Source organism: Drosophila elegans, unplaced genomic scaffold, assembly GCF_018152505.1.
Source record: "Drosophila elegans isolate 14027-0461.03 unplaced genomic scaffold, ASM1815250v1 contig_814, whole genome shotgun sequence".
NCBI lineage: Eukaryota > Metazoa > Arthropoda > Insecta > Diptera > Drosophilidae > Drosophila > Drosophila elegans.
This window is the reverse complement of record NW_024546167.1, coordinates 7,951,332-8,079,287: the sequence shown is the minus strand read 5'-3', so window position 1 is coordinate 8,079,287 and position 127,956 is coordinate 7,951,332. Positions and strand designations below refer to the sequence as shown.

The window sequence follows — 127,956 nt, the reverse complement described above, 5'->3', positions numbered from 1 at the left end:
GAATTTCAATTCCTTCTAAGCACGACGTTGGGGACAAACTCATTGAACGGAGGCAAAGACAACATACGTGCACTGCGATACAGATGCGCTCAAAAGAACAGCTCTTAAATACTATATTTAGACATGGAGTACAAAAGCTTGGTGCTATTAAATATACTTTTGTTTATAAAATAATTTTATTACTGGTATCATTATTACCATTAATTATTTTAAAAATATATAAATAAATATTTAATTGGACTTTGTTAAACAATTGATGTCTATATAAATATATATTATTACACAATAATCCTTTTTCGGTCTTATTCCAAAAATTTTTTTTAGTACAATAATATTTCTATTGCGTTAAATGCGGCTATTAATGACAATTTATTTGAACTGATACTTCTTTGAAATTGATGCAAATGTATATAATAATATAATGGCAACAAATAAGAACGCTAATATTATGACATAAGCTGTATGCATATGGAGATGGCAGGATGTGGGATTCAAATAATTGAATTCATCAAAGTTAACTCGCACAATTGCGAAGTGCTTGGGCCACAGCCACCGCCAATGCCTCAAGCTCTTGGGGATTGGTGCCCCGATTTCCCCTTTACATTTGTTCGGGCTTAGTTCTGTAAACTTCTCCCCTGCAAGGGGGTTTCCTTTGATGACGAGAACATCGGCTAAATTCGCTAAAAGAATGGCGCACAAAAAGATTTGTGAATTGACAAAGTGCAAGTAGGTCTTAGAGCACGAACATGTCAAATGAACGGGTAGGCAGCACGGCACCTCATAAGCGAGCACGTGTGTGAGCTGGCTGTGGCTGTGGGTGTGGGTGTGGGACATCCCCAGGCAGGCAGCAGGCAACGAAAGACACACTCGCACACACAGCGACAAACAACTCGAAAATCCATGTCAGTGTCACGTAGCAGAGTGTGCCCAAAACAGGAACAATACAATAACAATACCAACAACACCAACAAAACCAACGGCAGCCAAAAGCAGCAACAAAGCCAGATAAAACAACAACGAGGGTGCTCGAGACGATAAAGAAACGGATACTGTCAATATGACTAAACCTAGATACACTAATAGATTTTTGGAGAACAAGGACAAAGCCTAGATTTACTAATAGATTTTTGGAGAGCAGGGACTAACTTATTGATAGCTGTTGCAAAGGGAGCGGGAAAAGTTATTAAAGTTAACAATACAAGTAAATTTATTTAAAAATAAAGTATATGCTATTTGAAGTTGTAGTGCTTTTACAATTTAAATTAAAAGTTAAGAACTCCTAAAATACGATAACTAATACACAGCTAAGTAAATAATACCAAATGATATTTGCTTAGAAATTGATGAATACCCCCAACTAAGCAAACACCCTACCAGCCTCCTCGAGTAATTCCATGTACCTGAAGCTAAGCACATCTGCATCATCTATTAAGGTTCTTACTTCATCTGCGCCCCCATCCTTTTACCAATTTCATGCCCTTCATTGTTTTTCCTGCTGATTGGTGTCTTTGTGTTGTTTTTTTCCTTGCTCTGTATCTTTATCTGTATCTGTATCTGTATTTGTTTCTATACCTGTCTTTCTCTCTATCATGTTCATCACAGCTTCCCAAGCTTCATTGGCATGCCCAGCGTCTCAAGAATATTTTCTGCTCGCATTGCGTATACGCCACGTTGCTCGCTCCGTTGATTAAGTCGCTCCATGTTCTCCGTGTTTAATCAATTATGCGACGTTTGCAAATTCAGGTTGCTGCTCGAGTTATTTTCGCTAATCACTGGAATACAATAAACATAAGCCTGTGACAGCCCCCAGAGATGCCGCACTTCATTCAAAGAGTCCCGAATGGCTTACGGCGGTTTCAAGTGGTTTTATGGTTGCTGGACAATTTCCCCAGCCCCTTCCAGCCCGGTCATTTTTCATTCTGATGAAAATATTGATTTCGGTTCTCTGTTTGGCCCGCCACCCCCCTCTATCCCCCGCCATCGACGTGATGTTGATGTCTGTTTGTCAGTCTAACGATTGCTCCCTCAGTGGTTGCCTAGCCCTCAATGAAAACGGGAAACTTTCCCCGATTACATTCGTTTGCCCATCGAGCCATCAGTCCTCGTCCTTGTGCCCAGGCCCCCTCAAAGATTTATGAGTTGTCCGCCTCGGAGTCGGGGAGGCAAATGAAATATCGCCAGTGGGCAAATATTTGCGATGCGGAAGGCGCGTGATTCGATTCTGAAGCCAAACGCAACGAGGTGAGCTCCGGCGCCATGCTCCATGCTCCATTCTCTATTCTCCAAATCAATGGCCAAGCAACGAGTGCACCTGCGAAGCACAGTGGACTAAAAGCGAATATTATTTCGTAGCCAGTAAATAGAAAAGAAAATAAATACAGGATACCTAACTTTCAAAATTGTAACTAACACTTTGCCAATTAAAAAAAGTTTGAGATACAAATAGAATAATTAGTTTTACCAACAACCAAGCTCTTAAAATGTTTTAAAAGTTTTAATAAAATAATTGTTTGGCTTAAATTTGTACTTTTTAATCTGATCTTATCGTCAATACAAAATATGAAAAAAATTTTTAGCCGGAAAAATATTTTAAATTAGATTTAGCTAATTTTTCACTTTTATTTAGTGAAAAATTTAAAAAACCCAAACCATAAATTTATAATTTGAAATGCACTTAACTATATTTGTGTTTGAGAGTCAAACATTAAATGTTAGGAAATATTTCAACCGATTGTAACTATTAAAAGAGCACACAAATATCTCAGACTTTTAAGCCTTTTTTAGAAAAAACTCTCATTAAATAAATTATTTAAAAAATGGGTATCGAATAATTTAGGAAATCATTGGAAAGGAACGAAAATAAATTTTGTTATTTATTCTGTGTTGAAATTCTCATTCTACATTATATTTCACTCCTAGCAGAAGTCCAATGTGCATCGTTTAAATATTTAACATTGCTTAGCTCCTGGATTTGCGACTCCTGGCTGACAGGTAATAAGGTCATCAAAACGCCAGCGCTCGATGCGGTTTTGTCGACTGATTTATGAAGTTGTGTGGTCAGCATGCAGCCAGCAGTGGAAGCGGAAGACGCCGAGGGGGGTGGTGAGCCGAAGGGGGCGGCAAGTGCAGCCACAGCCAGCCAACCAACCAGCCAACCAGCCAGCCAGTCGTGACAACTCAATCGAGGACAACGCGCATACGCCACGTTGTTCGCAGTCACCTTGGGGGAATTGGGGAATGGGGATTGGCAAGGATGCGTCGCTTGGTCAGTCACAGATTTCGCCTTGTTCTCTCCTTCTTCCGGTGGCCTTTTTTTGGAAAGCGATTTATAAACGTTGCAAGCATAAATAAACAAACACATGTTGGCAAAAAGCAGAAAAAAATCAGACCAGGGAGGACATCGCATAAAGAACTGACTGGCAACATGTGCCTGGCCTTCGTTTTTCTCGCTGTATTTATTTACTTTTGCCCTTTTATAAAATATTTTTTAATGCAGCCACAGGGCTGCCAATTTGTGCAGATTTATAGAGGCTGTCGACGTCATGCACTCGGGAATGAAACCGAAAAATACAAAAAAATACATAACCAACGTTCTCTGTTGACAATCGCCACAGGAAGTGGGCAAGCAAGTTGCCAAGGATGCCAGAAATGTGCATGGTTGTTGCTGCTGCTGTTACAAAAGGGTCATAACTGATTGCAGCAAACACTTACGGGGGAAGGAGGATGAGAAGGAGGAGGGGGCGAAAGGAGTTCCAGGATACTCGTCGGTTGGCTGGACAACGGGCAGACATTGGGATTAAGGACGAGCAAAGAGGACAATGCTGGGCATTGAATGAGCATTTGATGGCTGTTTTTGCAACGACTCTTGGGCATTCGGGTTACTCGTTACTCAAGAGGCGCCAAAGTACTGGCCTTTAAAAACAAATATAAAATAAAATTCTTTCTTAATCTCTCTGTAACCTGCCATTTTAGTACTTTCCAATAAAACATTATGTTGCATAATTAGGGTTATTTTTTTTTACTAATCTATATCACTTTTTAGCTTGGGTTTGGCTTTAATTTACAAATAATAAGGCAAAACACATATAAAATTTTACTAAACTGTATCATTAAAAAACACAATTATATGCTTTTTAAAACTATGATTAAATATTTGATACGATTATTTTCTGTGTATGTGTTACATATTACATTCAAACCATTCCCTTAAGGGCCCCCGGGTAATTTTGTTAGTAAACATCCATGGGAAAACAAAAATGCATGCATTGGGTTAGGGAAAGTGAAGAGTCGGAGGTGGTTTCCTGTGAGGGGATAATAGATTTAGTATGTTATGCCTGACAGTTACAAGGCTGTCAGCCGCTGGCTGTTGTTTCATTTGGTTTATTGTTGCTTATATTTTTGCGCCACGGAGACTGCAATTGAATTTCTCTCCACTCGTCGACGTCGGGTCATCGCATCATCATCGTCATGGTCATCGTCACTAACATCGTCACTAACATCGACCAACGTCATCGACGTCGTCGCAGGATGTGGTGCAATTTGTTGCTGCTGTCGCTGTGTAAGTGGGCGTGACTGACTGTCTGCCAAATATGAGCACCGGAAATTAGCACACAACCGCCACGCCTCCTCACCGCCCCGCAATGAGGGCGAAAATTGAATGGACATCGGACAGCCCCCGGGCCGTATAATTACTTTCGTCCCTGGACGGGGAACAAGGGCTTTTAGTGGCCAACAGCCAGCTATCCATCTCCAATGACCCGGCGGGATCACCGGATCTTAATTAACAAAGGGCCTCCAATTAAAGGCTAATCAGCCACTTGACCACTTTGTCCCCTTGACCCGGCCCAAAGATTTGTGCTTCAGGAGCTAGCCTAGGTTTGCGGTCACAAAATGGATTTATGATGCATGGCAAACAAGTCCCGGGAACTACTTCACAAACTTTATACGCATTTCAGCAAAAGCTCTAGCTTTCCACTTTTGCATTTCCCATTTTCACCGAGCAAACCTCTTTGAAAAAACCCAGGCGAGTCCGACTTCAATTTTACCTTTAAGTTAATCAATGATTCTGTTTTTATATGCCTGGTAAAGAAGAGGTGCTGTTGTTTTTATCAGTAGGAGTTTGAAAATATGTGAAACTATTTAGTTTATTACATTTTTTTTTAGGGAGTAGATGTACATGTAAAGTTAAAATTTAAAATCGTTTGGGAGTACTTATATCAATTATAATTTAATTAGCAAATCAGTAAAGTTAAAATTTTTAAGTGAAGCTTTGATATAATTTTTATAAAGGTAATTAAATAAGATTTTAAAGAAAGCGCTTTACGCATATAGACATTCGATCTATTGTATCCTCCTAATATCCTTTCACCCAATACTCTCATTCTGTTGAAAACGGGAAAAAAAATACAGTTCTTTCCTAGCGTTCAGAAAGCGAACAAATTCGTAGAGCCCGGAAAACTTTCTCTACACATCCGCAGGAGCAAGGAAAGTAAAGGAAAAATGCTAAACCGAGCACAGAAGGAACTTTGCGTCCTTTTGTGAGCGGCAACTTCGTTTGCGTCCATTTTGAAAATCAGAAATATGCGTATGAGGATGTGTGGGTGAGCGTATGTGTTTGGCATACATTAGCATCTCTTGTGTGTGCTGCATACATTTAGGCGCAGTGCAATGCAAGGCACAACTGCTTATGAAATTGAGCAAACAAAATTGCAAAACGCTGTAAAATGGCAGCTAATGAGCCGAGCTGCACTCAGAGGTTAATGCAGAGAATAAAGAACTCCTTTAAGGTTTGTTCTGCACTGAACAAAAATTAAACATACATCAAATTGATAGGTTTAAATTCTATTTTATATATATTTTAACATTTCGATTGATTAAAACTGCTATAGAATAGAATTTTAGCTTATTTGGTACATATATATTTGTTACATATATAATAATCATATTTATTTTAATATTTTATATTATTTTATATATTAATATACACTTACATAAGTCTACATTAAAAATCAACATATTTTTTTCTGTGCATTTCTAACCCTTACTGCCAGAAGCGTGAAGTTTTTATGATTTGCTTGAAAAATATTGATGAAGCCATGAATAATGAAAGACTGCCAGCGCCCACCCTCTTAAGCCTTCTGTAAGGAAACAAACTCATTAAAAGGTTGCTGGCCAGTCAACCAGTCAACAACTTTGGGCCACAAAACAAGCCATTAAAAAATGTTTAGTACATCGACTATGGCAGAGACAGCCACAGAAAAAGCAACCGAAACGACAGCCAACTGCCAAACAAGTTGATGGGGGGAAAAAATAGAAACACAAAATTGAAGGCAAATGTTTAGTGGAAGTTTAGCAGAGTGGTGAAAAAGTTGGAGCGAAAGCGAAAAAACACGAGTGTCCCCAGGGCGCATTTGAGGGGTGTTTTCATTTCCACACCCGCCACCCACTCACCTGTCACGTGTAAAATGCCGCCAACGGCCGAAAGTCCTTCATCCCCGCTTCCTCTGCGAGTGTGTCCTTTTGTGCCCTGTTCATGTAAATTGAAAACAGTCACCAAACGGCATTAAGAAAGCGAATGAGGCAATGAACTGGGCTTTGTGCCCTTGTGTGTAAATTAAAAATTAACTGTCGCCAGGGATAAATTGTCAAATTGTACGAACGACATGAATGGCGAAAGGCGGCAATTGTTGGTTAAATAAGTTTTTTTTTCAGTTAAGCAAATATATAAAAGGTCACTCATAAAAGGATGTAAGCTGATTCTTATGTTGTCAACCTGATAACATTGAAGTGGGAACGTAAAAAAGGCAAATGATTTAAATTACAACAATAGGCAACAAACAAAACAAAAAAACATTACAAAATTAAACCCTTGAACAAAATATATATACATATTTTTTTTTTTTTAAGTTTAATTGCGCTTTCGTAATCCCTTCATAGTCAAGGTAATTAAATAAGGCTTAAATCAGAAAAATAAAGTAAAGATGCCTTTAAAGACAGCCATTCAGTCTTGTGCTGAACAAACGTAATCTACTAATAGTAGCAGACTCCAGATGTGGATTCCGCCCACTTTTATACATTTCCATTCATATACTTTCACATAGATTCACAGAGGGCAGTCGTGCAAATCTAGAAATAAACTTCAAAGCATTTAACATCTGCCCATTGACCAAGAACGCCCCCGACTCGCCGGCGATGTAATCTACACAATGGCATGGCAGAGTTTTAATTGCTATGACACTGCCAAGACACGGCTGACTGGATAAGGGAAGCCGAGTAGTGACGAAGGCAGCGGATTGGGGATAGGAATGGGGATATGGAAGGGGATAGGGATAGGGATCGGGATCGGGATCGGCTGGGCCCGTTTGCTGTTGTCGTTTTCTAATTTGATAAAGATAAAAATCATTTTGTAAACGCCCTCGACGATGTTGCCGTCAAGTGTGCATGCCCCTGACAGACGGACAGACGGACATGCGGACGGACACCGAAAACAGGACACTCCCATTCCGTGACACGGTCTCGCAGCTCGTTGGCTGCCGCTTAATTGAATGCTCATTTCAACGAGCGAGGGTCCAGCTCTTCAGCTCTGCAGCGTCGCCGGCTTTAATTGCATTTTTATTTCATTTCCCAGCAATTATCGCAAGTTCGTGTGCAAATTCTATAAACCCAGGCAATACACAAGAAAAAATGTTATTTTGCTGCATACTCGTAGCCGATTTTCGTGACAACTCATGTTACAATTAATTTGATTCTTGAAAACATCAAAGAATCAAAATATAAAGTATTTTAAAGTGTTTAATGTAATCAGAACGCATCGAAATAGTAAGACAATAATTTGTATTTCTTGTTACTTTTGTGTGAAGTGACAAAATTATGACCTTTTATGAAATTAAATGTTACAAGATGGTTGAACATACTATTATTATTAATAGAATGTAATTACTTTATATAATATAAATTTAAAATTCTTAAAAAACCTACAAAACATTTTTAACAAGTGTGTTGTTGAGTTTTTAATATTTAACCAACAATTAAAAATATTTTATATCCTGAAATAGCATCCTTGAAATGTCACTGTAGTTTTTACCAGTGCAGAGGACACTGGCTTGAAGCGTTGAGGAGGCGGCACCTGCAACATCCCGAAGCCAGGAGGTCAATCGTGTCATGAGTGTATCTGTGCCATGTGCAACTAGTTAGCAGGTCGTGTAAGTGTGTGTATGTGTGCCATGATGTCCTGCGAAACCGTAATTAAAGGTAGCCAGGAGTTCTAGCCAGCTCCTTGCCAGTTCCTGCTGATATTTATTGTCGTAGCTGCGCTTTCTGCCCTCTTATTGTCAGTGCAAGTCCAAGTTGCTGCCGCTCCTGTTGCTGCGAGTTGTTAGCAAAGCAATTAGCATGAGTTTGTTATTGCAACACACGGCCAGGTAGAAAGTATCAGGCGACCGTGTCCGGCACCTGCTGAAAGTTTTGCACCAAACCCAGGGGCTACCGGCGCCCCTCCGAATGCCGGCAAATAAGAATTTAATTTATTTACTCTGCAGCGGGCAAAGTGCTGGCAAATGGCCATGTAGCGTTTAACACTCTGCAAAGGTAACTGAAGCTTATGAAACTGAGATGTATAGAATCGGGAACTTAGATTATAATGACAGGGACTTAGGGGAATAGCGAGCGGGCTTTGAGAGGGCATATATGTAGTAATTAAAATACTCTTCTAAAAGACAACATTTTGTGTTCGTTTAAAATTGCAATTAAACCTGTTATTTAATAAATATTTATAATATTTGTTTTCCCTTGCAGAAAGTATTTTAAACTGTGAAGGACACATTTTTGACTCAATACTTTTCCAAAAGTTGTTTTTATATTGAAGGTAGTATATAAGTATAAGTATAGTATATTAGTCGGAACGAGCCGGATCGAAAGACTAAACCATATAGCTAACAAATGAAACAATTTATTTAAAACATTTTACAACAGAATTCCAAATGTTTTTGAAGGGTTGAAACCTTTTAGTTTGTAGCCCTTTTTAAATAGCCTCACTTTTGCATTTTTAAAATAATAAATAAATGCATGCTGTTTATCAATGCATGCCATTGACGATTATGGGTTTACGCCCCTGAAATAACATTTTTTTTTTTTTTGTAAAATGTAAATAGGCTTATCAGCAATTGTTGGCTTTTAAGAATCATCAGTTCCATAAAATCATTTGCCTTCAGTGGTTCTACGCTCTTAATATGTGGAAGCTTGCAACGTATTTTTGTTACGCTTTTATTGTGTGCAATTTGTATGGTGCGGCCCAAACTCAGGATACCCATTCACTGTGTGTGGTGAAGGACGCTCCAAATCAATGTGGGGCATTCTGTTTGGGAGCACTGCATCCGCTGTTCGATCACAATGCCAAGCAGAGACAAAAATTAGACATAATAGCTGACACATTAATTGAAAATAAAGCGAAAATGGAAATGATAGAAAGTAGACTGCAGGAGCTACAAGTCAAAGTGCTAAGCCAACTTCAGAATACAATGGAAAGTCAAATTGAAACGAGAGTGGAGAGCTTTAAGGAAACAGGAAGCAAAGAAACCCATTCCGTAAATAATGACAAAATTATCTTGCCATTCTTCGAGCAAATCGGTTCCAGATTTTTCTATATCGAGAAGAAGGATTTTCTAGATTGGCTTACGGCTGAAAACACATGCCGTCTTAAGGGTGGCCATCTGGCATCCATCAAAAACGAAGATGAATTTAACGCCATCAGTGCGAAGCTAGAGAAAAACACTTATTACTGGCTGGGCATCAACAATCGGGAAAATGTGAAGCAGTTCGTATCTGTGGCCTCCGGTAAACCACCTCAATATGTAAACTGGTATTGGGGAATTCCAAACAATGTATTCCCTGTTGAGTGTGTGCTTATTTACAATCACGCAATGCATCATTCTGCTTGTGACAGCGAGCGACATTTCATTTGCCAGGCAGATCATGAGATATAGTTAAATGCTTACTAAAAAATTAATTAAATATCTTAAAATAGGTTGTAGTCGATTTGAAAGTTAAAGTAAAATGAATCTATGTTGTTAATATATTTATTTTGACTTTAGTGTCTCCTGTAAATAATATATATTTTAAGAAATTTGTTAGTTATACTGTTAACTCATGTTATTTTTATAATCTCATAATTTTTAAATACGAAATCGTATTTCCATTGAAAATAAATGCTTTGTTTAAAGGCTCTTCTGAACGAAAGGCGTCCTACCTTTGAAGGGACACCTCAACCCCTTTGATCCACTCTGAACCATTTTCCAATCAGTTTTTCCTTACACCAATTCCCTTTCAAATCAAGACGCACAGTTTTCCAAGCCATGGCTTAGATTTAGTGCAACTTTCGCCACCCCAACCCCGAAGACTGAGATATCTCATCACTTACTTCTTTCTTGGGAGTAACCTTCAGAACCTTTTAAGCCGCTTGGCGTGTGTCCTTCAATGCCTCAAAAACCCCAATCCGCCTCCTGCCACTCCTCCTCCTCCCTGCGGAATCTGTTGCTTTGTTATCCTGGCCCTCTTCTATTGCATTTTATTCACTCGATGGGGAGTTCCTGCTCCGCTTGGCTGCATCTCCTTTTGGGGCCAACGGGGTTTGATTTCGGTTTGCTGCTTTCGCCGCCAGCTTCATCGTGGATTATGCAAAAAGTTTTTCATTAATGTTGGATTTAGATATTTTTTCACGCTCTGCAACTGTGCTTCCTCAGCCCTCCTGGTGTGAGCATTTTTTTGGCCAAGCTTCCCCGATACGGTTTCCCCCATTTCCCCCATATCCCCCTTTTTTCCTTTTTTCCAGATCCGCTTTTTTCCTGCGTTTTGGTTGTTGACAACGCAACTTTGGTCCCTGGATACGTTAACTTTTGTGCACGGCAGCGACGGGCTCAGTGCAATGAAAGTTGGCACCACAAAACACAGATACGTTTGGATAGATAGATAGACAGCTAGACAAACACTTAACAACAGAACCCATGAAGATGCCACACGGCAAATTTGCTTTAAAAGAGCGCAGGCAAATGAAGGACGAATTAAAAGAGTGGCGTTCGGTTAGGCTGCAAATGATCCATGGTCTTCAATGGCTGCTAGCCAGGTTTCTGCAGTGAAAATATATTGTAAAGTAAAGTGTTTTGAAAACGCTCCCGAAATTTAAAGACCTCATCATCAAAGACATGATTATTGCACGCGGTTTTTTAAATGCAGATTTTCAGAATATTTTTTGAAAATATAGCTTATATTTTGCAGGTTTTATTTTTGTACAGTTAAGACCAATTAAAAGTTGTTGTGTCCAGCCTAAATATAAAATATGTTGAGTTATTTAATAATAATAAATAAATAAACTTTAATAGTTTTGCACGTAATAAGGTACTTGCTTTAGTTTTTCTATAGCTTATCCCTTAAACAAATTTATTATTTCGCCACCTTCGCCCAGTGTATTTCCACATTCAGTTTTTGCTATAACATGCGCTTTCATTTTTTCCCATTGCAACATAACTTGGACCTTCTTTCTTCCCCCCATATATATATATATATTTATTCTTTTCCGTATCTGGTCGGGTTTTCATGGTTGTTTCTTTGGAGACACTTTTGCCGCTTTGCAGTGCAAATTGTTGGGTTTGCCGAGCTTTTTTCGCTTTTATTCTTTTGGCATTTTTTGTGCGGTTTTTATTTTCCTTTGTGGTGTTTTCGATTTGTCTACCGGCAGGGATTGAAACGCGGGGGGCCTAAAAGGACCTCCCATCTTCTTCCGCGTTTCAGCATTTATTTGAGTGTGTAAACTTTTGCTACTTGAATTTTTCGGAGATTTTCCTGTGGCAATTTCACAGTTGGCTCTGGCCCATTCCCATACCATACCCTATGCCATGCCAACTTTGATAGTTTTGTCAAAAGTTTTTATTGCGATTTGTTGCAGCTGCAAGTCCAAGTCCTGTAAAAGTAATGCTCATCCAAAAAGAAAAGCAAAAATGCTGGAATTCCCCAATTGATATTTTTGTGTGTATGTACGATGAGAATGAGGATACATTGAAGTTTTCAAGGGTCTGTTGAACAGCATGTTGTGGGCTCCCTAAGAGATATTTGGGATCTAAGTGAAATACATATTGTTTTTAACGTTTCAAACTTAGAAATAACAGAGTTGTATGAAATAAAAAAAAAATAAATTGTATGTACTATATAGGTATATAAATATCTACTCGTTAATAATAACTTTAGCTACACTTGGAAAACAAAATTTCTTTGATCTTAGGAAAAATTGCCTAAATTTTAGAAAAATTTCCTTATATTTGAGCTTTTCTCACAAAATGTAGGAAACCAAAACCTATAACAACTGTTTAGGCAATAATTGACTTTTTCTGAGTGTAAGTAAAAACTTCTTTGAACATAAATTAAAAAATTGCTGTCACAAATTCCGAATTATTACATATATTTTCAATTGAATTATAGGTTATTGTTTGGATTATCTTATACAGGTCTTTATTGTAAATGAAGTAAGGACGAGAAGAGTGATATCTTAGAATATTTATCAGCTAAAGCGAATGTCTGCCCTCACAAGCAAAGGAGCCTCCTTCACTTGTTATCACAATTCTCGATGACCACCACATCGCCGTAGTTTGGAGGTGGTGTCTCCGGTCTCGCCGCGCCACCTTCGACCACATCCGTATAGAATCTGGCCGTGGAAGTTGGCGGCGTGGTGGGGGAACTTGGCTCCCGATCCCGGCTGGTGAAGAGGTTACTCCGACTGAGGCGCCGGATGAGGGTGGCCGTGTTCTGATTAATGGTCCGGTAGTACTGACTGCGGGCCGGACGCCCAAACAGCCGGTTCACGAAATTGTCCTGAGGTCCGTAAGGCTGGCGGACCAAGGCACGCGATGCAGTGCTGCGCGGACGCTGAGGATTGGAGCGTCTAGGGTGGCGAGTCCGCTGCGGTGACCAGTGTGTGTGAATGGAGGGCAGGCTCTCCTCCGAGGGATCTAGAGGGGCTGAATAAAATAGCTCTTTAAAATACTGAATAATCCTCTAAATGAACGACCTACCTGAAACCCCATCGATATGATCGGGATTATTTTTCTTCTTGCGCATCTCACAGCAGCTCTTAAGGCACAGGGCACAGGTGATGATGAAGATGACCATGCAGACGCCCGTGGCCCCGCCCACCACAAAGGCCAGCTTCAGGTCATCCTCGTCGTAGGTGTGTGTGCGTATGATTCCATCTTCCAGCTGCGAGTTTCCTCCAGCCAGCAGCTCATGGCTCACAGGTTCCAAGCAGGTGCGGTATCGCATGCAGAGTTTCTCGCGACTTCCCTCGCAGACGTCGCTCAGCGAGGACATCTGGTCGTCTTCATCTTCGCTGTTCTGCTCCTCGCTGGAGTCCAACTCCCGCCAGATGGACAGCACCGACTGAGGTCCTTGGGTGCTGGGCTCCACGTGTTCCATGCGCTCAAACTTCATCGTGGCATCCTCCTGGACCTGCACTTCCTCCTGATTAACCTCCTGCTCCTCCTCCACGCAATCGCTCATGAAAATAGCCACTCCACGTTGTCTCAATCCAGTGGCCACTTTGGCCAAAGCCCGATCACAGTTGAAGGGATTTTCCTCCAAATTCAGCGAGGCCAAATAGCGTGGGGCATGGAAATCCCCGGGACTTAGGGTCAACAGCAGATTCTGGGCCAAATCCAGTTGACGCAGTTGCGGTAGGGCACTTAGGAGCTGGATTCCCAGCTGATTTACCTGCGAGTTGCGCAGGTTGAGAGAGCGAAGCGATGGACTCCTCAAAATGGGTCCTTTTCCCAGGGTGGACAATTTGTTGCCCTCCAGATTGAGGTGGATCAACTGGCCATTGGACTCCAGGATATGCTCATCGATCTGCTCCAGGCGATTGTACGAAAGATCAAGGTAGCGAAGTCTGGGCAACTCCGAAAAAGCATCACCGTAAATTGTGTGGATGGCATTGTGAGCCAGTGTCAGGTTGATCAGGTGTATGGTAGTCTACGGAAAAATAATAAATGAATTATAACATTTTTGTGACATTACACTGTTAAAAAAATGGAATAGTATAAATTAATATTTCATTTTTCATGTTTAAATTCAATACGACGCATAATAAATTGCATGATTTAATATTAAAACAGTTGTATTAATGCGGAAAGTACTGGATGAAAATTCGGTCAAATGTATTAAATTTAAATTAAATTTAAATGCACTTAAGATATATAAATCTATTTGGAAAATAGTCAAATTAAATATTAAAACATTACCTTGAAGGAGTCATCATCAATGGTGGTGATATCGTTGTAGCTCAGGTCCAATAGCTCGACCGTTTTGGGCATTTCTATATTGGCGCTTATCAAGCGCTTGGCACTGCACAAAAATAATATAAATATAATAAAAACTCAGCAGGGAACCCTGATCCATTGACAGCTTACCTGCATATCGCTCGATTACGCTGGGCATGAAGATCACAGTGGCAGACGGTGGGGCAGAACATCTGCAGCTGGGCTTTGCTCCTGCAAACCTGAAGAACGACACAGAGCAGGAGGCCCACGTAGAGCAGGATTTGCTTAAGGCCCAGCCACATTTTGGGTTTTATGACACATTGCAGAGCCATAAGCTAACTGCAAATACTACCATTAATCGACTGGAAGGTATGTCCTCAATCACTGGTTTGTCATGTTCGAATTGGTTGGCTGCTGAATGCTTGGTGGTTATCGACTGACTGAATGTTCAAAACTTTTCTCCCCATTCACTTTATGACTAACTGATGAGCTACCTTCCAGTGGTGAGGAACTTCACTTCCACTAAGTAGTGTACAAAGCAAATAACATCGAAATTCATCCGTTTAGTGATGTGCTTGCTAAATGCTCTACACTTCCACTGGAGATAAGATAAGCGTCTTTGTTATAATCTAATCAGCTGATGCGGCTACGTTGGTACTCGTGTTTCGATGAAAGAGTAAGTTTCGGGCTTTCGAAAGTGCAGAACAACAAAAGCTCTGAGAAATATGTAACTGATTAGGTCTTAAGCTCTTTGGCTACCTACACGTAATTTTTATTTATAATATTTAATTACAATTTAAGTTAAGAGATGTTCTTTTGTAGTTAAACGAGTTAGTCAATCGGGTGCTAAATAATCTTAAAAATCGATAGTTATTTGAAGTTGTTCCAATTTCTTTTGATAAGCGATAATATATAAAGATAAGGAATTAAGTCAGTGAATACTAATTTTAGCTTTTTTAAATTAATCATTTCTTTGGGAAAGTTTTAACTTTAAAATCGGGACTACAATAAACGTGAACATTTATCTGTAAAATTCTTTAATATTATCTTTTTAAGGTAAGACATAATCCTTTTATTATAAGTATATCTTGTTTATGATATTTATTTATTACAAGTATTACAATGGAATTGGGCACTTGTACATCGTATTGAGTCTATTGACATCAATGTCACTCATCATCGAACGCTGACCCATTTTTTCCTGACCTTCTGGTTTCAAAGCCACAATTGTGGCCTCGCCGTTGATCGAAAATGCTGTGGGACTGTAGTGCAAAATGCTCCCATAGTCATAGGGCTGATCGAAGTCACCCACAACATCTTCTTCGTACTTGATGAAATTCTTCTCTTTGCCCTCGGCGATGTTTTCATCCACAACCTTCACGAATTCATCTCGATTCGGGGAGCATTGCTGATGGTGAAAGCCCAAAGTGTGGAGCAGCTCATGCTGAATGGTTCCCAATTTAAAGCAACCAGTGTCCAGTGCGACAGGCTTAAGTTTGACGGTTCTTTCACCTGGCTGGTAGCCCACATTCGAGCTGCATCCCGATGTTGAACGAATAACTATAAGATAGTTTTCCTCGTCCTCGGCGGCGGGCACAAATCGAATACAAGATGAATACTCGATGAATTGCATGCCAAGCCTTATGTATTCCACAAAGGGAGCCTCTAAAGTTTGGTAATGATAAAAGTACACTCTTCAATTTAATATTCAGTTTCCTAACCGAACTCCTCGGAGATCCTGTACGGAACTGTGGCATTTGGCCAGCGACGAGTTTCGGAGAGCTGTCCATTTCGGGTGAAGTCCACATCCATGTCACCTTGGAAGTATCCTGCAGTCAGCTCTGGATCTTTTTCCTCATATTGATTACTGTAGGGAGCTGGTAAAACAACAGAGCACAAAGTGCCCAGCAGAAACAAGTGCAACCAAGCACTAATCATTTTCGACTGAATTAAAAGTGATTATTCGCTAATCCATTGTAAATTATCGCAAATTTACAAAATTGGCGCCTTAAGAACTGCTTGTGATTGATTAGAGTTAAGAGGCCAAGCTATATTTTTATATTGTGCACATATAAGTTCGTCAAACTCTGTGGACTGAAGCACTTTCATCAATTGTTGATACAATAGTAAATAGTACACTGGCAAAAAGAAAATCAATTTCATAGAAATGAAATAATAAATAAATAATTCATATAGGTTTTGTGAGATCTTACACATACATAAAATTTCTTTTTTTAAGACAATTTAGAGGTTTCTGTGACTATACAAGTTGATCGTTAGCCAGGGCAGCGCTCGAAGCTACTTAGCAGCCCAGCTTTCGCTTCCGTTTGGTCACAGTTGCAGGCTCAGTCCAATTCTCATACCCGTTTCCATTCCCATGGCCAAGATGTAATGGCTGAAAATCCACTTGTCCGCTTTTGCCCCTTCTGACTCGGCTTCCGCACTCGGTTTGTTGGCCTTAATTTATGGCCATGACCAGACGACTGCGATTGCGATGCGAATGAGACCGAAGCTGAGGCTGAAACTGAGACTGGGACTTCGACTTCTACTGCGATTGCGATTGCAACGGCGCCTTCTGTCAGTCTCTGTGGGCGTGGCCGGTGGTCGTCACATCCGCTGTTTGCCGGGGTTGGGACTTGTCCACCTCGACTCAACTCCCATCGAATGATCACCGCAACTGAAAACTTTTTCACACACACATTCTCAGCCTTTGCCGCTCGGGCTTTTTCACTTTTCATGCTAAAGCCGGACCGTCGGAAATAGTTAACTTTTATGCGCATTTCAAATCGGAAAGTTTTGCATTCAAACTTTATTAAAATTACGCTCGATGGCCGACCAATTGTGCCTGCCGCCAGCCAACTCCCGTACGAATCCACTACGAACTGTTGGTCGCCATCTTCATGGCCATTGTCGCGGAGGCCCGCAGAGGTTCCTTTTCTTTGTTTCAATGCCGTTTGGAGTTCCGTGGGCATTTTGGAATCAACTAAGAATAGGACACATTGGACAAGTTTTACCCATTCAAATTACGAAGCTGCGTAGTCGGAAATATTATACTTTTATCTATCTCCCATAAACAAAATGAAAATCAGTTTAGGAACAAAATGGTTTGACTTTTTATTAGACGGAGAAAAACGTATTTAAAATATTTACCAATAAACTCTTACATATTTATATAAAAATTTAATCTTTACTTATTTGTACTGTATTTAATTATATTATATATAATTTTTTTGATTATGCAAATTTTTTTTGTTAAATGACTTTTAAAATAGTTCCCACTTCGTTGGAACTATGTATCGTTATAAGCCAGAAAATAATGTAAATGTTTTGTAATCACATATTTTATTAAAATTTTTGATTTAAATAATGCATATAAGCTAAGCCTTTTTTTTGGTTACGGAAGTAATTATGCTATATATTTTCAAAAAATATAAATTAATAAATTAGTTAATGTGTCTGAGACTGCGTTTGTGGTTCCATCCTAGACCCTTTTAGTTTTCGTAATTATCTTACTGCAAATGGAAGTGCATTCCATCGTTCCCCATTTGGTAGTGAAATTCGAGAGTTTTTCCCCGCTGCACATTTGCATTGTTGTTTTGACTGCTGGCGCGTTTTTGTGGCCATTCCGGAGCCCCAGCCCCGTCCCCGGCCCCTTCCCTCCCCTTTTCCCGAACCGCCCCTGGTCCACAGTGCCCGCACTAATGACCGACATTGCTTCCTAATTACAAAAGTTTTGCATGCACTCGCTGCAAAAGAGTGGAGGGCCGAATTGCTCGCCGAAAATGGCTAACAAAAAAACTTTAAGTTTATTTTATTTCCTTTATTTAATGTTGGAGCGCTTAAAGTTGAGCTTTTCATTTTGGCTTTTAGTGGCCTTAACTAACGACTCCATTAACCCAAGGCGGCCGCAATACACATGTTTGGAGTGTAAGCCAAAAAAAAAAATAGTGTTTTGTTCAGGCCGTGGACGATGAGCCCGGGAGCTCAGTTCATTTCAGTTGCACATATGTCATGTGACACATGCTGACCCGGGAACTGTTACGATCCTGAATCCTGAGTCTGAGCCAGGGTCCACTCTTTCTGGCCATGGGCCGCACTTAATGATAAACAATGCTTGCGGTCAGTTTAACATGCCACGCTATTACCCTGCCACTCAGCCAGCCTTCGTCCTTCGTTCTCCGTCCTTCGCCGCCCACTGCCACCCCCTTGTGGTGGCAGGGCCACCGCCCATTCCCATCCCGCTTCCGCATAACGAGTGGACAATTTACACGCTGAAACTGAAACTGAACGACAGCGGACATTGACGTCGGTGGGAGGACTAATTGATACCTCGGCTCTTTGGGGAATCGACCTATTGACCTGCAACTGATTGGATCTAAAATTCAGCTACGGACAGGGGAATGTTTACTGATTGATTTAATGCTTTGTTTTCAAACAAGGTGTGTACGATATGTAAGAAAATTGGTCAACTAGACTGAAATTATTTAGTAATAGCAATTATATTCACTTTGCAACTAATCTAAAAATCGGGGGAGTTTTTAATGTTTAATGCTTTGTTTTCAAAGAAGGTGTGTACAATAGTATCAAAATGAGTCTTTAATTATTGAAATTGATCTCGACGGCTTGAAAACTGAAGTACAAACAAAGACTTTATATAATCAAGTTGTGAAATATGACTTATACTTTAAGGGCCAACACTTGTTTGTAGACACGTCTTAATAAAATAAAACTAATTTGTTTTTATATGTGTGTGACTATTTAATTGATGTTGATTTTTATAAATATTATTATTAGTTTTTACTTATTCAATTTACAAAGTTTGAGTGTGTGTAGAAATTAATTTGTGATTAAAAAGTAGGAACTACTTGCAACAGCTATTTTAAAATACAATTGTGTGCCATTATATTAAGTCCGCACAACTGGCAACTAAGTCCAGGATTCCCCAACAGTTTCACAGCAAGGATAACTAGCAAAGCAAGGATAAGAAGAAGCGACAAAAACAGCATGCTTAAAAGAGCAGTAAATGAGAATTTATCCACTTGCTGACCAACGAGACGCCCGTATTCCCTATTCCCATTCCCGGCCCCCCCTGCCACGCCCCCCACTCGCAGACAGAGACACAAAAAGAAGGGGCGGAGATATAGGGGGTGTATAACTGGCCGACACACGCACATCGTAAAGTTTTAATCGGATGTTGTCCAGCTTTACATGACGCCATCTACTGGCTTAGAGTGCAATATCCTGTGGCACGCGATAACATCGAGCAAAAGAGTTGGGTGGCGGTGGCAGAAACGGCGGACAAAGGACAACGAGGGGCGTGGCTGGAGTGCGAGATAGCCACCCACCCACCCAGCCACCGCCACCCTTGTTTATGCGAAACGCCCGGTCGAAACGCTTCTGGCCCTTTGCTTTTTGACGGCATTTGGCACTGCCACTGCCACGCACAACAACTGCAAGGATTCGCAAGGATTCGCCAGGATGCCCGGCTTGAGAGCCGGGGCCCAGCAATTCCATCTATGGGCTACAAAGCCGGCACTGTTTCAGGCACGACTACAGATACATTTACGGATACAGATGCCAAGGCTAAAGCCAAAGCAACAGCCGCTACAAAGGCTTAAAAAGCGCTCAACACGAAAAAAAGCGAGCGGAACACTGGGATGGAGAAGGACCAAAGGAGGTCCTTTGAAAAGCCGAACTAGTGTTGACTCTACATATTAGTAAAACGATTTTTAAAGAGAATTCTTTTGAAAAAAAATACTTATAAGTTTGTTACAGATTCTAATAAAGGTTTTTCGTTGTCTTTAAATGTCATAGATTTTTACTTAGAAGATCTAAATACATTTATACATTTGTTGAATATTTAAAACAAGCAATGCAAACCAAAAAAAATCTATTTGATAAACATTTATTACTAAATAAAATTAAAAAAGCCAATTCAATATATTTTTAAACGTATCTTTAAGCCGTCAATCACTAAATGTTTTTATTATTATTTAAATAGAACAACTTTTAATTTAATTTCAACATTTATTTCGAATTGATAAAGATTTTAGTTGCTTATATTCGCTTTACATGCTTTTTAGTGAACCTAATTTTACTTACAAATTATTAATATGCCTTGGACAGTCTTGACCTTTCTTGACCAAGTCAAGGACCAGAAATTGTAATTTAAATTGGTTGGAGAAATTCCCCTGACGACTTTTATGATGCATGACTCCACCTCAGCTCAATGGAGAACTTTGACTTTAAGTCAGCAGGCCGGCAAAGCTCATAAACAATACATTGTATCCTTGCCGGGCAAAGTGCATACAAAATGGCAGTGAAATGTGTGTGGCTCTTGTTGTTTTCTGGGCTTCGGTCAGCCGCTTGGCTAGACGCAAGGATGTCCAGGATTGCCAGGATGTGCCACCGAAAGCAACCCACTGAACCGCCAAGCCAACGAACCTCGTTGTCATTGTCGTGACAGGAAATTAAGATGAATGTGGCGAGCAAACTGCAGTTTCTACGCCGGGGCGTCCAGTTCCTCGCCGCTCAATGTCCTTTATAGTGCACTAGAATTTCGCCCGCTGTTGTGGCCCTGCGCCACTGCCTTATTGTCGTTTTTCTATTCGGTTAGAGACAGACAAGGGAGACACAGACAGACAGACGGCTGCCGCTGCCTCTTAAAATATTCATAACGCAAACTGTTGCCACTATCTCCACTCCGTTCAGACCGCAGCGGATGCAGGCGGACCGGGACAAATGGCTTCGCTGGGAGTAATCCGGGAAAGCTGCTGGCAAGAGCGTGTGAAAGTTACGCGTTTGAATTAATTGATTTTTATGAATTTGTTAAGTGAGCTTTTCATGCACCGCCAGCCATCCAGTTGGGGAGTTCATGACTGCGAAAATATTGTCGTTCCAGAGAGTGCAAAAATATGTCACAAATTAACATTTTTTCATGCATGCTTAGTTACATGATATGGTTATTTATTCCTCTCCATTTTCCGTGCCATTTTTTCAAACTACTCGACCAAGTAAATGCTGCTTGAAATATTAAAAACAATTATGTTCAATCAATGTTTAATGGTAATTAAACCTATGTAAATAAATAATAATTTGATTCGTAAAAATTAAAAGAAGAAACAAATATAACAAATATTGTTAAGGTACTGTATATATACAATAATTTTAAATATTTTCCTTGTAATGATGTAATTACCTGCGATTAATAACCCCAAATAAAAGCCAATGTGGTCCTTTAAAAGTTGTCTCAATTATTTGAGGACAAGCCATTACATCGTAAATGAGGCAATATTAATGTAAAACTTTCAAATGTTTCCGTTTGGCTTGGGTCTGGAGGATAATAACTTAATTGAGCCATTGCACGCATGGGAGAGTTCATTTAAAAGTTGAGAAACTGTCATCGTCTGTGCTGCCAACTAATCCCTGGTGAATATATAAGTCGGAGGAGAGTGGACATTGTTCAACAGTCTTGACTCCATAATGGTTCGTTACGTGCCCCGTTTGGCTGATGGTCAGAAAGTGAAGTTGGCTTGGCCTCTGGCTCTGTTTCGATTGAATCATATATTCTGGCCCTTGGATCCGAGCACGGAAAAATGGGCTAGATATCTAGATAAAATCCTGGCTGTTCTGGGGTGCTTAATCTTTATGCAGCACAACGATGCGGAATTGAGGTATCTGCGATGCGAGGCTGGTAATCGGAATATGGACGCTTTCCTGACTGGCATGCCAACGTACTTAATACTGGTGGAAGCCCAATTCAGGAGTCTTCATATTCTGCTTCATTTCGAGGAGCTGCAGAAGTTTCTTCAGGTGTTCTACGCCAATATTTATATTGATCCGCGAAAGGAACCGGAAATGTTTCGAAGGGTTGATGGAAAAATGCTGATAAATCGATGTGTTTCCGCCATGTATGGAGCAGTTATCTCCGGCTACCTAATATCTCCCGTATTTTCCCTCATTAACAAGAGAAAGGATTTTCTGTACTCCATGATATTTCCATTTAACTCGGATCCTTTGCATATTTTTGTGCCACTCCTTTTGAGTAATGTATGGGTTGGCATCATCATTGATTCCATGATGTTCGGCGAAACAAGTTTGCTGTGTGAATTAATAGTGCATCTGAATGGTAGTTATCTGCTGCTCAAAAGGGACTTGGAGTTGGCCATTGAAAAGATTTTGGCTGCCAGGGAACGTCCGTTTATGGCCAAACAGCTGAAAGAACTTATTATTAAAACTTTAAGGAAAAATGTGGCTCTTAATAAGTTTGGCCAGCAGCTGGAGGCTCAGTATACGTTGAGGGTTTTTATAATGTTCGCTTTTGCTGCTGGTCTCCTATGTGCTCTGTCTTTCAAGGCTTACACGGTGAGTGGTATACACAAATTTTCTAAAATTAATATATAATTTAAGACATTTTATTATATTATTCTTAAATTTATTTAATATTATTTGTTCTTCAACAGAATCCCATGGCTAACTACATCTATGCCATTTGGTTTGGAGCTAAAACTGTGGAGCTGCTTTCACTAGGAAAGATTGGTACCGACTTGGCCTATACTGTAGGTAAAGATATATATATATATCATACGTTTAATTTTTTTTTGTCCTCAACACAGACGGATTCCCTGAGTTCAATGTACTACCTAACCCACTGGGAGAAAATCCTAGAGCACTCTACGGATCCCAAAGAAAATCTGCGACTTTTCAAACTTATTAACTTGGCCATTGAGATGAATAGCAAACCCTTTTATGTGACGGGACTTAAATACTTTCGCGTTAGTCTGCAGACTGGTTTAAAAGTAAGCTCCATATTCGAAGTGAATCCAAAATCATTCGTTTATCAGCTCTTTCACAGATTCTGCAGGCAGCCTTCTCGTACTTCACATTTCTCACCTCGATGCAGCGTCGGCAAATGAGCAATTAAATAATTCACTTTTTTTAATGCCGCATTGCTACCTCCTTCTGTGACTCTAGTCCGCTGATACAAATGATTGCATATTAAAAGTCAATTATTGGTGAATTAATTTTAATTAAATTAAATTGATAAAAGGCGCTGGCTGGTTGGCTCGCACGCATCATTGACTTTCGCTTCTTTTGCTCTTTTTCCTCGTATGTATGTGTGAGAATATAATGTGTGTGTGTGTGGGCGCCTGAAAATATGCAATAAAATATTCATGATCTCTGTGCAGCAAAAACTTGCAAAAACTTAATAAAACTTTTGCCTCTGCTGGTGGGTAATGAAATTAGAATATCGCAAGCATACCAAACGCACAGAGCCAGAAAAAAATATAAATTTTCAGCTTTCCATGTTTTGCCATCTCTGGAAATGATCAGCGGCCATTAAGCCGCCGGTTTTGGATGCCGTCTAAGGCGCAAGCCATAAATCTTCAACTTCGGAAAAGGCTCTTCCCCCCCTGTCCCCTGCCCCTGCCCCTGTATCCACCCACTATGTTTCAATTTCCTCTGGCACGAACATTTTGGTAAATTAATCCATTAAAGTTTCGCCATGAAAATGCACAAAAGTTTTCGCATAAAAAGCCCATGCATCTCGCTCGCTCCGCTTGTGCAGGGCTTAGGCTGTCCCTGTCTACCGCCCATAACTCCCTCATAAGAGGAAGTCGAAGTTCGACAGGCGTCGCGCTCATTGATAATTAGACCCTGTCGACGTCTCCATCGTCGTCGATTTCAGGCTTCGACCCGCCCCATTAGCCAATTTGTACTTCATTAGCGCCATGTTGTTCGACTGGGCTTGTGAGCTAGGAATTGCCGAGATTGCCTTGTTTGACGACTAATGAGTTTTATTTACACTGACCAACGGTGGAGAATGGGTTGGTTTTGCCCTCACAGTTGGACATTGCAAATGTAAGGATTTGTACTCGATCGATAAACTTACTTTCCAGTGACCTTTTTTTAGTTTTTAAATTCTTGTTTAAATTCATCGACAGTTCAAAAAAATAAGAGCACTTTAATCTTAAAACCAATATGGTTTAAAAATGTATAAAAATTCAGCATCTGTTTGTTTAAGTCAAATAAAAATTCTTCTACATTTATAGGAATTTTTAAATTTTTATTCCACACGTGTTCGTGTTGATTTTTCAAATTCAATTTGAATAGTTTTTTTCCGGTATCGCAAGCGTTCGTGTTTGAAATAATAAAATGCAAAACAAAGCGAAAACGAGAATTTCCCACTGGGGTTCGAATACGGGTTGTGTGATATCTTAATATGCATTGACTGCAAGTCGCAATAATAGCGCTTAATTAGAACCGACAGTCTGGGAAAAACGAGGACTTGGGGGGGAAAAGGCCATCGCTATTGCACTCTCTGCACAATCCCTTATCGTTCCCACTGGCTTTGCTGAACTTTGGTGCTAACCACTGAAAATTTTATATTTATGCTCGTGTTGCCAACTGAAGCTGAAGGCAAATGCACAAACATATAGAGGGGCTAAAGTAAATGTAGGGAAAGTTTTTAGCTTGTAATTATCATTAGCGATATTGTGTCTAAACTTTTCAAGCCGCGCATGGAGCAACAGCATGCGAATAAAGTAGAAAAGTGATTTTCCCAGTTTTGCAGGGGTTCAACTTTGATTCGAAGGCCTTAAATCAATTACAGTGAAAGAGAAGAAACTTGTTAATTGCGAGATAAAGCAGCAAGGATTCTCTTTTAATTCAGTACCTGTCATGCAATACTTTCTCAACAGGCAACACGTCGTATGCTTAATTAATTTTAAATGCACTTTAAAAGTTTGCCCCCTCGAGAAAAGTCGCTTTGGGAAAATAGGTGGCAGTAAGGTATTTTCACCTTTAAATCAACTTTTCCCGTGGCCCCGTTAAAAGTAAAAACAACCTAGAAAAGGCCTCGTAGAAAGCCCATTCATGTGTGACTGCATTTGTCAGTCTCGGGCTCAGAATCAGAATCAGAATCAGGCTCCGAGTCCTGGCATTCGCATTCTTTTGGCCAGGTCCTGTAAGTTGTGTGTGTAATTATGTCTGAGATTATGCCCACAGCCACGGCGGTGCTCCTACTACAGCTGTCTGTCTTTAATATGCCACCGCAGCCCCCACCAACCCCGCATTTTATTCCGCCTTATTTCTCATTAGCGCTGCCGTCTGTGGATTTTAAGAAGTGGCTAATTCAAATTATAATAAAAAAAGTAGGGTGATTTGCTAAAATAGCTAGTTTCAGGTTAAACTTACATTTAAATGCTTATTCTATTGTGGCTCAATAATAGATAACTTTTATGTATTTAGTTTTTTACTTTTCTATGTTCCAATACAATGTTTACAACATGTTTGTTTATATACGAATTTATTTAACTTTAATATCTTTCAAAATATTTTTAGCTAATTTTCCATCTAAAAGTATTTTGACTTGGCTAGGAATACGTTAGCTTGGCAGAACTATTACTTAGCTTTTCTCATCCTGTCGACAGCGTCAAAAGTTTCTGTGGTCTGCCAACTCATCTTCCCTTAGCACCGCTGATGTGTTGGCATTTGCTTTTGCTTTTACTCGCTGCCTGCTTTAAGTGAAGGTCTTGAGATATTTTTCAGGGCTTGCCTTCGCCACGTTGTTCATATGCAGTTCCTATGCTGCACTGGCAGAAAACCGGAATTTTCTTGGTAATTATTATAATTATACCTAAGAACCTAGCGTAGCTTAAAAAAGATAAGAAAGAAAAGTTTGCAGAGTATTATATTTATAAAAATTGTTTCTAATATTTTAACTAAGCAAATGCTTTTGCTTTTGATTTATATGTAAATGTCGGCTTTTCTATAAGATTTAAATATGTATGTATATGTAAGTGTGCTTAAAAGTCTGTTATATAAATATAATACATGATAAAAACAATGTTAAATTCAATAGAATTAGCCTAAAGGTTAAAAGTTCAGATAGCAGGAACTGCATTAGGTAAACATTAAAGCAAATGTTGGCCATTAAATACCGGCAGCCTTAATTGCAGTGTACTCTGCTTAAGTATTCTCATTTCCCTTTAGTTGCCGCTGCTGCTGGTGGGTTTTTGGCTTTTGCCTTGGCTCGTAAAGTCGCAGGAAGTTATTATCCTAAAAACTTTACCCCTGAGGGCAATACAAACAAAGGCGTAGCAGGGCAACAAAGCGCAGCATTCATGTCTGACTATGAAATGGCTATGGCTGCACTCGCCCGCCCACTGAACCACCCCCTCAACCCTCCCCCCAGCCACCCACACATGCGTCTCGTTTGCTATGCATGAAAATAGAATGTCATAAAATTAGAACGATCATAAGAAAGGCGAGAGAGGCTAACACACAACACACAAAGAGCTCGGGGAAAGAAAAGAAAGCGAAAAGAAAGCGGACTCCCGCCAGCTGACTTTTTTACTGCTCTTGGCGAAAAGTTGATGGCCAGGCGTCCTAGTGGCCGCCTTAACCCATTAAATTCTCTTTATTATGCCAGTAATATTTTCTCAAAATAAAATGAAGGAAATTTTCAAGACATTATGACTTGAGAGCGTGATAATCGCGTTGGAAAGCTGGGCGAGGACGAAATTTTATAAAAAACAGATTTAATTGAGTTGGGGGCTGCAGGGCAGTGGTTTTTAGATAAGTAGCCTTACTGTCCGCCACTGTAGCTTTTTAGTCAGACAATGATCACAAGTTTATTTTTCTTGATTGTTTCCTTAGCTTCAGAATAATGATATACAGGTAATTTGGTTTGTATTTCTTGAAAAATAAAAATAAAATAAAGTGATATAATTTTTTACTTAAGAAGCATAAAAATTGTTGATTAACATTTTGCACTTTTAGAGTTGAGTCGTTAAACTCTTCACTTAACGGGCAGCACATATATTTCTTCAAGTCCAACGTCATCTTGAATTTAAACACTAAGCTTAAAATTTACTTTAGAGTAAGTATACATTCTAAATGCCTTGGCGGCAAAGCAACCCACTTAAAAAGCTGATAAAACCAGCAGCAACACAAGAGCTAAGCCACCTATTCCATACTGGGTGACGTTAGCCCATCTTTAGTTGCAACTAAAAAAGCAAATGCACTGCTTGCATAAATTAAATGTTTACGACTTCCGTTTTGTGGGCAGGTAGCTCTGGAGAAGCTTTGGCTTTAGTACAATTTGTGCCATTAAAAAACCAAATATATGTATATGCGAGTCCTTGTGTGAGCGAGATGGAGAGGGCCAAGAATACGCAGATAGTTGGTCCTGGGATTATACGGAAGGACTTCTCCGGTTTGGCTGTAGGTGCGGGCTGCTCGGTCGCCTGGTTAGTTGCCTGGCGCGCTAATTTTTAATTACGACCACTAAATATTCAATTTTTAGTTGCCAGCAAAGGCAAACACTTCCTGTACACTGGCCGGGGCTTTTTGTTTTGCAGATTAACCGGGTCTGTGTGTGTCGGGTTTTGAGGATTTTTCGGTGGGGGAGACTCTAGCTTCCTGTCAAGTGCAACAGCTCGTTAGAATTGCAAATGTTGCGATTACTTTGAGAGAGGATGTAGTCTGGCTATGTATGAGAAATTAACGCAATTGCAAAGGATTCCCATGTTCAAAGTACAATTCATGTAGCTTAAAATACCAAAATTTAATCAACAACTTCTCATTGAAAATCTATTACGTATATTTTTGTATTTAATAGACAATGATCTATCAGCCTCTGAGATTAAGTTTATGTAATTATAAAATCAGCAATACATTCTTTTTAGTGCTTCTACATCCTTTGGACTAAGTATTGTGGTTTGGCCAATTTTTGCATCTGCCTTTAAGGGAACAATAGTTGGTTTGCCGTTTTTGGAGAATGCAAAAGGACCATAGTGCATGATACTGTCGTAGTCATAGCCCAAGCCGAAATTAGTCACTCCATTGGCCCGAAGCTTCTTGAAATTGTGTTCATGGCCTGACCTAATGTTTTCCGTATGTATCTGGACATAATTATCCCTTTGTGGATCGCTTTGGGTGTGATAAAATCCCAGGGCGTGAAGTAGCTCATGCTGGATGGTTCTACTCGACATACAGCCCCTGGCCAGATTGAGACCCTGGTTTGTTCGACCCAAATATCCCACATAGGACGAGCAACCAGAACCCTGCCTTTGAATTATAACCTGTGGCTCTCGAGGGTTTTCTGTACGGCGAAATCTAACACAGGTCTGAGATGATATTTCTGCCATGGCGCTTTCAACTCGAGCCTTGTCCGAAGAAGCTGTCATCCGTCAAATCAAAAAAGTTACTCCTTGTGAAATATTTTTAAGTATTCTTTACTTACACAATCCACCACCAAAACTGTAGACCAAAGTGCTCTGCTTCCAGTAATACTGTGTCCACGATTTAACAATACGACTTGCTTGGTTTCCTTCAAAAAATTCCAGCTGCTCTGGAATAAGTACGATATCATCCTCCGGAATTTCAGTGAAAGGAAGACCGTGGGCCAAGGACCCAATGGTGCAAACCAAAGCGAGTACATGGAAAATCATTTCGGAACTGATATCAAATTATCCAGTGCAAGCGGTTTTTATTCGTTTTCAGCACATATGTATATATAAAGGAAATTTCTCTAGATTAATTGACAAACGTGCGACGTTACCAAATTTATTGGCCTAGGTTAACAACTGTTTATATTTGCAAGAGACATTGAGCTATAAAACTAAATGTGTAACGGGCATAAAGTGATTGTTCTCTAACTATGTATATATTCCAGCCTGAAGGCCATTAAACTTTATTTAACAATGCAGCCCTTTAGACATATAATTTTTCTCGGAACCAGTAAAAGTATCTCATTCCATTGTAAGATAACAACTAGCCTATAAAGTAAAAATAAAAAGAAATCATATACAAACTATATTTAACGACCAAATTCTTAGCCCTAGTATCCATAACCAAAATCTTCGATTAGGGTTTTATTTAATATCTAACAGCGATTAGATGCTTAAATATGCTACTCACCACTAGCAAGTTTTTTAACTTAACAACTTAACAATTAGCCCAAATAAGAACCATTAGAAAGCTACCGATCTTTTATACTAGTCAAACGATAAGATATCGCTTTAAATCGGCACTACTAATTTAGAAATCGTAAATTCAAAAGATTAACTTTTATAGCGAATTTGTTCACCGCTCGTGTATTAAAACGGCTAGACAGTATTGAATGGAGCGTTTAACTACAAACATGTATTATTACACTATATTATCTGTGATTTTGGTTCTGATCAGCGGCGGTTGTGCAGCCCCAGCTGAGCGGATTGAAACAGATCCGGAGCTAACAGCTGGATATGTCGAGGGTGATATGGTACCCAGTGGATCGTTGAGGAATATTTGGCGCAACGAGACCTATCGCTGGCCAAACAGAATTGTTTACTACCACATCAATAGCTATATAGGTGTTTACTAACGCATTCCCTAAAAAAAAAAAAATTAATTAATAATATATATTTAAACAACAGATGAGGAGCATCGGAACCATATTGTTAGCGCCATCCACAAAATCGAATCTATTTCCTGCCTGACCTTCAAAGAGGCCACCACCGATCAAAAGTATTTTGTAAATGTGACCTCGGAGGAGGGTGGATGTTTCTCCTACATCGGCTACCTGAACCGAGTTCAACAATTAAATCTGCAAAACAATGAGATAGGAGTCGGATGCTTCAGACTCTATACGATTGTTCACGAGTTTCTGCACGCCCTTGGATTTTTCCATCAGCAGAGTGCCGCCGATCGGGATGATTTTGTCCAAATTGTTGAGGAAAATATAACCGAAGGCATGGAGTTCAATTTCGATAAATACACCGAGGAAAGAGTCAACGATTTTGGCCAGAAATATGACTATGGCAGCGTTATGCATTACGGTCCTTATGCATTTTCCAAAAACGGCGAAAGAACTATTGTGGCCTTGGAGGAAGGCAAAGAAGATGTCATCGGCCAACGACTGGAGCTGAGTGAAACAGATATCAAAAAGCTAAACGCCATGTATAAATGCCCTACTGTTTAGGAATACATTTTTTTTATCGCACCGCCATTCACAATTTTCTTCCGGCTTTGGCAACGTAATGATGATAAATTTCGTTTTTTTATTTCTCGCGAACAATATAATCTGTTTATTGTGTTGACAAATGCAATTAGGCGGATGTTCGCCGCTGTCATTTGCTTTCAGATTAATTTTGACACTGATTCCTTTTTTTTTTTTGGGGTCGGAAGCTTTTGTAATTTTGATTGTTGCAAAATAAGGTGACGAAATGGATAAGGTCATGGTCGGTTGGGCTTTGTTATGCTGGCATCGAAGGGAAAGGAGAAAGTCTGAGGGGGAAATAAGTATGTTGCTAAAATAATTCCAAGTAAAGGAAGATAAATTAAGGCCTATATGGGTCCATTCCATTGCTTGAACTAAATAAAAGAATTTATATAAATATGTTTTTAATTTGGTTTTAATTGTATCAAATAACTTAAATACCCTTTTTGATGGCAAACTTAATTATTATTGTGTTATTGTGTTTTACCAAAAAACAAAATAATTGCCCCATTAACCTAACTTTAAACGTATAACTTATCGCAAAAGCAGGGAAATTCCTGAAATGCTTTTAGAAACTACCCTGAATTAAGATTATACGAGCGTATGTTATGCAGGTAACCTGTATCGATTAGATAACATCTTGGCGGTGACCATTGGTCAAATAAGCTGGCCATAAATTATTAACTATGGCCACTATACCATAAATTATCCATTGCAAAAGTAGTCCGCTTTGTTGCCTTACAATTAGATCCGCAAACAGTAAGTTGCCGAACGTGGAGCCATCAGCATGAAGACCTGTGCCTTGATATTGGTGATTCCCCTCCTGGCCAGTGGCTGCCTGGCTGCTCCTGCTACCCAGCAGAGGACTGAAACCGATCCTGAGCTGACTGCTGGCTATTTTGAGGGGGACATCGTGCTTGGTCCCGACGGAAGGAATGGAATGCGTAACGAGTCTTTCAGATGGCCCGATCGCACTGTGTACTACTATATAAATTCGGACATAGGTAGGTTGTTTTAAAAACAAATTACAAACCATTTCTGAAACTTATCTTCAATTTTGCTCTAGATACCGAACACCGCAATCACATAATTCGTGGTATTCGTATCATTGAACGCAGTTCTTGTATTGTGTTCAAGGAGGCCACCTCTGATCAGGATTACTTTATCAATGTCACATCCTTTTCGGGCGGCTGTTTCTCCTATGTGGGCTTCCGCAATAGGTCCCAACAGTTAAATCTGCAGAATTATGCTCTGGACACGGGTTGTTTCCGGCTGGGAACAATTGTCCACGAGTTCCTGCACGCTCTGGGCTTCTATCACCAGCAAAGCACGTGGAACCGTGACGAGTACGTCCGAATTGCCGAGGAGAACATTACAGAGGGAACCGAGGGCAACTTCAACAAGTATGACAGCGAAACCGTCGAGGACTACGGAGAACCCTACGATTACTCCAGTGTGCTGCACTACAGGGCGTATGCGTTCTCTAAAAACGGAGAAATGACCATTGTGCCGCTGCAGGAAGGAGCCGAAGAGCTTATGGGACAACGTTTGCAAATGACCCAATCGGATATTAACAAACTAAATGTCATGTACAAGTGCCCCAGGCAGGTGTAATACGAAGTAAAAGTCATTAAATACCAATTATTATTAGCTAGAGCTAACTATTATTCATTATTTGATCCTATAAAAATAACCATTAAAAATATCGATGTCATAATTGTCAAATGTTTTCTATAACTTTTTTATATATAACTTTTTTATATATAGAAATGTAGATATTGTAGTCTCAGCAATTGGACAAGTATCTAAAAGAAGTTGCATTAGAGATCATTTAACTTAAAGTAGGCTATACTTCTTGTTGTCCCTTCAATAGTATGCTTTTGGGCATTGATTAAAATTGAAAACAACATACTCAGAAGGGTCAACAACCATAGTATAACTAATTGTGGAAAATGAAGCCTTACCAATCAATTTCATATGCCTAATACAATGGTAAATACCAATATTAAACTATTTAACTTTTAGGCTTGTTTCGTTAAATATATAAGATATAACGACTTTCACGATTAACCGTTCAGTAAGGTTTTAGTCTAGACAATGTTTGCACTGACACTGGCTCTAATTGTATTTCTCGCCAGAGAAGGTTTTAATGAACCGGCGCAGGATCCGGAATTGCTTGAGCAGTATTTTGAAGGAGACATCTCAGTTCGACCGATTCAGTTCCGAAACGGTATTGCCAATAAGATTCTTCACTGGCCAAACGGGGTAGTCAAATACCGTATAGAGCAAAATGACTTTGGTATGTATGCAAACAAAGATAAAACCACACTGTTCTGATCTGAAAATCGAAGACGACATTCATTATAAGGAAATTCTGAGGGCCATTTCCATCATTGAGGCAAACTCGTGTGTTGTCTTCAGGATTGCCAGCCAAGAAGAGTTACCCCAAGCCCTTATAATTACGTCTAAAGGCGTCGGCTGTAATTGTGCTTATTTGGGCTTCAGGAATAGGACGCATCAAGTGAACCTCCAGAATTTTCCTCTTGGCAAAGGTTGCTTTCGCATCGGTTCCATACTCCACGAGTTTCTGCATGTATTGGGCTTCGAGCATCAGCATGTCTCCCGAAATCGAGACCAGTACGTCAGCATCAAATGGGATAATATCAATCCGGAATTCAAAATTAATTTCGTTAACACCGACAATACTACCGATTGGCATGACTTCGGCGAGGGCTACGACTATCAAAGTGTTATGCACTATGTTCCCAAGGCGTTTTCCAAAAACGGTAAACCAACAATTGTGGCCTTAAAGGAAGGCTCCTCCAATATGGGTCAGCGATTCAACATGAGCGTCAAGGATATTCGCAAGCTTAACAAAATGTACAACTGTCCCGGCTATGTTTAACATTGAAATACGTTTTTTTAATTAAAACACTATATTTTTTCACACTTCATTTCCCTGTGAAATAAAACTCTGTTCGTGAAATAAAATATTTAAAAACGTATCTTTTAAACTAAAACTAAGTGATCTTGCTAGTTTTGAAGCAGATACCTTGGAGTATTATACAAATGATTTCAATTTGTTTTCTTTTAAGGTATTTGTTTAGGAAAAAATTGTATGTTTGTTATAGTTTTAGATAAGCGAAAACTATTGTTCCAATTAACTAAAATATTTGAGAACCCATTTAACATCGGAGGAATGGTAAATTATCTTCTATCAACTTTTAAGTTCAGTTGTTTGTATAAGCCTGGGATAAAATTAATAAGACTTTCTATTTTTTTTACTATTTTAAATTTTTAAAAAAAAAAAAAATGCTAAGAAAAATATATATTAATCAATCTTAAGGACCATAATTAATACGAAGCGTTCTGTATATTGAAAACTATTTTCATCATGACTACTGCTCTGGCTTACTTCGTATAATAGCTATATATAGTGCCTTGAATGGGCTATCACGTAGTCCATAGTTTTTTATAATAAAAGATAACACTGCGATAGGACCCTGATTTCGAACACCCAATAGACAACCCAACGAACACTTGTATTTAGCGCAACGATTACGCGTGTCGCGGTTGTTGGGCAGTTATCGGTAATCAATTGACGATTTTGGAGGAATTACTCATATTTGGGAAGCAGCGGTTTTAATTACATATTTGTTTTTGGTATTTTGGTGGGCACTTGAGAATTTAATCACAGCTGCACTGAAATTTCTACAGGTTTCTACATATAATTCGCTATCACTAACAGTTAACGAGGACAATCCTAGAGTCAAAACATGACGTATGCTAGATATAAACTCAGAAAGCTAGATTCATTGAATTAAGGAAAACATGGCCTAATTTTAGGAATAATTGCCTTAAAATTGTGCTTTTCAAACAACATTAGGGAGAATATGACCTAAAACTAAGTTAAAGGCCATAATAGCCTTGGGTGTCGTTTTAGGTATTATTTTCCCAAATTCTGCATGGAAGCTAAAATTTAAGGCAATTATTCCCAAAATAAAGGTAATTTTTCCCAAATTTAGGACATGTTTTCCTTAATTCAAGGAATCTAGTTTTCTGAGCGTATGTATCGTAAACTTACATGACTGATGGAAGGTTTTTACCTGGGCGCCTCTGCCAAAGGTGACATGCCATAAACCTTGATCTAATTGCCCGTTCCGATTGTCATTATCAATTTGCGAAATAAGTTTTTGCCCGCTTGTATCTAATCTGAGTTGTATGACCAGCCTTCCAGCGAGAGTTTTATATTTAGGTGGCCGTGTTCCGTGGCCAGTGAACTAGTCCAGTGCGAGAAACCCAACTGGCAAGATGTCGCGGCTTGGAATAATAAACCTTCTGTTGCTGTTGCAAGTGGTGCTGAATTCTGGCAAACCGCTGCCTGCAGGTGTCTACGATCCGGAGGAGGCGGCTGGCTTTGTGGAGGGCGACATGATGCTGACGGAGGAGCAGCAGAGGAGTCTGGAGCAAGGTCCCAGGGCTCGCAATGGCCTTATCAACACCGAAAAGAGATGGCCCAACAATGTGGTGGTCTACAAGATATCCGATGACTTTGATGCGGCGCACAAGAGAGCCATTCAGACCGGCATCGACACCTTGGAGTCGAACACCTGTGTGAGGTTTAGGGAAGCCACCGACACGGATACGGCCTATCTTACTGTTACAGCCAAGTCCGGAGGTTGCTACACCGCAGTGGGCTACCAGGGATCGCAACAGGAAATGAACCTGGAGGTCTTCCCCTTGGGTGAGGGATGCTTCCGGCCGGGAACCATCCTACACGAGTTCATGCACGCCCTGGGATTCTATCATGAGCAGAGCTCGGCCCTCCGTGATGGTTATGTAAACGTGATCTACGACAATATAGTGCCCGGCAAGGAATTTAATTTCCAGAAATACGCCGACACTGTAGTGACCGATTTCGAAGTGGGCTACGACTACGACAGCTGCCTGCACTATCGACCGGGAGCCTTTTCCATCAACGGTGAGGACACCATAGTGCCCCTGGATGCCAGCGCTCAGATTGGTCAGCGTGTTGGCCTTAGCTCCAAGGACATCGATAAGATCAACATTATGTACAAGTGCCCGATTCTGCTGTGATCCATAATCGGTCGGACTATGTACCTATTCAATTGTGATATATATATACGTATATGTATATTTTTCAGCCACCGAATGAAGCGATTAGATCGGTTTTATTGATCTACGCTGTCATTGTCAGTGCGGTCTGTACTATTTATAATGAAGCGTAAATTAAAGCTATATTCCTTTATGACATCGTCTCTGATAACTTCGTATCGGTAGACTACAAAATCGAGGGCGGCGGTAAGAACTATCAGTGTTTCAGCCTTCCACATCGCAGAAATTCAGCCACAAACCACAATTCCATGGGCCATGTGTCGGGGTCTAGTAATTGCGTGCTGCTAATGCGATTTATATGCGAGATGCAAATGTTTGGGGAGCATCTGGGCCCAGGGAACCCAAGGAGGCCAGCACCTAGGAGTGCCAGGACCCCGGCACAGGCACAGTCACAGGCACTCAATTCTCACATTTTGACAGCGCTTGTTAGACCATAAATTCGATTCTCGTTCGTTTCAGCGACACGGCTTGCCCTCCGCCGTGCCTCCCCTTACCCCGAATATCCTGGAAAATGTCTTTCCTTGCGCATTGTTTCATCCGAAATTAAGAAAGGACCTCTGGAGCGGTATACGAGCATGTTTGGCGAAAATTACCATACACCAAGGAGCAGCGACAAATTCTACAATGCCATTTCACATGGCAAAATGAGATTGCACAGGGCTGAAAATGGGTGATCTATTCCATTTTAGGGCAGCTGGTGCTAAAACTTATATTCCTCTTGATTCTCTCTGTTTTTTAATACTTTCTTTAGGAATACAACGTATTTGTAGTTCGACATAAACTGTATAAAATTTTGTTAAGCTATGTTATGAAATACATAGAAATATCCATGATTAGCATTTTTGTAATTAGCTATTCACTGATGATAACAAAATGAATAATGAGCTTATGGCTATTATCAAGTGTCGACCATAAATACGAACGGTTTCAATTTCAATTGGCGATTAAAAGCTATTAAGATTATGTTTAGGCCGTCGATAGGTCATAAAAAGAAATTTCCTACAGCAAGATTGTATAAAAGAACACAAGTATTAGTACGCCTAAGTAACAATGGCGCTCTTTGTAAAATCATTCAGGAAGTTCGTTTTTTGAATTATTTTTTTATCTCGGGGATGAGGCAATTTTTCGAGTATGAAAACCCCAGCTGCATTATTTCTTATCAGTGGATTTTTGTTGTTACTGCCAGCATTATCAGTAGTAAGACCTAATGAAAAAATATTTACAGGCGGTAATTACTTTGATCAACAACTTAAGGAAGTTTACACTGAATGCGTTAAAAAAAGACACATGTCATTCATATATTTTACAACTATTACTTAATCGTTTTTTGGTAGCATGACATTCAATAAATACTTAAAATAAATGTTTTAAATAAACAGTTAGGCTTAACAACAAAATTAATTGACATAAATAAAATAAACAAAATGTGCATGCTTGCGTTCATAAAACTATAAGTGAAAGCAACAAAAATTAATCATTTTAAATATTTAATTTTTCAGACATTGGCCAGCTAACACTATCAATACCGAGTTAAGAGTTTATAGAATTTACAGGGGATATACCTTTTTGAACGCTGACTCACCGGCAATACAAATTTCACAAGATTGCCCTAATTGACTTTACCTGGCCGTCTCTCAAAAGTATGCCTTATTGTTATGGCCACCAAGAGCAGACTAATTGCGCTCAGCCCAAAAGTCTAGTCATAAATAAAGCAGCATGTTCTATTGCACTCAATATGCAAATGAGCTGCAAACAATTCCAATTCCGCGGCTACTTCGGGGAATGCACGTTTGCCAATAATAAGTCATGGCGGAAAAAAGGCGTGTCCGCAAACAGAAGCTGAAGCTAAAACCCAAAAACCGAAGCCACATGAAATATGAAACGAATTGTAGCAATTTCCCAAAAGGCGCACAAGCGCATATGTGACTAAGTTCGAAGCGAGGAGATTCTGGCTTCAAGATGGGCCACTGAACTACAGAAGCCGTGTCCTTTGGCCTCTGCGATTTATTGCTGACGAATGCGTATTCAATTTTAAGGCAACGCCAAAATGATTTATACATTTAATTTTATATTTCTCGCCCAGCCGCTTAGCGGAAATGGGAAATCACTTGCAAGGACCTGCATCCTTCTTTCCTCTTCGACTTCCTTTTACGAGCCATGTTTTGGGCACAATTTCTCATCGTTCACATTTATGACTATTACGTCGTAAAAAATTATGATTTAATTTGATTATGATGCTGCAAAGTGTGTGTGGCAAACGTGGCGTATACGCAATATAAATACGCCAAAGGTTGTTGGGTCAACGCATGGTTGACTCGTACTTGCAATTGAGTTTTAAGAGTATCTTAACGTATCACTAAGACTTTCAAAGATGACTTGCAGTTCTGAAGCTGTGAGTTTTAAACCAGTTTTTCCTCTGTCAGCACATTTGAACTTTTAAGTTTAAGCGTTTGGGATGTAGGAAAAACTTGAAATGTTTACTTTTTAAAATAAACGAAATTTAAACAAGAATGAAAGCAAACTTCGGCAAGCCGAAGTTCATATACAAGTATTGCAAGAATTAAACATTTTTGAAAACATTAAAATTATGATTTACTTGAGTATATGTTTAAAAACATTAAAGCTATGATGATTTGCAGCTCAATAATTAGATAATTATTTAATATATTTTTATTATTTCTATGGGAGCTATAAAATCCGATCCGTCCGATTTTGATGAAGTTAAAACCGTTATTCTGGAATATTTAACCATTACTATATGTCAAAGAACTATAGTAATGAAATAATGGTCAAGATGTGGAAAGTCATACACCGTTGAATTCGTAATAAAATTTCCAATCGAATGGCATTCACAGCTAAATTTTTTTCAGATTTTCAAATTTCTGCAAAAAATGGTGATGTATCCCCTTACAAAAAAGTCAGAAATTTGGACACAAATAAATTTTTCAAAAAACGTTGTTCTAAATTCTGTTTTTCAGTCAAAACAAAATTAATTGTTTTAAATCGATCGGGGACTGATGGTATAGGTGGCTAGCTGTTCAATAAAGCAACTTTTTTGACTATGTGTCTTATTTTGGCAAAGTTACAACAAAAAGACTCTTCAGAAATAATTTTGTATGAAAAATCGCCAAGAATCCCAAAAAAGACATTAAAAACTTGGTTTTTGTGTCAGAACCCTGGGAAATAATGGTCAAAATGTGGAATGTCATACACCGTTGAATTCGTAATAAAATTTCCAATCAAATGGCTCACAGTTTCAAACTTCTGCAAAAAATGATGATTTATTTAATTTAATCTTTTATTTAATTTATATTTCAAATACAATCTGGCTTAGAAAACACATTTTTTCCAACAGTCCCTTATCAACAATAATCTGGGCCTTACACCTAATTATACAAAATCAAAGGTTAGTCTTTTCCTGATTTAAATTCAATTTAAGCCAACGGCTTTTCCATTCTAATGGCATAAGTACATGATTCTCAAATCAATTTTCTCTGCCTACGAAAGCGCCATAAAAGGGATTGAGCTGCGAATTATCTAACAAATGTGTGTCTAATGTGTGTCTTTGCCATTAACAGGGTCATTATCCATTTCCAAAAACCTTATCGGGGCAAATGATTTCGGTAAGCTACTTAAATGTAACTCAATCAAACAGCGGACTAATTAATTTGCATTTGCATTTCTTTGGTATCCCTTTAAGCGCACCCACACACACACCCACACTCCATTGTCAGGACCCAGCCACACATGTACAGATGTACACATATAAAATGGCTATTTTGGCATGGCCGCCTTTTGTGAGAACATTAAAATCTTAATTTGAATATGTAACCGCTTGTCTATGCCACTCTTAATCCCCGTTTGGCACACTCCCCACCTGTGTGTCCCTTTCGTCCTGTAGGGCTGTTAGATTGTTTTCCGCACACCTGAAACTAGACTATTTGGGTGTCAGAAGGGTGGCATCATGTTCATTTAAAAAGGTAATTTCGGCGCTGAGCTTATTATGCTCATTAAGTCATCAGTCGGCAGCCGAAATGAGTTGGTCCAGGACCTGTTCCTGGTCCAGTTCCGGGTGAGGACCCTACTCCCGGGCCAGGACAACATTATAAAGTGCACGGCGACCGCAAAACGTGTGCACTCATTTGCTGCTGTTGTTTAGCTCAGTTCACCTTTCGTCCACTGTAAAATCCTAAAACTCTCTTTGAAATGGAATATATACTTTTCAAATTGTTTTACAACAATATTTTATATATAATTTATTTAAAAATAGTATCTTAGTACTTTTCAAACATAAATAATATATTGATAAATACAAAATTTTAAAGTTAAAAATCGTTATTAAGTAATATATACATATACACAAGTGAACACAAAAATAAATCATTTATTTAAACAATTGTTTTACATAAATAATGATAAAGAATTTAATTTAAATTTTTATAACCCATAGTAGCTTATTTTTATTCTTTTCCGTGCAGTAGCGGTCGGACTGCACTTCAGTTTACTCCACTTGCACTCCCTTTTTTTTTAGCAGGCGCAGGACATCGAGCGTGAATTAATTTTTAATGATGTTGTGTGCGGTGTAGTGAAAACAGTTCCCATTTTGTTGCTATCTGGGTGCGTGTGAACCATGTCCTGCCCAGGATGTAGGTCATTTCAAAAAATTGTTTGCTTTAAATTGCATTTGCGTTGGCCGTGCGATGACATGCTGCACTATCCGCCATCCAGCAGCCGCCCATCAGCCACAAGTGTTTTTATATGCATCAGCAGAGGGGCAGGTGGGGCACCATGCGGGGTCACGGAGCTGGGGTCAGGGAACACGGGGCTGGGGCCTAGCTGGCACCTCAACCACCAAAGAGTGTGCGCCACGCAACCACGCACAACCATGTCACCGGTTTAGGATCCTTGGGATGGGTAGCAGATGGCGCATGTTTAGCCATTAGCGAGGAGAACTGGCTCCAAATAGAGTTGTTAGCCGCAAATATCTTACTATCTATTTATTTTATTTAAATGTCCCTTAAATCGCTTATTATTGTAAAAAATATTAGTTTAACAAATTAGTAAAAATGACTACACGAACTCAGTTTAACAACAGACATTTACTTTTGAGTGGACCAAATGGAAGCTGAAAAGACTGAAAATTGTCTCCAAAAAATATTCATATATATTATATAAAATATAGATCTATACAAATATCTTTCCAATTATTATAAAAAAGTACTTTCTACTTATGTACATCCATTTAGTCACTAGCACCATTAGTAGGTAAATAATAATAATAAGATATCCAGTTCAAAGAAAAGTAAACACTCTATAAACTATTTGGCTTTATAAACCCCTAGTGAGCATTACTGACTGTGTTAGTGGGTCAACTGCCTAATTAAAAATATTATTTTGCGAAATGCGTTATGACACCTCATGCACGACACTGGATTTAATTACTCCACCTGTCGCAAGTTTTCCTCTTATAATCCACTTTCTTTATGAATATCTTGATCTGGGCATGCACTTAATTTACTTGATCAACTACCGTGTTTAAAATTCCTTTAGTCCCGCTTGCAAAGCAATTAAGCGATTAATTCGCATTCATGCCACTCGATCTTCGCCCATATGACAGCCTGGCGAATAAATCAAAAAGGGATTTTTATTGTGGCAGCCGGTGGCTATTGCAAACAGTTTGGTGGCCATTTTATTGCCAGGATTCTGGCTATGTTGCTGCCGTTGGCTGGTCGTGTTGTTGTCGCCGCTGTTCTTTATTTTCTCAACTTTTTGTTCTTTGGCTACTTTGCTGCTTGCTGTTGATTCAATTGCACGCACACGCACGCACACGGTTTATGCAAATGCAATAAATTACATTTTATTATGAAAATGCTCCAGCCTGGGGTTGAGGTGACAATAACAAAAGGGTAGTAAAAATCCAATTAATTGTTATTTTATTTGTTTATTGTTTTCTGATTACGGTGCTGGCGTGACTCGATGCGAATATTTTTGAGCTCAGCCCTGCGTTTGATTTATTGTGCAGCATTTATTTTTATAATTTAATTAAAACATTTATGGCAGACGTGTTAAAATGTATAATTTTGTTTCATATTATAACTTACTTTTTCTTTTATGTTTGTGTTTGGGCATATGGGATCAACACTTCAGATTTTATTCTTCGTATTATTACTCAACCCTGGTGAGCACTTATATTCTATTATTTACCAAGACTCTTTTCGCAGCTAATGGCTAACTGCATTTGTTGAAACTCAAAACAAATGATGCGGTTTCCAGTCTCACTCCATTAGCAACTCACTTCAAAATTCCAGCAGCACCTTTTTTATACCTTCATTTGAGTTGTCAGTTACAACTCATTTATCACCGCCAAATGTCTCGCGTTGGTATTTATTTATACCTCTCCGTGGAGTCGGCTTAGGAGGGTAGACCGTGTGTGATCCTCCCACCTTCAACATCGCTCAGGTTGACAAGCCGCTCGGAGCAAGATAAATTATTATTTTAATTGCATTTAAATTACACGTTGCGTTGAACGGGGCGTATGCGCAATAACCAACAAAAAGTCAAGGCTGCTACGCTTCAAGAGGCATTCGAGTGGGTGGTTTGGGTGATTTTCCGACCACCCGCAGATAGATTACCAGCTACCCATGGCGAGGGGACTTGACCAGCGGTTTCGCTGCACAGCGTTTAGGGGATTTATTGAGACTTTTTATGTTGAGGCTTGATGTTGTACACTTTTATAAGAGTCCAACAAATTTGTAAAAATTATAAAATCAATTTACAAGTAAACATAAATTAACACTATCTTATGGTTGTAAGGTAATACATACACAAATTAATGATGAAAATAAGTTATAGACCTATTTACTATGTAAATGAAATAATTAAAAAAAAAATATCTCTTTACCCAATGTTGATGCTACAAAATAACAATTTCCAATTCCCAAAATTCCCAATTCTTTAGGTATATTAAATTTGCAATGTATTAACTCAAAACATGTTTTTAAATATACATTAATAAGAAGCTTAGGTTTAACTATATTTTAAATTATATACGCAATAGAGCGTGCAATAAAAGTGAATTGTAGCAGAAGCAAATTCTTTTAGGGTATCTCAACTTCAACCAACTGAATTTCATCCAGTTTATTTGATATATGAGAACCCCTGGGATCCGCAGCCTTGAGCTACATTAATAAATGCTGGCATTGCTGGGGTCCTTAAATCCCGATTCACCTGCTCCGTCTGCTCTTTTTTTATACATACATATATACGCACGATATGTATACACTTTGCTGTGTGTTATAATTGCCAACCACCCGCGGCGACTTCAACTTTTGTGAACAATCTCATGGAACAGTTGGCGGCTCCTTTCGGCAATTTATATTCATGAGTTGTTGTAATGCATGTACAAGTTGTTGCTGGTGCTGCTTTCCCCAAGAGCATGCTTATTGTTATCCGTGAGTTAACTTCTCTTATCACGACGCCTGGGCCTCTTGTTGGCCGCTTTGATTTGCGTGCCCTGACTTTTGGCTTATATTAAGCTTATTATGGCCATACGCAAAATGTCCCCCTCCCGCTTCCTTCCTCTATTGTGATCCCCAAATTCGCCTCTGTTCATGTGCTCACGCAGGAAATAATTGCCAAAATATAAACTAGTTATAAATTATTAGCCCAGCTCTAGCAAACGCATCCAAAGATCCAAGTGACAACGGCAGCAGCAGCAGCAGCAGCAGAGACAACTCCATATCCTGGCCAACAGGCAAAATTGCAAAGACAAGCTCAAGATGTAAAGGATAAGCACGGACACACATTGAGCTGTTGACTGCCATATTTTAGAAGCCTGTGCTGTGCGGTTGAAATTTTAAACAAAAAGCGGGAGGGGAAATTTCTACTTAAGTTATTTGTGAAAGGGGAAGTCGGCAGGATGGAAAGGAAAGATACACTTCCTTAAATTCAGTTCTTATGATTCTTGGTTTTCTTGGAGAGCATAATCAAGTTTAGGAATTAATATTAATGGCCGCTTATAGCCATATTTAATTGTAACATTTTTGTTGTGACCGAACAAACTTTGTGTACTTAAAATACCATGTAACTTTATGGTTATTCATTTTAAAAATGTACTTTTTTTATATTTACATGATTTATTTTATTTATATAATATTAAGCAGTCACGATAATTAGTATAGGAACAGAAATGTATTAACACTTTGGTTCCTCTTAATTTATATATTTTTTTGTATTTATTATTTTGACATTAGCAAATCGAAGGAAAGTACAAGGAATTAATAATATAGTATATAAAGAATATTATGCTTCCAACAAACGCATTGCTTCCAACTAAAACCGTATCAAATGCTTTGAAATCCAGTGTGCTAAAAGATAGATCCTTTTTGAGCTTGGCAAGCTCCTTATCAAAGTTCTAATACCCTGGAAAATGTGTTTAGGAATCAAACAAAACAGGGAAGCGCATCCGCACAGGATTGCCGCTCCCCTCCGCCCATCAAGTCATGTCGTCAGCAACACATTAAAGCATATCCATTGTCCTTGGATGCTGCTGTGCGAATATGAGTGCGAGAACAAGGATATGGGCATATCAGTGAATGTTGAGGCATGTGTGTGTGTGTGTTGTGTGGGTGTGTGTGTGCGGGGGGGCTTGTGAGCAGATAAAGTCACTTGCTTTGATATCTTTCACTAATTATTGCCAAAGCGTAGTCTAAGCCGGTCTTGTGCGGCAACAACAGGAATAATAAATGACAACAATTCCAGCTAACTGCGGCTGCTGGAATCCTTTTTTTACTTGCAGCCAGAGCAGCCAAAGCAGCAGCACACGCTGGCTGGCTAACAGACCAAAACATCCTGGCCAGAGCAGGATGGAGAATAACATTAACAGCATATTATCCTGCCATGGATTCCCATACACAACAAAAGCCAACGAAGCGTGGACCCAACAAGGATGCGACTTCCTAGGGCTGGCGATTGAGTTTTCCTGCCGCCGTTGTTGTTGTTTTCAAGAAAGTGAAAAATATGATGAAATTAATTTTTGTGTGTTCGGATTTAAGCACTCGCTGCTGAGAAAGGTTGAAAACTGAAATGCCTTCAGATTAAATTAAAGCCTGCTGAAATGTTGTCATTTATAATTTTGGCACAATTGCCGCCAATCAAATTGCTGCCAGAAACGAGAAAAGGGTAAACGGAATTCCCAGAAGCGGGAGTCGAGAGCTTTTTGCACGCTTTTGCTTTTTAATATGCCATAAAATTCAATGAGGCTTTTGCTTCTAGACAACCCCGAAAACAGCATGATGCCATCCACTCAGCCCTCTCACACCCCTTGGCCAACCATTTATTGTAACGAATCTATTAAGTGGAAATTTATTTAAGCCAACGCAAAAAGTTTAAGCCATAAAGTGTAGCTTGTTTGTGCTGTTGTTGCGGCTGCTCGAGTACATAAAAATATTAAAAAATAGGAAAAAGGCCAAGCAGGCAGCCAATAATGGGGAGGCGTTGCCATTCTCGGGGCATATCTTCGCTTTTCCGCTGCCGTTGATATTTTTATTGCACTGGCGGCTTAGGTTCGGCAATTTTCCTCGACCAATTCGGCTGAAACGAGTCGTATGGAAATTTGCACAGGATTTTGCCTTCAGCTTGGTTAAGCTTATGGATTTTTGAGCAAAAGAGAGAGTCGTTCCTTACCATAAAATGCTCATGAATTCTGGGCGTATGCGTAATATTTTAGTACCTCTCATGGATGAATGATGCGCGGAAAAGTTAGGCTTGAAATACTGTTGAAACAAAAAACTAATCTTGAAACTTATAATCAAATTACTTATGAGTAATATTATAAGCTTGTTTATGCGGATGAATAAAATTATTTGCCTACAAATTGCACATGTAGCTGGTATTGCAACTTAACTTTTCTTAGAAATTAACTTCCAATTTACCAATGCATTGTAAACAATTTGGTTTTAATTTTATTTAAAAAAAACTGACATCTACCAAAGATAAAGAAATGCCTTAGCAACCAAATAACTAACAAGATATGCCAGCAGTCATCCCATTTTGTTGTCTTAACAATGCATGATCATCCCATTATGGCGACCATTTTCTTGCATTATGCAGACCCATTTTTTGTATTAAACCAGCTTAAAAAGTTTCCCCTTGCCGGAGAATACGCATTGTACGTTTTACTTTCGACGGCCTTAAAGCAGGACCCTCAGAAAAGGGATTTTTCTTACCGCACGTTTTCCCTTTTTTTTTTGCCCCAGCCATTGAGGTAATTTGCCTCGGACATAAAAGGGAAAAACAAAAAGGACTCGCTGCTGAAGCCTGTAAGTGAGAAAGAGACAATTAAAAATCCATTAATTTGAGTAGCGGCAACCATGTAAAGCTACTTATATCGCCACGCCCCTCGCCAACTCCCCAACCGAATGGAAATTTACATTACATTATACTCGCATTTAAATAATTTTTGCAAAATTAAAACGTAATGCATGGGACCGTTTCTCGTTTTTCGTCGGTGTCCAAGGCGAAACTTTATGCCACGGGAGTTTGTGTAGAGATGACTGTGTGAGTGGATGGGTGAGTGTGTATGAGTGCTCGGGTGAGTGTGTGTGAGTGCATACTTGATGCATTGACCGTGCGCCCAGGCCAGTCCGGCCCATGGCAGTGAAATTATTTATGTGTCGCACATTTAACTTGCACATGGCAAAATATATATTTTGCATTTACCAAGTGCACTTCCATCATTATCCACCCGGCCTCCAGGACTCAAGGGTTCCAGGATCACAGCTGAAGCCTGACCGGATGCAGACGCAGGAGTCCAACCCTTTGGGTCGCACTTGCATTGTTTTTTGGCCAGGCCAAAAATGCCCGAGCTGCCGCCTGCGGATTAAAATGCATGGGTTCATGAAGTGGTCATCTGTCATCTTTGCGGTAGGAAGAGCTTCGCATGTTGACATTGTCGCAACAGTTTATGTATGGACAAACATCGGAGTATAAAGAGGACTCGAGGCAGATCCAGCTATTCAAGTCCAACTCGAATGTCCGCCGACCCAGCTTGTTATTGCTATTTTTTTGGTAGCTACATCATTCGGGATTTTGGGGTATATTGGGATTGATTGGGCGACTTAGTAGGTTGTTTGATTATAGTCCATTATAATTTTATTATATGGTTGCAAAACAATCAATATACGAACTATATACTTTGGAATATAAATTCAATCCTTTAAACGATGGAAAATCTTAAATCTAATATAAACATAAAATAATTAAAATGTTTTTGGAAACAAATTAAAATAGTATAATAAATATGGAATTTAAAATGAATCAGTTTAACTAACATATAGCAAATGCAAATTTGTATAAAGACAAACAATATTTATCATTAAATTTTTAGGGGTCAATTATTCTAAATTTTTGGGTAGGTCCTAAAAGATACTACTACTATTAAAGCCCGCTTTGTCTGTGTACACTTTGTAATGCCTGTTGTATTTTCTTGAATGCTAGTTTAATAATGGGAGCTGAGTATCTGCAAGTCCTTTACTCGGTTTCCATCGCACTCACTCTTAGTTATTTATACTTTTGCTGTTTTGTTGACTGTGGTGAATCGGTCGGTCAGGGTAACTGGGGCGCATTTCCCTTACAAGCCGGATTAAATATGGCTTAAAAGTCAGTTGACACGAGTTGGCCATTTCTCGCCGACTGCTGTTCACTCAACCTCCGGCGGCTCAGGCTCCTCGTCCTTGTCTCCGGGCAGAATGCTGTTGTTCGGCGGTGTGAGATGATAAAACATTTATGCAGATAGCCCAGGCCCAGAGTGCAGCAGCAATCATTGACATTAAGTGGAAAAGCAACGGGGCGGGGCCGAGGGATTGGGGCGAAATGTCTTTTAGATGTCCTTTAAATTAATTGCAATGAAGAGATTATTTAAAAGTGAAAAATGATTTAATGCACATGGCTTAAAAGTAACACATTCTGGTTGGAGTATCAGCAGAAACGATGCTTGGGGCTCAGCTTTCATTATTAAAAGTTTAATCTGTCTCTGTTTGCTTCCGACCATTTTCATCCAATCTTACTTTTCAATTACCAGCAGCTCTATGCCAATTAAATCACCTGCAAAATATCCAAAGGGGAAAGCAGAAACCAGCTTGGACAACCCTTATCTGGCCAATTATGAGTGGCCATTTGGCAGGAAATATGTTGTGATATATTTCCCTTTTGCCCTGTTGACTTGTTTAATTGCTTGGCTAGGTATTGATTTTTGTGAAACAACAAAAATAGAAATAAAAACTGAAATTGGAAAAATGTATATCTCGGCAAGTCCTCAAAGGAAATTGCCAAAATATCACATGTAGTGGGTAGTGGGTAAGAAAAAATTATTCCCTTAGGTACGAAATTTTGCTTTAGCATGACACGTTCCTGGAAGCCTTTTGAAGACTGAGTTGTGATGTGTGAACGGAAATTAGCTTGATTAGATTGTCTGATGACTTGATTGCGCCTCAGACAGCTGGGGTATGAGTGATTCATTTTGCTGAATGCACAATAAATTTAATTATTTCTGTCATACCTTAAATGACTGATTCAAAATGTAACTAGGAATCAGCGATAAACCACAGATAGCAGTAATGATAGAATAATTTACCTTGAATATTTTAATTGTATTTCAAGTAACTCTTTTTAAATCAACTTAATCCGGGATTTTTGAGTTCCATATCTGTAAAACCAAATTTTTTTACATAATTTTTTAAAAGAATGCTGTTGAATATGTCTTTGAAAATTTAAAAAATTTCTTCTGTGTATTATTTAGCTAATTGAACAGGATTTCGATTCCAAATCTGGTGCTAATTCGCCTCTGTTTCTGGACTAATTTTGCCTTCTGCTTCGGCTACTCAAAGTCCACCCCGTGACCAGCTGTCTGGATCTGGTGCTCGTACTGGTGCCTGGTGCATGGTGCCTGGTCCTGCTCCTTGTGCCTTGTGCCTTGTTCATCCTGCATGTCGCACAAATGTTGTATTACGTCCTGACATGCAACATGAATATTCACTTTGCACTTTGCGGGCGCATTGGCTTGGGCAAGGATTTGGGATACAGGTGTTTTCGCAGACTGCCCTCGGGACAGGAGGGTGGTCGGCGAGGGGCTTACGTTGATGTTGATGTTGTCCAGCTCCCCGAATTTGCATCTTAATCTCTGCAGTCGGCGCCGCTGTTGACAAGCAGCAGGACCAAATCGCTTGCTTACGCACTCGAGAGTCCTGCACGGACTCCCCTGCTGATTGCTGTTTAGTTTTGCAATTTAAATCAGACTTTCAGGTGAAATGCTCGGACATTCCCTGCTTAAATTGGCGGGACATCTTCGTCCCGGCAATACTTATCATCCCTCCGCCCCCAAAGACGAGATCCTGTATCCGAAAACCCCATTTTGGACCCTCATAACGCCTTCGGCGACGACTGGCTAGTTGGCTTTATTTTTGATGGCTGGTTTTTGCTGTGAAACGAAACGAAATAAAATGAAATGAAATGTAGATGCATATCCTTTTTTCGGCTGCTATCCTTGTATCGCCGCTGTGTGTGCGCATGTAAATTGTATAAATGTGCGCATAAATTTTCGTAGCCAAAATTTGAAATTCCGATTTTCGACCAGATTGGTAAACAATTTATGTAAGCAACCGAACTGAGCCGAACACATTGAAAATCTGGTCAGAAGTGTCCTCTGGCTTTGTTTTGTTAGCTCCGCCCCCCCCTTCACCTCGTTCCGAGTGGTGCTGGAAATCATGTAATTGCGTAACCCTTTCGATAATAGGGCCCTTGAGTGCGAGTATGCTGGGTCCTGGCTTATGGTTATGACCACACAGGCAGACAGACAGACAGACAGACAGACAGACTGGCAAACAGACTCGCCCCATCACTTTTGCTTATCTTAAGTATTTTACTTATGTCCTGTCGGAATGCCCCTGCTTCTGCTCTGTGTCCCCAAAATTTTCAATGTTTGCATTTGCACATTTTCCATTTTCCAGGCCATTTTGGACTGAGATTCACAGCCTGACTCTGTAAAATTTTTGATCCGAAATTCTTTACACTGAAAATAAAAGCATTTCAAATTCACTTTAAATAGCACGCCAAACATGAATTGATATCACTTAGAACAAGTACCCTTTTATAAAGATAAAAATTATAACAATAAGAGTTTATACAGGTTATAAACATACTTACATATATTTCTTGATCTATAGTTCATTAATCCCAATTAAAATTAAAAATTAAATATATCATCAAAATATTTTTTCTATGCAGAATAGTCGTTTTTTGGTATTTTTGTGGAAGAATGCTCAAATTAGCCAGCAATTGATTTATGTTAGTTTTGAGGTGGTTTAACCATTTAGACTTTGATCTGGGTTGCTAAAATAATCAATTTTCTGCCGACTACTTTCTCCATTGAAAGTAAGTTATGCAAAAGTAAGAAAACAATCGGGGGGCAAAACTCCTTTCATGCTATTTGTTTTAAATTAAAACTTTACTGTGCATACTATTTTTGGGGAATTTTTTGTTTGAGCCCTCCATTCTGCTACCAGACTTGGCTGGCTGAGCAGCTTTACGTTCTCGACAATTTGCCATTAATTGAAAACAGATTTGTCGCCGAGATTGCATTGTCGACAGGCATCTGATTTCCGTACAAATTAATTATAACTGCCATCGACAGGGCCCAGACCTCTCGACTGGCGATTGCCAATGGCCGATTGCCCAGCATGGAAACCAAAAGCTGCTGGGACCACTGCGATAAGGCGGCTGAGAGTTTAATTCAATTTTATTGAGATTTATTCTGCCAGAACCAGAAGCGTAGACTAGCGAAAGGGCAGTGAAAGTGCTTTGACCGCCCCATTAGGTTGCCAGTTAAATTGAGCGCGAAAAATGGCTAAGCTGCAACTAAATAAAAACTATAAAAACTGCAGTAACGGATCGACTGGCGGAAACGGAAATGTCAACGTGTCAACGGAAATGCAATGGCGAAATGGTAGTGAAATGGATACTTGCAGGCAACAGCAAAGGGAAAGTGTCATGTCAGTGGAGAGAACGTATTTTTCTGCCTATATTTTGTAAGATGAATGTGCTGCATATGTTTAATATAATGGCAGTACATTTTTACAGCTAATTAATTTTGCATAATTGGGACATTTTATTGCCTCCGGTCGTCCATCTTAAATAATCGATGGCACGGCTTATTTATGTGTATTGGAAAAAACAGTACAACTGAAAAATACATATATAAATAAATAAAGAAAGGCTCACAACATAGTGTCAACTTAAAATTAAGCTGTAACTTTATTAAGGGTTTGACTGGTTAAATTTAAAATGTATCTTTTTAATATTGTCTGAAGTTTAAACCAGAACTGTATACTTACTAGATATACCACTGCTTTATATTAGCTATTGGGTGATCCAATAAATACTAAATCATTATCTAAACGTTTGCAATTGAAACCAAAAAGTTGTATTTTATATTTTTAAATTTTTTGAGGTCTTAAAACAAATTTTAATCGTCACTAAATGTTAATGTATCAAGTATTCTTTTTACCCATTCAATTCTCATACAAATTTGGAATGTTCATACAGAATTGCTTAGAAATATGAAAGGTGAAATGCTGCTTTTTCAAGATGCCATTATGAATGCAGCTTACATTAAGATAATGCACTTTAATTGAGATTAATTGCCAGTTGACCTGTCAGCTGTCCAATTTAGTCCGCATCGCTCTCTGACCCGAGGCAATTGAAAGCCAAATCCGTAAATTTATACAGATGCTCGACAGTTTTGTGTTTGCCATTCGAGGCATTTAAATCGAGACAACAAATTAGTTTTATGTTTAGTGTTATGCAAATAAAATTATCGTTTAGCCCGACACTTTGGGCCCGTTGAATGAAATGGCTAAAATGCTTGAATGGACAGTTGGATAGATTGATGGCTCTACATATTGATTTGTTTGCCAACCATATATATTCCCCTCGGTGCAGCCATTTCAATTATTTTGTTTTGGCAAGGCTGCTACAGATACTCGTTTAAGAGTGTTTGTGCACTTGTGTGAGGGAGTATCAGTGTGGGGATTTTAATTAAAAATTGATTTAGCGAAATTTGCATAAATTATGCAAAACTCGACGGTAAGCCAGCAAAACATATAAACCCACACTGTGTCAATAAATTAGATAAGATTAATTGCAAATTATACAACTATTCCCAGAGAGAGCTGCCAAAAAGTTTAAATTTTACCACATTGCTATTGTTCTTATAAAAGATTCATAATTTAAATTATATCCCACATTAAAACAGCTCTCCTCTGGAACATTTTGCTAAATACATGCGCTATTTTATTGCCAAGCATAATTAAAAATCATTTTAGCTCGGCAACTCTACGAAAAGCTTCTTTGATGTCTTGAAAGTTAACCAAAAAATATGCAAAGTTCACGAAACGGAGTTTTTGCTGCGGGGAAGCGGGTGCAACAATTTATTGTGGCAGCGTGAAAAATGGGTAAAGTTTGAAATGAAGTTGGTCGAGTAGGACCGCAGCAATATTAACAAATGAACGGGTAACTAAATAAATGAATGACATAGTGAATGATGGAGTAATGAAGTTTTTTTGTATTCGCAATAGGGTTTTTGAATCGGTTATGATGCAATTTAGTAATTTTCTTAATGCTCTAAGTTGAAATCATTTTTTGAATATAAAATGACACATTTTCTTTCTTTTCAATTAAATACTCTCCAATTTATTACATTAACAAGAATCCCTTTTAATGACGCCAACCTGATTCGGTCATTTTACGCTTGATGCTCAATTTGCAAGAACATTTCGTTACAAAGAAAGCAAATAAATATCCATTCGTTTCATTTATTTAATGCTGTTTGGTTTAATTCTGCCTCAATTTCATCAACCCCAAGCAAATATTTATCGACACTCCAACCCAAAATGTTATTTATATGCAGTGCTGGCGGTTTGTTGTGATTATTTTTCTCGTTCTCCGTGATGAAGAAAACATAACCTGTGGCTCTTTATGACCAAACACTCGAACACTTTGGCTCACACCTGCGAGTGGTTTGCTGGCAGCATGGAAATGGACTTTGTTAGTTTCTCAAACTTTTATTTTTTTATTGTATCCAGCCCGGCACAAACAAACTCCCACGTTCATCGATGGCAAATCCAATTTAAAATCAAATTTTACCCACCGGCCAGACGGAGGAAAACTCTCGACATGGCTTCGAGTGCAAATTAAATAAAATCGTAAAGTGGCAAGAAAAATGTAGTCCCCTCTCTAGTTGCCGGGCGATGATTGTCTGTGATTGATTTTAATCGCCTCAAGTGATTTCACTAAACGATTCAACTCCGAAATTGGTTACTTTGCATTGTGTCTGTATCGCAGGGGCTATATATATGGTACATACATATACACAAGATCTGTATGTGGGGGTGGTGGTGCCTAACTTTTGGCGCAGAGTGTTGCGCTTCCGGCAATTCTGGCTGCTACAGCGAACTTTTACTACATTTGCAAACTGTCCGCAACACATTTGCCCACCTCAAATGTGGGCAGCTCTCAACATTCAGTCAGCTTACACATGAGATATTCGGCGGTATATGTGTTTGAAGGGTTTTAATTATGCTTTCGTCTTAGTTGTCAGTAATTCTGCTGGCTTGATCAGAGAGGATTATGGGTTTTAAGCAGTTGAAACTATTTTTCTCAGTAAAAAGATATTGTACAATATCTGGATTTATAACCGATAATAATTAAAATACTATGTTAGTTATACTCCAAAAAGATAAGATCTGGAAAAAGGCTAATTTTTGTCAAATACCTATTTTAGTTGCAATTAATATCAAGAGTAGAGTGGTCAAAAGTCTGTGTTCTTTCCGTGCTCAGTGGAGTGGACGGAATTTTATCGCGTTTTTCACTTGCAACAATTTCATAAAATTCAATTTAAATGCACACAAGCCCGTGCAGAATATTCAAATGAATTTCAAGCGTAACAATTGCATTCCACTCCCTGCCACCTTTTGTTATTAGCTGGATGGAGTGGAAATTTTTTCGCTAGCCAAGAGTGCTGTGAAGAGTGCAATCTTGATACCGCTCTGATTGACACTTTTTGGGTAAAGCTTGCATTTAACTCGACTGGCTTAATTAAAGTGGCCCCGGGAAAATGAAAACGAAGCCGCTGAAAAGCTGGCCAACAAAGCCGGGCGATGCAGCTGAGCCGCAGACAAAAGCGGCGAACAACTGCGGCCGACAAAAACCTGGCACAAAGTTTGGGGCCACAATTTGAGCTTTTTTTTGTTTTCGCCAGAGCTCAAACAAAACGGAGGCGACGAAACCAATACGAACACACTACAGCGCCAGATAGGCACACAAAAAATGGGCAGAGAAAAGAATGACCATCAGATTATCCTGTTGCTGGCAAACAACAAATTTCAAGTGCACTGCAAGGCCATAATCCGCTCGAGCCTGCAGCAAACCGTAACCGCCGGAGGGTCTAGAAACTGGGTTGGACTGACTGCCATAACATGGCTGATTACCCGCTGCAACTTGGCCAAAAAACCGCTAAGCGCCCGGCAAAAGTTTTCATTAAAGTGGCTCCCGGCTTTCGGCCTTTGTAATTGCTCGGCATTGAGGAATTGGCAGCGCTGAGAGCTTAGACCCGCTCGGCTTCTGGCCCTGAGTGACAGCCGCCCAGGTGTGGCCTAGATTGGCCCAAATTGGGCCGAAGCAGCCAGTTCTTGGGTAGCAGCATCGAAGGAATTTATTTGCGAGTTCAAATATTGCTTGAAAACTTCGTGACAGCTTTGCAAAAGTATGCAAAAGATGCGATATATAGTTTAAAATATTTTTAAAATGTTTATCTGATCATACATTTTAAAATTGAGAATGTCATTTTCATTTATTTATCACCTAATACAGAATAAAAAAATAAATTTGAATAAATGAAAAGGGATTAAAGCAATTTTCATTGTTTAAATCTAATTGCTATTTTAAAGCAAAGAGGGATTTTAGCTGGCGTTTTAAAATGAATGTGGGGCAGCCTTCCATTAATTGTGCCAGGCAAACAAAAAATTAAAGCTGAAATCGTCCTCCCATTTTATTTCCGGCAGCAGAGCGCTGGCACATTATCCTTGACACTTTTTCACCAGCCTCCTGCACTCAAAATGTATTCTTTTTTTTGGACCGTCGTCTTCTTTTTGCACCGCTTTGTTTAATGAATTATCAGTGCGCCCATTACCAGCACTTAAAGAGGCCGGCACGTGGGGGAATAGGGGCGTGGCAGTGACACTGCAGCTTGAGTTTGTTCTATGTCACCGGTGTCCTTCGCTCGCTTAACCGCAGGCGCATTGAACGCCAGTTCCCCTTTTCCCTCTTGCCAACGACTTCTTTTTCCTGCAGCGGATTATTTGACATTGATGCGTTGACTTGTTGAACTTGCGGTCGAGAGGACAATATCTGTTGGCTTAGCCAAACAGGAAAATTAAATCCAAGTGGCACTTGAGGGTAAACTTGATATATCCCGTTCCTGCCGGGCTAATCAATAAATGCAATTGCCATTAACTTTTCGGGTAAAACTTTTGCCCAGCTCGCCTGTGTTTCGTTTGCTAGCTGGGGCGAAACTATTTTTCAATTTTCGCCGTTGGAAAAGTTTTTTGTTCGTACAGCTGCCTCGGAAAGTAATGCAACATCCATTAAAAAGGACGACAGGAGTGGTGTCGTGGGGAGCGGGGAAATGATGTGGGGGGTGGGGGGGGAAACGGAACAGGCAGCAGCACATTAAGGTCCTGTTTCGCATCCTTCCTGCTCCTACCATATCGATTGAAAAATAAGTGCCAGGCAGGAAAACATAACAAGCCGAAAAAATACTCAAAAAAAATAGTTCTTAAATTGCTTGATCCTCGAAAGTTGTAATTGTTGTTAATTAAAAAATTAATTTTTTAAATAGTTTTTACTGCTACAATTAAGTCCTCATTTTATTTTTTATAATAAATTTATTCCATGAAATCTTCTATGCTTTTTAATTAACAACAGACATTTGGCAACAAATTTCTTGCAATGTAAAAGGAAATATTCATCTCCGTCTCAAGGCCATCAATTGGCATTTTGGGTTTGAAAGACCAAGACCAATCGATATCCGTACTACGATCATTTCAGGAATTGTGTCTCTCCCCCCTAAAAAATTGGCCACAATGTAAATTGATACTGGGGCTAAGAATAAACAAAGCAGATGCAAAAAAAATACAAGAGAGCTCCTGAAAAACTGAAAATGAAACAGGTAGCAGCTGCCTGGTGCTAAAGTGCCAACTTATGCCACGAAAATGCTTGAATATAATGGCCGTTGTGGGAGGCTTGAAGTGTGGCAATGGGGATGGTAGGGTGGTTGAGCGGTGGGTGGTTGGGTGGTTGGGCGGTGCCTTGTGGGCGGTATGCAGTTGTGTGACGCCACCACAAAGGCCGCCAAGATGACGACGACGACGACATGCAAAAGTGGGACGAGTGCTGCCGCTGCTGGTGCGTTGGCATTAAGTGGCATGTGGAAGCGGCTACAAGGACACTGATAATGATGGAAAAATTCCCTGGGCACATACACATAGCACACATCGCTCGGCAAGCTCCGCTCATCGCTTTATCAGCCTGGGGACTCAACTAGTTGGTACTCAGTTTAAAAGTCTTACACCGCCTTGTCAAAAACTCCGTCAGGCTTACACTTATCAAAAACTTTGAAGTCTTAAGTTATATAAAACCTAAAAATTGTAATGAGCTTTATATACTCATATTTGCACGCACGTTTTTGATTTTATTAAAGAATATATTGTATTCAGTCTTTAAAATAAATTTTAAAGTAATTAATTTCCATTTGCAAAGCTTTATTTTTAATATAACTAGTAGCACAACCTTAAAATGTGTTTAAAAATATTCAAAAACGTTTAAGTTACTAATGTTTTGTATAAAAATATATAATGTCTTAAAGTTTCTCAATGAAGTTTATATTAATATTTATTTACAGTGTACAAAAATCAAAAATAAAATATTTCACAAAATCCGTTGGTCACGTATATATCCCTAGTACCCTGCCCTGGCCATATATAAAAATTGCACTGGCAGCCACAAGACAGTGACAAAAGGGCACTTGCCGACCTTCCACCCACTACCGCCCACTCTCTCGTCCTTTCTGCCACTGACAGGTGCAGGGCAGGATAACGGGGCAACGGGAGGGAGAGGGTGGCAAAAAGAAATCGACCTTGACTGACAGCTTGACATAAACTCGACTGCTCTCGACGTTGTTGCTCTTTACTCTGCTGCTTCTCGCCGAGATCCAGCATCAGGCTCATTATTTTCGCTTTAGCCGGACAGCAGGCGGTCAGGTGGTTGGCACCCCCAAAAAAAAAGGGGGGAATGTAAATGGCTTCGCTCTTTAAAGCCGACAAACCACAAAAGGCTGTACGTCGATCTCGGCCCGGTCCACAGTAAGTGACTTCAACTAACCAACTCGCCCTTCGCCAAATGGAGCTCGCTTAAATGGCCAACCACTTTCGGTTACTTTTGCCTTCTCACACGTCTGCGTGCTCGAAATTCATAAGCCAGCCGGGAGTTTTATCAGCCAGCCGTAGCTTAATTACATGTTATTCACGTATAAATCAGAGCGAACGGAACGAAATTCAGATCACAAAGGGAAATTAGCTGATAAAATGTTAGCCATATCGAGGTATATAATAATGGTATTAAAGCAATTGCAGAACTCTCTCTCTTTCTGTTTTAATTCGCAATAATTTCCTTCAGTAATTACGAATATTTTCAAAAACAAAGTTTTTATTCAAGATATAAACATACAAATTTGTTCAGTCATAAACTACTGCATATGAGAATGCAGAACCTCTGGATATGGATAAAAATACTCAAAAATTGGTCTGATAAAAAAATGGAATAACAAAGATAAATATCTGGGTTATTTAATCCAAAATTGGTTATTTTATGTTTTATATGCATTATTTGAGTTATTATATCTTACTCTAAAATAGTCAAATTAAATGTTAAAAAATAATTTGATATAATTATATTTAAATAAATAAAAACTGCAATGGGTAACAACCAAAACCAAATATATTTACATATTTTGTATTAGTAATAGCATCGTAAATCATATTTTTATTCATGTAAACTCATGACTCGTCTCTGTCCTTAAAAAATTTACAACTTACGCACATTTAAGACCGGGCCTTAAATATTTATGAGCTTATGAGCACAAGGCCCAAATGAGCCATTGATGACCGAGACCACAGGAGGATTGGCCCTGATTCAGGATTGCCAGGGCGATTTTCATTTTACACAATGTATCCCGGAAAAGTAGGCAACGTTTTTCATTCAAATGCCAGCGGCGCAAAGACAAAGTCGTCCTTTACCCTGTGCGACATTGTGTGCTTGTGTGTGTGCGTGCGGTAGAGTGCGAAGGATATGGTGTGGGGAGTGGTATAAAACGGCTATCATGTCGTCGCTGTCGTCGTGCCAAAGGTTCATAAATTCGTTTTAATCCTGCTTTATGGCGACATCACATCGAACATGAACTTTAACGCGCATGTGACTACGGCGACGGCTTCATTTGCATTTTACAACTTCATTTGGCAACCGGAATGCGAGGCGAAAAATAAAAGAAATGTGCGCTGAACCAATTGGCGTGGTTTCGCCATGTGGGGGTAGTCTCTGCCACGCCCACTTCCACCTACTTTTTGCTCCGAAATTATTGTTTAATCTTGACCAACGCCCCCGCGAAAAGCGAATGTTGGCACGACAAGCGACAATTACTTGCCCTTTAACCCCGGATGTGGACATTTGCACGCCCCTCGATTAACCCCTTCGATCCAGTAAAACTCAAAAAACTCATTCGGCTTCTCGTTTTGTTTTCTTTCAATTCTCAACTAATTTATTTTTGCTTTCTCTTGTTGGTTGGGTGAAATGCTTTCGAGTTTTAGTTTAGTGACACCCTAAAGTACGTTTTTTTGTTTTGTTTTTTGTATCGTTTTAAATTACAATTTAGAGTTTGGATCTAATTGGCTTACAATTTGTGACCACCTGAACGGCGGTACAGAAAAACAAACATCTAACAATCAAACAATACGTCAATCTATCGTTTTGCAGTCTGTGCCAACTCATACTTATGATATTTAGGTCATCTATATTATCCTTGTTTATATTGAGATCGCTTAAAGTACAAAAACACTTGTAGTTAGACTAACACGAGAGCTTTTTTCTTAGGGGGGATTCTAAAATTAGGTTCCGATAGGTGTATTCGAGATAGTGTTTTTCATTTCTAAAGGATTTCTGTCTATACACTTACAATGTCTTATGTTCTGTGTCGTCCGCTTTTCGGGATCGTGTTTAATATTGCGTAGTAGCGAGTATAAAGAGTGGAAAAGTGTTTCTATAATACAACAGAGGGGCTGGGTATCGAACCAGTTGAATCTCCTCCAGCTACCTAGGCCTAACTAACTATCCAGACAAATGCATTTAGATCGATGGGCAGGAGCTTGCATGGGCTTAATAGTCACTTGTCTTTGATAAAATTATTTTTTGTCAGAAGCTTTGTAAATTATGAGATTTTGAAAGAGTATGAAAGTTGGGTTTTCTTTTTATCAGCAAGGAAAATGTTAATTGGTTGCTGAAAAATAACTGATCGAATAAATATAAAAATATATATAAAAATCAAAAATAATAGATAACCTCTCAAAATGTGTACACCTTGTCCATGATATGTTGTCCAAAAATATAATCTGAAACCAAATTATTATGAAATTGTTTGAACTATACAAATTAAATATTAATTTTAGGAAAAATGGGCATTTAAAATAATGCATAAGAGAAAGATATCTTGTAGAAACTTGTTAGCATTTTTAACTTTGTTATTCCTGCAAGCTCATGCCATCTTCGGTGGACCGAAGCCTCTCGTTTTTCCTTCCGCCCCATCACTCAATCCTCCGGCTGTACACGATTGCGATTAGCTCTTGAAAATATCCTGTCCGGGCTGCGGGGAGGCGGGAGATCCGCCCGATCCGTTCGAACCGCCACTGCCGTCTCCGTTCAGCCGCTTCAACATGGCGTTGCGGTGCAGCCAGTAGGGCGGTGGATCCGGCGGTTGTCCCGGCAGCAGGGTCTTCGTCTTCAGATTGCTGGCCGCCGGCGGTTTCGGACTGTGCGAGGCTGCACTGTACATCAGGGGGTCGGCCAGCTGGGCAGCCGACTGTCCGATGGCCACTCGCAGGGGGGTCTCCTTTTTCCGGATTGTGTCGCAGGTCTCCTTCATTTTGCACAGTTGATCCTGTAGGTTGCGATACTCCTCCAGGAATCGCTCCAATTGAGCGGCATGATAATCGTAGGCGGCCACCGAGGAGTTGGCCGCTCCGGCCGCTCGAGACGCCAGGGCGGTGAAGTCCAGAAGGGGCGTGGCCGCACTCGATAGCGAGCGCTGATGCTGCACCGGACTGGAGGGCAGGCTGGGCTTTTGGCCCAAATGACCGGGCAGCAGGCTGCCCTTGTGGGCGCCACTTTGCACCAAGTTGAGGAAACTATTTGCCCGCTGGCCACCACCGGTGTAGGTGGCCGTGCTCGAGTAGTTCGCATAACTGGACTCCGCCGAGTACCGCCTGCCCAGACCCATGGCCTCGTTGAGGAAACTTCCATCGCCCAGGGTGCTGCTGCCATACTTACTGGAGTTGTCCGCCAGCAGCGGCGATTGGCTGTCCGAGGAGTTGCGGAAGTACTTGCCGCTGGTCTTCAGCTTCCGCGGCAGCGTGCACAGCCCCCCGTTCGGAGTGGGCGTGGCCTGGCCATAGCCGCCCTGCCCCCGACCCTCCTGCTGCTGCGCCTGGGCCACCGCATACTTGGCTATGTCCAGCAGGTCCGGATAGTTGCTGTCGAACAGGTCGCTCTCCTGGCCTTCGCTGCAGAACACCGACGTGGCCATCTCGTCCGCCCCATGATTGCCGTAATGGGCGTAGGGCGTGGCCGTAGCCGTACCCGAACCCGTGCCCGGGGGATTCACGGATGAGGAGGGTGGATGCACAGACGTGGCCGGTTTGCTGTGCGGCGAGTTGATCTTGGTGGTTGCAATGGGCGTGGTCTTCCAGGTGTGACCGGCATAGCCGCCCAAGCGGGCAGCGGCATCCACTTGGCTGGATATCGAACTGGATGCGGAATCGGTGCTGCAGAAAAGGAAAAAAAATGTAATTACTATTATGTTGCTGTGCTATGCTGAACTAGGATTTTGAAGTGAAACCTATAATAAATACTTGTATAACTTGGAAAAACATCTTTTAAAATTAGGATTTTGAAATAAACCCCATAACAAACATAGTTTGGGAAAAAATCTTTAAATATTCTCCTGTTCTTACAAAATTAATGTAAAAATTCTATGACACCGACGGATTTTGTATACCACTTACAATATTATAATACCATATAGATTTGCTTTAAAATATTTCAAAAATATTTTTAAATATGCAATTTTGATTATTATATGTTTTTTTTTTTTAAATTATAATGTTATGTGTTTAAAAAAAGGGCCAAATTAGGCATAATCATCGGCTCTACAAGTACTCGATAAATTAATAAAAACTAATAGAATTATTTGTTAAATTGGTATCCTCTGGACATAAGATATTCTTTTTTGTCAGAATAGTTTATACTACACCCCTACACACCCTCTGTTTCTGCACCCCTACTGTGTTCGCTGAGTGCCTGACTTTTCAGTCGCTCGTTATTTGGCAGTGTCCTCGTCCATGAAGATAACCGGCCGCACATCCATTTGCCCGCACTCGTAGTCGTATCTGCGGCAGGATTCCTTTCACGTGACAAGCGCCAATCAGGCAGAGTGAGTTCTCAGTGTGCCCAAAATAAAGCACTTCTCGGGTCCGTGGATGTGGATGAGGATGTGGATGTGGATGTGGTCTTGGAGGAAGAAGGTTGCATGTGAGATGCTGGATGTGGATGTGGATGTGCTCGCATATTTCGCGCGTCATTAGCACGCGCGTTCGCTTATGCGGAGGCCGCATGGAGGTGGTTGGGCAGAGATGGCGGAGATGGCAGGGCTCGAGCTCAAAGTGGAAGTGTCAAGTGTTGCCCATAATACGGACGCAATACGGAGATCCGGGCGCGTTCCGCACTCGAGCATGACAGCTCTTTGACAGGAACACGGACGCCCGGTCGGGGGACAATTGCCACTCGAAGTAACGAGAACCACAGAAACACAGGGCGCCCGAGGTGTACACTTGGCGTAAAGAAGCGTTTATAACCAAAATTAGATAAATAAGTCACTCATAAAGATGTCTAAATGTATGCAATAAAAACATAAAGTCGTTATTCGGAATGAATTGCATTGGCATTCCGTGTTAAATTCTTTCATTGCATACTTTTAGACACTTTTAAATTAATTTCAAAAATATTTATAAAATTTAAAAAAAAGACAAAGTTTAATGAAATTCATATACATATTAAACTTTCTGCAAAAATATGGTACTTTTTGCCAATGCATTAAGTTATATTATAAAATATGTTGTTGTACACTTTTAGACAAGAATTTTAATGAATAAAAATGGGTAAATAAAAAATGTTGCAGGAAATATAAACAATTCAATAAGGATAGCTTAATTTGCTTTCAGGCTATGTATTAAATTGTATTTAAAAATTATTGTTGTTGATTTTATATATATGTTACTTAAAACCAGCCTTTCAACGGGCAATGTAAAAAATGTTTAAGGTAAGTCAAAGCAACTAACGAAAGGCGAATTAATTAAACAAGCATTTAGGCAATGTATTAAATTATAGTCTCCCACTTTATCGCACCGTGTAGGTCAACTCACCCGCCGATGTCGATGAGGCGCGGTATGTGCAGATCCGTTTCCTCCAGCGGCGCTGAATTATTCGCCCCGGATGCGGAGACAACATGGCCCTGGGAGCTCTTCCTCGCCTGCTGCTGCTGCTGGTGCTGGTGCTGCTGACTGGGATGTGGGTGGTGGTCCTCCTCCTCATCGTCGCAGTGGGTGGACACGTGCAGATAGTCCCCGTTCCGCCGCTGGGCACTTCCCGCACTCGGATTCACAATGGCCGCCGCCTGACCCACATCATTGTCGTTCAGCGGAGTGTGGGCGGCCCGCAGATAGCCATGCTCCTCGGCATCGTGAAAGAGTCCGGCGCCCGTGGCACTGCCGCCCCCGCAGCTGGCCCCGCCCCCCAGATCCGGTCTCGTCCGCGACGTCATCTCGATCTTCTCGTAGCTTTCGCTTCGCCTCACGGGCGGCACGGAGTTCCACAGTCGAAGCTTTCGGCGCCTCTGCAGGGAGCACAGACAGATGGCCGCAAAGGAGGAGCCGCCCACCAGCAGTAAAGCGGCTATGACGCCCAGCAGGATAATCCTCACGCCCCACGGAGCCTCCGGTGGCCGTCGGGAAACGGCCAGCGTCACACTGGCCTCCACTTTGCCGGCCTTGTTCTCCGCCGCACACGTGTAGATCCCGGCATCCTGCATGTCCGCCGTGAGAATGGTCAGGTTGGAGGCATTCCGCAGCATGTTGACCACATATGTCTTCCTGCCCTGCGTGGCTGCTGCCGTTCGCGGCTCCGAACCGGAGTCCCCATCCCCGCCAGCGCTGAGATTGGCTATTAGGCGGTTCTTCAGCAGCCACTTGACCGCCGGCTGCGGCACTCCCTCCACATAGCAGCTCATGGTGATGTTCCGCCCCTCCACCCCGTGCGCGGTGGTGTCGGTGGCCACTATTTGTGGCACGCACGCGAAGTCATCCACGTCCAGCTTATCCCAGGCTCTGCCCGACAATCGCGGCGGAGACTCGCAGGTGGGCGGTATGCCACTCGGTATGTTCTGCTGCAGCATCCAGGCTCGCAGGGGTCTCAGGGAGCAACTGCAGTTCCACTCGTTGCGGGCCAACTCCAACCCGTGCAGGGAGGCCAGCGAGGTGATGGTGCCGCTCCTCACCTCACTCAGCCGATTGCCGTCCAGCTTCAGCCACTCCAGGCTGCTCTCCAGCCCGGCAAAGGCGCGCACCGCAATGTGCGCCAGCCGGCAGTCGCTCAGCTCCAACTTGACCAGCTGCGGCACATGGCCGAAGGCATCGTCCGGCACCCTCAGTATGGGATTGCCGCTCAGCCGCAGCTCCCTCAGCTCCGGCACGTGGTAGAGGGCCAGCGAGGGAATGGCCGCGAGCTGGTTCTGGCTGAGATCGAGCTCCACCAGGTTGATCAGCTTGCGGAAGGCATGCCGCTCGATCAGGCGCAGGCGACAGCGCGCCAGGTACACCTTCTGCAGGTTGAGCAGCTGGGCTGCGGCGAAGCTGTCGTCGGGTATCGACTGGATCTCGTTGCCGCTGAGGTCCAGCAACTGGGTGCCCGCGTCCAGGGGCTGCGGGATGTGGGTGAGGTTGGCGTTAAGGCACAGCACGGACTCCTTGCCGCTCTTCCACTTGCACTCGCACACCGCCGGACACTCGGCCCGCAGCTGGCCCAGCTGGCAGCAGCAGCAGCACAGCAGCCACAACCACAGTGGCAGATGCAGCGGCTGGCGGGCGGGGCGCAGGGGCGGGTGCAGGCGCCGCTGGGGGCGTGGCCCTTTCCGGCGCACCTTCGTGGCCAACGTGCGGCACTGGGCACTGTTGTCGCTGGCTATGTCCTGACCGCTGGCCGGACTCGGACTGGGACTGGGACTCGGATTCGGATTCGGACTCGACGTCGCGGCGGCTCTACCTGCGGCCATCGCATACTCGAACTGGAATGATTCCGGATGAGGATCCCGGCGATGTCCTGCCGCCTCGGGCCTGCAAGGAGACGGAAAGATATGGGATACAATTAGTGCGGCTGTCGTAAACTCTCAACTGCGGACAGTTTAATGGGCTACACAAAGGTTATTTTCATATTTTACTCGATGCACCAAAAAAATGGTTGAAATTAACGAAAGATAATAATTAATAATAAAAGTACTGCAATAATTAAGTAATTAGGTATTAAACGAAAGTCCATAACAGCTAGCAGAAAAATATTTCCAAATGAGACATTTTTTTATTTGCGGAGTTTTATAATATTGTTTATAAAACAGCTATTAGGCATACCAATTTTTCTAAAAAAAATATTTAAATATGATTTATTTCAAGAAAATATGGTTTTAATAAAATTGATTCGTAACTTAGTTGTTTTTCAAATATTTTAATGGAAAAACAAGAACACAAATTTTGAAGATATATTATAAATGTAAGTAATTTTTTTGTTATTTAAGTCTATTATATTTTTAAATAAATGATTAATATAACAGATTTCTAAATTTAAAAGAAATAAAATATTTACAGTACTATGCTTTATTATTATTATTATTATCTCCATTTCAAGGCAATTTCTACCAGTGCAATCTTCACAACAGCCACTCCCGTTGGCCACATTAAGTCATAACAACACTTTGCCAGAGATCCGCACAACTATAGGAGTTTCCTGCTCTTCCCTCGCCACTATAGGAAACACAACTAGAAATTTGGCCATCCTTCGTTCTCAGCCTTTCCTGGCATTTTTCCTGATTTCCTTGTTGTTTTTGCTTGTACCCCGCGGTTTGTTTGACTTGGCCGAGGTCCCAAGTCACCCACAGCGCTGCGTGTGTATGTGTTTCTGCGGCATGTTGCAATTATGGCCGTCGACCATGCAAGCCAAACACAACAAGTTCCCTGCTTTTTAGCCCCTCTACACGACACGACACAGCCCCCCGCTTTGCCTAATATATGAAATTTGCATGCAAGCAACGGGGCGTATGCACAACATTTTGGCATTTCCGCGTTAATTTTTCAAGCCCAAACCGCATTTCTGGTGAGTTTCTATCTCGGTCGCTCTTTCGCGGGGCACCTGCTGCTTCGACGGGTGTAGTGTCTTTTAAGATAAAAACCAAAAATTTAAAAATTGGGTGTAAAAGAAGGAAACATTTGAGCATAGGCACGGAAAAATGTCAAACACGAAGTATATAATTTAAAATACATTTTTTAAATAATAACTTTAAGCTTACAAAGCAAAGAAAATATTATGGGAAAAGCGGATAGTTTAAAGTTTTTAAATTATATTAAATTTCTATATTCTTTTTATCATTTGAAACCTAATTTAACTTAGAAAAATCTTTATGTACTTTTTTAAACCACCTTATACTTTTATGAATTGATGCTTAAAAGAAAATATAAATTTGTCAAAAACACGCTGTTATAAAAACCAACATATAAGATTTACCCCGCGAAGTTTAAAAAAAAGTGCAAAAACGCGAAGTGCGAATTGCTGTTCTGTTCAATGGAGAATGCAAACAATTTATTGTCCACGAGGCCCTTTCTCTCAGATTTCACACTGAAAAATCGCATCGTTGAGTAGCCGCTGGCATTTCACTGGAATTCGATTTCAAGTGACGCTGTTGCAAATACCCAGCGGCCAATTCGATCGATTGACGACATAATTATGAATTAATGCCGCATGCATATTTAAATTAAACCGAACAATTGGGTATATACTCAATCGAACTCAGGGCAGTTGACTTTCGTATACGGTTACGAATTGTTTAAGCCGGATTTCGAACCGTAGCAGAAACAGTAATAGTAACAGTAACAGTAGCAGAAACCGGAAGCCGCAAAGCAAACAAAATGCTTGCAAAAACCGCTATGGTGTCGAAATGGTAGGGGGTGTGAGTAAAATGGAATGGCTTTGTCACTAATGCATGTATGTGTGTGTTTATGTGTGTGTGTGACACGGTAGAGGGCGTTTAGGGGTCAATACACTGGACGACAGCCGCAGAATTGAAATGAAGTTTTTCCATGTAGCTGAAAATACTCAGCTGCATTTTTGCCCGGCCAAAACAAAGACAAAACGAGTACAAGGCAGATACTGAAAAAGGGAAATACCCGCAGACACAGTTACGAGTGTGTGTGTGTGTGTATGGGTCTGTGGTTGTGGCATTGTCGTTGCCGTTTATCATATGTGAGCACTACGCCGTGAAGTATGCAACATGCAAATGCAAATGCTGTTGGCTGGCTGGCTGCCTTTGTTGTGGCCTTTCTCCGGCGTCTCCTTCGCCGTCCAAGTCGTGTTTGTTCTCCTTGTGCAGTTGCTGCAGACACTAATCCTATTTATGTTGCATTGCAGCGGGGTTAATAATTTTATTTCCAACTGCACAACTGCAGTGTCCGCTGCAGTCGCCGCTCCCGAAAGCCGAAAGCCGCTTTCCCTGCTTATGACATACGATACGTGCTCGGGGTTCGAGAAACTTTCCATGGAGTAAGTCAGTTCTTTCTGCCACAACCACACACACACACTCATGCAGAAGGAGCAATGGCCGCCATTGAGAGGGGGCGAAGGGGGTGGTAACGTTCAGCCTAATGAAACTCGCATTAACGTGGGATATGACAACACAAATGTGAGATCTCACATGTCACAGATGAATCCCACAAATAGTTTAGCCAAGCACTGCAGGGAAAATGTGTTTAAGCATACACTTACAAAAAATAGAAAGTTTTGTATGTACTTGATCTATAACTAGACTAAATAAACAAGTCTATTAGGTTTTAAGTGTATGTGTAAAAATATATTTAAAAAATTTTTTTAATCATACACAAAATGGCTCTTTTTTAATTTTTTTGAACTCATTTTTGTATTGTTGTAAATGTAAAAAAAAAACAAAAATTAATCACTAATAAATCTTAAATTTAATTAAGATACTATTTATACGAAAGCATTAGTTCCCAAAGCTTCTTTAGTCCACTTAACTTAAAGCAATCTGTTCATATAAAAAGTCCATAAGTCTCTCGCATTATTTATGCCTGCCTGGTATGAGATGTATTATGTGACAGCTGCCAAATGGTAGCCGAGCTGGTTTTTGGCACGGATTTTTCTTGGCCATCTTTGGGTAGTCTCTTAGCCCTTGCTTTAATGTGAAAATAATGTCCTCTCGGGCCGCATTGATTGCAAATAAATTACGCACACAGCGAGGCGTTGGGGCGGAGGAGTGGTAAGAGCTGAGTTCGAGCGAGAGAACAGATTAAGTGGCCAAAAATGCTGCCATCGTTGAGTTCATAAAGCCATACACACACAAACAAATAGGGAGAAATGGGGAAACCCTGTTTGGCCAAAATGGCAGCGCCATTAATTTCACTTTGGCGCCGCGTTTCGTTTGCTGAAACTTTAATTAGAAAATCCCGGCAAAGATTTTTGTGTAATTTTCGCTGCTTGAATGCCTCGACTAAGCCTGGGTTTCACTTCTTCTTGCTCGGCGAGCTGCTTGGCGCAGATAATGAAGTTCTTTCCTCCACTTTCCTTGTATTCTTTGCATTCACACTTCCGGCTTCATTATGCGCAAATTATTTTAGCTGCACTTCCCGACCCGATTTCCTCGCCTTCGAGGTTGGCGCAAATATTATTTCACTTCTGCTATTCGTAGACTTTGATAGTAAATTCCTTTTTAATACCCTTACTCGGGGATCAGTGATTATGTCTCAGAGCTTACTATAATACGTACAAAAGCATAAATGTATGCCTCATAAATCCTTTGCCGAGTCTTAGTATTCTATGTTTTAGCTTTCTAGTTATTTTAATCCTTGCTTTTATGACATTTGGTTTTTAGTATTTAGTCAATAAGACTTGATAATCGTTGCATGTATTATTAAAATTAATCATTTAAAGCTTCCAAACAATAAATTCCGAAAATTTGATTTATTTTCAATCAAATTCATTTTCTGAAGGGGCAATAAGGATTCGTATTACTATCTATGGAAGGCAAAAGTAATCTCTAGACCATTCCCTCCAGTTCGCTGTCATTATTCATTTTTGTGTGTATTTCTTTTTGTGCTGTGTAACCTTTTTTTCCGCATTGTTTTGCAGCTGTAAAGCAATTTTCGCAAGCATAATAGACTTTACCAGCTAAAAACAAAAAAAAAGAGGAAAAAACAACTTGGGAATGAAGTGGGGAAACTCCGAGCAAAATGCCAGAAAAATATAAAGCAAGAGCAGTGCCAAGGGAGAAAGCAGAAGCTAAGCGTTATTTCTCAAGAGTCTTGGCCCGGGGAGAAGGCGCCTTGTAACCTGGGAAATACGCTTTTCCCCGCATTTTTTTCTTTTAGCCGCGACCTGTGGTCAGCTGCATTCGCAGGACGAAATATAAAACTAGGCCTAGTCCTTGCACCCACGATATTTGCTACGCTGCATCCTTTCAACTCGCCGACCCTAGCTCGCTCTTATTTTCGTCAAGGGCCACTTCACCGGCTGTTGTTTGCTATTTGTTGCTTTCCTTTGTCAACATTTGTCCTGCCATTTGCTGTTGACTTTAAGTGAGGCATTCCTGCAAGGGGAACTTAAAATATGCCAAAAGAACGTCACGGCATTTTATTAACCGCTCGGTCAACAGTAATGCTAACGACCCCTTTATAGTTTGGGAATTAAACTTAGAGCTTTGGAAAAACATAAACGTATATTTATAAAACAGCAAAAGGAAAAATTAATTTCTTTTACCAAAATGTTACTTGAAATCCTCTGAATCGAGTTAGTTTTTGTAGCAGTAAATAATTTTTCCTGTTAACTGACTCTGCAACAAAAATGGTAACATAATTACACTTATTTAAAATATGTAAGTATAAATGTAAATACGAAGAACAAGCTCTTAAAAGTATAGAAATAGTTTTAACTATAAAATGTTGTATAGCTTCGAAAATAAATAGTTTTATTTGAACTACGTGAGTAAATAGTATGGACAAAAAGCACTTGGATGAAATTTATTACTGCTTTTCTTTTGTGCTATTAAATGTTCAGAAGCTTTATATATAAGCAAAACAACTTAATAAAAGCCAGTCTTATCTGGCCAAATAAATAAAAATAAATTTACATTTACCCTTAGGAAAAGTAATAAATTTCCCCCAATCACCTTGATTTCAGGCTCTTGAAGAACTTTAGATGGTAAAGAATTTATATTTATGCCCCACTAGTAGCAGCGCTCTAACATAAGTTTTCATTGAGTTAGACACTTATTGAGCATGATAAATCACTTGAGCAGGTCTGGCAGATTCAATGAGCTAATTATTACAATAGGCAAATATAAATTTATTGCCATTGATAAAGGGGGCTTTGGTGTTTTGTCATCGCTGTAAAAGTTTCGTCTTTCGTGTGCGGCAATTAAATAAACGTTTATCTTATCTTATCTTTACCGGGCCGTAAAAAAGTTGTTCGTTTAAGTGTCCGATAAGCATCCTTGGCATCCTTGGCATTGAATGGCAAACCTCGTGAACGTGTGTCTTATTAAGCCATAAATAGAGAAATAAAAGTTAAATTATAACAGGCAGCTAGACAGGCACGCGCACCTTTTCCGATCCCCATACCCCAAATCCCTCTCCAATAACCAATAATACCGAAAGCCAATAAAAGTAAACAACCCAAACAACAACAAAACCGAGCCGCAGGGCCACCCGCATATTACGTATACGCAATACGTATACGCACACACACACACACACCAAGACACGTTGGCAATATCCTTAACATAAATATCCAAAAATACTGGGGGTGCTTCAATTTTACGACGATACGGAGTCAAGTCCCTCTGACAACGTGTTCAATTGCCGCAATAAAACTTCTTGATAATATGTGAAAATCATACAAAGCACAATATTAAATTAGCCCACAACGAAAATGTGAATGGCACTGACGACGACAACAACAACAACAACAGGACGTGGCCAACAGAGCACATCGAACATTAAATTGTGGCCATGGACCATAAAATGTGCAAATGTCAGCCCAAAAAAGCGAAGAATAAGTTGATCAGCATATTCTTGGTCGGCAAAAGGGGGCGTAGCCGAAATCAACTGCCGCAAGGTAAGCAAAGCAAGGCCATAGATACAAATGGTTACATTCAAATGTGGGATGCATGCATCCATTTCGACGAACTGACATTGGGATGTATTTTCAAAATTAGATCAATGCGTGGGGATATTTTGGAAAGCCGGTCGATTGTGGGGATAATTGCGTAGCACAGTTCAAAGCATCTAATCACTCACTGCTATCAGAAACATATAGTATCTCCTTCTGCATATTTAACTTTATTATAAATATGGTACATTAGTTAATTTGATTAAACAGATGTTTATCATTTCAAAAATAAGTGAAAAAAGTGGTTTGTTAGTCAACTCACATCCAATAAGCTTGGCCCGACCAATCAAAATTAATTAACACAGTTTCTTTACTTTCACCTGCTTTGATTGATATTCAATATTCCATTTTTCACTCAGTTATCCAACCGTCCACCTTTATTTGTTCGAACAAGATGCAGACCTCAATCAAAACAAATGAAAACAGCGCGTCACTTTATTTGTTGGCTCTGTTTTGGACACACCGAACTTTTGTCAGCCAAAAAGTTTCAGGAGCCACGAGCCCGAATTGGTTTTGTGTGACAGTTATTGATTATTTAGTGGGGGTCCGAGAATGGCATAGAGTGGCAGGCGAGGCTGCTGGGAAATCACCAAAATGGGAACAGAATCTGGGATCGAAGGCTGCAGCAGCAGCAGCAGCAGCAGCAGCTCAACTAATTGTCCAGGTTCGATTGAACTGCCATGGCAACGTCGTCGAGGACAAGCAGATGCAACTTTAATGGCGGAAAAAGGATTTGGCCAGGGAATCCGAGAGTCCGGAAATTTGATTTGCTCCTCCAGCTGAGTGTGGCAACTTTCCCTGTCAATTCGCACAAGGGCAGCCCTTTTTAAATTCAGTTTGCCATATGCCAAAGGGCTCGCAGTGCACAAAACCTCAATAATAACATAATATATATATATATGTGATTTTTTCGGTTTTCCCTTTTTTTATTTGGCCACGATTTCCTGGCGCGTTTTCACGCCAGGCTGATTCGATTTGCACTTGAATCGGTGGTTCGTGGTTGCTGGCAGGCAGAGGCTGCAATATTTTCAACTGAATGGCGATGCCAAATTCCATTGCCATTTACTTTCATTCGTTGCGCAAATATTTACCGAAACTGAATGTAAAAATTACACATGCACTCGGTCGTCAACAAATTTCAGCCACGGCTATTATGCGCAAATCAAATATAGCGAATTCGGATTTTATGCATGCCAAGCACAAACTTCCTTAAAAAAACAATTTGTATTTGTTGAGAAATTCTTAGTTAAATAAAAAGTGCAAATATTAATAAGCATACAGGAAAGGTTAAAAAATGTATTATTTGATAATATTACAATATAAATACATAGGATTTTCTTCACAATATTTGGCGAAAAATCAGTTCGTTTCTGGTTCCTTTAATAATAGTACTAACAATATTTCCGTTAATTCCTGCAAAATAATGTTACTTATCTTTCATCGAGCTCTTTATGTAATGCGCTTTATTAATTATACAACTCACCAAATCGAAGCTATTTCGATATCAAACAAAGTTAGACCAGAGAGAGCTTGTAAAAACCTTGTGAGAAATCCTCTTATGACAATAAGGAAAACTCAGACAGTAACCGACTTGATTGCATTTCCTTTGCCTTCCACCTGCCTGCCGTCTGCTATACAGTTTTCAATTTCCCTTATTTCAGCCCGCCTTCCAGCCGAAGAGACAATATTGCCAGTGGCATTGCAGCCAGCCGTTGACTTTTCCAATTGCAGCATCAACATCAGCAGTTGGAAAGCCCCCGGCTCCTCCCTCCCAGCTGATTGCTACGGGAAAACTTTGAAACAACATGTAGTGGCAGCTAAACTAACAGATAACAGATAGCGGAGCAGGCTGCTCCTGGTGACGGAGTGGCTCGTCAAGGACTCCCATTTCCCCATTTCCCCATTTCCCATTTTCTCGATGGCAGTCGCGTTTTCAGTTCAATGGCAATAATCAACCAAGTGAAAGCCTTTGTTTATTAGCGCTGCCACTGACAAAACGATGCCCTTGCTGGGGATTTATACCAGGGGAGGATTCTGATCTAAATTGTGAAACTTTTTGCCTGGCAAACAAACTTACTTTATTTAACTTTTACCTCTCGCATGGCCACAAGGTATGAAAGTATTTTAGGATTCGTTGCCTTAAGCATTCCAGAAAAATCGAAGTATTAGCATTTAAATTTTGAAAGCTTTTGCTTTTTAAAGAGTATGAAACTAAAGTCTTAGACGAACTTCTGCATTATAATAAAAAGGTATTATTATTATATTAAAAAGCATTTAAATAATATGTATAGTAACAATAATCCATACATTTATACATTATACTTAAAATCAAACAAAATAGTCGTCAAATTAAAAATGTAGTAAAGTAGGGTTATCGTAAAACTTTTTATAAAATCATTGCAAAAGTGCGATTGTTCAAATAACAAAACAAATACTAAAACCGTTGAATAAGAGTACGAGTTTCCACATCAATATGTAAATATGTAAACGTGCATTGTTTTGCTGCCTATTCTGCTGGGAGTGACAGTAAAAAAAAGAACAATTTATGATTATCATCATCATCGAGCTCACTCGACGAAATGAAATGCAAACACATCTCGGTCCATTTCTCATAATTGAAATTGTAACGGATCAGGGAATGCAAATAAATACAGTTCCGGATCCTGGCCCTATTAAAAGCCTTTCAATGGATTTTCCACCCGTCTATTGTGCACTGTCATGAATTATTGGCCACCCAACCCTTAATCCAGCCATCTATGCCGCCTCTCGATTTTTTACGCACGCCTTTTTGTCCCTGCTAAGGACTCTCGGGTGACCCACATGGCATTTTTCAGTTGTTTGTTGCAGTCAATTAAATGCAACGGATTATATCAAAATCTTTGCTATTTTTAATAAATACACAAACATTTGCATAGAACATGGTCATAAAAGGGGATAGCTAGTAATACAAAAAAAGCAAGCCTTTTTTATTGTTTGCCTGGCCACGAACGGCAATTTATAATAACCGGTCTGTTTTATGGCTTTAACGGCGACAATCGACAGGATAAAGCTAAAAACATTTTGCAGGACAACGACTAAGCCCGCTCAAAGCCCGCTGCTGGCTGGCTGATGGAACCGAAGGGAAAACCATTTCCCAGGGTCTGGCATTAGTTCGGCATAAATTTAAGGGTTTACCCACCTCTATTTTTGGTTATTTATGCCGAACAACAAAGCGTCCGCTCAGAAAGTATTTAAATATGCATATGAAATGGGCGGCTACAGGGGGATTAGTACAGTGGATTAGGCTTACAAGGGAATTCGTTAGTGCATTGTCTGCTTTTATATGCTTGCTTAACATACAACTCAACGCATGCAATAAATATTTGTTTTTAATTTTGCGTTTAATTAAAATTTGCTTTAATAAATTCGAGAAATTCTTTGCTCTTTCACAAGCAAACACAGAAAAAGGTTGAAGTGGGCTTCAATTCTCGGGCTATACAGTGGATTAGGTTGAAACAAGGAAATGGTTGAAATACTATTAGTTTTAATTAATTTTAATACTGATGAAAAGGAGGTGAGACTAATTTGCTTAGTGACAAGAGAGGAGATTTTATTGAAATTTATATATTGATATTGGAGGCTTCTTAAGTGATGAGGAAAATGTGTATAACTTTAAATTGTGGTTGAATGAACTCTTTAGTTTCTCTCAAAAGTATATTCTAAGGTACAATCTCTTTGTATTTTCTTGCTCTTTTCTGGCAACAACCACTGTGCCTCCTGAGCTATTGCCAATATAGCATTTTTAATACTTTTTGCTGGATGCATCGGCACAAAAGAGTGCCACACCTGACCACACACACACACAGGCTCAGTCCTCCCATTTTCCCAGTTGCCCCGATTTCCCTGATATATATATAGTTTATTTGCCATTGTTGTTGGCCTTTGTGCGATGTGCCTGTCTGTTGTCGTTGTTGTATTGTTATTGAAAAGCATTTGGTCATCAAATATGTATATGCACACGGCCATATATTCCTCGTATTCATATGTCAATATACATGCAGAAATATGTAGGGACTGGCATTCGGGTCACTGGATCAAAAATGCCAAAGACGACTTACAAAAGTTAAAAACAGGCTGGCCATCAGCATCGATATGTGGGTATCTGCACTCTCCGTGTATAGATATGTATATCTTTATGTGGATGTACGAGAATTCGTCTCCCTTAACTGTGCTCCACTTTCGCTTTTGTGCTTGTGCATTTGCCATAATGGTCCAACTTTCGGTCAAGTGGAGGCCTTTCCCGAAAAAGACCTGAAAGGCGAAGGTCAACAGATGTTCCACGATGGAGAGAGAAAAGTTTTGCTCAAGCTGTAATTCATTTTCCCCTGGAAATGCTAAAGTTATTGGAACTCGCTTTCGTTTTATTTCAATAAATATATCCTAATTGAATGAGAACTTTTTGCTAAACGAAGCCAACTTTTCAAAGGCATAAATCTCATTATTGGAGTATGCCAAGAAACCCAATAACATTATTTTAATAAAATAATATTGTGTTTATTACATAATAAGATTAATATAGGATATTTATTATTAAAGCTTTAGAAAATTGCCGTTAGCCTTGGGATCTTAATAAAATAATCTTCCGCTGAATTTTTTAAGTCATGATTAGATTAAAATAAGATATTTATTATTAAAGTTGGCCGGTTCTTATGATATTTTAAGTCTTATAAGTTGTATTAATTGTTATAATTTTACCGAAAAGCTTTATAATTTGATTTAATTTTTATTATCATCACACCTAGATCAATATTGAACTCTGAACTGAGTGTGAATCTTATTTTTGGTAAAGAGTAAAACGTTCTAGATTTTCGCCTCCCTCGTTTTCCGAAAAGCCAATAAAAGTCATAGCCAAGTCTCAGTGCCAAACTCCAATCGCATTTTCCACACCCACATGCATTACCATAAAAAGCGAATGCAGTTCGGGGACTACAAACGAAACGCATTTGTATGCACTTTTGCTTTTGCTAGCCAAACATCAGCCGGCGATTGCGACATTAAGGCGAAAGTGTTGTTCCTCCATATTGCTGCATCTGCATATGTGTGGGTGTGGCCGGACGAGGGGGCGGGAGGCGAGAGGCGTGGCCCGCTTATGCGCCATTATGCAGAGGAGAGAAGGAGCGATGCTAAGTGCTTTTTCTTTGCTCATGAGCGACCAAAGAGCTTCAACGAGGTGGGGGTGGTGGGTTGAAAACGGGACAGCATTGTTTGCCCATTAGGGGGTGGGTGGGTTTTCACAGCGGTGGGTGGGAAGTGGGTGGTGCAGGATAGGCCACTTTTCGATCCACAGCTAGAGCTTAATTTAAAATTTTAAGGAACAATTAGTAGAAAAAAAAATAATTAAAATGTAATTAAAACATTATTTTCTTAATAAAATTGTCATTACTTGAACATACATTTAAAGTGTTTATTTAAATTAAAATGGATGCCTATTTTACAATCATTGATGTTTGGTTAAGTAAACCACATTTAAAAAGCCAACAATGAGTTGGCAATAAGGGTATCAAATAAAATCAAAACACTGCATTGATATTAAGGCAATAAATTTAATTGCTTCCTTCTTTTCGTTGCGGAACGATATATATTTGAACATTCTTGTACAAATTTGTTTTATGCTTTAATGTATTGTTTTTTAAGTGTGTATACCAATACAATAAATTTTCAAATATTTTAAGAGGATATTAAAATTATAGAAAATACATTTGTTTAGGCCCTAAAAAAATTAATTTACAGTAATTAAATAACACAGAAAGCCTTTATTGAAATTAATTTAAATAATTAGAGTTTGTTGTCTTGTCCTTATGTCATTATTGTTCCTCAAAACCTAGTTTTGTTTGCCAAAATGTTATAAAGCCAACCGAAAGTCACCCCAAAAATAGTTTCAAATCCTTCCTTTTTTATGCCATTTAGGTTCCTCTGTGATCGAACTAATCCTTTTCCAAGCTTACAGAGCATTTGACAGTCGTTATTGTTGCCCGTTGTGTTCTGGCACAATAGAAGCCACTAAAAAGAGTAAACAATTTGCGCGCATAAAAGCCGAAGAGCAAATAAACTCCCTCCACAAAGTCCTGGCAGCCCAGAACAATGCAAATAAAACAAAAGCGAAACGAAACGAAACGGAGCAGTTCAGCTTGCCTACTAATGCAAACAGGACCAAAGCCACACACACACACCACACACCCGTACGCCCACTCCGGCAAACACACACACAAACACACCCACATGTAGACCGCCGCAAGGTGCTTTGTGATGTTGTTGTTGTTGTTGTTGTTTCTGCGGCAATTGCGGGCTGGGATGTTTAATTTGAACTGCGGATAGGCATCCAACAATTTTTAATCATGTTTATGGCCTAGCAAATACACACAATCTGGGATCACATTTAATTTTAAACAAAAAATTATAAATTCAGAGGCAGGCGCACACAATTTCGGGTATTAATTTGTATAAATAGAAGGCAAAGATTAGCCCAAATACCAGCCCAAGTGTAAGCCACAGTAATTGAATCTAACAATTAATAATCTGGTTGCGAATTCAAAATTCATTTGAGCCATTTAAAACTCAGAAATGCAATTTATGCTGCACGTTTGCATTATTAATTGCAAGAAACTAAGTGATCAATCAAAACAAATTTATATGCCTAGACATTGCAAAGTGTTATTTGATATGAAAAAAAAATATATATATTAAATAGGGGCTTTAAAAATTTATTTATGTTTTGCTTAACGTTTAAATAAATATATAAAGTCTTTCCGATATGATTTGTACTACGACATTCCAAAGTTTATTAAAGACAAGTCGCATTACGCTAAAATTTATAAATTGTTTCGAATAGTTTTGGTATGCAACATTTCTTTAACATTCTTTCATTGTACATTCCTGGCTATGCTAATGAATAAACTAACTAGGCGAAAGCATTTCGTGCTTTCCATCCCCAAATTAAACACACTTTGCTGAGCCTGCCAGTTTTAATTGTCTGAATCAATCCGCGCTCGAAATTTTAATTAAATATTTAAATTGAAAGTGCCAACAAACACCGGTACAAGCAAACGCGCAAACAGGGGAATAAATGCGCACACCCCTGTCCTTGGCTTTCCCTTTAACCCACTTATGTTGTGATGAAAATTATTTTTTTTTGCCGAATAATAAATACTTTTTAGTAGTTTGTTGTTGCTGCCGTAGTCCGCCATTCATTTGCATTCATTAGGAATTTAATTCGTGTGTGCGGGAGTGTGTTAGCAATTAAAGAGAACTCCCCCAAGGAACGTGAAGGGGCAAAGTCAAGGACAATTTTCGTTTTACACGTGCCACGCACACAAAGTCGTGCAGGATTGGCAGGTGCCTAGAGCCCGAAGCTTTTGCCAGGACAATCAAACAGTTTTACAAATGCCCGCGTCTGTGTGTGGACGGGCTTTTAAATATGCATGGCAATGCACAAAAGAGCGAAATGCATTTCCAACATGACGCTGATTACACAGAAAGCGGATGAAACACTCTCGCCTTGGATGCGGACTAACAAAACAATGGAAAGGACTTTTGAATAACTCTTAAAATGTCCATTATACGCGCTTATATCACTGGTTTTTTAACTTAAAAATGAATAACTTGTCATTGAAATCGGCTTATTATAAATGAGCTTTCAAAACTTAAGCGTACTTGCAATGAAAGACACATTTAGTTATCTTTTAAAATTTGTTTAATAAAAATGGTGGATTAAACTTAACAATACAATAGATAAAGTTGAGGTGTACAGTGTTATATATTATGGTAAACAGTTGAGTAGATTTTGGTACGACCCCATCTGCTTTCAACATCTCAATAACCTTTTTCGCTTGCATTATTAAAATTTAATGTGGCAATGGCAATTTTCAATAGATTCTGTGAATTTTAGCATTTTGTGCAAGTTTTAGGTGAAGCATAACCCGTGAAATCCAGAGATTACCACACGGAATGGGGCCAGAAGAGGTTGGCAAGGAAAGAGGACAAAGGTCAAGTCCCAGGTTGCCACGTAAGCAAAGCGACCACCACTTGCCGCACCTGACGGCCTAGTTTCGGTTCCCAGCAACGTCCATGGATGCCCGTTTGCTCCATATTACAACCTGACCTTTGGCCATTGTATCTAAAAGCCTGCAAATGCTGGCCCGTCATGCGGTGGGGACTTAAATATAGAAAAGGCCGAGGCCGTCCAAACAGCTGGCCAACTGACCACTGGACTTCCCTTTCCGCTTTTCCGCTTTTCCGCCGCCCCCCTTTTGCCATTTCCCGATTTTCCTGGCCAGTTTCTCAGGCAACCTTCAGACCGGGCCGCAAACTTTTGATTAATGTTTGTTAGTTTGTCTCGGCGTAAAATGTATTTGTTTTAAAACAAAATGCAGTGCACAAAGTGTGAACGGGAGGTGTGAGCGAGATGCAGATAGCACTGCTCCTGGCTATTTTCTTTTTTCCCCCGCCCCACCCCGCGTTTTCAACCCAACGACTTTGGCTTTTAATTCTCTCTGTGCTTTTTTTATGGGTTTGCTCGCTTATTCCCTTTTACATATATCCTTTTTGCCTTTTGTGTATTTTTCCCCTCTTTATTCCAGTATATTTTGGCTGTTCATTCATCTTCACAGTCCGCAAGCGCGCAAAAAAAATATTTTTTTGATATATTGACTAGCAAAATATTTGGCTTTTACACGTGTCTATGCACACAACCATAGGCTAACACTATCCTTGAATTTCGTAGGCATGAAAAGATTTATACAGTAGAAATTAAATATTAAAGCTTAGTTACTTCATTAAATACATTAGTTAGAATTTTGCCTTTTTAAAGATAAAAAGTTTTGTGAGGTATTTATTTTCTGCAATTTAAATGACAATGTTTTTGTATTAAATCACCTCGTTTCACTTAGTCAGTGGCAACTGTTTTGGTAACTTTTAGTCATATTTTGTGTATATTTTTATAGGTTCGCATAGACCGTCTGTGAGTCGGTGTGTGCGATCTAGTCAAGCGTAAACTAAAAGATTAGAATTTCAAACATTTTTTTGCACTCAATTCTTTTTAACCGATACCCAATTTGTTGGTGGTGCCTGCTCCTGGCCCCATTTACTTGTCCAATTTGTAGAGCAGCTGCCAAAAACCCTAGAAGGGCATGACAGAGTCGAGCAAGACAAACGAGGTATTAATGCGTTGGCCCAGAAAGTAGGCAGCGGAACATTTTTAAAGCCCCACAAAAAAAAAAAGAAGGCGGCGTTTAATACACTTTTCACGCTTGATTTGTTGCCCACAAAAATATGCTTTAACTGCCCAAAAGCCGTTGTTTTTGCTGAGAAAAACGTGCTGATTTCCGGTTCGGGATAAAGGATGCCCGCAGGAGGGTTTAATGAGTGCCCCCTAGCCAACCCTCAGGCTTTGTGCGAGACAAGGCACGCATCAGGAAATTAGAAGGGATGGACAGATAAGAGTTAGCCGGCAGTGGGGGCTAAGCTTTATTGTTCTTCTAAGGCTTTATGTGGCCTGGCTTTTTTGTGAGGTATCCATTGGGTTTTCAAGTAAATTTAAGAAACCTAAGCAAAGGTATGTTGTTATGTTGATTAATTAAAGTTAAATAACTAAAAGCGTTTTTTAGTCAAATATTTAGATTTCATAATACCAAGGTAAAATATAATTTTCCTTTTTACTTATACTTGCATTTAACAACTAGCAAAAATTTTAAACATATTTAAAACAAAACATTACTGAACCAAAAGAAAACCCATTATTAATCCCTCAGAAGAACTCCAATTATCAAAATTAACGCTTTGTTAGCCATATATTAAGATATTATACAAATAAAGTAAAATACCAATTTAATTTAAACTTGTACTTTGTCTGAAAGGCTAGCTAGAAATTAAAACGATTTCTATATATGTCATATATTATGACCAAATCAAACATCAAAGAAGTCGAGAAATTGAATAACCAGGCAAACTAAACGCAATTGAAACAACGTGCAGCTGCCATCTGGAGAATGTCAAGTTCAGAGTTGCGTGTAAAGCGGAATGATGGAATGATGCAATGTCAGTTGATTGTGAAAACGATGGGGGATTCGAGGGGCGTGTTGAGTGAGACATATAGGTGCTGACTAATCAGAGGGAGACTGGGTTGTCAGCATTACAACCCTTTACCATTCCCATTCCCGATGGCTGCCATCGCGGCGATTCAACCATCATCGTCATCGTTGGCGGCGCATGTAAAGCGATATTTCAGCTGTCACTTCATGCTTCAACTATTCCAAATCAAATCAATGCGAAAGGATTTTTCCCCGCACCAAGTCCCGACTCGTTGGCAATGATTTATGTTAAAAGGACTGCAAGGACTTGCGGGGGCGGTGCGGGGGATGAAAGCGTTACACCTTTTACCAACGCAATGAAATCGATTGCGTATCAGCTATGGAAAAATCAGAAGAAAATCAATTCACAAAGTTAAAGTTAACCAGGGAAAATGGGGAAATTTCTGAATGGCGGTGTAAATGCAAGTTGGCGTTTTTGTGGTAATTCTATTACCAATTAAATTTGTTTAATGTAGAAAATCCAAATAATTTTAACTAATTAACATTCCAGCTCAACTTCAATTCGTTGATTTGAGTTACAGCATATAGAAAAACATAAAAATTCGATGGACTTCAATTTAGTTAATTCAATTTGTTGACAATTTAAATTATTTTCAAAGGTTTCTTACACATTATTTTTCTTTAAAATTCTATAGTACGTTATTTTTTATAAGAACATTGCGCTCAACTTCAATATACACGATTACCATTTACATATAAGCCACTCACACCTATTTTACTATTTTACCACATTTTTGGGAGTGTACTTGAGAGGAGAGCTTTCCCTCTCCAGTTTTCATTGTCGTGTGAGTTTTTCCACCATAAATTCGCAAAAATGAATCTACATTGCAAATGCAAGCGAATATGTGTGTGTGTGTGTGTGTGTGTGCGGGTGTGTTTGTTTGAGCGTGTATCGGTGTAAAAAAGGAGAAACAAAGCATAAATGTGGCTCACCAAAAAGGAGCAAGAGAGAAGAGGCTATGAAACAGAAGCTAACGAAGCGTAAAGTTTGCCAAGCGGCAACTGCCCCCCTTTTTCCCCACCCCTGGCCGTCAGCGTTTGCCTTGTGGCATTTTTTATTAAATATTCCTAATAAATTATGCAAAACTCTTGTATTGCCTGGCAAGAGACAGAGATGAAGAATGGACAAAAGAGGTAGAGAGCGACGGAAAAATGTGAATTCTGGTCAAATCAAAAAGTGGGCGGCCTTCTGTGCGTGTGGGCGTGCCATAACTATCAATAACTTGGCCCAAAAAGCCAGCCTCAGATCCTGGGACCTCGTATATACATAGTGTGTGTGGGTGACTGGAACAATGGCTGGAAAATGTGTTGAAAATGGGTTTAAGGACGAGACGTTCTGGACGCCCATCGGTCTGCATTATAATACAATAAAAGTAAAGGATATCGCTGTATCCGCTCGTGCACTGTGATAATAAAATAAAATTGAAATATGGCTTGCAATTGAGTGAGCGCAATGAGTGGAAAGCCTGAAATCGCTTTTCCTGTGTGTGGAAAAGCCACAGAGGGACAGGCGACCCTGTCAGTGACTGTATCTGTTTCTCTTTATCTGTATCTGAGCAGTTTATCCGTGACTGATGTTGTAAAATCTCCGTTGACAGATGTCCTTCAATAACTTGACAATCGATGCTTAGTTGTTGGGAGAACGACTATTCCACCCTTTCTTGTTCATTTAAAAAGTTTAATAAATATAGACAAACAAAAAAAAACCACTTCCTCTTCTTCCTACCAAATCTAAAATCAGGAAAATGCTCAAATGAATGCACCGCAATAAAAGAAGCGACGACAAAGTCAAAGCCATATTTATTCTTATTTCCCACAGGCTTTTGGAAAGGGTATTCCCATTCCCACCGATGCGTGAAATCAGCTGTAATCAATTCACAGTCGCATCACCATCAGCATTTTCCTCATCTCGATTTTTCCTGAAAATTGCCTGAGCAATGTATAAAAAATATTAAACAAAGAACTAAGCTTATGAATTAATAAGCTCACCCAGGCAAAAAATACGCCCACATGCACATCCCATCCGGGCTAAAAGTCTTTCACCAAACGTGGGATTTTTGAAGAGCTGGCATACAAAATCTGCAGCACCAGAAACAGCCGGAAACAACAATAACAATAAATACAGCAAATGTCTTATTTATTTTGGATTTCTTGCCTGGCAGCAAAAATGAGGAGAAATTAAGTTGCCGCCTCAAGCTTTGTAACACCAGCAAAAGATTGCCACACCCACAACCCCGAACAGCGCACCCAACCCAAACACATACCAACCCGCATAAAAAAACAACACAATGCCAAGAAAAACAGCAACGACAACACGAAGGAAAAGCAACGAGTGTTTATCTGATTTAAACGTTGCCAACAGTCGGCAACATTTCCCCGCTTTTCCTCTGGGGCAACCTTTCGCGTGTCTTTGACTGCCGCCTGCCTGCCCTTTCCCCACTCCGCAAAAACTTATGTTTTCCGACTTTTCCTGGCCAAGCTTAATTCTCACTTCTGGGGGAAACTTTAATATTAATCATACGACCCGTATGCCACACGAAAGCCGTCCAGCTGTATACACCGTTAGGAAAATGAAAGTAGGAACTAATGCTATCAAATTGTTAGGAAAATAAACTAAATTGTGAAAGAAACTAAATTAAAAAATACATTTTATACTTCTGTTGTAAAAAAATGGAAAAATACTTTAAAAATAAAAATACAATCACACCATTTAGTCAATATAGAAACAGAAACTCAATTAAATTAAATTAGTAATTGGGCAGGGAAACTAAATAAACAAGTTCCAAATGATCTGTTTGTTCAAAGATAAATACTTTTCTCGAAAAGTGTAAATCTTTAAAACTTTTTGGCAAAAACGAGACACATCCTGCCAGAGGATTACACATGACCAACACATGAAGCGCTTAGTGTAAATTCTCCCACGTCCAAGTCCGTTCTATTGACTCTCCCCCCGGAGTGAAAATGTTTTCTGCGGTTGGAGTCGCCAAACGTCAAAAGTTCTTAGTTAAATTCGTTTTCGTTTTTCGCAAACTTTCCTCAAGTGGCTCATTGTGGTTGCTGGCGCTGTGAAATGTTGACCCACCAAACGGGAAACTCGGAAAAGCGGGCGATCCCAAAAGAAGGCGGAGATGGGAGATAACCACCGCGCGACACTTGCTTACTTTTGACAAGGACACGCAGCACGCACACAAATAAGCGAAACTAAAACTAAGACTCCGACTAGGACAACAGTCGCGCCCTGCTCCTTGCGGTCTCCGGCTGCCAAGGAATCCTGCCAGAAACAACTGAACCCAGGACTTAGCCCAAGACATGCTAAAACTTTTCGGATGTGGCAGGGAAAACGCAAATGATTAAGTGCGTAGCGCGCTATAATTCAACAAGACAACATTGCAGCGATAGACGCCGAGGGAAAACCGCAAACGACAGGACGAAAAAGGACTGCTCCACTACTCGCAACGATGCAATTGCAAATGACATGGCCAATGGAGCGAGTTGCCCCAAGTGCCAGTGCGAAAGCAAATGCTTTGTGGCAGCCATGGCAGGGATAAGTTTTGATTGAGGCGAATTGAATTTGATGCGACAAAGAGACGGGCTTAAATAAAGCCAAATGAGGAGCTCGGAATCACGGCGGGGATTAGAGGATAAATCAGGCGTCCAGGGTCAACTTTGGGGCTGCGTAAATTAGCGCACAAAAGTTGGTCTTAAGTAAGACCTCCTTTTAATACAGTCTTCAGTACTGACAGCTTAACTATTTTCTAGCTACATTTACTTGGAATACAAATTAGGCAACATAAAAAACAGTTTAAATAACAAAAATTATTTACAATACTGAAATAAAAATTAAGACAAACAAAAATTAAAGTCATTACATTTAAAAACTATTTTTATTTTAATGTATTTTCTCTAAAATATTTTTTTAATTTAATGAGTTCAATCATTTGAAGACTGATTTATACTTTTATAATACATAGCAGCAAAATATTCAAAGATTAAAGTATTATTTCGCTTGCTTTATTTTTCGCTTACTTTCAAATATCTACATCTAAAACTATAGTAATTTAAATTATTATTTTAGATACTATTGTAGTTGGCAACACTGAGACAGACTAGCACCCTATGACAGCCATCTGGACTTGTCTACTTCAACCTTTCTGCTGGGTTTTCCACCGCTTTCCCAGCTCTGCTTGCTTACAGATTTCCCAGCGACAGCAGCAAACACGAGTTTTGCTGTTTAGCATTTCAACACAAAAACAGACAGAGTTGTTGCTGCTGCTGCTCCTGTGGCAGAAGAGCAATTAATATGTATCTCTTACTCGGCACGCTTTATCACTTCACGCCACTCCACTTCTTGGCTTGGAAATGGAATTTCACTTCATGGCGAGTTTCGTATACTTTTGTTGCTGTCTGTTTATTTTCCCTCTCGCTTTGTTTTGCTGGTTGCTTGTTATTTCCTTGATTTTTATTTTCTTTTTTCCACATCTGCTGCTGGTGGACAAAAACTTTGCACGTAGCCATTTTATTTAGTGCTCGGGCATTTGGCACAGTTACAGTTGGTGTTACATTTGGAAACGCCCAGCGCCCGGCTAGCAGACGCACATTTTTGGTAGCATTTCTCGCAAGTGATTTATGACAGGCTGCATGGCGTATACTTGATATTCCCTTTGCCCATTGCATGCAAAACGCATTTTCGCAAATTTTTAAATGGCTCGAGAGGAAGAAATTGGGCTGGGTACGAAGGAGCGGCAAGAAATGGCACGCGCTCAAGCTAAAAATTTAATTAAAATGCACATTTGTTTGTCCTTGACAGCGTTTTATATTTTTTACTTAATTGGGAGAGCCGAGCAGCCTCTAAGCCCGCAGTGAGGCAGCGAAGTGAGAGCGATGAGCAGACAGCAGGATGTAGGATACCCACACACACACACTCTTGATTTCCATGATGCGGTTAGATAGGGAAAATTACGACGAAACGTTGACACAGAAACTAAAACACGCACGACCGACCTGAATTAGTCGGGCGTGGAGTGGGTGCCAGTGTGACTCGAAAATGTAGTTAGTCAGGACGACATCCTTGCTCCATCCAGCCCTCGCCCATCTGGATTCCATTTTTCAGGTGCTCGAAATGAAAACGGGCCCGGCAGAAGTTAACTTGATTATGCAGTCGGGACATTTCGTTGATCAACTTGCGTGCGATTTAATAGAATTGACGAGGTGGGAAAACTTCAAAATTAAAAGGACACTTGGCGTAAACAGCAGCTGTCATAAATAGCGAATAAAGTGCGTGCTGTGTTATGATAGATATATATAGATTTGAATTAGTCATTATATTTGTTTAACTAATTTAAGAAAAACATTTATGTTCACTCTATTTTTTGGCTTTGCACAGCAAAATAAATAAATCAATGTCTACAATCAAATGAATGCTAAGGATAAGGCTTATTTTTGGGAATTGGCAAATATAGAACCTTATCCAACTAAAAACATAAATCACCAATTGCAAAGAATTACTAATTAAACAGTTAGGCGTGACGTGGAAAAGCCAACTGAGCATCCTGTTGGGATCCGATTCCCACAGCATTTGGGAAATCATTTCCGTATGCTGAGTGGCATTCATATTGCATGGCCCGCACTTTGCATTCGCAGGCGAACTTCTGCTGGTGTTATATTTCTGGCGGAAATTGGGAGCAGCAGTCGGTACGTGCCGTAAAAGCTGGCAACTTGCAGCAGTTTTTCACATTTGCCCCCCAGTTTGCAGAGCCGGGTTTATGGGGTCGTCGGAGCAGGCACGCAATTACGGGGGATTGGCATTACCAGGACTTCCCGGGATCAGCCAAACTAATATCCATTTCGGCTTGTCCCCTGTCCAAAACAAAACGCATTAAGGCGGAAGTGCATTTCGGGTTTATTTTGCAATTCGCAGAGACATGCACGTATTCATATTTACCTAAATAACTACTCAGTACTGAGGGATAGGCGAGGAGTGGGAGGGGGAGGAGGGTGCTTCTCCTGTTGTCCTTTTTATGATGGGCATACAAATGCTGAGCCAAAAGGATTTTACTTACAAACGAGCGAGCAGAGGAAAAAGTGCAGAAGAATCGCATTGTCCCTTTGCCAGGAAGAGAGCGCAGGACGAAGGACGAGCGAGACGGGTCATAAGCCAGGGCATAGACAAGCGCACAAGGATATGTAGTGGCATAAGGATTTGTTTTGCCCGGCTGCAGATGATGAGGATGATGATGAGCCTGCTCCTTTGCCTCAACTCAACTCAACTCATCTCAACTAAACTCAACCCAACTTATGTGCAGTCACGGTCTGTCTGCTTTGTTGTACTGAGCCGAGCCTGCCTCTGTCTCTGCCTCTGTCTCTTTCTCCTCGGCAGTTGCTGTCTCTTTCAGTGTCGCATCTTGTCTGGGACACGGGACATGGGGACATGGGACATGCATAAGTGGCTGCCTCACAAAACTTGTTATTTGTATTTACTTTTGATTGTTGCAGCTGCATTTTGTCTTCCTTTTTTTCACTGCAGACAAGTGTCAACATTAAAATTGCACTTCACTTTAGCTTTTATTCTACATCGCTACTCCCCAAAACAATTAAATGCCTCATCGCATCCCATTTTTTCCTTAACTATTTGGGGTCGGCTGCATTTTTCATGGGCCAACTGTCGGGTTTCTTTGCCCTTTATAATTTGCATTCGGGCTTTTCTTTATTTCTGCCAATTTTTCCCCGTTGACGTCACTCACTGCAAAATGAACTGTCAAGCGAGGAAATCGAAGGAACGAAACGAGGCTGTCACTGACTGAATGATGCTTTAATGGGCTCTTCCCATCTCATGTTGCAAGTACATGTGAAAAATGGGTTGTCGAGAAAAAATATTTATCGAAGTACTGTCAAAAGAATGCTGATCAAATGTATCCAATACGGATCAAGATGAAAGGGAGATTAAAGGTTAACAATGTCACAATCAAAACTTTTAAATTATATTTGAAAAAGATTTATTCTTTACTATTAATTTGGTATTATTATATACAAATATTCAAATTCCGCTTAAAAATACCTTAAAAGGCCTTTTTTTTTACTTTTTACTTTTTTATTTTTTTTTATCTGTAAAAATATACAAATCTTATGTAAATTCATTCAGAATTTATTTTCCTAGTGACTTATTTCTCACAAAATTATGGTCCTAAAAGTAGGAAAACTTCGAGTTCCCCAAAATTTTCCAACTTCTTGTGGACATAAATGTCTTTATTGACTGGCTCTTTTGCTTCATGGATTCCACTCCAGTAAACCGAAACCACTCAACCCAAGTGCATTGGCTGGCAGAGGCCAACACATGACGTCAGGAACAGGTCGGATTTTCCCTTGCCCATTTTCCGCACTTTCCCCGCTGCTTCCCTTGGCAGAAATAAAAGACCCCTGCTGCTCGTTGGCCAGTCACCCACAAATAGCATTTTGTGTCTATTTTAGTGTAATTTTCCACTTAAACGGTTTTTTCACTCGCAGGCTGCTGGAAATCCTTTGGAAATTCCCCTCCCAATGTCGGCAAGAAGTCATCTGCTTGTGCTGCGTCTGGCAGCCGCCGAAAAATGGCAAGTTGAAATGAAAATTATTGGTTACCCCGACTGGGAAAAATGGGTAACCGAAAGAGGACGAGGGGAAATATATGGACGGCTCCAAATTGAGTTTGAGCGGTTTTTCCAACACGCCCCGTAGTTTTTCACTCTTCTGCTATCGATTTCAATTGTGCTAAGGCAACTGTATCTCCCCCGATTTTCCTACCCCACTCTCTCCCCCTTTTGGCCAACTTCAAAGTGAGCAGCGTGCAATGAAATTGACACCCGCAGCGTCGACTCCATTGGAATGAAACTATGGATGGGCGAAAAATAAATGTGTAACGAAATGGAAGCATCTCGAATCGGCCCCCTTCACCATTTAACCCCTTTACCCCTCTGCCCTGGCAATAAAACCATTTTAATGAGATTCAAGCTTTAAATTTCGCGCTTTTTGTGCAAGGGGGGGAAAATGGGGAAAAGCGGCTGGCCACAAAGGGCATGACATAAAAGTGGGAAAAAGCGTAACTTTGATGGCTTAAAAAAATGGTGAACGATTTTTTGCTTCCCATTATTCATACAATCTTCAAAATGTGATATCTGTATATTCTAAATATAATAGTTCTGGAAAAAGAAATCAAATATTCATTAAGTTACAGGAACTCTTCACATAAATTAAAAGAAATATATATATGAAATCAAATGCATAAATCTTTTTTGATAAAACTTTGTCAATTTATTACTTTTATCTTTGTTACTTAAATGTAATATTTTAAGAGAGTATATATTTAAAGGTAGTGATTTTAAAACTAACGAAATAAATGACAAATGCAAAAATGTACTAGTCGTTTTTATTAATTATTTACAAAATAATTTTAAGAAAAATAGTAATAATTTAAATGTATTTAGCGATGTGCAAATAAAGTTATTTCTTATTTTGACTTTTAGTTACTTGTACATTGCAGTTTTTATTTGCCACCCCACAATTCACTGACCGAATATACCCGATGAAAGTACCGAAAATGGTCTGACTCAATTATGTAACTCAACGAAAATTTTAATTAAAAGCATGCAGATGATTTAATTGATTCCTGTGTACAACGCATACGCCGAGTGGCCCCCACTGACCAACCAACAACACCGACTAAGCAGCCCACTTAAATAGAGTTGGGTAAATATTTTAACAACTTTGTTACGGCGTTTTTATGAAAATTGGACACCAGCGAAAAACAGAAGGCGGCTGCGAAGATGGAGTCTCCGAGATGGACGTTTACACAGTTAATAATAAAAACCATTTACTATGCTAATATTTGAGCGACTTGCAGGTCAGCGGCGGAAGCGGAGATGGATGCTCTTGCCCATCTCAAGCCATTTTTCACGCATGGCGTAGGGGAATTTAGAATTTTGGACACGAGATGAAACATGAGCGAAGTCAAAAATCCAAGTTGAGTGCCGGGAAATGTGTTTGCGATGGGTTAAGTATGACTTACAGTATGCATATGCATTTCATGGCCCATCCTCCGACTTTTAGTTCAGACTCGTGTTTGCTTTGACTTTGAGCGAGGCAGCCATGAAAAATTAAAATGGGACTTCCAAGCGGCAGCTGAGCAGTAGTAACTTGAACAACTTTTTCCACTCGCTCGCCTGTCAGCATTTTCTTTTCGATTTTTCGCCGCCTGCGAGATGATGTATGTCGGACAAGTGCTTGAGTTCGAGTGGAATGTGGCGGTGGCGGTGCGGTGGTCCTGCTGCTGCAGGATGTGGGTTAGTCAGCCAAGCATGTGGCTTGCATTTAATTACGGGGATTTCCCCGGATCCCGGCCACAGACTGCCGGATAAGGGAGCTAATTGAGCTGCGAGCGAGTGAATTGCCTGGGCCAATATTCTGCGGTGAAAGCACTTTCTTTGGCCACTAGTTTGGGGCACATACATAATAAAGGGGTCGACAAGTCAGGGCTGCTGGCCTGGTTTTAGGGCAAGAACTTTAATTATTACTTAACGCTTTCTCCCCAGAGACCATAGAAAAGTAAAAAAGCTTCCTTTTCTAAGTCTAAAAAGCAAAACAAAATAATATTCATGAAATATTCACAGCTTTAATTGGTTTTACATTTGGAAGTATGATTCGATATGAATACTCGCTATTGGTCTAATTTCGAATGCATAACATATTTTATGCAGTTTAAATGCTGAATGATTGAAACACTACCAATTAATATGTATCGGATATACAGTTGTGTTCGAAATAATAGTATTTCAGATTTTTTAAATGCGTAAAATTTTCTTATGAAAAAAAGTTATTAAAATATTTTAGAAGATATTAAACATAGACTTTTTCTGTTTAGGTAAATATAAAGATATTGACACTCGTTCTTGAAAGCATTTAAGGTTTTTTTTAAGATGTTTGTCTTCCGATATGAAAAACTTTTTAAAATACAATTAGCCTTTAGAGCACCATTTAAGCATTGCCAAAATTAAATATTCATATCGTTTTCTAATTTAATTTTCGAAAATATAACTTGTGAGTAAAAACAGTTAAATTTAAATGAAAGCGGTCAGCTCCCAGACCGAATTCACCATTTATTATTTACAAGTAAAAACATAACACTGTTTTGTCAAATCCTTTGCTAATCCCATCTGCCCCACTCTTTCACTTAACTTTTTTTCCAAAACGAAAAACTTTCGTTGCACTCCCAACTCATCTGAAATTGCGATAGGTCAGGTTTTGGCAGCACCTGAAAAATGGAACAGCTTCCATTAAATTTTGCTGCTCGATTTGCCAGCCAAAGGTGACCAAGGACATCAATTTAACGCCCCCCACAGTAAAGTCTAAATAAAATGTAAAAAAAGAACGTCGGGGCTTACCTTGTGCAATAATAAAAATTCGTTGTACAAGGTAGTCTGCAACTCGTAAAAGTGTTGCCAATGTTGATGTGGCTGCTGCTGTTGTTTTCCTTGTTGTTGTTTTAGCATCAAATGCTTTGGCGAACTTTTGGCTTAGTTGTTGCTGGCGATTTGTTGTTTGAAGCTTTTGTATTAGCCATAGAACATAGTTGCTGACAGCGTTGTTGTTGTCGTTGATTACCGAGTGACTGAACCTGCTGCTGCTGCTGACGATGTTGATATTGCTGCCATGCTGTTGCTGTTGCTGTTGCTGATGCACTTGGTGTTGCTGTTGTTGCTGCCGTTGATATTGCTGGTGTTTCCGTTCATTGTTTGTGTTTCGGGAGATTGAGTTTTAAAACGTTTTGTGCTTATTGTTTTAGCCACTTGTCATGGAATGAATTTGAAAACTATTTTATTTGCTTGTCTCCGGCCTTTTTAGGCAATTGTAAACAATATCTGTTGTTTGTTTTCGTTTGTTTGCTCGCTTTCTGATGAATTGTTTATGGGCATTTGGCTAACGATAAGGGAGAACAATAAAAATTTAATTTTTAAAATATTTTTGTTTGTGCTTTTTCGGATTTCGCATTTGCTTTCCGCTGCTGATGATGATGGGAAATGGCAGCCCATATGCCAAAAGATTTATGACCATACAAAATGGCAAGCGGCTGTCTTGCCCCCAACATCCCAGCTCCCCTGTGGTCCATGAATTATGCAATGAAATTTATTTCATTTTTCCCTTTTGAGGGCGAGAGCACATGAGTTTTTTTTAGCACTGTCGAGGTCGTCGACAGACTTCTGTTATTGTTATAAATGAGGGAGAAATGATTCTTAAATTTATGAAAAAAGCATATTTCGTCATCTGCATCAAGGCTTCAAAGAGAGATTCTAGGAATGAAATAAAAAAAAAATAGTGCTCGAGGATACTTTGACACCTCGGTATTCTCTGAGTTTCTCCTTCCTGACCTGTTCCATTGTACCCTGTCGCCTGGCTTTCCTTCCACTTATTAGTCTGCGTTTTGCAAATATTTGCATACGAGGCACGTTTCAGACATTTTTCTTTGGTTCATTCCTTTTGTTATTATTATTACTCTTTGCTGCCACTCCGTTTTCCACGATTTTTCGTTTTTCTGTTCTCCGCGTGTAAATGCGAGATTTCTTTGCACCACATTAAGGAAAACACAGAAAATGGGTAAAAATATGTCGAAAGAAAAGTATTTAATTCAGTTAAGAAATTTTTAATGTATAAAATACAAAATTAACCAAGACAAGAAAGGAGTTACAGAAATTACATCAATATTAAGATAAGAAATGAAAGAAGGAAACAAGGATTGCTGGACTCTTAATGTGCGCCCTTTTAAAGTTTTGACATTGCCAGGGATGCCGAATTAAATATTCTTTTACGAAGTTAATTATATTTGAGAAAGCAGAAACAGACTCAGCACAAACATTCCTCCTACCTCTTGAACTTTGTTTAAGGAAAATAAGAACGAAATTTCCAAGCTCCGCAAAATATAATGTGATCGTGAAAAACACTTAAGAGCCCCAAAGTTGTGGTGTTAAACATGAACTTTGGATTGGATCCACTTGTTAAGCATCAAAACGCCCATGGAACTCGATGCTTGCTGCCCAATTTAAAAGTTGCCTTGACAAGGACACTCCACCGATTGATAGCCCGAACATCGCCGAGGAACTAATCCTTAAGGCGACCCCCATAATCCACTTAATCCGCCGAACCGAACACGTTGCTGCCTATCAGACAAACGATTTCCGAAACAGAAAAAGGGAGCCGCTGTAAGGACATTTGGCAGGCTTCCCCTCTTATCCTCCATTCCCTTTGACGACCCCTGATTGCTGCTGTATTTCGGGCCCTTCCACGGGCGCCACATCAATTTGTAATTTGTAAATGAAATTGCCCTTGCCTTGCTTCCCTTTTTTTTTTTGTCTTGCGCCCACCAGAAAATGCAAATTTGTCAAATTGATTTAAAGCCCCGATGTCGGCCAATTTAAATGCCAAAAATTAATTACACATGCATGCGCACACACGAGCCGGGGATTTTAGCCCTGTTTTTTTTTTGCTGTATTTATTTATTGTGTTTAAGCCGCCTTCACTTGACACTTTTGGGTGTTTCGAACTTTTGATCTTTCGGTAGGAACCGCTTGCCTGATGGATATCACCGCCCGATTGCCGAGATTTGCACTCGCACTCGTCCTCGTCGTCACTGGCACCTCACACATTCAGTTGGCAGCTCCGGCCCAAGTCAAGTATCCGCACCGTTGGCCCGCCGCTAAACGAACACCGCCGCGCTCCCGAGTGAACTGACTTAGCGCAACGAGCTGCGCCAGCAGGTGACCCGAACTGGGCCTCGGCAATCGCCCGAAGCTGGCTCTTATCAGAGCCGAAGGACAAACCGAGAGGGCAACGCAGTCGCACAAGAGAGAGCCGGCTTTCGTTGGTGTGTGGTGAGTTTCGGTTCACCAACTCACGCTGGTGAAAGGACCCATGTGCCGTGGTGAGCGTCGGCTCTTATCAGTTGTGCGTGGTGTAGTCGTAGTGGGGGACAGCTCTTATCGGCCTCCAGACTGCTGGTCCCGTGCCCCCAAGCTCCCGTGCTCCCACATCCAGATCCTTGCCTCGTCTGAATCTCGTCCTTCGGGCTGACGAATGTGAGCAGGCGTCTGGCAGGAATGTGCCAAAATGTCGAGCAAACAACGTCGCCAAGCTGGTTTTTGTTTGCCGCAAAACCGATGATAAGACCAAGTCACTTGCCAGTGCGGGGTCTTGATTTTCCATCAGAGTGCAGAATGATTTTCAGAAAGTCACTTTACTGTCTTCCAAGTTAACAGTCAAGGTACAGGACTTTTCTGAGGTTGAATTTGCAGATATTTTGATTTGTTTAAAACTTCTACAACAATATTTATATGGTTAATAACATAATTATTGAATTAAAAATATTTTACACTAAAACAGAAGTCTAACTCGTATTAAAATATGTTGCCTACAAAAAGAATGTAAAAATGTAAAAAGATCTTTTCACTCTTTATACGAAAAAAAAAACAGTTTAATAAGCAGTTAGCTCGGACTGTCTTTAAAATGTATTTAAAAGTTGCGTTTTAGGATATAAACTAAATTTACTAAGCCCGTTTTATAATTACAATTCTCTCGACCATTTGCTTAATTTACAATTCATTTAGTGAAAATCCAAATCCAAGCCGTCCCTTTCGACACCAACAACAGCTCGGCAGCCGCAACCAGTTACAATTTCCCCCTTAACTGCTCCATTTCGCAGGGATCCTGATGAAGAGCTTCAGCGTTGGGACAACGTGTTCGAGCCATGTTTTGTGCAGTCACAATGACCAGGCCGCAGCTCCTTGCACCGTTGGTTGTCACCTCGGAACATTTATTCCGACTTTCATGCGGCAACGGCAGTAGGAAACCCATCGCTTTAGCGCGATTTCCTCGCGGCAAAATCAATGCAGCGGCATGTCAGCCTGGTTTATTGGCTTCCATTTGGACGCTAAGCAGGCCAAACTAATTACCGTGCATAATAAATCAGATCGCTGTCATAGTCTGCCATTAGTTTGACACCACCCCACTGCCCACTGCCCACTGCCCACTGGGCACCGCGTCTTCTAGCATTTATGCAAATTGGCAACAATACCGCAGCCCGGGGCGAAGTATCGGACCTGCCTCGCTGCCTTCTGCATTATTAATTGCAATTTGTTTGCTATTTATTCCAAGAAAAGTGCACCAGTTTTAACCTAATAATAGTCAAGCACATGGCTCTCCCATGACCACGCTGAAAATCGAGTTTATTTATGCAAAATTAATTGATTTCTATTGAAAGCGAAGGGGCATCGGCTAGTGCAGTTGACACAATTTTCTTGGAACATAATTGGGGGGTAATTTATAATCATGGCACAATTGAAAGCTTTTGAAATAAAAGCCACGTTGCGTGACTTCGTTAATGAAGGGGTCAAATTGTTACAAATTGTTTACCCCATTAGACGAGGTGCATTAGTCAAGACTTTTTATTTGGACATTGTAACTGTAAATATAGCATGCTAATACAGAAGGAATGATTGATTTCTGTGAAACAGAAAGTGCAAGTTTAGTTAACTGGCTTGTTACTGAATATAGCTCTCACCTTAACTGCCTAAAGAAGTTGACTTTTTTGCGAGTTTCGGACAGATTGTGCATGTGGTCATCCAGGAACTTAAAATCCAGGCCCGTAGTGAACTCAAAATCATTTTTGGGCTTGCGATTGAATACGGGATCGGGTGTTTCTGTGCTCGGAGCAAGTGGCTTACAACGATTTGGGTATGGCTGGGAATATTGTCGTGTATAGCTCGATAGCATTGGAGGTTCCATATTGTCATCCATATCGGCTGTTCCATAACGCGGACTAAAGAAAATTGCAGCAAATAAATTATAAAAAATATAAATTAGAAACTGAAATTATATTTTCAACCACCTCTGTGTAAGCAAGTTTTTTAAATTAAAAAAATTTAGTATTTTGCTTTGCAAAACGCATACAAGGCACTTATTTAGTTTCCCCAAACCAGAGAATTTTCCACTCACTCATCCATATTGAAGGACTGAAAGTTGACCAGCTTTTTTTGCTGCGTGGAAATCGTCCTTAGCCCCTTGGCGCCCTCCTCGAGCATCGCCTGTGTGGTGGTCTTCATTTCATCATTGGCCATTGATTCCCACAGCTTGGTTTTCTTTTTGCAGGCCATTTCGACTGGGGTTTTGTGTTCGGAAAGGTGAGTTAACGATGTGAACAGGCACTCGAAACGAAGTGTACTACTGGACGATCTGAGAGGTTTCTCAGAGTGAATTCCTTTCAACCTTTGAGCTCGCCATAATCCCCAGCGCACAAAAACAGAAATCACATCATTAAACAGCCAGAGAGTTGTTCGCAATCGTTGCACAATATTATAAACGCCACAATTGAATTCACAAGCGGATTTATTGTGGGCGGAGGCAAATGGTTTCTGAATCAATAGGCGATGAAAATGAAAATCGAATACTGGGTCAGCGGTGGATATGCACAGGAGCCAAAACGAGTGGGTGTGTTTAGTGGCCAACCCGACTACAATGGCCAATAACAATGCCCGATTGGCTCTTTGGCGCAGCTCATAATGAGCTGCCACCTCTGTTTGCTTTTGCAACGACATTAATACGGGCTAATTAAACAAATATTGTGTGCATCCGACTGTTCCGAGTGTTCGTGCGTGTGTGTGTGTGTGTGTGGGGGTGTAAATCGCTTGGACCTGTGTGTGGTGATGAATGCGTGAGTCACATAACACAACATATATCTTATAGTTATTGCTATCCAGCAAATGCTATCTACCTCAATTAATATAGGTCTTTAGAATCGAAAGAAAGCGTTATTGTTATTAAATCTAAATGCAACTAAAAAAACTTTTTTCAATAATTGCATAGTAACTGGCTTTGAAAAAATTTTAGTTTTATTGATTACCTCCTAGATGTAATTTAAAAATAAAATTAACTTAGTTCTAATTTTTTGAAATGACCTATCTACGGTTTTAAAAATATGAAATAAACAATTAATTTTTAGTTCAGATGTCCGATGAATATATAACTAAAAACGACGTTATAATTATATTTTCAAATTTTTAGACACCTTTCTGTGTCGAAATACACCTGACAATAGCTTCGCCTAAATTTAATGTTTTCGTATTTAGTTGAGTAAGGGTATAGCATCTAAGGACACACTCACGATTGCGGTCACGTTCGCATCTTAATAGCTTGCCCGGGAGTGTATGTATTGGCGTGCTCACGCATATCAGGCGACTTGTATCAACAGACGACATCGGGTCGTCGATGACACCAAACCGAATGTTGAACAACATAATGCGATGGCCGTCGCAGGGGATGGGCGGAAACGGAAGTGATGCAGAAAATGAACGCATGGCAATTGGGGTGGCGGTGGTCCGGTCTTCATGTGGCTCATAAATTATGGGGCAGCATTTTGCATGCAACTGCATTTTGCGGCGCATAATTTGCATTTTTAAGCATTTTCACAGTGCATTGGGCATAATTAAAATCAACGACACCACCGCTTCTGACCACCAGTTCAGCTCCGATTTCGGTTCTGGCAGCAATTGAAACAGAACCCGGCTAACCTTGAAGGCGGGAGAATAATGACGTAGAGAAAAAGATTTGTCACAAACAAATTATTGAAAAAGATAAATTAATTGGAGTTTTTTTTAAATTTTTTTTTAACTTTAAATAGCTTATATGTGTTTCAATCTAAAATTAAGTGTTCGATAAAAATTGCTTAAGTCAAAGCTAAAACTTGTAAAAACTAAACTACTGTTTCATGAATTTTAAACTATTAAACAAATTTCTCAATAAGATGAATATTAAAATAATTTGTGGGCTTACTTATATTTTATTTTTACTTTCTGTGCGGGGAATATTTAAACTTATAGCCGGTTACTGTCTAATTATACACTATAATATCTCAGTGGAAAGATGTCAGCGACAGTGAAGTTTCTCACCTCAAACTTTTGCTCGCTCCAATTTGACTTTCACAAGGTTTTCTGGGGACGAGGCTGCATCAGCTTCGTGGGCAGGCAGCCGTGGCGCACACTTAACAAATTAATGTCAAGCCACAATAAAGTCAACAGCTGACTCGCTACAGGAGCGGCGAAAGGCAAAGCCAAAGTCGAGAGACTTAGGTGCAAGGGGGCAGTGAAAGTGGTGGCATTGTGTGCAATGAACGGAATCCGGCACACATAAGTTAAGCAAATATACTGCGCACCCGCACTTCCATAAAAATGCAGATGCAGACGAACAACTGGTCGGTCGCCGTAAAGTCTCCCGGCAAGAGTAAGTGCACCTGCTGCCAAAGACTCGAGATGCTGAATCAAATTCTCATATTAAATAATCGAATTCTTCGCATGCACATCATTTCAAATTCACGTTCGCACTTCCACTTCCACTTCCATCCACATCCACATCCACGGTACATTCATTCTACATTCACATACCACTTTAGCACACGCCTGATGCAAACAGTTTGCCTTCCCCCCCCACAGATATTCACCAAGCTTTTTGTATCTAGCATCTTAAAGTAATTTTTCTCGCCAACTCGCTTTGCCCGAGATTTTGCGCTTGACATAGTATTTTTATGAGGTTAGGCAGTGGAGCGGACAAAGAGGGTTAAGGATTATAATTTAATAAATGAAAAATTGTAATAACGACCTGTAATTTAAGCAAATATCTTATTTTAAAACTAAGTGAAATAAATAAAGAATAAATACCAACATTAGAAATTATGTCATTGCCAAGTATTATACTCAAATCACTACCATTGCACAATTTCCCATTACTTTTATAGGATACCCCTTTACTTTTGAATACTAATCTACGCTTACCACCATACTAACAGAAATAGACCATAAACATTCTTGCAAAGATCCTATTTAAAAAGGGAACTCTACACCCTTGTAGCCATATTTTCTGTATCCTTTTCGGTATCCTTTATTTGCGTGTGGCTGAAACTTCTGGCACGCACGTCCTCCTCAACTTTTGATGGTTGGTTGAGGTGTGAAATTTTGCGAGATGCACGAGGCAAATAGGCATAAAATTATTTAAAACTCGACGCGAGCCTGCACAAAAGGGTGCGCGGCATAAATGCGTGGCAGTTTCGCAACTCGCACTCTTCCAGTCTATGGCATTAAGTGTGAGATTTCTTGCTTAAATTTACGATGAAGCATCCATCTTCTGCTCTTCCAGTTTTTGCCAGACCTGAACGTATTCCTGGTAGAAACTGGACAGCAAATGAGGGACACGTTCCACGGCCAGCTCCAAGGGCACCAGTTCGGGATCAGAGAGATTCTTAAATTTAATGTATAGAAACGGCTCCTTGTAGGTGTTTTGTACCATATCCAATATAGATTCCACTTGATATCCCCGTTCAAAAGCATCGACTGCGGGAATGGGCGGGAGATTGGCCAGATCTGAAGAGAACTTCTTGAGGGGTTTTTTAACGGTTTGAACTAGTGTTGAGGGAGGTGTTTTGGTTGGCAAGTTGCAGGTCCGTTTATTCACAGCTTTCTAAGGAGATATGGCTTAGCTTTTGGTGGATGGAATTTGTTATGATACTCACATTATCCTGGGTAAACGGGATTCTACGTTTTCTGGCCACTGGCTCCATTTTGGCTTGCAAAATATATTTCTCTGCGCTTCTCTGACTGTTCCTGTGGTTGAGTGCTATAAACTGAAGTCGAAATCTTTTTCCTCCTTCCGAGTGGCACTTCATAGCCTGTTCTTCTCTGGAAATTCATATGACTGTCGCTTCTGTTGCCCGTTCTCCAAATGAACTTCCTGCGGCCAAAACAACTTCACGCCACTTTGAGCCGGCCCATGGCAACGCGCTGGTTGGGGGGTGGCAAGCGGTGGAAATGCAGTTAAATGAGCGGAAATGCAAAATTAACTCGCCACGAAAGCACAGAGCAAACAAAGAAATTGTTGTACAACTAAAAAATACCCCCACACACACTGGCAGAGTGAAGAAAAATGAAGGGGAAATAGAGAATGAGAAAATCAAGTGCCGTGGCACAAAAAAAGGGGTAGAAAAAACGCAATTGAAAGCAAGTAAAGCGGCGGAACAGAAAAAAAATGTATAATAGCAGAATAAACGTTGCCACTTGGCCAAATTTAATGCAAATATTTGGTCAGCCGCAAAAGGAAATGTTGTCTTTCCCGCTCCCGACAAAAGGTTTTCATTGCTTTCTACTAATGTGATGGTTTTTTGTGAAGGAAATCGCGAAAAATTAAGTGATTAAGTGTTGCTTCTTTAAATATGATATTTTATTAAAGTTTGACAAGATCACTTTAAAAACACTTTTAAACTCTTTAAGGTTCCTATGTTTTTAAAATATATTTTTCATTTTTATGTCAAACACTTTTCATATATAAAAATATTTTTTTTTTAAATCTGTCTTCCTTTTTAATCATTAAGTATTTAAAACCCATTTTAATTTATTTTTGTTTAATTTATATTTTTTTTAAGCTGAATTAAAGTTGAGTTTTCTTATTTATACATAATTTCCCACATAGGGTCTTATAATGAAAATGGAAAATGCTCAGCAGAGGCAATTTTGTCCTGGCCCTAAACCAAACTTCCATATATTTCCGGTGTTTCGCGCCCCACTTCAAAATTATCCTCCACAAAGAATTCCGCTGAGCTTGATAAATAGAAGCAAAGCGTTCGAGAATTGTGCATGATTTATTTCTTCTTTTCCTCGTTTTATGCCGGTCTGCTGTTTATATTCTTGCTGTGACAACGTCGCACTTTTCGGGATTTTCAAAATTGTATTTAATTGTTGGGGTAGCCCAACAGGACAGTGAAGTCCTTCGGTCGGCATTTAAAATAAAACAAACATTCTGCCCTGCCATGGAAATGACAATAAAAATAGCATCAAATTTATGGCATACCGAAATAGAGAGGTGGAGCAAAAGAAAATGGAAAAGGGAGACAGGAACCTCGTTGAGGGCATTTTATTCTCTTGCATCGTCCTTTTATTCCTACTTCATTTTGTCTGTCGTTCACTGAAAGAAATATATCAATAATTTAAGGTAAGGAAAAAAGGTATCATTTAAATACGTAATAAATAACCTAATTAAATAAAAATGAGTAATAGCTTATTGTACCTTAAAATCAAATCAAATGCTAAAAAAAAAGGTATAATTTTATTCAAACTAAAAATGTAATGTTTAGTTTAAATCAAAATTTATTCGAAAATGGTTAACTTATTATCTTTTAATAAAAATTTTAATATAAATTTACTTAAAATAAAATATGAACTTAGCCCAATTGCTTTTTTGGCAAGTGGCGTCTGTTAACTTGGCACTGACTTTGGCTTTTTCAGTCGCACTGACTTTGCACAATTAATGGCCACCTTCTGCTGAACCGCTGCCTCGCCCCCTTCCGCCCACCGCCTAGACATTCCCCAATTCGGCGCAATTATTGCGGCCATTGTGTGAGAACCTTTTGCCAAGTGTCTTGTGTGTCATCGTCACCGCTAAATTTAACATAATCCTCGGATGCTCCAGACCGAATGCTGCCCACTCCGGCAGCTCGTGTCGGGCGCCAGGAAAATTGTTGGCAGCTGACGCGACTTGGCCAGGATGTTACTCGAGGTCCTTTGTTAGCCCTTTTCCGCTGCTGCTCATTCGCCTGCCGCTTTTCTTCTTGCGCATAATTAATTTCACGTTCTTGCCAAAAATTATGCGACAGGATTTGTTTGCCCACGCTCCTTTTCCCCCGCTGAAAGTCCTTTACTTTGATTTCACTCAGTCTTAGTTTGTTGTATTTGTTTTGCATTTTGGCAAGATCTCGTCGGCCGCCTGGCGAACTTAAATCCTCCGTCGGACCGTCAACTTGGCCAATTGTGCTGCAAAGTCAGCTTAAAATGAAAAGTTCCTCGAAATAATCAGTGTAAACGGCTAAGCCATTTTAAATGCAGAAAATTCCATTGTCAAGTCGTTAGAGTTGAGTCTGCACTCTAAGAGAATATCTTAAACAAACAAATTTTGCCTTTAATGGGTATATTTTAAAAGCCATTTTAGAGAAATTTCGAAATTTCTCATGTCAACATGTGTTGGATTTAATATGATTTTATTTATTATTATTATTAAAGTGAAACCTGAAAATGTGGCCTTAGCAAAGCAAATATCCATAAATATCCTGAATTTAATTTCAAGGCAGAAACGAATCGACTGTCGTCTTGATTGCTGCATTCAAAGTGCAAACAAAAGCCAGGCGAGACAAACACTATCAAAAATGTATATTTATCGATACAATCCCTGCACATTTCCTGGCATAAGTTTATGCACTCTGACCCCCACAATTCACACTTGGCCATTTATAATTGTTGCAGCTGCAATCGATAACAATTTAAATCCATTGCTGCCAATAAACAATTATTGCAGCTACCAGCAAAACAAAGTTCCTACCCAATTTTTCCTCGATTTCCCTACCAACTGGGCTCAAATGGGTTCTAGGCCAGCAGCCCCATTAGCCACAGAGTGGTAGTCGCATATAAGCCAGCGGACGTTTTGCCAGACTCTCTCTCGTCGAGCTTTTTATCTTCATAAAAACGCCGCCAGACAAAGCACACATACGGCAAACGATGGCAGACGGACGGACTAACCAAAAACGAAATTCATTGCAAAAATGGTCAAAAATTGGCGAACGAAATATTGAGTGAAAATTCAGGGGGGCTGTAAAACGGGCGGACAATCCATCGAGGAGCACTAAATAAAGTTTGCACTGAAAAACTATTAGGGAGTCGGCACAAAAAATTCACAAAAAATAACAACAGTCCTGGAACAGAAAAAAAAAAAAAGTTTATCCACCCATGGAAACTCGTATTTGCAAATTCCAAAAGAGGCAATGAAATGGCAAACGTCTGCATGGATTGCATTGGAAATGCTCGAATTCGAAAGGTTTCTCTGGAGGGAGGACACGCCGAAACAGGAAATTAAAATCGAATCGTGTGTGCTTTGAATTGTGCATCTTCCATCTGAGCACGTGTATCTTTGTATCTGCGTATCTATGCATCTAAGTAGACGCCCCAAACACCAGAAAGTGTTTAATTTGATAGGGCCCCAGGGATTTCCACCCAAAAAAGGGGGGGCGGTCAAAAAGTTTTCGCCGTTACCTTGACTTCCAGAATTTATGTGCAAAGTTTTTCCGCGTCTACGTCTGTGAGCCGTTGTGCGTGTGCGTGGCCAAATTATGCAGTTTTAACGCATAAATTTCATGACTCGCGACCGGCGGCCATTGCAGGGAGGAAACTCCAGATTCGGTATCCAGCTCCAGTTTCAGTTTCAGTTTCGGCTCCAACTTCCTATCCCACTTTTCCCCCGGCAACTTTGGCCCGAAGTTCACACAACTGCGACTGTCTAATTAAAGCGTCCAGCTGCCGGGACTTTACTCCTGGCCCACTCCCAGAATCACTACCATCCTGAATGCCAGTGCAATTTAAATGCAGAAACCAAAATAGGTAAGACCGCTTTATAGCTCCAAAGGTGGGTAAGAAAAGCAAATCAAAAATGAATCTCTATTATTGATTTAGTTTCGAAATTACCGATTCACTTTTTAAATATTTGTTTTAAAGCTTTACAAAGTTAGGGTCATTTTTAAGAGCAAGCTTATCCGTGTCACTTTTTAATTTAACTTTCCGAAACTTTTTACTACGGCCACCCAAAAAATTCGTCCCTAATGAAAGCTGGCCAATCTGCTCAGATATTCATATATCCTGGCAGTGCATTAATCAACTGCGAGTGTATTCCATCTTCGTCTCGTCGCCACTCTGCTGTGTTCGGAGTTTGGTCTTGGTCCCGGTCGTAAATATAAAAGTTGGCACAGCTCCCCGGAGACAAATCAGTTTGATTTTGATTGCATCTTTTACGGCCTTTGGCACCTTATAACTTTTTCCGGCTCACCTGATCGACCCCGTGGATTCTGAAGTGGCGAGCAAATCGGCGACACAGGTCCAACAAGGCAAAGCCCGAAGCAGATGTCGGGTTGAGTTTCTATCACGGCAGACGCTTGTCTTAATCCCAACCAGCTGCACTGGGATAAATGAGTCAAAGAAAGCCACACAGTTAAAAAAAAAAAAAATAAAGTTTATACCAAGGAAACTATTATATATAAAAATCGTATTTTACATTTGTTGGCCTTTAGTATTCACTTTTTTAAGTAATAAATGTTTTTATATATTAAATTCTTCATTTTGTTTGATGAAATAACATTAAAATAACAGAACTAAATAATAAAGAATTTAATACTTACCCCTCTTTTAAAAACATGAAGACTATTTTTATTTTGGCACCAAGTATTTCCCCCTGTGCTCCTTTCACTTCTCCTTCCGCTCCACTGCAGTTTGGCATCATTGGGGGCATGTCCTGTATGTGTTTCGTCATGTTTTGTAGCTCGTCCTGCGCCGCTCGTCTGCATTTAGATGCCAGGATAAGCTCGTAAAACTTTTCGTAAGCCAAGAGCCGAAAGGAGCGAGGAAAAAACTTGGCTTTCTTTATTTGTTGTTTCGCTTTTTCTGGCCTTGTTTGCCAAAAGTTTTATGCGTTAGCCGAAAGGTGACCAAACGGCATGGAGAACAAGGAAAATTAAGGACTTTAATGAATCGTCGGGGAACAGTTGAAAGTGCTGTGGGGAAAAAAAGAAAAAAATCTTTAAAAGAGATAGGAAACCTTGCTTCATGGCAGGTCTAAAAAATGTCTCACACAAAATGCTCTTACAATTGAAATGTCAATAATGTTTTATGACATTGCAGCGTTGGGCCCAAGGAAAACAACCTCGAGGAGGACCAGCCACCCACCAAAAAATATTTTCATTTGCCTGACAAATCTTGACATGCAACAGCAATCAAAAGCGACGGCTCGGGGCCTGCCCAGGGGGCAGTAGGGGGTTAAGGGTGTGGGCGCCACCGAAACAGGACAACATTTTGTGGCCTGTCTTGCGGTGTTTGCCCGAAAATGGCCAGAAACGAGCGCAAAAAGTACAAACGATAAAAGGGACAGAGGAAATCCAATTCAAAATGTCATCAGACATTCTAATTTCATTCATTTTTCAATACAATTCCAAGGTCCGGCCACTCACTTCCTTGTGGCCGCATAAATTGTGATTTCGATAAAGGCCAAACAGGCCAAACGGGCAAAAACACGGAATCAACAGCGACCAAAACGGTAACAGTGACAGTGACTGCTCCTCTGGTGTGACACGAAATTCTGGATTACACTCGTTTCGGGCAAATTGAACTTCTTTGCTCGCCTTTCTTGTTTCCGCAGCTTAGAGGGAAGCTTATTGTCAGGCTGTTCCAAACGCTTTTAAAACTCACACTAGAATACATTTTCTATAGATCCTAAAGTTTAATATAAGTTTTCTTAGTCTATTCTTCAAACATTTTGCTAAGTTAGAATTATGCAATATTCGACTGAATAAAAATATAGAACTAAACCCCCTATTTTAATTTTCAAGTCCTCATCACCAACAGCTTTAATTTTGTAATTTCTTAACAAAGTTTTAAGTTACTATTAATTTTTAATAATTTAAATTGATAAACTATACTAAATTTAAACTATACGATGTGTCTTTAAAAAGGTTATTTATAGTACCTAAGCTAAATTTCTTTTTTAAAATGTAGCGTTTTGATGGCTTGAAAGGGTGTTTAAAATGTAGTTTCCTAACGCACTCCATCTGCATTCGCAACGGGAAAATGTTTCGAATTTCTGCCCTGGACCTGGAGTGAAAAATAATAAAAAATTATATAAAAACCCGACGGACTTCAGACAAAATGTCAGTTGAGCAAACTTGCAAGCGTAGAAGCATTCAAGGAATTTCACAGTTTTTTTTACAAGATATGATTTTGCATTTGAGTGGGAAGTACAACAGACAGAAGGTCTGGGTCTTGAGGGCAAATTGAAATTAGCCATTGTGCATTATTTGATCGGGAGAGCGAAATTGAATTGACCGCCGCAAAATGATAATTAGCATCATTAAGCACGAGTCCAATGCTCCTTGTAAACTAATTAAACCGCCAGCGACAACAGTAACAATTGCCAACGGTTCGCCCGAAATGCAATCACAAATTAATTGTGGCAATAATTGCTTTCTAAATAACTGTAAGCCCACGACTAGCAATTTGCCACATAGGTAAGTTTGTTAATGTTTATATATAAGTGTGTATTTTCCGTGTGCGCTACATAGCAAAACCATTGCAACGCTTTGCGGCAGATTAGCTAAGTTGATTTAAGTTGATTTAAAACCGCACTGCAAGATGACGGCTAGTACACTAAGGTAAATTATTAATAAAAGTGTTATAATAACACTTTTCTTCAAATTATACGTAACTTTGCAAGTGTTATGAGTTCCTCAATAATATTCTTAAAAATTTAAGCTAATTATCTCTAAAATATCTTATTTAATATGGCAATTTAATAAATGATATAAAATTGCAATTGTCTCCTCCGTCTTATTGTTTTTTTTCTGAGTGTACACTTGGGAGAACGCCAAATGAAGAGGGAGTGCAAATGGCTGAGCTAAATGGCTGCCTAATGAGGCCATCGGCGCGTATGATTGATTTAGGTAACTGTGAGCGTGGGGCTGAGTGAAATCCGCTTGGGGCTGGCTTTTCTATGTGCATAATTCATAATTCAATTGATTCGAACTTAAAACACAGGCTCGGACTTCAAGTTCAGCAAAGCTTTATAGCTGAGATAGGCTGAAAATAGAGAATGATTAATGGGTAATTTCACTTTAACTTCACAAAAACTTACCAGCCAAACCTACGCCAAGAGCCACAAGAAAATATGTAAGTCGGTTTCGCCAGAGGTGAGAAGTGGTTGAGTGGTTGGCACATTTGGTACACACTGGATGGCAGTGTTTCTCAAACATCTGAGCGAGATCCTGCCGTTGCAGGCGCATCCTCAAGGTTTCATCATCTTGCCTTGGGGTCTTATTAGGATCTAGTTCGAACTTGACATCCGTTGAGTTCCAGTCTTTATCATTTGCCCCATTGATCATGTCTTCTGGTATGCTCCTCACATCTAGCTGGCCACCGGGTAAATTCTCCTTAATTGGCCACAGCGTTACAGTCAGCTCTGTGGTATCAAATGGCTCGACCCTGCCAGTCGACGGTTCTGCACTATAATCCGTATCTTTGGTTAAATGAATACGATAGATCACAGCCTTATCGCTGGGATTGAGCAGTGTAATTAGGCGCTTTTGAGGGTACAATAAAGGCGCCTGAAAACTCAGGATTAAAGGTGTTACAATTAGCTGAACGTTAGACATTTTGAAATCAAAAAATTGAATTTGGAAACTTTTGATTCAGAATGATTTCAACATGAAACTTAGCTGCTACTGGGATGAATTCAGTAGAAGTGCAAAATATGGCGTCCTAAAATTTAAATGTAGAAACAAAGATCTAGTTTTAAATTAATTAATACTAACAAAATGTATAGTTAATATACCTGCAAACTATTAGTAATTTTAAATCAATATTTATGAAACAACATTTGTTAAAATTCAACATCGTTTGAATAAGGGTCCTAGCATCCATTATCCGATTATTCCATAACAAACAGCAGTAACGTAACTCAGTGACCTATCCTTCAGAAGCCACTGGCACAATTACGTAAGATTTAAGTGGCTCACGTCATGATGCTCCTTGGTCCGGGACTTATCCTGATCCACTTGAGCTGTCCTGAGGGAGGCCGCTCATTATGGAAATTGTGTTCCTTGTGTATTTGCCACATCGATAACATTATTAGCAACAAATGTCCCCATCCTTGACTGCTGACCAATTTTGTCAGCTTTGCCAATTTGGGGCTACCCTCGTCTTTGCTTTTTCTCCCAAATTTTCCTTTTTTTTTGTTTGGGAAGTGAATGGTCTGCCTGGGTTTGGAGTGTGTCCGCTGTCAACAGCATTTGTTGAACGCTTCCTGGGAGCTTCTGCTTCTGCTTCTGGTTCTGCTCCCCATTCCCCCCATTTCGCTCCCCTCTTGGCAAGGACTTTTCCCATTCAGACCAATGAAGCATCGAGCATTGTTGTGCCGGGACAAGCGTTGACAGCCAGCACGGAGACAAGTTTTTCTTTCGTTTCGGCTTGGACAAAACGGTGCGTAGTTGAGCGCAGCTGCTTCAAAATATAATAAATAAATAAACATAATTTATAAGTAGCAGATTTTTTACGTCTGTGTTGGCACAAATACTTAAGCACTCCCGCTGCCAAGCGTCGACAAGGATCTGCCCGACACTCGAATTTATTTCATTTTTATCTCGGCAGATGAATGCGGTGCCATGTTGCGGGTATTTTTGCCGAGGCAAAAGCTCCGAGACAAAACACGATGAGATTAAGCAACTTTTTTCCACGGGATCCCTTATTTTGTGGGTTGTGCGAGTGTGAATGGGAGCTAGGGGGTATTCGTGCCATGTCAAGTGCATTGCGTGTCCTTACGTAAGCGGAATGTTGATGGTTCAATTCATGGTTACTGCTGATACTAGCTTTTTTCGCTTGCCCTGAGCGCTAAGATATCTATATTAGTTATTTTACGTATGTTTCTTTTTTTTGGAATAGAAAATTGTTGCTTACTTATAACATTTAATATACATTTCTAAAGATATTGACATTTTATTTTTAAGGATTATTAAATTGGCTTTTTTATCAACTCATTTTTATTCTTGTATAAATGGCTTTTACAAATTTTTGTATATTTTTTACAGGTGATACCTTTAAGCTTAAAGTATACTAAGTTTCACTTTTAGCGATCTGCCATTCACACTCACCCACCTATCGTAACGAAACCCTTTAAGTTACGTTGACCCTGCGTTGTTGTTACTCGCGTACCCTTCACCACTCACGCTCATCCACTTGACCCACACTGCCTCCCTATTGCACTTTAGATTGTCAAAACCACAACTTCTTTTTTCTAGCTGCTGTTAAAAATGCCAAGCCAAAATGAGGAACAAAGAATTTGCAGAAGGCCTGGCTAACCGGAAGTCGAAAACACAAACGTACTAAAAGCCGCTCTCAGCAACTGCGCGGGATATATAATAATACACACATATATATGTATGTATTATGGGTATATATATTTATGTGGGTGTGACGCACAAGTCCGGGAGGACCACACCCACATACTCGACTCAAGCCGAAGAGGGGGCACATTCAAATGGTTCCATATTTCTTGACAATTTAGGACACCATTAGCGAAAAATTATTACTGTGCAGCCAGTAAGTGGAGTACGAGCAGTCTTAGTGGGAGTGGGAGCGCGATGGGAATTTTCCAGGGCATGGCGAGCGGGGGCCACGGCTGAGGCTTAAATGGGAGAAAAAAATAGGCGACAATAGGCGAGGGCAACGTCGTCCGATTTTTGGCAGTGACAAGCCCCGCAGCAGCCATGAAAATTCTAAGGGAAAAAATCGAAGAAAACTCTGCCCGGTACATTGGTTTGAGATACAGTAAAAAATATTGAAGCACAAAACAAAATACTTTAATTTAATTGTTAAATTTTAACGAAACAAAGACAAAGATCATTTTCTTATTGAAAATCAAACTATGCTCTTCTGTTTAGTAATTTCAAATGAAAGCGACGAGAAAAAATAAATCAATCATACGCCTATTAGGCACAAATCCATTACAATTATTATTATTACAACAAAAAAATAGTGGAAAAAAGAGTTTACAAAAATCGGAAAAAAGATAAAATTAATTTTAAATTACTTTTTAAAAGAGATTGTTTATATAAATTTGTATATAAATTTGTCCAATCTTTTAAAGTATGAGTTACTTTCTATACCACTACAAACCACAGTGTATTGGCGCTGTTTCGCCTTTTTGTTGTGTTTTGGGAAAAGCGCGGAAAACTTATGTGGGTGCTTAAGTGAACCATTAGCGCCGCGCGTCATTAAGTTGTTTCCGCTTCGCACACTTCTCGCTCTGTTTTCCATTTCGGCTGTGGGAAAGGAAAACGGATCCGAGCCTAGTCCCAGACATGCCGCTCGAGCGGAATACAGCACGTACTGGTGAGGGGAGTCGGGGCGGGGTCTGGCATAGGCCACATCATTAATGGTTATGGACCCAGACCCGGACCAGACACCAAAGACGAGCTCCGTCCGTCCGTCCGCTCGGGCTTTTTTCGAGTCCTTTGCGGTTCATTGACCAGACGGAGGGCGTGTTGATTTATGCTGCTCCAATGGTGTCTGGGCGGCTGTCTCGTTATTTCTCCCAGCAGTAGGCTCAACATGTTTTTTCCGCCTGCTTTCCTTTTTCAGCGCAATTAGATGGGGGGGCTGGGGAAAGTGGGCGGACCAAGTCAAGTCCACACCACACACAAACCGGCCAGTGTCAAGAGCAAAATTCAATTAAACGCAAATCGGTGCAAAAATCACACGAAACGTCAGGTACCCGGTGTTGTTGGTCTTGTTGGCAGGCAAACAGACACCAGCACCATGAGGCCATCGAGAAACTCAACTGGCTATCAATGCCATGACGCCCCGTGACCACCACACTGCAGTCCAGTTTGGTTTGCTGGTTTAGCTCGGCTCAGTTCAGTGCGGAGCAGTTGGGAGCAGTTGGGAGCAGTGCCGAGCAGCAGTTTGAGTTTGCCCGGCAGTTTGTGCACCACTTAAACAGTAAGTCCAGTAAACAAGGGCACTGCAAAAATATTCTTGTAAACCACCAAGTACCACTTAACTAAATAAATTCAAACTAAATAAATTGTCAACTTTTTTTTCGAAATTTGCTTTATAATTTAAGGATAGAGTATTGTAAATAAATTGACTGAATTCATATAGGGTATTTGTTTAAGACGACTATTTTTAAGTTTTTAAGAAGTAAGAATGTAATATTATGATTTTTAAATGAAATGTAGAACCTTACTTTTTATTACATGTGCTACTTAAAAAGATTAAAAATATAAAATAGACACTTTTTCGCTCAGTGCACTTACCTGAAAGGCAGCAGCATGGCGTTGGTATGCGTGCGGCTGTTTAATGGCAAATAAAACCCTTGGGCAGAACTGCAATCGGAGCGGCGCGGGATCAGCAGCCTGAAAACGCCCGACGACCCGACAGCCATTACGGGCTAAATGGATTTGATGAGCGTTTATGTGCAGTGGCGGCGATTGCATGTTCTAATTATGACAAAGGGCCGGTCCTGCCCCCCGCTACTGACCCCTGACCTCGCACATTTCAGGTGTTTAGCTGTTCAACTGTTCAGCTGTTCAGTTGTGTGAGTGCCAGTTGCACCTTGCCTTGCGCACGCAGCGTGTTATGTAAATGTTTGCCTTTATCGCCATTCAGCGAGCTAAGCGCTAATTAAATTTGATATTAATAGTGGAAAAATGTTGCGAAAACAAGCCATGGGAATGCATTTATTAGCCAGAGAGTGTAAAAGGGAAAAACAACTGAATGCTTATTAACAATTCACCATCAATTATGGTTGCCTGTAAGCTGTGAACACAGTTTTAGTAAATTTAAACAAAATTTAAAGACTCTCTTATGGTATCCAAATTATTGCAATAAACGAAATTCTCTTTTATAAATGTTCACCATATCTTAAACTTTCAGACAAAGAAATTGCTAAATAATATACCCAAATAAACGATGCTTAAGTTTTATTCAATGAGAAGTCCCTTAATACAAAGGGCTTTAAGTTAAGCCACACCAATGCCAGAGGTTAATCTGAAACCGAATAACATAAAATCTGTTTATAAACCTCCTGGATGCTACTGAAAATTGCCATAGAAATACGCACACATAAAGTTATTATTATTTGCACCTTGGCTGTGTTTCTTTGGCACCGCACTCAGCCCGCCCAGCCAATTGGCTTATCAGACATCCGCCTTTGGGTCACGCCCCGTGCAAACCGAATTTGCATGTTTATTGTGCGGTGGCTTTATGGCCGTAATAGCAATAATTAAGGCTTATTTACAAGCTCACAAAGCCCGGCTCGGGCGATGGCGACAACAATTAGAGCGCCCTCGCCACGAGGATAACGACCGAGGACAACAACTGCAGGAGCCACTACAGGTAGCAGCAGCTGGCCAACAGGATCCTGCCATCCAGCCACACAGCCAACCTGCCATCCTGCCCTTCTGCTATCCTGCCATTTTCCCTACATCCTACTGTGTGTGCTGTGCAAGTGTGTGGTCATTTGACGGCTCATATTGGTAATTATTTGCACATTGGGACAAGGATAACACACACGACGGAGCAGCAAAGAGGTGGAGAAGCGAAAGGACTAGGTGTTCAGGGACATTCAAACACTTTGATTAGCCGATACACCAACTCGACCACCACGCATTCAACCAGGCACTCAACCACCCACAAATCAACCCACTCAAGCACCCAAAAGCAACACAATCAATGGCGGCAAAGGCAGCAGGAACTGCATTCCAATTCAGAGCAATGCAGGTGATCGAAGCTCTTACACAGAGAGAAATAATTTATCAAAACAAAAAAAATGATTACCAAAAATTTAACACAAATACTTTCAATATAAAATATTTTTGCTTTGGGAAAGGTTTTGTAAGCGAAAGAAAAATTGTATATAAAATAAATCGTTTTGTATCATCTAAATATTTTTTAAATTTAAAAATGAATGAAATCATTATTTTGCAGCTTAAAATATATTAAAATGTAATCTAAAAGTTATTTTTTGTATGTGCAGCTTGCTGATAAAACAACCTTTCTGAGTTAGAACTATTTAAATACCTTAACAAATAAATATTTTATTAAAGAAAGAAAAAATGATAATATTAATTTAGTAAGAAGCCCAAATATAAAAAATGAAATCATGAAGCTCGCAACGATCGCATGTTTCCCAGTGCAGCTCTTAGCTTTTAGCTAGCAGCTCCCAACTCTTGAGCGCTTTTGAACTGGCAAATGAAATGAAATGCTTCCCGAATTGCCGATTGAGCTGAAGCAATTTGGTTTATATCTTTTATGCGCGCCAAACACAAACATTTTGCACGTAAAGCCAATAAACCCTGCACATGCCCTTTGTGTGTGTGAAGCGCCAGGTGAGGAGCTGGCATTGAAAATAAGAAGCACTCAGCTGTAGCGGAAGGACTTCCAGCCAGGCCGACAGGAAGCTCCATGCCAATGACGATATCATTTCAAATTGTTTTCAATCAAATGTGACTTGCATCTGTAATTTGTATGCAAACGAGTAACGAGTTGCCCACCCCCGCTCAAGCCCGTCAAACTGATTTGTGATTGACATGCTGGAAATGCTACGGAAGTGGCTGGAAAAGAAACGCTGACGCAGTGGCTGCCATTGGAAAATAAACTGTCTCTAAGGCAAACTCTTCGGGGCCGGGCCAGTTGATTAGGTTTTGATCGTGTCTTGGCGGTGCGTTGGCATGGAAATTGACTCCGGCTAGGGGAAATAGCCAAACAGAAACAGTTATTCAATCGAAATAAATTTAATCAAGAACGCGATCCCATTTTTAAATTTTAAAATGAGATTATTTTTGAGTATTAATACAAAAACAAACGAAAAACTAATTATATTTAGCGACACAAGAGAACTATCTGAAAGTTATGAATATTAGTAATTTTTAAATCTTGTTCATTTATTTGTATTATACGAAAAAATATGATATACACATTTAAAAGTTAATAACTATTAACTATAATACAAAAGTTTCTTCGTTTTTAAATTACGGCATGGTACACATGAAGCATTCAGTTGGGGATATGGTTTTGAAAATGGTTGAGGTTATTGCTGATTATACGGGTAAGGATATGGATGGGGGTACATCACAGGATAATGTGGAGGATATTGTGGTGGATATTGTGAAGGATATTGTGGTGGACATTGTAAAGGATATTGTGGTGGATATTGTGGAAGATACTGTGGAGGGTATTGCGGAGGGTATTGCGGAGGATATGGAATGGGTATTGGAATAGGTATATTAATTTGTGGGGGAGGGGCTGTTTTTGCGGTCGGAGTTTTTATTATGATTGGACGTTTGTCAGCTGGAGGTTTCAATATGATTGGACGCGGTGTTGGTTCCGATTCGTCCGAACATGGTGGGCAGCGCTTGCAAAGAGGCCAAACGCACGGTAGGACACATCTTAGTATACCCCGAAGGCAAAATAACGTTCTGGGCCTCAATGCTCCAGCGGTGACATTTCCATTCGGTGTCTGCTTAGCGCCGCAAATCAACAGCAATGAAAGAAAACAAAATGTGCTCTTCCACTGCATTTTGATATGGTGTGTAGACGTCCGGAAGGTTTATCCAATAGAAATTGTATTCGAATTGAATTCTGTATATAAACTAGAGCCACACAAAAAAGACTCTGAACTTTCCTTTAGTTATTTTAAGTCGATTCGAAATTGCTTAATTTATTCAGTTATACTATAATATGTATTCGGTATGGCTGTTTAAAGGCCCTTTGGATTGAGATTGATATATTTCAAAGGCTAAAATAAAGTGGCTGTAAAAGTAAATGACATGAAATAATAAAACATTCGTGAGACAATAAAATAGGGGTATGTAGGTTTTTGAATACAAGAAAAGAATTGAGAAAGTAAAACAAAAGCAAGGTTAAACCAAAAATTCGCACATCAAAATGTATACAAACGGATATTATTTCTTAAGTACATTGGAAAGTAAAATAATTTATAATTTTAAAAGTTTTATAAACGATTTTAATATATTTTTACATTTTTAAACTTATATTTTATCGCATTTGTACATTGGAATTATCTTAATAATATGACTTTTTGGTTTGTTTGATCTCCATATAGGTGGAATAAAATTGATACCGCAGCGATACGTGGTAACTGTATGAGAGACATTTAATTATTATAGGATTTTTTGTAAGGATTGTTTTGGGTTGTCTGGTCGGGGTGCCAGAGCAGGGTGGACAGGTTTTACAATACGGCCACTGACATGGCAGTAAACACCTTAACACACCACGAAGACAACGGAATAAGAACGTTCTGGGCTTTGGAACGTGACTCCTTGGCTCTTTTACTAGTTCTTCGTCAGATGATGCCTTGCTAGCGCCATAAATTACCAGGATTAGAAAGATAAATATTTCATTCCTCAACTTCATTTTTTATATCGTATCCAATTTGACCAGGCCGACACACCACTATAAAGGAAATGTACTGCATATATCACCAAATGCCACTCAAGTGAGTCTAAGATATTTTATCAAGCATTATTAAATCGACGGTAAATTGATTTGTTTCAGTCGTTGCGGTTGCAAAGACACTAAAATGTTGAAAAAAGGAATCGGTAAAATATATAAATAATATCAAAATGTATACGAGCGTATTGGAAGTAAAATCATTTATCATTACTGAAATTTCAAACTATATTTAAAGTTTTTATATCTGTATTTCAGCCAATGCCGATCGATATTCTTGAACATTTATACTTACGTGCCCGCCTGTTGGTCTCTCTACTTATTTGTGCCCCTGAAGTCCGCAATGTTAATTAAATTATAATGTGCGTGTTAATTACTTAATGAAGCGAATTGTTGCATCCATTGTCCATTATGCAGTGCGCCTGTCAGTGGCAGCCTCAACTTCACTCGATTGTGCAATGACCGATGACGGCCACAAAGGACATCAACGACGTCATCATTCCATACTTCCACTGAACTTTGACCCGTCCGCAATGCTCACTTTTTTCGCCCCTCCGTCAGCGTCTTTGCCCTCGGCTTATCCCGCCTTTTGTCTGTCTGGGGGCCATTAGGACGGAAATTCTGGCTGGCCGCTCATTAAAAGCCAAGAAGAAAAAACAGCCGATGGGAAAAGGTACAGGTCGTCGAGGCGCATGATTAAGAAGCAAAGATGTTAAAAGTAATATGCTTTTCAAAAAAAAAAACGCCGCTTTGTGCTGGCTCTTTGTTTTGTACTTAATGAAGAGGAGGTTTGCTATTTAAAACCAAAATAAGAAATACCTATTTACTTGCATTAAATACATATTTTAAAATTAAATTTTAATAATTAAGCGTAAATTCTGATAAGCAAATAGTAGGTTTGTCAATGTTTTGAATTAAAAAAAAAAGTTAATCCGAAAATAAACCATTTAATAACTTAAGTGTTATAAAATATGCAGAAATTAATAATTAATTAATCATTTTCCATTTAAAATCAAGCTCTTCACCTAGTATATGTACCCTCTGTATACCGCTTTTAAAAGCCAACGCGTGCGTAAAATTGCATTAATGTTATTATGGGAAAAAAGGACATTTTGCGTAGAAGGTATAATTCCTAGCTCCGATGTTATTTTTCGCCTTGTTGTTGCGGTTGGCAAGCAATTGGGATAAAGTGAAATGTACTCAAGACCGAAGGCAACCATTTTACCGCTTGTCATTGAGTGAAGGAGTCCCGAAACGAAATCGCTACCCTTTGTTCGCAGAAAGTTTTCCTTTTATTTTATTTTTAAATGAACCAGTGAAAAAGGTAACAGGGTTAATTTCACTCTTGTGAACATTGAAGGGTTCTCCGTCTTTAAGTCTTTAAAAGGGGCCTTGCCTTCGGTTTGTTTTTTGCTAAAATATGGCTCTCATAATTCAGACAAACACACAGGGGCAAATACAGATTGAGCCGTTTATCAGTGTAGGTTGGAGGTTTTTGGGGCTCACCGGCTTTTCCACCTAAGAGCTTACACATGTGAGTTTGCAGAGCTAAAGAGCCTGCGGAAATCTACTCGCTTTGTTGATTTAGTTTGCACTTGTTGCGTGGCTAACAAATTGTTATCCTTTATTTATGGCGGATTTCGTCGCCATTTCTGCTCTTGGGGCTCCGGTTGTGCCCCGAAAAAAGTGGCAACAAGGCGCTAAGCGCATTAGCAGACTCCCTGGGAGCAATCCTGTGTGTCCTTGTGTGTCGGGGTTATTTATTGGAAGTGTGCCGAGTGCGGTGACAATGCGCTAATGTGCGGCACACGCTGGGCATAAATTCCATTCTTATTTTTGCTGCATTGCCGGAAAAAGTTCCCAGACTCCCAGATTCCCAGACTTTAAAGCGGGCTCGTCTGCTTTGAAAATTTGCATTTGCATAACCCCCAAAAACCATTTGAGGTCGATGGAAACAATTGTACATTGACCACTTTTGAAAAGCGGCCAGTTCGTGGCGTAATCTGTTTCAATTCACTAAATCCACAATTACACTTAGTGCACTTTTTGAAATTAAGATATGTTAAGAAATAATTTCTAAATTAAGCCACAACAATATTAAATCCGCTGGGGCTTTTGTCCTTACGGCAGAACTTATTTTGTCTCTAAAACATGTTGCAGTTAGACATTGTCTAGTTAGTACTCCAAAGTTTTAAGATAGATTTTTATATAAATAAAATTTTATTACTTATTTTTTAGATATTGGAAAGGTTCAAATAAATGTTACCATGAAAAAACAATAAAAAGCTTAAATGAAACATGTATCAAAGTATACCGATAATGATTTTTGGCGCAGTGCAATGGGTGCTCAACATGTGGCAGCTGCTGCGCGCACAGCCAGTTGAATGGGGAATCGCATATAGCAGACATAAACTCCTTCACTTTTATGGCAATTGCGTTAAAAACACGCACGACAGGGCAGCATGGGTTAAGCGGACAACGTGTCGTATGCGCGCGCTCAAATCAAATGAAGCGCAGTTGACGGCGACATTGCACTGCAAGTGTCGCCTGTGTGCCTGTGTGTGGGTGACATTGCAACGTGACAAGAGTGAGAAGGAATCATAGAGAGGGGGGAAAGGGGGGTAAGGTGCAACAGACAGATGCCAGAATGCCAGCTTACCAAATCCGCATTAATTTGCCATTTAAATGGCTCTAAGAGAGGAGCAGAAGCTGGCAAAAGTATACTGGGAAAAATTCCAGAGAAAATCTTTGTACAAAAAATTTAGAAATTAAATAACAAGCCCATTAATTACCATTATATTTACAAATTAAAATAATAGCCGGCACTTGTGCATGATTTAAGAGAAAATTGAAAAGGAAAAAACGTTGACAGCCAGCAATTAATAAACATGTATCGCCTTTCATGTGGAAGGCAAAACTAATTAATTGCTGTGGCCAGGCCTTTATGATTTTGATTCCCACACTTTTGTTTTACAAACAGGGCAGGCCAACAGTTTTATTGCCCTCTCAAAGCCCCTTCCACAAAAAAATGTTGGCCATAGGAGGGAAGGCAAACCGTTTTCCGTCATTTGGCGAGCAGTCACATCCATCAACTGTCAAGCGACAAAACCGATTCGCGTGTGATAGTTTCGGATTACTCAAAAAAATCACATAAAAACACTAGAGCGGCAGGACGGCAATAATAGCCAGGATATTGACAACGACAGCAATTTTTGCTAGTCAAATAAATGAATTGAATTGTTGTTTACTGTTCGTGCTATTTGAAAATGGCAGGGAATTGCATTTTCGAAAACGCTTTTCCAAACTGACAGCATGAGAAATATGGCGAACTTAATTGCTGTGTACATAACGCGATTGCCGAGCGGAAGTTGAATGCGGCATAAAAATATATATAACTGAAAACAGAAGTGGGATTTTCTATCAAATTAAACAACATGGTTTAATGTGTATGCCATTTTTGTGGTTTTTAATTTATTATTAAATGTAATGATTAATTAACTGGTTATATAACTGGTTTAAGGACTAAAGAAACTTAGTCCTATTTGTATTTTCCCTTCATTTTCTGCTTGTGACTATATTTTTATTACTCTAACAATCTTTATTTAATATGCTTCGTCACACGTTCCATTTTGTCTTCGGCCCTCACCCCCATAAAAACGTGATATAAATTCAATCGACCATTTGGTATTGGGCTCTCGGCTTGCAAATTGACTGAATGCAAAATATTTCGCAATTAAATATTTAAAATGCAAGTGCGCTGTCATATTTTGTGCCCATTTCAATTTGACTTGCTTGTTGTGCGAGCTTCCCTGTATTTTTTTTTGCGCTGCCCCCATTTCTGCGCTTGCGAATCAAATTGAGGCTACCAACTGTCGGTAATTTGCATATTTGAGCTGCAAAATTGTCAGCCACGAAGTGGGCTTAAGGCCCACACTCGTAGGAACAACTCGGCGGCTGATTGAAGGAGTCTAAACTGGGCTTTTAAATAGATGTATGTGGGGTGCGGGTTGTGGGCGAGGTTGGCAATTCCGGGGACTCAAAATTGATTTATTATGCAGTAATTGTTTTGGCCCACTTCGGAGTCTGCATACACAATGGGTATCCGAGACTAATAGTACACTTAACTGGTCGAGCATTAAAATAAGTGACTAGGCAAGCAATTGGCAATCGGAAAATGAGGACAATTGGCTAATGACTTTGACACAGATACTAAATTTGTCCGCTCATAAAGAATGCATTTAGAAATAGTATCCTTTAGAGCACCTAAAAATAATTTTAGCATATATTTCCAAAAGCCACTTGACTTTTAAAATTAATTAAAACTTAAAGATTATAAATCTTTCTTATCAATTGTCTGTCGAAGTAAGCCCTTAAAGTCAATCCATTTGATAAATAATTAAAATTAAATCCAGAGGACACCTCCTAGATTGTATTCTTGGGAAATCCCACAAGCTGCTTACCCTGAATCCTGCGGCTATCCCTCTTTAAATGCTAAACAAAGTGAGCCCCTCATCCGGTCTTATCCTTCGCCAATCCTGACTGCTAAATGTCCAACAATTATGCACAGACAACGTAAATTTCAATGATTTCATTGTGTGGCTTTTCATTTGGAATTTATTGCTCGAAGGGCATGAGATGGGGTTGTGCGAATGGGATTTGGTTTAGCGTGGAGTGCAAAAAGTTGCAGACTCTGCTGGCGGAAAATCAACATGAAAATAAAGTTTTATATTTATTATTTAAAATGGTTGTGTGCAATTCGGCGAGTGTCGACGTAGATGGCAAATTAAATCGTTTCCATAAGCCCGCTTCGAGGCGAAACTCAACTCAACTCAACGCAACGCAACGCAACGGCAGCCGCATTAAAGTTTTATTAATGAAGTGCCCGCTTTAAGCAAACACTTTGGTGACAAGCCCTTCGGGGAAATGCGGAAATAAAAAACCATTTTCTCATTCAATTTGCATTTTTCATTTCCATTTTATGGCAGCTCGGAGAAGAAGCCCTGACCAAGAAAAAAAAAAAAAACGGCAACCCAAACAAATGTTGCCCATCACGCCGCTGTCATTCAATCCAAGATCAATTGCTGTAAAAATGACAAAATTATGCCAGCATCGCTTTTGCGGGCGAAGGAGGAGTGGAAAATTTGCAGTAGGTTTGGTCGGTTTCAATTCGGTTTAATCTGCTCAAATGACCGTCGTTCAAAAAAGAACAACAATAATGGCGCAAAACTACTAAGAGCTGTCATTTGACAGATTCAATTTGCCGAGCGGGGAGTTTTGTAAACTCAACTGGGAATGATTCGTGCGGAAAGCGAATGGTTAAATTGGCTGTGCTCCGTCTTCGTGTTTGTGTTTGTCGATTATTAGAGGGAAAGACTTTTGCTCAAGGGGATTTGGCTTTAAGACTGGGGAAGCTGACAAAAGATTAGGAACAAAATGTTAAATGAAATTAATTTTTGAATTTAAATTTGAGGACTAAGCCATCATCAAAATAACTTGAGTAACTTTTCCACTAGCTCTAGCTGGCTTCAAACGTGTCTTAAAGCAACGGATAAGCTGCCCTTCCTGAACTCATATCTCAGGCAGCAACGCAGAGCAATTTCCACGTCCTGGTTCTTCCTCCATAGTGCACATTATGTTATTCTCTAAGTGCCGAAAAAGATGCAGCAGCTGGAAACTTTAGTATCCCCTCCGAACTTCCCCTCCCCAGCATTCAGACCCCTCCATCTCCATCTCCATCTCCATCATCGTCAGCGGCGTCATACAGAGAAACTAAAATTAGAGAGCTCTTAAAGAAAGAAAAACTTTTGGCCCAGTAATGGCTTCATAACACGCAACATTACAGGGCAACATAAGTGCGGGGGCAGCTGTAGCCCCCTGCTAATATGCAACTATATATTATGGGACACTATCTGCCCCTCTCTCCCCCTTGGCGTCCCCATTCCCATTCTCATCTTCGTCCTTATCCAGCAACTCTGTTGACTTTGGCGGCACCTGCAGCAGCGGGTCCTGAAGGATCGGGACCTGGAGTTGCGCAACAGCTGCCGACGTGCAGCTAGCTGCCGTTAATAACTGTTATAGTTGTAATTATAATAAAACTTGACTCTAAGCAACTACGACGGAGTGTGGGGAAGAAGTCACGCCCACGCGCATCGCTGGCTTACAATCTGCAGGCTGTTTTCCCGACTTCGCAAAGGATTTTCAGTCAGCGCAACCGCAGTCCCTTTACTGATATATGATGGAGCAAACTGTTTAGACAGAAAGCATGTTCACTGAGTTGTATGTTTTAAAGCTTATTAGAAATAGGCAATAAAAAATTTCTTTAAATATTGCTAATTTGCTTAAGAAAATTTGTTGAATTATTATTATTGCGTTTTTATAAATTAATTGCTTTTATTTTTTGCTTATGCATGTTTAAAATCATCTTTAATAAATAAGTATATTTTTAATAAATATTTAAGAGAAGCTTTAAATAGTTATAAACATCATTACATTAAGTTTTCTATTATTTGTAATAATAGTAATTTTTTGGAGACCTGTTTATTTAATAGTGATGGGTTTTAGACGGCTCGAAGTCTTTGTCCTTATAGTGTCTTTAAATTCTTAAATTAAATAACAATAATACTTATCAATTTATGGTACATATTATTAAACCAATTGCTTTAACTGTCGTCAGGTGTAATTTGTTTTCTGAAATATTAAAACTATATTTGTTTAAGTTATTTTGAATACAAAAATCACTAAACATTTCCAATTACAAGTGTTACAAAAGATCCAATGGAATATATGTATACTTTAAATATGAGGTATGGATGATACTTTCTTGGAGAGACCACAGAACTATCTCACTCGTCTGCAGCTTATTGAAGTTGCATGTGCTTCGGGCGTTTACTCCGCTTCTGCTGTCTTCCGGTTCTCAGCTCCCGGTCCGTCGTCTGTGCCATCTTCGCCAGCTTTGCCATCTGTGCCATCCTGGCTATCCTGACTATCCTGGCATCTTGACTCGGAAAATCCTGTGCGATTGCTGCTTGTGGCGGGCGGTGGCAATCGCTTGGCGATGCTTGAGCACACGGCAGACGCACTTGAGCTGGCTGCCACGAGTACAACTCTCTATCGCTGCGAGTGTAACTGTCTGGGATTTTAATTAAAATTTTTACCAAAATAGCTCGCACACTGGCGGACGGACGGAGCGGAGAGTGCTGAATAGTTGGCTACCCGGAAAATTTATGGCCAGGGAAAAATCGGAAATCTGTGCTGCAAAAACTATAAGCTGACATGAGCGGAAAGTTTTATCTGTGCTGCACATACCATCGCCATCTATGTACATATATCCCTATATGCCGTGCACCGATCGATGGCACTCCGGGCTAATGAATATTTTCGAATAAAAGGCAAGCGGCGGAGCAGGCCGGGATGTAATGCAACTGTGATGCGGTTTCTTTGTTTCCTTTCGTCTTTTGTTTTGACCGCGTTGCTGCATCTCCTGCCACCACATTTTCCCCACCTCCACCTCCATTTCCATTTCCAAATCCTCGTCGACCACCCACCACCCCCTGCGGCCATTAATGCCAAATGCCAAACGCGATTGCAAAGGCGTCGAAGCATGAGCTGAAACGCTCTGTGGGTTGACAATTTTTTTTTTTGGCGGTAGTATCATGGGATAATTGTCTTAGTTTCTTTTAAATTTCTTGGAATTCTATTGAACTTTTAAAGTAATTAATTAGAAAATTTAAAACAAGAATTTGGGTCATTATTTCATAAACAATCATATTAAATGTTTGATTTGCCTTAACTTTTTTTGCAGGCATTTTTTGTGAATTTGTAAAAAAGTGTATTAAATGAAATAAATGAATAAATGAAATGAATATTGGAAAAAATTTGTTAGATTTTTTCGTTCGTTTTTTTTTCTAGAAAATAACCCGTTGAAGCCCATTGTCCCAAAAGGAGGAGTTGTGGACCGCTTCGTCGCGCAATTGATGGCATCGATAGCAGCGGCGACTGCGATTTGAATCGCAATGGAACTCAGAGCACAAAACCAAATTGAAGTTTGCCGCGACTTTCCCCGCCCTGCCCCTCGCCTTTTACCGCCCCTTTTTCGCTTAACCCCTTGTGGCATTGCTATTTTCAGGCGTTTTTTAACGCTCGTTGGCTTCAGTTGCTTTTTCTTTGCCTGTTGCGGCTACTTGTTCTTCACTTCTGCCAGCGCATTTTTCTAGCCTTTGGCTTCTGACCATTTATGGTCCCCCATTCTTCAGCCCCCTCACACCCTCCGCCCACCGCCCACCGCCTTTGTTTCGCGGACACATGCCAGCCTTTGGCGGTGGATCCGCTTTTTTATGCCATTTTCCCAGCCACTTTCGCCGCGGCTTTCGGTCAGCCATTTGCCGTTTGCTCTTGCGTTTCCCACCAGCCCCAAAGTTTAATTTAGGGACTCCACATACGTCCGCGGCTTCAGGCGGCTCTTCAAGAGTGAAAAGTCGGCCGATGACACTTTTAGGATATGGCTATGCGTATACACAAACACATGGTCACTTTAATTGACATTTTTATAATACATTAAGTTGAATTTTTAGGTAAAATTCAATTAAAAACTTGTAAAGTTGATTAATTTTTTATTGTTTTTATATTAATATAAAATTTCAGAGAAGCAAGCTAATTTTAAATCAATTTTTTTTAATAAAAATAAATTTGTATATTTTGTACTTGTTAAAAAATGTATTTAGTTTTTAACAGATCTTCTTTGATTATAAAATATGTTATACCAGTAATGAATATTAAATAGTATGCGCTCACGACTATATCGCTCGTAGTTGATTTTAATCGGCAATCTCGATACTTTTTGGCTCTCTCTTAGAGCCTCTTAGTTAAATTTATAAAATTCGTACTTAGAAAAAATGCATTGTCATAAAAGTGAATGATTTAATTATTTGTTGGTCAGCTAAATTAATTTTTGCTTTGCAAAATTGTAACCTTAGTGATAACCTGTTGTATCTATGGCAACGAACACTCAGTGGTCAAATAGGCTAAGGAATCAGTGCAAACTAAAAGTACGAGCACTAACCTTAGAATCACCGCTTTGAGCTCCAAATTTCCACGTACCGTCTCAGTTTTTATTGGCGCACCTTCCAAGTTGGCCGTTCACCGCGGAAGCTGTTGCATCTGCTGCTTTTGGTTGACCGCCGGCAAAGTTTTTTGGCTTTTTTCGGTTTCTTTCGGGCCGCTGTTGCGCCATTAAAACGGTCGTAAAAAGGCCGCCATCCAGCAAAGCAGAAGAAGCGGCGCTCGGGGGGCGCTCATAAAGTTTTGGGGAGCGGCGGCTTCGTCTAAACTTTTTCAATTCGCCGCGGCAACACCTACAAACGCCGGCACTCACGTACTCCCATGGCCATGTACACTGAACGAGGCTCGTATAAGAACTTTGGCCAGTCAGTCAATGGCTTGGCTTTTGCCATCCTCCCGACGACTCCTTTTTATGGCCACCGGACTGCCAAGCATCGTAAATTTTTAAGTGCAGCTCATTTTTCGTTCGTCTATTTAATTTTTCGGCTGCTTCTTTAGCCACTTTTGCTTCGACTTTTGTTTGGCGAAATTAAATTGTTTCGCCGCCGAAAAACTTGTCAAAGCAGGGAAAATGTAATTTGTTTCTATATAAATATTGCGAAAGTGAATTTTAATCGTCCTGCACGGCGTGCACCTCCCGCCGCCGTGCCTTCCTCCTTTGAACATTCCTCGAAATGGAAACAATTTCCTTGGCAGCTGCTTGAGTAGCTCCGGCTTACTCCCTCGATCCCTGCAAAATGAGAGCGGAACGGGTTATTAGTTTTCGATGTTTTTGTTCGGCAGCCACCGCCGGAATGGAGCGGAAATTGGTTTTTAAAAAACCATTATGGCACCGTTACGGAGATCGCTCCGGGCCATCCTGTTGATGATTTCGGTACCTGAAAGTTGATTGCGTTTGCGTTTGCGTTTGCGTTTGCTTTTTCAGGGCACTCTCAGTTGGCTTGCCAGCTCTGAACGTGGTCCGTAATTAACCAGCGAATCCGGCCAACTAATTGGACGAGCCCTTTTCGACGTAGAAATCAACATAATTGCCGGCACAAAATCCCACTTACAAGGATCCCGATTCGTGGGGTATTTCGTTGAGAGGAATTTCTGTCATTGTCGGTTGCCGTTGGCGTTTCCTTGGCAATTGCATTTTTCCTTGGCATTCTGCCTCATTGCTTTTCGGCCCCGGGTTCTTCGAATTTTCGCCTTCGTAAATAACTTGAGTATGATGCTGCACTGCGAAAAAACTGTAACAAAAATATATAATATATAATATACAATACATTATATAATTTACAGACTTTACAAAAAAAACTACTAAATACTATTTTAAGCAGTCTGTCTTCCATATTTTAATTCCAAAATCTGTATTCTTTACGGACTTATATTTTAAGTAATTAAAAGAAAACTATAAACTCATTTCCAATTGAACAAATTATTTCTTTACACATAAATTATTTTTTTTTACTTTTGATATTCACAAAGTTTTTTAGTGTCGCTCGCAAGTTATTAATTTAAATTTTAAAGTGGTCTTCAATGCCTAAAACTTAAAATGTGTTTTATATATTTTATTCTCTGTGTTCTTTAGCTGCGTTTTCCAGAGGCATCCTCAACCTCTCTGCAAGCTCACACACACTTTCCCGCACGCTGGCAAACTGCAATCGATATCAAGATACACTTACAAAATTAACTATCGTCAACATACGTGCTTGGTAAATGCAATTACTTGGCGATTGAAGGCTCTTCCTTCTCGGGGCGGAATGTGTGCAGCGGAGTGGGGCGAAATGCAGGATGCTGCTGCCGAAAAGGATACGCCGTATGTGTGTCGGTGGCACAAGGTCGCAGCCAGAGCTCGTCGTTAGTTCTAGTTGGGTTGCATAAAAGTGCATGGCAATTGCATTAAGCGACTAATGAATGCAACAAGCAATCAGGCAACAAACTGTTGCATTCAAGGCACCACTAATGAGTGAGTGAATTCAATTTAAACGATGACATACTGAATTAAGTGGCGTGACTTGAAACTGATGCTTTTCAAACCAGCTTAAGGTTTCACTGACGCACAAAAAAGAAGCTCAAAATCGTTTTACACACCAAACGAATATAAATGTTTAAACAAGCAAACGCAATCAACCAAAACTCACTGAAATTGTGCGCCTGTAAATAAATTGCGCATACGCCACGTGTTTGCCTGAGGTCAACAAAAAACAAAAGAGCCAGAAAAAAGCATTTATTAAAATGATGGCTGCGTTTTATTTGGCATTTAGAAAGAGCAGGCAAAATTAACAAATTGTAATTAGGCTTACGAGGGGATTAGAGTCAACTTGTTGAATGGGGTATTTTAATTGCGGCCAGTTGCCACATTGTCCTCTGCCAAATTAAATAATGCCAGGGATTTCATGAATATGCACAGCTGGACAGCGTCTGGAATCCAATAAATTAATTTACAAATATATTTTAAAATGTAAATTGCTCGCAAGCGAATGCCAGAAATAAAATCATCAAAATGTTTTAGCTACAAATTGTAAAGAAATTGCAATTTGATTTCAAAATGTGTGCGCGTGTGTCTCTCTATCTCGATTCTAATGAAATGCTCCCGCTTTCCCCGAGAAATTTAATTTTATTGCTGCCAGCTCTTTGCCCATCTCGCTCTAGAAGCTATCTATTGGCCAAGACAAATCTCGTTTGCCAAGATTCCACGGTAAACATTTGAAAAGCGCTTCCAAGCCAGCAATCGGGAAATCTGCTCCCCTCCACCTCTCTGCGCAAATAGAATTGAGATAAACGCATCCTTTTGTATCGACTCGCGAGGATTTTGGATTTCGTTTTGGCCCCGGCGACCATCCCATCCCATCCCATCCCATTCAACCCATGCCATCGCATCCATTGCCAAAATCGGTGGGCTTTTGCTGGCAGTTAACTGCGCCTCGCTGGGCCCACAAACAAATTTAATTAAATTGACTATAGCAATTTGCTTTGTGTGCGTTCTCGGAGGCGGAATGCGATGCGGAGGTGCTGGAAGCTGGGTAACCGTTAAGTGGAGCGGCTTCTGTGCGCGAATCAGGAGTTTTTACCAGACTAGATACATAAGTACCCTATGTAGTTAGGGGTATTTCAAATGGGACAACCAAAAGAACACTTTTAATTCAACAATTAAATACAAGATAGTTTAAAATGCAAAATTGTATTTTCTATTAAGTACAAATAAAGTTTAAATATGGTTTTTTAAGGATATTCAAAAGTCGCATCTTTTACTATTACTTTAATTTTTTGCTTAGCCCTCGCCTGGTTGGGATTTCTTTGGCAACTTTTATATTTTTTCGCGCTCCATAAACCAACCAAGGCTCTTGGCAAGTGTGTGCATGTCGTGTAGTGTGGGCTTGAGGGCGTGGCACTTTTCATAATTAATTAGAAGCTGACGAGTCTAGCAAGCAACATGCGCTTAGGCTGCTTGTCTAGTCTGAAACACTCACCTTAAGCTATTAATATAAGAAGTTTAGAGACGAAACGGGTGAAAATGGAGATGAGCTTTGATGGGGAGTTATTATAGACTTATAACGTGGAATCCATAGAGAACATTGCTGCTTCAGCTGTGGCCCACGATTTCTCCTATTTGGGCTCTTGCTTTTGGAAACATAATTTGTTTATGCACAAACATGGTGTTAAGCTACTTTTGTTTATGCGCTCACTCACTCACCCACTTTGGAGGACCGCTCCAAAATCCGCCATGCATTTGGCCCAGGCTTTCATATAGTTTATTTACAAACAATTTGCAGGTCTGCCCGCATTTGATGCATGAGCACAAGGCTGAGGTGAAGATTCAAATTCAAATTTCATGAAAGGCAAACACTAACTAAGCCGAGTGCTCTGGGGATCCATCTGCACAATGGACACGCAAAATCCAGGTGATAAATTAGCAGGTGATTCATCAAGTGGGCCAGGACTTTGCCCTGATTACCGGCTCTGTGGCAAGCCGATGAATTTTTACCTTTGGCTTCTCGACCTCACTCAACTTTTGCCAGCAAAAAATTATGTCATCCTGGTTGAGGCTTAGAAAAAACTGAAAATAAAGTACGCAACATGTTTTCGTTTTATTAAGAATACCAATATAGTTGAAATGTATATATTTACCCTTTATAAAAGTATTTAAAGGTAGAAAAGTAGAGCAGCATTTGATCTACATAAATAATGCCCTTGAGCTGTTGGTAATTTGTATCTTTCGGCGAACTTTAACCCACTTGCAGTTCTACTGACTCGGCTGAAACTTTCATTGATCATTAAGTGAAACTTTGCCCATAAGTTGAGTAACTTTCACCTTCTGTCCGAGTCCCTTGGTGACGAAAGCGCCATTCCCT

General features: G+C 39.9%; 13 protein-coding genes and 1 long non-coding RNA gene across 15 annotated transcripts; 7 read left to right on the top strand and 7 right to left on the bottom strand.

Moving 5' to 3' along the window:
• The first annotated feature begins 9,198 nt into the window (after nt 1-9,198).
• Nucleotides 9,199-10,228, top strand: LOC108138032 (accessory gland protein Acp29AB-like). Its single transcript, XM_017260005.2, has one exon. The coding sequence runs from the start codon at nt 9,228-9,230 to the stop codon at nt 9,978-9,980; it is 753 nt and encodes a 250-aa protein (XP_017115494.1). The 5' UTR covers nt 9,199-9,227; the 3' UTR covers nt 9,981-10,228.
• Nucleotides 10,229-12,428: 2,200 nt separating this feature from the next.
• LOC108138323 lies at nt 12,429-14,730 on the bottom strand. The gene is made up of 4 exons (XM_017260484.1): nt 14,445-14,730; nt 14,277-14,379; nt 13,056-14,007; nt 12,429-13,001 (listed from the first exon to the last, which is right to left on the bottom strand). Exons 1-4 carry the CDS (start codon nt 14,624-14,626, stop codon nt 12,589-12,591), a joined length of 1,650 nt encoding a protein of 549 aa, XP_017115973.1. The 5' UTR covers nt 14,627-14,730; the 3' UTR covers nt 12,429-12,588.
• Nucleotides 14,731-15,411: 681 nt separating this feature from the next.
• LOC108138006 (seminal metalloprotease 1) lies at nt 15,412-16,303 on the bottom strand. Its single transcript, XM_017259976.2, has 2 exons — nt 16,016-16,303; nt 15,412-15,959 (listed from the first exon to the last, which is right to left on the bottom strand). The coding sequence occupies exons 1-2, from the start codon at nt 16,230-16,232 to the stop codon at nt 15,412-15,414; spliced, it is 765 nt and encodes a 254-aa protein (XP_017115465.1). The 5' UTR covers nt 16,233-16,303.
• A 5,473-nt stretch (nt 16,304-21,776) lies between these two features.
• LOC108138064 (odorant receptor 35a) lies at nt 21,777-23,284 on the top strand. The gene is made up of 4 exons (XM_017260040.1): nt 21,777-22,658; nt 22,757-22,852; nt 22,910-23,092; nt 23,149-23,284. The coding sequence occupies exons 1-4, from the start codon at nt 21,777-21,779 to the stop codon at nt 23,215-23,217; spliced, it is 1,230 nt and encodes a 409-aa protein (XP_017115529.1). The 3' UTR covers nt 23,218-23,284.
• A 4,598-nt stretch (nt 23,285-27,882) lies between these two features.
• Nucleotides 27,883-28,762, bottom strand: LOC108138034 (zinc metalloproteinase nas-14). Its single transcript, XM_017260007.2, has 2 exons — nt 28,543-28,762; nt 27,883-28,479 (listed from the first exon to the last, which is right to left on the bottom strand). Exons 1-2 carry the CDS (start codon nt 28,748-28,750, stop codon nt 27,965-27,967), a joined length of 723 nt encoding a protein of 240 aa, XP_017115496.1. The 5' UTR covers nt 28,751-28,762; the 3' UTR covers nt 27,883-27,964.
• A 672-nt stretch (nt 28,763-29,434) lies between these two features.
• Nucleotides 29,435-30,623, top strand: LOC108138035 (seminal metalloprotease 1). The gene is made up of 2 exons (XM_017260008.2): nt 29,435-29,653; nt 29,717-30,623. Exons 1-2 carry the CDS (start codon nt 29,443-29,445, stop codon nt 30,259-30,261), a joined length of 756 nt encoding a protein of 251 aa, XP_017115497.1. The 5' UTR covers nt 29,435-29,442; the 3' UTR covers nt 30,262-30,623.
• A 414-nt stretch (nt 30,624-31,037) lies between these two features.
• Nucleotides 31,038-31,933, top strand: LOC108138025 (seminal metalloprotease 1). Its single transcript, XM_017259996.2, has 2 exons — nt 31,038-31,283; nt 31,346-31,933. The coding sequence occupies exons 1-2, from the start codon at nt 31,067-31,069 to the stop codon at nt 31,891-31,893; spliced, it is 765 nt and encodes a 254-aa protein (XP_017115485.1). The 5' UTR covers nt 31,038-31,066; the 3' UTR covers nt 31,894-31,933.
• Nucleotides 31,934-32,357: 424 nt separating this feature from the next.
• On the top strand, nt 32,358-33,299 carry LOC108138065 (seminal metalloprotease 1). The gene is made up of 2 exons (XM_017260041.2): nt 32,358-32,578; nt 32,631-33,299. Exons 1-2 carry the CDS (start codon nt 32,377-32,379, stop codon nt 33,182-33,184), a joined length of 756 nt encoding a protein of 251 aa, XP_017115530.1. The 5' UTR covers nt 32,358-32,376; the 3' UTR covers nt 33,185-33,299.
• Nucleotides 33,300-34,560: 1,261 nt separating this feature from the next.
• Nucleotides 34,561-35,548, top strand: LOC108138018 (seminal metalloprotease 1). Its single transcript, XM_017259988.2, has one exon. It carries the CDS (start codon nt 34,591-34,593, stop codon nt 35,374-35,376), a length of 786 nt encoding a protein of 261 aa, XP_017115477.1. The 5' UTR covers nt 34,561-34,590; the 3' UTR covers nt 35,377-35,548.
• A 22,756-nt stretch (nt 35,549-58,304) lies between these two features.
• LOC108138262 lies at nt 58,305-93,184 on the bottom strand. Of its 2 annotated transcripts, none has more exons than XM_017260406.2 (4): nt 92,918-93,184; nt 90,872-91,406; nt 62,268-64,232; nt 58,305-60,611 (listed from the first exon to the last, which is right to left on the bottom strand). In XM_017260406.2, exons 3-4 carry the CDS (start codon nt 64,169-64,171, stop codon nt 59,408-59,410), a joined length of 3,108 nt encoding a protein of 1,035 aa, XP_017115895.1. In that variant the 5' UTR covers nt 64,172-64,232; nt 90,872-91,406; nt 92,918-93,184; the 3' UTR covers nt 58,305-59,407. The 2 variants fall into 2 exon arrangements, with proteins under 2 accessions (XP_017115895.1, XP_017115896.1); XM_017260407.2 differs by having other exon boundaries at nt 93,119-93,168.
• Nucleotides 93,185-94,881: 1,697 nt separating this feature from the next.
• On the bottom strand, nt 94,882-95,821 carry LOC108138091. The gene is made up of 3 exons (XM_017260076.2): nt 95,472-95,821; nt 95,038-95,295; nt 94,882-94,979 (listed from the first exon to the last, which is right to left on the bottom strand). The coding sequence occupies exons 1-3, from the start codon at nt 95,627-95,629 to the stop codon at nt 94,955-94,957; spliced, it is 441 nt and encodes a 146-aa protein (XP_017115565.1). The 5' UTR covers nt 95,630-95,821; the 3' UTR covers nt 94,882-94,954.
• A 2,459-nt stretch (nt 95,822-98,280) lies between these two features.
• Nucleotides 98,281-99,323, bottom strand: LOC108138094. Its single transcript, XM_017260080.2, has 2 exons — nt 99,034-99,323; nt 98,281-98,981 (listed from the first exon to the last, which is right to left on the bottom strand). Exons 1-2 carry the CDS (start codon nt 99,184-99,186, stop codon nt 98,628-98,630), a joined length of 507 nt encoding a protein of 168 aa, XP_017115569.2. The 5' UTR covers nt 99,187-99,323; the 3' UTR covers nt 98,281-98,627.
• Nucleotides 99,324-105,868: 6,545 nt separating this feature from the next.
• On the bottom strand, nt 105,869-106,802 carry LOC108138068. Its single transcript, XM_017260044.1, has 2 exons — nt 106,230-106,802; nt 105,869-106,174 (listed from the first exon to the last, which is right to left on the bottom strand). The coding sequence occupies exons 1-2, from the start codon at nt 106,744-106,746 to the stop codon at nt 106,122-106,124; spliced, it is 570 nt and encodes a 189-aa protein (XP_017115533.1). The 5' UTR covers nt 106,747-106,802; the 3' UTR covers nt 105,869-106,121.
• Nucleotides 106,803-113,967: 7,165 nt separating this feature from the next.
• On the top strand, nt 113,968-115,521 carry LOC108138061. The gene is made up of 3 exons (XR_001774075.2): nt 113,968-114,608; nt 114,668-114,924; nt 114,980-115,521. It is a non-coding gene; the product is annotated as an uncharacterized LOC108138061 (long non-coding RNA).
• The last annotated feature ends 12,435 nt before the right edge of the window (nt 115,522-127,956 follow it).

Coding starts and splice junctions, on each gene's coding strand:
- LOC108138032 (XM_017260005.2), top strand. CDS start 9,228: ATGTGGAAGCTTGCAACGTATTTTTGTTACGCTTTTATTGTGTGCAAT.
- LOC108138323 (XM_017260484.1), bottom strand. CDS start 14,626: ATGGCTCTGCAATGTGTCATAAAACCCAAAATGTGGCTGGGCCTTAAG. Junction 14,380..14,444: donor CGTAATCGAGCGATATGCAG/GTAAGCTGTCAA, acceptor ATTTTTGTGCAG/TGCCAAGCGCTTGATAAGCG. Junction 14,008..14,276: donor TTGATGATGACTCCTTCAAG/GTAATGTTTTAA, acceptor ATTTTTCCGTAG/ACTACCATACACCTGATCAA.
- LOC108138006 (XM_017259976.2), bottom strand. CDS start 16,232: ATGATTAGTGCTTGGTTGCACTTGTTTCTGCTGGGCACTTTGTGCTCT. Junction 15,960..16,015: donor CAGGATCTCCGAGGAGTTCG/GTTAGGAAACTG, acceptor ACCAAACTTTAG/AGGCTCCCTTTGTGGAATAC.
- LOC108138064 (XM_017260040.1), top strand. CDS start 21,777: ATGGTTCGTTACGTGCCCCGTTTGGCTGATGGTCAGAAAGTGAAGTTG. Junction 22,853..22,909: donor GTACCGACTTGGCCTATACT/GTAGGTAAAGAT, acceptor TCCTCAACACAG/ACGGATTCCCTGAGTTCAAT. Junction 23,093..23,148: donor GTCTGCAGACTGGTTTAAAA/GTAAGCTCCATA, acceptor GCTCTTTCACAG/ATTCTGCAGGCAGCCTTCTC.
- LOC108138034 (XM_017260007.2), bottom strand. CDS start 28,750: ATGATTTTCCATGTACTCGCTTTGGTTTGCACCATTGGGTCCTTGGCC. Junction 28,480..28,542: donor CAGTTTTGGTGGTGGATTGT/GTAAGTAAAGAA, acceptor GACGGATGACAG/CTTCTTCGGACAAGGCTCGA.
- LOC108138035 (XM_017260008.2), top strand. CDS start 29,443: ATGTATTATTACACTATATTATCTGTGATTTTGGTTCTGATCAGCGGC. Junction 29,654..29,716: donor CCACATCAATAGCTATATAG/GTGTTTACTAAC, acceptor TTTAAACAACAG/ATGAGGAGCATCGGAACCAT.
- LOC108138025 (XM_017259996.2), top strand. CDS start 31,067: ATGAAGACCTGTGCCTTGATATTGGTGATTCCCCTCCTGGCCAGTGGC. Junction 31,284..31,345: donor CTATATAAATTCGGACATAG/GTAGGTTGTTTT, acceptor ATTTTGCTCTAG/ATACCGAACACCGCAATCAC.
- LOC108138065 (XM_017260041.2), top strand. CDS start 32,377: ATGTTTGCACTGACACTGGCTCTAATTGTATTTCTCGCCAGAGAAGGT. Junction 32,579..32,630: donor TATAGAGCAAAATGACTTTG/GTATGTATGCAA, acceptor TGAAAATCGAAG/ACGACATTCATTATAAGGAA.
- LOC108138018 (XM_017259988.2), top strand. CDS start 34,591: ATGTCGCGGCTTGGAATAATAAACCTTCTGTTGCTGTTGCAAGTGGTG.
- LOC108138262 (XM_017260406.2), bottom strand. CDS start 64,171: ATGGCCGCAGGTAGAGCCGCCGCGACGTCGAGTCCGAATCCGAATCCG. Junction 60,612..62,267: donor CGCCTCATCGACATCGGCGG/GTGAGTTGACCT, acceptor CCTTTTCTGCAG/CACCGATTCCGCATCCAGTT.
- LOC108138091 (XM_017260076.2), bottom strand. CDS start 95,629: ATGGCCTGCAAAAAGAAAACCAAGCTGTGGGAATCAATGGCCAATGAT. Junction 95,296..95,471: donor CAGTCCTTCAATATGGATGA/GTGAGTGGAAAA, acceptor AATTTTCTTTAG/TCCGCGTTATGGAACAGCCG. Junction 94,980..95,037: donor AACTTCTTTAGGCAGTTAAG/GTGAGAGCTATA, acceptor TCTGTTTCACAG/AAATCAATCATTCCTTCTGT.
- LOC108138094 (XM_017260080.2), bottom strand. CDS start 99,186: ATGAAGTGCCACTCGGAAGGAGGAAAAAGATTTCGACTTCAGTTTATA. Junction 98,982..99,033: donor TCCCGTTTACCCAGGATAAT/GTGAGTATCATA, acceptor ATATCTCCTTAG/AAAGCTGTGAATAAACGGAC.
- LOC108138068 (XM_017260044.1), bottom strand. CDS start 106,746: ATGTCTAACGTTCAGCTAATTGTAACACCTTTAATCCTGAGTTTTCAG. Junction 106,175..106,229: donor TCTTGGCGTAGGTTTGGCTG/GTAAGTTTTTGT, acceptor CTCTATTTTCAG/CCTATCTCAGCTATAAAGCT.